At 52.0% G+C, this 138,025-nt stretch overlaps 5 protein-coding genes across 34 annotated transcripts; all 5 read left to right on the forward strand.

The window, feature by feature from the left end:
- Window positions 1-6,226: 6,226 nt before the first annotated feature.
- Window positions 6,227-17,523, forward strand: LOC136790689 (uncharacterized). Of its 2 annotated transcripts, XM_066996019.1 has the most exons (9): window positions 8,388-10,007; window positions 10,591-12,681; window positions 13,119-13,190; window positions 13,490-13,561; window positions 13,760-13,831; window positions 13,921-14,022; window positions 15,104-15,211; window positions 16,018-16,168; window positions 17,186-17,523. In XM_066996019.1, the coding sequence occupies exons 2-9, from the start codon at window positions 12,666-12,668 to the stop codon at window positions 17,517-17,519; spliced, it is 927 nt and encodes a 308-aa protein (XP_066852120.1). In that variant the 5' UTR covers window positions 8,388-10,007; window positions 10,591-12,665; the 3' UTR covers window positions 17,520-17,523. The 2 variants fall into 2 exon arrangements, 1 of the variants encoding a protein (XP_066852120.1); XR_010831114.1 differs by lacking the exons at window positions 16,018-16,168; window positions 17,186-17,523 and having other exon boundaries at window positions 6,227-10,007; window positions 10,591-15,137.
- Window positions 17,524-23,108: 5,585 nt separating this feature from the next.
- Window positions 23,109-34,405, forward strand: LOC136790686 (uncharacterized). 6 transcript variants are annotated; one of them, XM_066995998.1, is made up of 9 exons: window positions 25,270-26,889; window positions 27,473-29,563; window positions 30,001-30,072; window positions 30,372-30,443; window positions 30,642-30,713; window positions 30,803-30,904; window positions 31,986-32,093; window positions 32,900-33,050; window positions 34,068-34,405. In XM_066995998.1, the coding sequence occupies exons 2-9, from the start codon at window positions 29,548-29,550 to the stop codon at window positions 34,399-34,401; spliced, it is 927 nt and encodes a 308-aa protein (XP_066852099.1). In that variant the 5' UTR covers window positions 25,270-26,889; window positions 27,473-29,547; the 3' UTR covers window positions 34,402-34,405. The 6 variants fall into 6 exon arrangements, 1 of the variants encoding a protein (XP_066852099.1); XR_010831105.1 differs by lacking the exons at window positions 32,900-33,050; window positions 34,068-34,405 and having other exon boundaries at window positions 23,109-26,889; window positions 27,473-30,713; window positions 30,803-32,019; XR_010831106.1 differs by lacking the exons at window positions 32,900-33,050; window positions 34,068-34,405 and having other exon boundaries at window positions 23,109-26,889; window positions 27,473-30,072; window positions 30,372-32,019.
- A 5,584-nt stretch (window positions 34,406-39,989) lies between these two features.
- On the forward strand, window positions 39,990-51,286 carry LOC136790688 (uncharacterized). 6 transcript variants are annotated; one of them, XM_066996018.1, is made up of 9 exons: window positions 42,151-43,770; window positions 44,354-46,444; window positions 46,882-46,953; window positions 47,253-47,324; window positions 47,523-47,594; window positions 47,684-47,785; window positions 48,867-48,974; window positions 49,781-49,931; window positions 50,949-51,286. In XM_066996018.1, exons 2-9 carry the CDS (start codon window positions 46,429-46,431, stop codon window positions 51,280-51,282), a joined length of 927 nt encoding a protein of 308 aa, XP_066852119.1. In that variant the 5' UTR covers window positions 42,151-43,770; window positions 44,354-46,428; the 3' UTR covers window positions 51,283-51,286. The 6 variants fall into 6 exon arrangements, 1 of the variants encoding a protein (XP_066852119.1); XR_010831110.1 differs by lacking the exons at window positions 49,781-49,931; window positions 50,949-51,286 and having other exon boundaries at window positions 39,990-43,770; window positions 44,354-47,594; window positions 47,684-48,900; XR_010831111.1 differs by lacking the exons at window positions 49,781-49,931; window positions 50,949-51,286 and having other exon boundaries at window positions 39,990-43,770; window positions 44,354-46,953; window positions 47,253-48,900.
- Window positions 51,287-56,870: 5,584 nt separating this feature from the next.
- LOC136790687 (uncharacterized) lies at window positions 56,871-82,689 on the forward strand. 17 transcript variants are annotated; one of them, XM_066996015.1, is made up of 11 exons: window positions 59,030-60,651; window positions 61,235-63,325; window positions 63,763-63,834; window positions 64,134-64,205; window positions 64,404-64,475; window positions 64,565-64,666; window positions 65,748-65,855; window positions 66,662-66,812; window positions 67,830-68,671; window positions 77,313-77,533; window positions 78,117-82,689. In XM_066996015.1, the coding sequence occupies exons 2-9, from the start codon at window positions 63,310-63,312 to the stop codon at window positions 68,161-68,163; spliced, it is 927 nt and encodes a 308-aa protein (XP_066852116.1). In that variant the 5' UTR covers window positions 59,030-60,651; window positions 61,235-63,309; the 3' UTR covers window positions 68,164-68,671; window positions 77,313-77,533; window positions 78,117-82,689. The 17 variants fall into 17 exon arrangements, with proteins under 17 accessions (XP_066852101.1, XP_066852103.1, XP_066852110.1 ...); XM_066996016.1 differs by lacking the exon at window positions 77,313-77,533 and having other exon boundaries at window positions 79,761-82,689; XM_066996005.1 differs by lacking the exons at window positions 59,030-60,651; window positions 61,235-63,325; window positions 63,763-63,834; ... (4 more) ...; window positions 66,662-66,812; window positions 67,830-68,671 and having other exon boundaries at window positions 73,753-77,533; window positions 78,117-81,087; window positions 81,286-81,357; window positions 81,447-82,689.
- A 2,313-nt stretch (window positions 82,690-85,002) lies between these two features.
- On the forward strand, window positions 85,003-102,952 carry LOC136790690 (uncharacterized). Of its 3 annotated transcripts, none has more exons than XM_066996020.1 (10): window positions 85,003-85,548; window positions 96,633-96,707; window positions 97,014-97,079; window positions 97,516-97,587; window positions 97,888-97,959; window positions 98,158-98,229; window positions 98,319-98,420; window positions 99,502-99,609; window positions 100,416-100,566; window positions 101,583-102,952. In XM_066996020.1, exons 1-10 carry the CDS (start codon window positions 85,380-85,382, stop codon window positions 101,902-101,904), a joined length of 1,209 nt encoding a protein of 402 aa, XP_066852121.1. In that variant the 5' UTR covers window positions 85,003-85,379; the 3' UTR covers window positions 101,905-102,952. The 3 variants fall into 3 exon arrangements, with proteins under 3 accessions (XP_066852121.1, XP_066852123.1, XP_066852122.1); XM_066996021.1 differs by lacking the exon at window positions 85,003-85,548 and adding an exon at window positions 95,148-96,236; XM_066996022.1 differs by lacking the exon at window positions 98,158-98,229.
- The last annotated feature ends 35,073 nt before the right edge of the window (window positions 102,953-138,025 follow it).

A 138,025-nucleotide genomic window follows, 5' to 3' on the forward strand; every position in this document is an offset into this window, starting at 1 on the left:
TGGTGACTGGGCCATGCAGAGCCCGGCTGTGGACCCCTGTCTCTGCGGGCGCCAGGTCTTCTTGCTGGGACAGCACGTGCAGAGCAGGCAGGTCAGGATGGCTGGCGAGGCACTGGGGAGGAGACAAGCTGGGGCAGGATGTGGAGGGGAGCAGAGTCCCAGCGGAGGGCACAGGGCACCCTGTTTTCTGCACAGAGCATGTGTGCCCACAGCTCACGCACAGCCGGATGCCTGCACCCCGCTGCCTCGCACCCGCCTGGCACCGCAGCCGCAGCACGGCCTCAGCAAATTCCTGTCTCCGCAGGCGCCTCGCCGCAGCCCAGGCAGCCCAGACTGACACCCGCAGCCGCTCCGTGAGCCCCTACAGGCAGCCTGACCACCGTCGTACGCCTGAGAGCCAGGCCCGACACCAGCGGCCACCATCAGTGCCTGGAAGACCGACCCGCCTGCCACCAGCCCGGCCTCCACGGCCCCCACGCACGGCAGCAGACCAATGGAAGGCACGCGACCGGCCCAGTATCCCCCAGTCCTCGTGGACACAGACATCACCTCCACGGCCCCCTCCACCCTCTTCCAAGGGCTGGGGCAGGCCCCCCCGGGATGCAGCCTTGGCCACACTTCCAATAAATATTGAATAATACAGCACAGCAGTCCGGGTCTTATGTACAGCAACACCCAGGAACCCACAGCAGGACTTTGTGACTGATCGAAAAGTAACCCTGAGGGTCCTCGGTGCTGGGGGTCAGCCAGACTGTGCCCACCATGCAGGGAACGCAGGGGAAGGGAGCTGGGGAGCAGCACAGCAGGAGCAGACAGAAGGGCTGTGAGCGCGGCAGCGACCCTGCACAGCGCTCACCCGAGAACCCCCTGCTCAAACTGGCAGTGCCGCAGCCACACACAAGCTCGGGCCCTTCCTGATCCTGGGCCGAGGCCAGGCTCCCCACAGCCAGCCCTCCTCAGGTCCTGACACTGCACGGATGGCCGATTTTGGCCAGGGTGCCCCATGCCAACGCTCCTACGGCTCAGCTCTCCTCAAGGAGTACAAGAAAAAATTTCTAACTCTTTGGAGTCAGGGCTGGGATTGCCACACGCTGGCACAAGCAACTGGAACCAGAGGGGAGACCCGAGGTGCTGCCACCACCAAAGGTAAGAGATCCTCATTTGAAAAATCTCACTTGAGGGTGGCCGTCTCCTCCCATGTGGCTCCTTGGAGGAGCAGAAAGCTCGGGTCGAGCTCCGGAGTCCCCTCTGGGGGTGAGGATGAGTTGTCTCCCCGTGGATGGGCCCAGGGTTGGAGGGCACAGGGCTGAAGCTCTGTCTTCTCGGGGACAGCCAAGCCTCACCTTCTGTCCTTTGCCATGTACAGGCCTCAGCTTCTTCCTCCCTCAGATTTGTCTGGGGCCAGAAGCCGAAGGAGAGAAGGCTCTCAGTTAACGGTTAACCGGTGCACGGTTAACGGTTGGACCTGATCATCTTGTTAGCATTCACGAAGACACATAAGCCACAAAGTGATGATATGAAGGTGCTTTTATTAGGCGCTGGAAGTTAGGGGCATGCCTGCCCAAATCTAACTTCGTCCGATTTGTTCACTCAGTTCTCTTTTATCTCCTAAAATATTACATATGCATTAAGTTTTACAACACATCTATGCATATTCATTTCCTAGCTCCTCCTAGCCCCGCTTTGTATGCTAATTATCTAATCAGTCCTTCTGTGCTTGCATATCACTCTCTGGTGGTCGTCCGGGTGGTCGTCGGGATGAAGTAAGATGTCTTCATCAGAGCTGAACTTTTTACCTTTACCTACCAGTAAATTCTCTGATGATTGCCCGTGTGGGATCTGTACCACTTGTGTCCATGGTACCTGGTCCTCCCTTTTTCTTCTAGATCCTTTTTGGTGGGCTACCAATATCCCTTTATCCAATTTTGGATATACCAATGTTTCTCTTATCCCATAATCTGTGCTATTTTCATGTGTTACTATGCACCGGTAGTTTCCTTCGTTGACATTAGTAACACTAAACAGGGTTAGGGTGGTAGCTCCTCTCAGTTGTAGGCCCAGTTCTGGGGTATTACTTACGTACGCCTTCCCCTTCCGTGCAGCCTTCAATCCTGTATTGTCCCCGGCTGTGTTTATGTCTATTTCCTGGCTCTGTCCGGAGTCATTTATTTTCCCCCAGACCACCTGTAGAGAGCTAATTGTTATTGGTTTATCGTCGTGCATTCCACATTCCAAAGTAACATTTTCTCCTTTGAATATTTCCTCTTTCTTATATTTTTCTGGTATTTCTAGGAGCCCAATTACAAGGTATTTACACAAAACAATTACTGTTGTCGTTACCGTTGTTAAGAACCCCGACATTGTATGGTTATATGCGCCTCATCTGTAGTTTTGTATCTCCGATTGCTCGCACCGACCAAAGTTCAGGAACCTTTTTCACCCGAGTGTAATGAATCCAAGCATCCACCCCTTCTACCTTTACAGCTGTAAAAGTAGTCAATAATACTTGATAAGGTTCGGCCCACCGTTCTTTCAGGGGTTCTTCATTCCAGTTTTTGATGTACACTCGGTCGCCTGGCTGAATGTCGTGGACAGGGTTTTCCAGTGACAACGGTCGGTTCCACACCAAAACACTTCGATGTTGAGCTAAAGTTTTGCCAAGAGACAATACATAATTATAAACATCCTGGTTCCCTGTTATGTGCATATTAGGATTTGGTTCTGAGGATTCATAAGGCTTTCCATATATAATCTCGTATGGGCTTACTGCCATTCCACTCCTTGGCTTTATCCTTATTCTCAGTAAGGCTATAGGCAAAGCTTGTGGCCATTGTATTTTGGCTTCCTGGCAGATTTTACTGATCTGTCCCTTTAGTGTTTGGTTCACCCTTTCTACCTGTCCACTAGATTGGGGTCCCCATGCAGTATGTAAATGCCAAGAAATTCCTAATAGCCGGCTTACGTCTTTAACCACAGATGCAACAAAGTGCGGTCCCCTATCCGAGGATATTCCTAACGGTACCCCGAACCTCAGAATGATTTCCCGCAAGAACCATTTTACTGTCTCTTTAGCTTGATTGGTGCGACAGGGAAGGGCTTCTGGCCATCCGGAAAAGGTGTCAACCCCTACTAACAAATACCTATATCCCCTAGTCCTAGGTAACTCTACAAAATCAACTTGCCAGTAATCTCCTGGTTCTATCCCTACTCTCACTCTTCCCATTTCAGCATGTTTTCTTGCTACTGGATTATTTTTCAAACAAATCTCACACTTTGACGTTACTGATTTTGCCACTGTTAACATATGTGTAGAGATAATGCTACGTTTTAAAAATGTTACCATTGCCTCTGCACCCCAGTGACACTCATTATGTCTTGTCTGAAGTATTTCTCGCATCACCAAGGGGGGTATTACTACCTGGCCCGTAGCGGTCACATACCATCCATCAGAGTTCTTTCGGGCCTTTAGGAGATTTGCTAATTTCTCATCCTCTGGCGAATATCTTGCTTCCTTGGGAAGATTAAGACGAGCGGGGCCTACCTTGAGTGGTACCAGAGCCATCACATTCCACACCTTCTGAGCAATTTGTCGAGCTGCTCGATCTGCCAACCGATTCCCTTCTGATATCTTTGAGGTTCCTCCTTGATGGGCTTTGCAGTGCATGATAGCCACTTGTTTTGGTTTTTGTACCGCATTTATCAGACTTAACACCTCCTCGTGATATTGGATTATATCACGATTATATTGGCCCCTTGTGAGGACAACAGCCCTCTTTCTTTCCATAATACTCCATGAACGTGGACCACTCCAAAGGCATACTTTGAATCTGTCCAAATATTTCCCATCTTTCCTTTACTCAGTTCCAGTGCTCGAGTTAGGGCTAACAGTTCTGCTCGCTGTGCTGATGTTCCAGGTGGTAAAGGTTTTGCTTCGATTACTGTCTTCAGGATTGTTACTGCATACCCTGCATATCGTGCTCCATTCTTCACAAAACTACTACCATCAGTAAAAAGTTCCCAGTCATACCTTTCAAGGGGTACATCCTTCAAATCTTCAATCAAATCCATTCAGATCTTCAATCTCAGAGATCTTCTCCAACCTAAGTGATTCCATGATAGTTCAGCAAGTGTCAAACTGTCCAAACAAATTCTGTCATACAAAAAGGCAGAAGTAAGTCCTTTAAAAGGTTATAGTTATAATTTGGAAAGAAGGAAGATCAGCTATTAAGACTAGAGATGTAAATCCTAGAAAGGGAAAATGCTAAAAGAGTTTGGAAGAAATCTTCTGACTGGTCTTAAACGCTCCGTTGCACTTCGAGGGAAACTCATTAACTCTTTAAGGACTGAAGCTGAAAGTACAAGTTTTGTGTCCTGAAGGGCATAAAATTATTGGAGAGTGTCCAGAGGAGGTTGCTGAAGATGGTGAAAGGTCTGGTGGGCAAGAGGTGTGAGGAGCAGCTGAAGTCTCTTGGTTTGTTCAGCCGAGAGAAGAGGCGACTGAGGGGAGGCCTCATGGCGGCCCTCAGCTTCCTGAGGAGGGGAGTGGAGGGGCAGGCGCTGATCTCTTCTCTCTGGGGACGCGAGGGAACAGCACGGAGCTGGGACAGGGCAGGTTCAGGCTGGGCGTTAGGAAAGGGTTCTTCCCTGTGAGGGTGGCTGCCAATACTGATGCCTTGTTTGAGAAGCGTCCCATGGTGGTGGTTCTTCCAAATCCAGGTCACAGAAGAAGCAGAGAAACAGCCTGCATGTTTTCCTTGCAGCAATGTCTTGACAGGCACTTTGTGAAAGCCAGCAGACACAGGCGCTGAGGAGAGAGGAGGCTTGTGAGAAAGCTGCATTTGCTCAGCATTTTCTGGCTGATGTTGTGGCCTCAGTCTGCAGCACTCTTGCTGAGAGCGGCTCTTCCTGTGACTCAGCTGAGAGAGCTTTGTAATTTCTTTCCTTCTTTTTCCGTGTGCTAGCGCCCAAAGTACGAAGATGATGGCAATGCTGAACACAGAGGGCTCCTGGTTTTGAGAGCCCTTCTGCCCCTTTCTTAAGAATTTCCTGAGTAAGGGAGAAATGAGTGGACAGGAGAAACTGGACGCTCCTGTTGTCTCACTCCCAAGCCCTCATGCAGGTCGAGGGGGCTCTGGCCCATCTCCGTGATGGTGGGGAACTGCAGGAAACAGCCAGGGCCAGAGAGGTTTCACAAAGCTCACCCCTTTAGCTATTGATCAATCTTCTGCTTTTGTTAGTTCAGCAACACCTCTGTTCTGGTTTGGTTTTGCAGCACTGAATTCTTTCTCTGCATTTCTCTGAATGCTTTCTCTAGGAAGTCAGTACACACCCAGACCGACTGCCCGTCCAAACATGCGGCAGTTCAGGTCTCCGGATGCGGGGAGTGTCTGAGCCTCTTGCTGCCATCGGCGGGGGGCAGAGAGACTGCTTGCGTGAGGTGCGAGCAGGTGGACGACCTGGTCCGCATGGTGGCGGAGCTCAAGGAGGAGGTGCAGAGGTTGAGGGATATCAGGGAGTGCGAGCGGGAGATAGACTGGTGGAGCGACTCCCTGCAGGACTGGAGGGAGAGGGACCAGGGTGAGACGCTCCAAAGGGGGGTGGACCCCCTGCCCTGTCGCCATCGGGCAGAGGGAGGGGACCTGCGAGTTGAGGAGGAATGGAGACAGGTCCCTGCTCGACCTCGCAGGAGATGCCCTCCCCTTCCGGTGCCGCCTTCCCAGGTGCCCTTGAACAATAGGTTTGAGGCCCTGGAGCTGGAGAGACCGGTGGGTGAGGATGAGGTAGGAAGCCTACCCAGGAGGATGCCTGAGGTGAGGAAGTTGACTCCACGCCTCAGGACTGCCTCCACCAAGAAAGAAAGAAGGGTGATCGTTGTGGGCGACTCCCTCCTCAGGGGAATGGAGGGCCCTATTTGTTGGCCTGACCCCACACATAGGGAAGTCTGCTGCCTCCCTGGGGCCAGGGTCAGAGACATTACCAGGAAGCTTCCAAACCTGGTTCGCCCCTCTGACTATTACCCGCTTTTGATAGTCCAGGCTGGCAGCGACGATGTTGAAAAGAGAAGCCTCAAGGCTATCAAACAGGACTATAGGGGGCTGGGACGATTGGTGGAGGGAGCGGGAGTGCAGGTGGTGTTTTTGTCCATCCCTACGGGGGAAGGGAGAGGCACGGAGAGGACATGGAAAGCTCGCGTGGTTAATAGGTGGCTCAGAGGCTGGTGCCAGCACAGAAATTTTGGGTTTTTTCACCATGGGGAGCTTTACTCGGCACCCGGCCTGATGGCCCCAGACGGGTCCCTATCTCCAAGGGGAAAACGGATCCTAGGCCAGGAGCTGGCGGGGCTCATAGAGAGCGCTTTAAACTAGGTAAGAAGGGGGACGGGGCTCAAACAAGGCTTGTTGGAGCTGTGCCGGGGGAAACAATGGCTAGGCCGGGGAAGAAGGCGATGGCCCAGCTGAAGTGCATCTACACTAATGCACGCAGCATGGGTAACAAACAGGAGGAGCTGGAAGCCATCGTGCAGCAGGCAGGCTAGGACTTGGTTGCCATCACGGAGACGTGGTGGGACCGCTCCCACGACTGGAGTGCTGCAATGCCTGGCTATCGGCTCTTCAGGAGGGACAGGCAGCACAGAGGGGGTGGTGGCGTGGCTCTCTACATCAGAGAATCTTTTGATGTTGTGGAACTCCAGGCTGGGAATGATAAGGTTGAAACCCTGTGGGTTAGGATCCGCGGGAAGGCCGGCAAGGCTAGCATCCTGGTCGGGGTCTGTTATAGACCGCCGAACCAGGATGAGGAGACGGATGAGGAGTTTTATAGGCAACTGACAGAAGTTGCAAAATCGTCGGCGCTTGTCCTCGTGGGGGACTTCAACTTCCCGGACATATCCTGGAAACACAACACGGCACAGAGAAAGCAGTCTAGGAGGTTTCTGGAGAGCGTGGGAGATAGCTTCCTGACGCAGCTGGTCAGTGAACCTACCAGGGGTGGTGCCCCGCTAGACCTTCTCTTCACAAACAGAGAAGGACTGGTGGGAGATGTGGTGGTCGGAAACTGTCTTGGGCAGAGTGACCACGAAATGGTAGAGTTCTCTATTCTTGGTGAGGCCAGGAAGGGGACCAGTAAAACTGCTGCATTGGACTTCCGGAGGGCTGACTTTGAGCTGCTCAGGACGCTGGTTGGCCGAGTCCCTTGGGAGGCGGTTCTGAAGGGCAGAGGAGTCCAGGAAGGCTGGGCGCTCCTCAGGAAGGAAATCGTGATGGCACAGGAGCGGTCCGTCCCCACGTGTCCAAAGACGAGCCGGCATGGAAGAAGACCGGCCTGGCTCAACAGAGAGTTGCGGCTTGTGCTTAGCAGAAAAAAGAGGGTTTATAATCTTTGGAGAAAAGGGCAGGCCACTGAGGAGGACTACAAGGATGTAGCGAGGCTGTGCAGGGAGAAAATTAGAAAGGCCAAAGCTCATCTGGAGCTCAACCTGGCTACTGCCGTTAAAGACAACAAAAAATCCTTTTACAAATATATCAACGCGAAACGGAGGACTAAGGAGAATCTCCATCCTTTACTGGATGCGAGGGGAAACCTAGTTACTAAGGATGAGGAAAAGGCTGAGGTGCTTAATGCCGCCTTTGCCTCAGTCTTTAGCGGCAATACCGGTTGTTCTCTGGATACCCAGTGCCCTGAGCTGGTGGAAGGGGATGGGGAGCAGGATGTGGCCTTCGCTATCCATGAGGAAATGGTTGGCGACCTGCTACGGAGCTTGGATGTGCGCAAGTCGATGGGGCCGGATGGGATGCACCCGAGGGTACTGAAAGAACTGGCGGAGGAGCTGGCCGAGGCACTTTCCATCATTTATCGGCAGTCCTGGCTATCGGGGGAGGTCCCAGTTGACTGGCGGCTAGCCAATGTGACGCCCATCTATAAGAAGGGCCGCAGGGCAGACCCGGGGAGCTATAGGCCTGTCAGTTTGACCTCAGTAAGGCTTTTGACACCGTTCCCCACAACATTCTCCTCAAGAAACTGGCTGCTCGGGGCTTGGACTGGCGTACGCTTCGCTGGGTTAGAAACTGGCTGGATGGCCGGGCCCAGAGAGTTGTGGTGAATGGAGTCAAATCTGGTTGGAGGCCGGTCACTAGTGGTGTCCCCCAGGGCTCGGTACTGGGGCCGGTCCTCTTTAATATCTTTATCGATGATCTGGATGAGGGCGTCCAGTGCACCCTCAGTAAGTTTGCAGATGACACCAAGCTAAGTGCGTGTGTCGATCTGCTCAAGGGCAGGAAGGCTCTGCAGGAGGATCTGGATAGGCTGGAGCGATGGGCTGAGGTCAACTGTATGAAGTTCAACAAGGCCAAGTGCCGGGTCCTGCACCTGGGGCGCAACAACCCCAAGCAGAGCTACAGGCTGGGAGATGAGTGGCTGGAAAGCTGCCTGGCCGAGAGGGACCTGGGAGTATTGGTTGATAGTCGGCTGAATATGAGCCAGCAGTGTGCCCAGGTGGCCAAGAAGGCCAACGGCATCCTGGCCTGCATAAGAAGCAGTGTGGCCAGCAGGTCTAGGGAAGTGATTGTGCCCCTGTACTCGGCTCTGGTGAGGCCGCACCTCGAGTACTGTGTTCAGTTTTGGGCCCCTCGCTACAGGAAGGACATGGACGTGCTCGAGCGAGTCCAGAGAAGGGCGACCAAGCTGGTGAGGGGTCTGGAGAACAAGCCTTACGAGGAGCGGCTGAGGGAGCTGGGCTTGTTCAGCCTGGAGAAGAGGAGGCTCAGGGGCGACCTTATCGCTCTCTACAGTTACCTTAAAGGAGGCTGTAGAGAGGTGGGGGTTGGTCTGTTCTCCTACGTGCCTGGTGACAGGACGAGGGGGAATGGGCGAAAGTTGCGACAGGGGAGTTTTAGGTTGGATGTTAGGACGTACTTCTTTACCGAAAGGGTTATTAAGCATTGGAACGGGCTGCCCAGGGAGGTGGTGGAGTCACCATCCCTGGAGGTCTTTAAAAGACGTTTAGATGTAGAGCTTAGCGATATGGTTTAGTGGAGTACTTAGTGTTAGGTCGGAGGTTGGACTCGATGATCTTGAGGTCTCTTCCAACCTAGAAATCTGTGATACTGTGATACTGTGAATTCATTAGAGAGCAGAAGTGGGGGACAGCCCTGCTCTTGTGAGAGAGCCTGAGGAACCCCTAACAGTGCCGAAGGGCAGCAAAAGTACGATTGATACCAAGATCATGTAAAATCCTTTTTTCTCTCTTTCTCTTCCCCCATTTCTTTTTTATGTATTTACTTATTTATTTATTTTGAGGGGATGCATGAATGAGAACCCTTTATTGTAAATACCGTGCATCTGAAAAGGTGAGCCTTCAGGCAGACGTACTGGCAAGCTTTGGCTCAGCCCCAGAACTACATCATCATTGGCATAAGCACGACTGGTTGGGCAGAGGGCTGTGACTGGAGTGCTGCGAGGGACGGTTCTAGGCTCATCAGGAGGGATAGGCAGGGCAGGTGAGGCAGGGGGCTGGCGCAATGACACGGTTGAGAGCCTCTGAGTGAGGATTAAGGGACAAACCAATAATGCGGATGTTGTTGTGGGAGTTGGAGACGGCCTCCCATCCCGAGTGACTACACGGATGGGTGGTTCAACAAGGAATTAGGCAATGTCTCCAGATCAGCTGCCCTTGTCCCTAAGTGGGTGGGTGACTTTGGGTTGCCAGATGTTAGCAGGGAATGACAAGAAGCAGACACAAACAGGTCCAGGAAATTCCTAAAGCACCTCGATGATAACTTCTTGATCCAGGTACTAAGGGAGCTGACTCGGAAAGGTGCCCTTCTAGATTGCTGCTTGTAAACCGAGAATGTCTCCTGCGTGAAGTGGCGAATGGCAGCCATCTTGGCTACGGTGGCCACAAAGACGTCGAGCTGAAAATCTTTGGTGATAGGAAGAAAACTGCCAGTAAAACTTCCACCAGTGGCTGTGCCACTGCCGCAGACTCACCACCGGGTGCCGCCTCAGCACAGGTTGGTGGAGCCAGAGTGCTCTGGGGGGGTGGTGGTGGGATTTGTGTCCCCTCATCTTTGGGGAGCACCACGTTGTCCTCTGAGGGGAGTGGCGGCTGCCCCCTGCTCCTGGTCAGGTTCCAGGGAGCAGGGAGCAGCTGCCCCGGGAGCGGAGGATTCAGGAGAAGCGGTGGTGGGGGACCGGGGTGGGTGGGGGCCTGCAGCAGGCAGGAGCCTGTGGGGTGCAGGGGCTCCCTGTGCGGCATGGCCCCCAGGCCTCAGCTCCAGCGGCTGTGGGGCACCAGTGTCCCCATCACCATGGGCTGACCCCAGACACAGATGGGGGGACACGGAGGAGCAGCGGGTAGGGGCAGCACCGCAGGTGGGAGCAGCACCACACGAACTGTGAGCCCGGCACCCCAGACCAGGCATTGGCCTTAGGCAGCGGGTGGAGGATGGTGGGGATGTGAGCGGGCTGGTATGGGATCAGCATCGCTCCAGGGATGGGGGCAGCAAGCAGGCCCTGGAGACAGGGGTGGGGGTAGTTTGGGGTACTTTCAGGTTAGTAGGGTTTCCTTGGTTTTCCACCTCCTCTCTTTTGCAGGGGTGCCAATGCTGCTCCCGTCTGTGGTGGAAGCGGGCCCTGTGGTACCGCCACTGGTACCATGGAGCTGTGATGGGGAGCCAATGGGCCGGCTGTCTGTAGGGGTCCCCAGGAGGTGCCTGTCTGGGGTGTTCGCGGTGGGTTGGGGGATGCTGGGGCTGGGGCTGCTGGTACTGGAGTTGCCAATACCAGCATGGGCTGGGGAAGCTGGGGCTGGGCGTGCTGGCACCAAGTTGGGGATGCTGCTACCAGTCCTGGACAGAGATGCCGGTAGTGGTGCTGGGACCTTGTGGAGATACCAATAGTGGAGCTGGGGGCAATCAGGGTGCTGGAGGTGGTACTGGAAGCGGGACAGTGATGTTGGTACTCGGGTGGTGATGCTCTTACTGGGGCCATGTTGCTGGTACTAGGACAGATTTGGTGGGGCATCTCCACTGGTACTGGGATGCTGATGCTTGTACTGGGACAGCAGTGCACGTAGTGGGACAGCTGTGCTTGGAACTGGGACGGTGATTGTGCACCTCAAAGACTGGTCAGCCCCTAGGAAGTAATGGCTGCATTCAGAGGCGGGGAAGAAGAAAAAACAGGTTCAACAAAAAGAGCAAAGATCAGCCACGCTTCTCACGGCATCTGCCTTTGCAAAGGCAAGTGCCCTTCAAAGCCCACAGACATCGTGTCAGCTCCTTCAACTGGCTGCCAGCCTGCGACTTGCCACCCGCAGAGCATGAATGCCATCACCTTGGCAATTCAGGAAATCATTAGGTAACATTCCCTAGTCTCAAAGACAGATTCTGTAGCCGGATAAATCACCATTGGAAATCGGGTAAAACAAGAGTTTTACTTGAAAGCCTATGAGCAAGAAGTGTAAGCTGAAATGCAGAATTTCTTCAGAACTTTGCTGTGACACTGTGCCAAGCCGTGAGGTCACAACACCTCTCCGTGATGCTGCGAGGGCCATGAGGTCCCAACGCTGCTCCGTGACACCGTGAGGGCTGCAAGGTCACAATAGCTCTCGGTGATGCAGTGCTGGGCCGTGAGGTCCTGACACCCCATTGTGACGCTGGGTCAGGCCACAGGCACTGCTCCGCACCGGTCCTGACAGCAGCACTAGCTGCAGCTGCAGCGGCGGTGGTGGAAGCATGGTGCGAGTGTGGGGAGCCACGGCCCCTGCCTGCGTCCTCTTCCTCCTCCTGGTGGCCCTGTGTGCCTGGGGTGCCCAGGCTGCGCCATGGCGACCACCGGGAGCAGGTGGGTGGGCAGGGCCGGGGCCAACACCAAACCCTGGGCGGCATGGTGCTGCGCGGCACGCATATGGATGGAGGGGACGGGGACGGGATAGCAGCAGGGCCGGGCGGGCACCGCGGGCAGGGGGCAGGCAGGAGGCAGAAGCCCCGCAGGGTGGCACGGTGGGGCCGTGGCTGCTGCGGGGTTGTTTCCTGCCGGGGGGGCCGTGAGTGGCGCTGGGGCCGAGAAGCCTGGGTCTGAGCCCCTGTGGGGCTGAGGCCGCTGGCCCCTCTTGGGAAACTTCCACCTGCATCTTTGTCCCGTGACATTGCCTCAGCCCCCTCAGTCACTGCAGGGTGCTGGGGAAGAGGGAGAGCACAGCATGCCATGGCAACTTCTCTCATCTCTGCTTGATTTTAGATGATGATGGTGTTGCTTCTCCATATCCAGCTTCTCAGCTGGATCATGGTTTGGAGCCTCAGGAGGATCCCCGAGGTACGTTGCGAGTGTGCTTCCTTGAAGGAAGATGGCTAATGGGCTGTAATAGTTTATTCAGGGTCTTCCAAGTGCGTTTGTGCCTTGAGGGGGCTTGCACAAATGAGCCCTGAATATTTCTTCACTTGGAGAGATGCCACCCCTGCCCCTCTCCACAGAGAGGGAAGAACCCAGGCTTTTCTTCCTATTTGGGCCATGTCATTACCTGAGCCCCAGCCAGTGCCTCCCGGTCACTGAGGAAGAGGCAGGCCCCAAGAGGCAATGGAAGCTCCCCTTACCTGTGTCTGATCCCACTTGTGCCCACAGGCAGTACTGGTCAAGTGCCTCCATGGAATCCTGCTCCTGAGCCTGCCAGTATGGGTCCCACAGGTGGTAAGTTGTCCGTGTTCATTTCCTTGCTGTTTGTTAACGGTCTGTTGAGCTAGCTCAGCAAGGGTTCAGCTGCTCACTGGCCAGGGGGCTTCTCCATGACAAACATGGATGATCATTTTTCCCGGGGTCTGCACGCTCCCCCTGCAGTGGGGTCTTCCTTTGTGTCCAGCAGAGATCTTCCCGTAAGAAACACCTGAGGGGCCACACCTTTGGCGGCATGCTCCCTGCGGGGTGTTGCGCACAGCCTGGAGAGAGGATTTGGGAAGAGGCCAAGAGGGAGCCTCCAGCTCAGCAGGCCCCTTTGCGGCTTTGGAAATCCTGGCTCGTGTCTGGGTCCCACATCCTTGCCTGAGCCCCCTCCAGTCGCTGCAGGTCACTAAGGAAGAGGTAGATCACACCATGCAAGGGGAATGTTTCTCTTCTGTGCTTGATTGCAGCAGTTCTCGTAGGCTCTGGCTACTCGACACCTCAGCCTGATGTGGACCACGAGCCTCAGGTTAATCTGCCAGGTAAGTCAGCGGAAGGAAGGAGCATCTAGGTGCTGCAGAGCCAGCAGGCACCTTGCGCTTGAGTTGAGACCTGGGGTGGGCACGGGGAGGGCCCTTCTCCGGGCGGCTCCACGCATGCTTAGTTTGTACCAGCACGGTGCCACTGCAGGCACCCAGCAACTGTTTGCAAGATGCTCTTGAGTGGCAGGGAGAGACGAGTACCATGGAGCAGTCCCCTCTTTGAACTGCATTCTCTGTCACTCTGGTCAGAAGGAGTATGTTGACGTAGTTCACAGGAGGGACTCCACTTGTGTTTACAGATGGGACCGAAGGCAAAGGTGATCCAGGTTCCCAGATGGGTTCCAGGACTGAAGCTCTGGGAGATGGCCTGGGTAAGTTGTGGCTTTTGACTTCCTTTGAGAGCTGCCAGTTCAAAGCCCAAACGTCAGCCAGGCATCTCTGCAGGTGGGAGGGTATAGACCGGCACGTGTGTGTGCCCTGTCAAGGCACGAGCCCTGGTATGCTCTCCTACTGAGCTATTGATGTAGATGGCGCTGGGACAGAAACTTCTCACGGGTCTTTGGTTGCAGAAGTGTCCCCAGGGAGGGCTTTGCCAGATCCTCGGCTGCTTCCGGCGCTGGAGCCCAGCTGGTATCCCAGGGGTGGGTAGTCATTTCACTGACTTCACAAACTAAGCCCTGGTTCTCCAAATTGCACTGGTGCCAAAGTTAACTTCCTACTTTCTCTTCAGGTCCTCTAAGAGCAAAGGACAATGCTGAAATAAGAAAATCTTCCCCAACATCCTCTGACATCGTAGAGGATATCATAAAGGAGTTAGAGGAGGCAGCACCTGGTGGGTATATTTCTCTCTGTCCGCCATAAGACTTGGGAAGGTGAGGTTCTAAATCCATGTGTGGACACACCGTAACCTGCACAGCAGGAAGGGATGGATCAGAGCGGAGACACTCAATTTCACACCTAGCAGGCACTGGTGAGCCTCAGAGAAGGCCGAGAGCCTCTGCTGCCGCTTGTGGGTCACGCCGTGTCCCAGGGGCAGCTGCTAGCCCAGCATTACCATTACTGGTCCGAGCTGTTCCGTGCAAACATTGGTATCCAGCCAGCAGCAAAGGGCTTCTGCTGAACTTGTGTTCAGCTCCCGCACAGCGCTGCTTGCAGCTGGGCGAGTTCAAGGCAGGAGGCACATCCCAAGCAGTGCTTGCTGTCCCCTGAGCAGGGAGACACATGTCACCAGAGGGAAGAGCACCCTTGGGCAGAGGAGGGAAAGCGCAGGCAGATTTGGGGCAGCGGCTGGGATCGAAGCAGCCCAGCCCAGCCCTCTCGTTCTCCTTGATGTCTGAGGATTCTCGGTGACAGCCTGCAGGCAGGGGCGAGTTCAAGCTGCACACCCAGCTTGATGCCCGACCCCTAACTTGTAGGAGCTGAAAGGAAAGGCACTTACCTCAGTCTCAGCTGATTTAGCTGTCCACTTCTAGTTGGGTTTCAAATGACTTGGCCAAACGTCTTGGGATGGAGTCAGCATAATGGGATGGACATGCTTCTCAGAAGGGCTGTTCCTGCCTCTGAACTGGATGCAGCTTTTTTATGTCCTCTTTGAAGGCACGAATTGAGCGTCATCTTGCAGTGTACCAAAAATGCACTATGTGCGATGTGAACAAGAAGATCTCCTGCAATCTCCTGGTCTCGCAGCAGGCCAGATTTTGCTGTCTGTGCTGGTAGACTGCCAGGAGTCGAACACTTAGATTTTTCTTTGTGAATGACATGTTGTTTGGAGTAGTGAGTACCTCCCCCAGAAGCCCAGGCCGTAGCTTCTAAACTTTAGGGATGTCTTTTGAGAAGCACTACCTTCCAAAGATACCGTCCTCGAAAGGAGGAGCAGTTCCTTATAGTCACACTGTCCTGCTTTCTTTCTAAAGGGCTGGTTAGAGAGACTGTGCCGAAGGAGGTGCTTTGGCAACGAAGCGGTCGCAGGCTGCCGCTCCCTGGCAAAAGAACAGAGGCAATGAAGTCAACTGCCACACGAGGTAAAGGCTGTTTCTTGGTCATCCGCTGTCACCAGCCAGAACCAGCATGCGTGTGCAGGTTCTTGCCCTGGTACCCGCTCTTGCAGCTCATGTCAGCAGCCAAACCCAAGAGTGTCAGTAGGCAGCAAGTGTTGCAGAGGAAGTCAGGAGTGGCTCCCTGAGGATGGCTGTCTTCCCCGGGCTGTGACAGCAGTGCAGCGGAGGGACGCTCACAAAGCTCTGTGGCTGTGGTTAGAGAGGGGTCACCTCCCAGCGCACCCAGTTCCCAGGGATTTTGGAACTTTGCTCTTGGGGGAACAAGGCCGTCAGAAGCCCACTGAGCAGACAATGGGAAACGGGACCCCTCCTGTGAGCTGAGGCCCAGAGTGATGCCCTGACTCAGTACAGATGGGGCACTGCCTCACTGGCACTCCTGGGCTCCCGAATTTTGTTCAGTTTTGTCCCTAAGGCTCCGAGTGTGCCTCGAGCAGCGAAGGTGGGCAAGCGCCTAAGAACTTTGAGAACTCCAAAGAGCTGGGGGAGCAAACCTGAGACACTGGGCTCTCAGCATTATGGCAGGGAAAACAAAGGATGGAGGGAAAACAAAGCTGAGAGGCAAAAGGGAGGCTCCAGAGTGCCTTGAGTTGCAGTGCCTTTGGCAGATTCCCCAGCTTCTGCTGAACCTCAGGAAGCATTGCGGCCTGAGGATTTTCACTTGCTCAAAGATGCTAACCAAATGAAACAGAACACTTCCTGGCAATGTCAGACCTCCTGTGAGATTACCAGTAGTGCGCAGGACACGGCAATGTCCACAATTGTTCTTGCAGGCGTGGATGGGGAGAACAATGCAAACACTGCAAAGCCCCAGAATTTCCGAAGGTACTGCATAGAAGGCGCTGTGGCAGTCTTGGTTCCCTTCCTCGTGCTTGTGACAGTTGCGTGCTGCGTGCTTATCTGGTGTTGGCGGCAGGAAAACCGGTGAGTTGTTGTTCCCCCGCTCCCTCTCCTCCTCTCCCCCTCCCAAATTCTTTACCGTATCTTTGTTAACATTATTATATGGCTGCTGCCAGCCAGGAAGCAGTTGTCGTTAGCGTATTGTGAAGTGAGCAGTTAGTTTTTGACCAGACTCTTCTGAAATTTCTGCTGTCCAGTGTTTTAGGTGGCCTCTAATTCCTGGGCATTCTGTTCTGGAGCCCATTTTTCTGTTGCTGGTCTTAGCGAAGCTTGGCCCTTCCGCAGCAAGAGCAGAGCCAGGGACAGCCGTAGGCAAAGCAAGGCCAGGAAGAGAAATGCAGGAGCTGAGAGAGAGTGCCATCAGAGAGAGAAGCGCAGCAGTGCCAGTTCCCCCCCAGCACAAGGCACCCTGTTCTGGGACGCCCTGAATTGCAGGTGTCCGCCTCAGCCAAGGTGTGCCAGCTCCTGGGAGCATGGGGATGAGCCCTGCCAGCTGCTGGCATTGCCTTGGAGAGGGGCAGTCAGTGTGTCACAGCCGCACCTGAGCGCTGCCAGCGTGCGTGTCTTCAGCACACACAGAGCTTGTGTGTTTAATTACACATCCCAAAGAGCGGATGGGCAGCACCTCACCGAACAGGGAGCCGAGGCCGTCACCTTGTTGGTCCAGGGCCAGGGCCGGGCAGGGAGCTGAGTACTGGTCCTTGCAAGGCGCTCTGAAAAAGGGCAGTCGGTGGCTGTGGTGACTGGGCCATGCAGAGCCCGGCTGTGGACCCCTGTCTCTGCGGGCGCCAGGTCTTCTTGCTGGGACAGCACGTGCAGAGCAGGCAGGTCAGGATGGCTGGCGAGGCACTGGGGAGGAGACAAGCTGGGGCAGGATGTGGAGGGGAGCAGAGTCCCAGCGGAGGGCACAGGGCACCCTGTTTTCTGCACAGAGCATGTGTGCCCACAGCTCACGCACAGCCGGATGCCTGCACCCCGCTGCCTCGCACCCGCCTGGCACCGCAGCCGCAGCACGGCCTCAGCAAATTCCTGTCTCCGCAGGCGCCTCGCCGCAGCCCAGGCAGCCCAGACTGACACCCGCAGCCGCTCCGTGAGCCCCTACAGGCAGCCTGACCACCGTCGTACGCCTGAGAGCCAGGCCCGACACCAGCGGCCACCATCAGTGCCTGGAAGACCGACCCGCCTGCCACCAGCCCGGCCTCCACGGCCCCCACGCACGGCAGCAGACCAATGGAAGGCACGCGACCGGCCCAGTATCCCCCAGTCCTCGTGGACACAGACATCACCTCCACGGCCCCCTCCACCCTCTTCCAAGGGCTGGGGCAGGCCCCCCCGGGATGCAGCCTTGGCCACACTTCCAATAAATATTGAATAATACAGCACAGCAGTCCGGGTCTTATGTACAGCAACACCCAGGAACCCACAGCAGGACTTTGTGACTGATCGAAAAGTAACCCTGAGGGTCCTCGGTGCTGGGGGTCAGCCAGACTGTGCCCACCATGCAGGGAACGCAGGGGAAGGGAGCTGGGGAGCAGCACAGCAGGAGCAGACAGAAGGGCTGTGAGCGCGGCAGCGACCCTGCACAGCGCTCACCCGAGAACCCCCTGCTCAAACTGGCAGTGCCGCAGCCACACACAAGCTCGGGCCCTTCCTGATCCTGGGCCGAGGCCAGGCTCCCCACAGCCAGCCCTCCTCAGGTCCTGACACTGCACGGATGGCCGATTTTGGCCAGGGTGCCCCATGCCAACGCTCCTACGGCTCAGCTCTCCTCAAGGAGTACAAGAAAAAATTTCTAACTCTTTGGAGTCAGGGCTGGGATTGCCACACGCTGGCACAAGCAACTGGAACCAGAGGGGAGACCCGAGGTGCTGCCACCACCAAAGGTAAGAGATCCTCATTTGAAAAATCTCACTTGAGGGTGGCCGTCTCCTCCCATGTGGCTCCTTGGAGGAGCAGAAAGCTCGGGTCGAGCTCCGGAGTCCCCTCTGGGGGTGAGGATGAGTTGTCTCCCCGTGGATGGGCCCAGGGTTGGAGGGCACAGGGCTGAAGCTCTGTCTTCTCGGGGACAGCCAAGCCTCACCTTCTGTCCTTTGCCATGTACAGGCCTCAGCTTCTTCCTCCCTCAGATTTGTCTGGGGCCAGAAGCCGAAGGAGAGAAGGCTCTCAGTTAACGGTTAACCGGTGCACGGTTAACGGTTGGACCTGATCATCTTGTTAGCATTCACGAAGACACATAAGCCACAAAGTGATGATATGAAGGTGCTTTTATTAGGCGCTGGAAGTTAGGGGCATGCCTGCCCAAATCTAACTTCGTCCGATTTGTTCACTCAGTTCTCTTTTATCTCCTAAAATATTACATATGCATTAAGTTTTACAACACATCTATGCATATTCATTTCCTAGCTCCTCCTAGCCCCGCTTTGTATGCTAATTATCTAATCAGTCCTTCTGTGCTTGCATATCACTCTCTGGTGGTCGTCCGGGTGGTCGTCGGGATGAAGTAAGATGTCTTCATCAGAGCTGAACTTTTTACCTTTACCTACCAGTAAATTCTCTGATGATTGCCCGTGTGGGATCTGTACCACTTGTGTCCATGGTACCTGGTCCTCCCTTTTTCTTCTAGATCCTTTTTGGTGGGCTACCAATATCCCTTTATCCAATTTTGGATATACCAATGTTTCTCTTATCCCATAATCTGTTGCTATTTTCATGTGTTACTATGCACCGGTAGTTTCCTTCGTTGACATTAATAACACTAAACAGGGTTAGGGTGGTAGCTCCTCTCAGTTGTAGGCCTAGTTCTGGGGTATTACTTACGTACGCCTTCCCCTTCCGTGCAGCCTTCAATCCTGTATTGTCCCCGGCTGTGTTTATGTCTATTTCCTGGCTCTGTCCGGAGTCATTTATTTTCCCCCAGACCACCTGTAGAGAGCTAATTGTTATTGGTTTATCGTCGTGCATTCCACATTCCAAAGTAACATTTTCTCCTTTGAATATTTCCTCTTTCTTATATTTTTCTGGTATTTCTAGGAGCCCAATTACAAGGTATTTACACAAAACAATTACTGTTGTCGTTACCGTTGTTAAGAACCCCGACATTGTATGGTTATATGCGCCTCATCTGTAGTTTTGTATCTCCGATTGCTCGCACCGACCAAAGTTCAGGAACCTTTTTCACCCGAGTGTAATGAATCCAAGCATCCACCCCTTCTACCTTTACAGCTGTAAAAGTAGTCAATAATACTTGATAAGGTTCGGCCCACCGTTCTTTCAGGGGTTCTTCATTCCAGTTTTTGATGTACACTCGGTCGCCTGGCTGAATGTCGTGGACAGGGTTTTCCAGTGACAACGGTCGGTTCCACACCAAAACACTTCGATGTTGAGCTAAAGTTTTGCCAAGAGACAATACATAATTATAAACATCCTGGTTCCCTGTTATGTGCATATTAGGATTTGGTTCTGAGGATTCATAAGGCTTTCCATATATAATCTCGTATGGGCTTACTGCCATTCCACTCCTTGGCTTTATCCTTATTCTCAGTAAGGCTATAGGCAAAGCTTGTGGCCATTGTATTTTGGCTTCCTGGCAGATTTTACTGATCTGTCCCTTTAGTGTTTGGTTCACCCTTTCTACCTGTCCACTAGATTGGGGTCCCCATGCAGTATGTAAATGCCAAGAAATTCCTAATAGCCGGCTTACGTCTTTAACCACAGATGCAACAAAGTGCGGTCCCCTATCCGAGGATATTCCTAACGGTACCCCGAACCTCAGAATGATTTCCCGCAAGAACCATTTTACTGTCTCTTTAGCTTGATTGGTGCGACAGGGAAGGGCTTCTGGCCATCCGGAAAAGGTGTCAACCCCTACTAACAAATACCTATATCCCCTAGTCCTAGGTAACTCTACAAAATCAACTTGCCAGTAATCTCCTGGTTCTATCCCTACTCTCACTCTTCCCATTTCAGCATGTTTTCTTGCTACTGGATTATTTTTCAAACAAATCTCACACTTTGACGTTACTGATTTTGCCACTGTTAACATATGTGTAGAGATAATGCTACGTTTTAAAAATGTTACCATTGCCTCTGCACCCCAGTGACACTCATTATGTCTTGTCTGAAGTATTTCTCGCATCACCAAGGGGGGTATTACTACCTGGCCCGTAGCGGTCACATACCATCCATCAGAGTTCTTTCGGGCCTTTAGGAGATTTGCTAATTTCTCATCCTCTGGCGAATATCTTGCTTCCTTGGGAAGATTAAGACGAGCGGGGCCTACCTTGAGTGGTACCAGAGCCATCACATTCCACACCTTCTGAGCAATTTGTCGAGCTGCTCGATCTGCCAACCGATTCCCTTCTGATATCTTTGAGGTTCCTCCTTGATGGGCTTTGCAGTGCATGATAGCCACTTGTTTTGGTTTTTGTACCGCATTTATCAGACTTAACACCTCCTCGTGATATTGGATTATATCACGATTATATTGGCCCCTTGTGAGGACAACAGCCCTCTTTCTTTCCATAATACTCCATGAACGTGGACCACTCCAAAGGCATACTTTGAATCTGTCCAAATATTTCCCATCTTTCCTTTACTCAGTTCCAGTGCTCGAGTTAGGGCTAACAGTTCTGCTCGCTGTGCTGATGTTCCAGGTGGTAAAGGTTTTGCTTCGATTACTGTCTTCAGGATTGTTACTGCATACCCTGCATATCGTGCTCCATTCTTCACAAAACTACTACCATCAGTAAAAAGTTCCCAGTCATACCTTTCAAGGGGTACATCCTTCAAATCTTCAATCAAATCCATTCAGATCTTCAATCTCAGAGATCTTCTCCAACCTAAGTGATTCCATGATAGTTCAGCAAGTGTCAAACTGTCCAAACAAATTCTGTCATACAAAAAGGCAGAAGTAAGTCCTTTAAAAGGTTATAGTTATAATTTGGAAAGAAGGAAGATCAGCTATTAAGACTAGAGATGTAAATCCTAGAAAGGGAAAATGCTAAAAGAGTTTGGAAGAAATCTTCTGACTGGTCTTAAACGCTCCGTTGCACTTCGAGGGAAACTCATTAACTCTTTAAGGACTGAAGCTGAAAGTACAAGTTTTGTGTCCTGAAGGGCATAAAATTATTGGAGAGTGTCCAGAGGAGGTTGCTGAAGATGGTGAAAGGTCTGGTGGGCAAGAGGTGTGAGGAGCAGCTGAAGTCTCTTGGTTTGTTCAGCCGAGAGAAGAGGCGACTGAGGGGAGGCCTCATGGCGGCCCTCAGCTTCCTGAGGAGGGGAGTGGAGGGGCAGGCGCTGATCTCTTCTCTCTGGGGACGCGAGGGAACAGCACGGAGCTGGGACAGGGCAGGTTCAGGCTGGGCGTTAGGAAAGGGTTCTTCCCTGTGAGGGTGGCTGCCAATACTGATGCCTTGTTTGAGAAGCGTCCCATGGTGGTGGTTCTTCCAAATCCAGGTCACAGAAGAAGCAGAGAAACAGCCTGCATGTTTTCCTTGCAGCAATGTCTTGACAGGCACTTTGTGAAAGCCAGCAGACACAGGCGCTGAGGAGAGAGGAGGCTTGTGAGAAAGCTGCATTTGCTCAGCATTTTCTGGCTGATGTTGTGGCCTCAGTCTGCAGCACTCTTGCTGAGAGCGGCTCTTCCTGTGACTCAGCTGAGAGAGCTTTGTAATTTCTTTCCTTCTTTTTCCGTGTGCTAGCGCCCAAAGTACGAAGATGATGGCAATGCTGAACACAGAGGGCTCCTGGTTTTGAGAGCCCTTCTGCCCCTTTCTTAAGAATTTCCTGAGTAAGGGAGAAATGAGTGGACAGGAGAAACTGGACGCTCCTGTTGTCTCACTCCCAAGCCCTCATGCAGGTCGAGGGGGCTCTGGCCCATCTCCGTGATGGTGGGGAACTGCAGGAAACAGCCAGGGCCAGAGAGGTTTCACAAAGCTCACCCCTTTAGCTATTGATCAATCTTCTGCTTTTGTTAGTTCAGCAACACCTCTGTTCTGGTTTGGTTTTGCAGCACTGAATTCTTTCTCTGCATTTCTCTGAATGCTTTCTCTAGGAAGTCAGTACACACCCAGACCGACTGCCCGTCCAAACATGCGGCAGTTCAGGTCTCCGGATGCGGGGAGTGTCTGAGCCTCTTGCTGCCATCGGCGGGGGGCAGAGAGACTGCTTGCGTGAGGTGCGAGCAGGTGGACGACCTGGTCCGCATGGTGGCGGAGCTCAAGGAGGAGGTGCAGAGGTTGAGGGATATCAGGGAGTGCGAGCGGGAGATAGACTGGTGGAGCGACTCCCTGCAGGACTGGAGGGAGAGGGACCAGGGTGAGATGCTCCAAAGGGGGGTGGACCCCCTGCCCTGTCGCCATCGGGCAGAGGGAGGGGACCTGCGAGTTGAGGAGGAATGGAGACAGGTCCCTGCTCGACCTCGCAGGAGATGCCCTCCCCTTCCGGTGCCGCCTTCCCAGGTGCCCTTGAACAATAGGTTTGAGGCCCTGGAGCTGGAGAGACCGGTGGGTGAGGATGAGGTAGGAAGCCTACCCAGGAGGATGCCTGAGGTGAGGAAGTTGACTCCACGCCTCAGGACTGCCTCCACCAAGAAAGAAAGAAGGGTGATCGTTGTGGGCGACTCCCTCCTCAGGGGAATGGAGGGCCCTATTTGTTGGCCTGACCCCACACATAGGGAAGTCTGCTGCCTCCCTGGGGCCAGGGTCAGAGACATTACCAGGAAGCTTCCAAACCTGGTTCGCCCCTCTGACTATTACCCGCTTTTGATAGTCCAGGCTGGCAGCGACGATGTTGAAAAGAGAAGCCTCAAGGCTATCAAACAGGACTATAGGGGGCTGGGACGATTGGTGGAGGGAGCGGGAGTGCAGGTGGTGTTTTTGTCCATCCCTACGGGGGAAGGGAGAGGCACGGAGAGGACATGGAAAGCTCGCGTGGTTAATAGGTGGCTCAGAGGCTGGTGCCAGCACAGAAATTTTGGGTTTTTTCACCATGGGGAGCTTTACTCGGCACCCGGCCTGATGGCCCCAGACGGGTCCCTATCTCCAAGGGGAAAACGGATCCTAGGCCAGGAGCTGGCGGGGCTCATAGAGAGCGCTTTAAACTAGGTAAGAAGGGGGACGGGGCTCAAACAAGGCTTGTTGGAGCTGTGCCGGGGGAAACAATGGCTAGGCCGGGGAAGAAGGCGATGGCCCAGCTGAAGTGCATCTACACTAATGCACGCAGCATGGGTAACAAACAGGAGGAGCTGGAAGCCATCGTGCAGCAGGCAGGCTAGGACTTGGTTGCCATCACGGAGACGTGGTGGGACCGCTCCCACGACTGGAGTGCTGCAATGCCTGGCTATCGGCTCTTCAGGAGGGACAGGCAGCACAGAGGGGGTGGTGGCGTGGCTCTCTACATCAGAGAATCTTTTGATGTTGTGGAACTCCAGGCTGGGAATGATAAGGTTGAAACCCTGTGGGTTAGGATCCGCGGGAAGGCCGGCAAGGCTAGCATCCTGGTCGGGGTCTGTTATAGACCGCCGAACCAGGATGAGGAGACGGATGAGGAGTTTTATAGGCAACTGACAGAAGTTGCAAAATCGTCGGCGCTTGTCCTCGTGGGGGACTTCAACTTCCCGGACATATCCTGGAAACACAACACGGCACAGAGAAAGCAGTCTAGGAGGTTTCTGGAGAGCGTGGGAGATAGCTTCCTGACGCAGCTGGTCAGTGAACCTACCAGGGGTGGTGCCCCGCTAGACCTTCTCTTCACAAACAGAGAAGGACTGGTGGGAGATGTGGTGGTCGGAAACTGTCTTGGGCAGAGTGACCACGAAATGGTAGAGTTCTCTATTCTTGGTGAGGCCAGGAAGGGGACCAGTAAAACTGCTGCATTGGACTTCCGGAGGGCTGACTTTGAGCTGCTCAGGACGCTGGTTGGCCGAGTCCCTTGGGAGGCGGTTCTGAAGGGCAGAGGAGTCCAGGAAGGCTGGGCGCTCCTCAGGAAGGAAATCGTGATGGCACAGGAGCGGTCCGTCCCCACGTGTCCAAAGACGAGCCGGCATGGAAGAAGACCGGCCTGGCTCAACAGAGAGTTGCGGCTTGTGCTTAGCAGAAAAAAGAGGGTTTATAATCTTTGGAGAAAAGGGCAGGCCACTGAGGAGGACTACAAGGATGTAGCGAGGCTGTGCAGGGAGAAAATTAGAAAGGCCAAAGCTCATCTGGAGCTCAACCTGGCTACTGCCGTTAAAGACAACAAAAAATCCTTTTACAAATATATCAACGCGAAACGGAGGACTAAGGAGAATCTCCATCCTTTACTGGATGCGAGGGGAAACCTAGTTACTAAGGATGAGGAAAAGGCTGAGGTGCTTAATGCCGCCTTTGCCTCAGTCTTTAGCGGCAATACCGGTTGTTCTCTGGATACCCAGTGCCCTGAGCTGGTGGAAGGGGATGGGGAGCAGGATGTGGCCTTCGCTATCCATGAGGAAATGGTTGGCGACCTGCTACGGAGCTTGGATGTGCGCAAGTCGATGGGGCCGGATGGGATGCACCCGAGGGTACTGAAAGAACTGGCGGAGGAGCTGGCCGAGGCACTTTCCATCATTTATCGGCAGTCCTGGCTATCGGGGGAGGTCCCAGTTGACTGGCGGCTAGCCAATGTGACGCCCATCTATAAGAAGGGCCGCAGGGCAGACCCGGGGAGCTATAGGCCTGTCAGTTTGACCTCAGTAAGGCTTTTGACACCGTTCCCCACAACATTCTCCTCAAGAAACTGGCTGCTCGGGGCTTGGACTGGCGTACGCTTCGCTGGGTTAGAAACTGGCTGGATGGCCGGGCCCAGAGAGTTGTGGTGAATGGAGTCAAATCTGGTTGGAGGCCGGTCACTAGTGGTGTCCCCCAGGGCTCGGTACTGGGGCCGGTCCTCTTTAATATCTTTATCGATGATCTGGATGAGGGCGTCCAGTGCACCCTCAGTAAGTTTGCAGATGACACCAAGCTAAGTGCGTGTGTCGATCTGCTCAAGGGCAGGAAGGCTCTGCAGGAGGATCTGGATAGGCTGGAGCGATGGGCTGAGGTCAACTGTATGAAGTTCAACAAGGCCAAGTGCCGGGTCCTGCACCTGGGGCGCAACAACCCCAAGCAGAGCTACAGGCTGGGAGATGAGTGGCTGGAAAGCTGCCTGGCCGAGAGGGACCTGGGAGTATTGGTTGATAGTCGGCTGAATATGAGCCAGCAGTGTGCCCAGGTGGCCAAGAAGGCCAACGGCATCCTGGCCTGCATAAGAAGCAGTGTGGCCAGCAGGTCTAGGGAAGTGATTGTGCCCCTGTACTCGGCTCTGGTGAGGCCGCACCTCGAGTACTGTGTTCAGTTTTGGGCCCCTCGCTACAGGAAGGACATGGACGTGCTCGAGCGAGTCCAGAGAAGGGCGACCAAGCTGGTGAGGGGTCTGGAGAACAAGCCTTACGAGGAGCGGCTGAGGGAGCTGGGCTTGTTCAGCCTGGAGAAGAGGAGGCTCAGGGGCGACCTTATCGCTCTCTACAGTTACCTTAAAGGAGGCTGTAGAGAGGTGGGGGTTGGTCTGTTCTCCTACGTGCCTGGTGACAGGACGAGGGGGAATGGGCGAAAGTTGCGACAGGGGAGTTTTAGGTTGGATGTTAGGACGTACTTCTTTACCGAAAGGGTTATTAAGCATTGGAACGGGCTGCCCAGGGAGGTGGTGGAGTCACCATCCCTGGAGGTCTTTAAAAGACGTTTAGATGTAGAGCTTAGCGATATGGTTTAGTGGAGTACTTAGTGTTAGGTCGGAGGTTGGACTCGATGATCTTGAGGTCTCTTCCAACCTAGAAATCTGTGATACTGTGATACTGTGAATTCATTAGAGAGCAGAAGTGGGGGACAGCCCTGCTCTTGTGAGAGAGCCTGAGGAACCCCTAACAGTGCCGAAGGGCAGCAAAAGTACGATTGATACCAAGATCATGTAAAATCCTTTTTTCTCTCTTTCTCTTCCCCCATTTCTTTTTTATGTATTTACTTATTTATTTATTTTGAGGGGATGCATGAATGAGAACCCTTTATTGTAAATACCGTGCATCTGAAAAGGTGAGCCTTCAGGCAGACGTACTGGCAAGCTTTGGCTCAGCCCCAGAACTACATCATCATTGGCATAAGCACGACTGGTTGGGCAGAGGGCTGTGACTGGAGTGCTGCGAGGGACGGTTCTAGGCTCATCAGGAGGGATAGGCAGGGCAGGTGAGGCAGGGGGCTGGCGCAATGACACGGTTGAGAGCCTCTGAGTGAGGATTAAGGGACAAACCAATAATGCGGATGTTGTTGTGGGAGTTGGAGACGGCCTCCCATCCCGAGTGACTACACGGATGGGTGGTTCAACAAGGAATTAGGCAATGTCTCCAGATCAGCTGCCCTTGTCCCTAAGTGGGTGGGTGACTTTGGGTTGCCAGATGTTAGCAGGGAATGACAAGAAGCAGACACAAACAGGTCCAGGAAATTCCTAAAGCACCTCGATGATAACTTCTTGATCCAGGTACTAAGGGAGCTGACTCGGAAAGGTGCCCTTCTAGATTGCTGCTTGTAAACCGAGAATGTCTCCTGCGTGAAGTGGCGAATGGCAGCCATCTTGGCTACGGTGGCCACAAAGACGTCGAGCTGAAAATCTTTGGTGATAGGAAGAAAACTGCCAGTAAAACTTCCACCAGTGGCTGTGCCACTGCCGCAGACTCACCACCGGGTGCCGCCTCAGCACAGGTTGGTGGAGCCAGAGTGCTCTGGGGGGGTGGTGGTGGGATTTGTGTCCCCTCATCTTTGGGGAGCACCACGTTGTCCTCTGAGGGGAGTGGCGGCTGCCCCCTGCTCCTGGTCAGGTTCCAGGGAGCAGGGAGCAGCTGCCCCGGGAGCGGAGGATTCAGGAGAAGCGGTGGTGGGGGACCGGGGTGGGTGGGGGCCTGCAGCAGGCAGGAGCCTGTGGGGTGCAGGGGCTCCCTGTGCGGCATGGCCCCCAGGCCTCAGCTCCAGCGGCTGTGGGGCACCAGTGTCCCCATCACCATGGGCTGACCCCAGACACAGATGGGGGGACACGGAGGAGCAGCGGGTAGGGGCAGCACCGCAGGTGGGAGCAGCACCACACGAACTGTGAGCCCGGCACCCCAGACCAGGCATTGGCCTTAGGCAGCGGGTGGAGGATGGTGGGGATGTGAGCGGGCTGGTATGGGATCAGCATCGCTCCAGGGATGGGGGCAGCAAGCAGGCCCTGGAGACAGGGGTGGGGGTAGTTTGGGGTACTTTCAGGTTAGTAGGGTTTCCTTGGTTTTCCACCTCCTCTCTTTTGCAGGGGTGCCAATGCTGCTCCCGTCTGTGGTGGAAGCGGGCCCTGTGGTACCGCCACTGGTACCATGGAGCTGTGATGGGGAGCCAATGGGCCGGCTGTCTGTAGGGGTCCCCAGGAGGTGCCTGTCTGGGGTGTTCGCGGTGGGTTGGGGGATGCTGGGGCTGGGGCTGCTGGTACTGGAGTTGCCAATACCAGCATGGGCTGGGGAAGCTGGGGCTGGGCGTGCTGGCACCAAGTTGGGGATGCTGCTACCAGTCCTGGACAGAGATGCCGGTAGTGGTGCTGGGACCTTGTGGAGATACCAATAGTGGAGCTGGGGGCAATCAGGGTGCTGGAGGTGGTACTGGAAGCGGGACAGTGATGTTGGTACTCGGGTGGTGATGCTCTTACTGGGGCCATGTTGCTGGTACTAGGACAGATTTGGTGGGGCATCTCCACTGGTACTGGGATGCTGATGCTTGTACTGGGACAGCAGTGCACGTAGTGGGACAGCTGTGCTTGGAACTGGGACGGTGATTGTGCACCTCAAAGACTGGTCAGCCCCTAGGAAGTAATGGCTGCATTCAGAGGCGGGGAAGAAGAAAAAACAGGTTCAACAAAAAGAGCAAAGATCAGCCACGCTTCTCACGGCATCTGCCTTTGCAAAGGCAAGTGCCCTTCAAAGCCCACAGACATCGTGTCAGCTCCTTCAACTGGCTGCCAGCCTGCGACTTGCCACCCGCAGAGCATGAATGCCATCACCTTGGCAATTCAGGAAATCACTAGGTAACATTCCCTAGTCTCAAAGACAGATTCTGTAGCCGGATAAATCACCATTGGAAATCGGGTAAAACAAGAGTTTTACTTGAAAGCCTATGAGCAAGAAGTGTAAGCTGAAATGCAGAATTTCTTCAGAACTTTGCTGTGACACTGTGCCAAGCCGTGAGGTCACAACACCTCTCCGTGATGCTGCGAGGGCCATGAGGTCCCAACGCTGCTCCGTGACACCGTGAGGGCTGCAAGGTCACAATAGCTCTCGGTGATGCAGTGCTGGGCCGTGAGGTCCTGACACCCCATTGTGACGCTGGGTCAGGCCACAGGCACTGCTCCGCACCGGTCCTGACAGCAGCACTAGCTGCAGCTGCAGCGGCGGTGGTGGAAGCATGGTGCGAGTGTGGGGAGCCACGGCCCCTGCCTGCGTCCTCTTCCTCCTCCTGGTGGCCCTGTGTGCCTGGGGTGCCCAGGCTGCGCCATGGCGACCACCGGGAGCAGGTGGGTGGGCAGGGCCGGGGCCAACACCAAACCCTGGGCGGCATGGTGCTGCGCGGCACGCATATGGATGGAGGGGACGGGGACGGGATAGCAGCAGGGCCGGGCGGGCACCGCGGGCAGGGGGCAGGCAGGAGGCAGAAGCCCCGCAGGGTGGCACGGTGGGGCCGTGGCTGCTGCGGGGTTGTTTCCTGCCGGGGGGGCCGTGAGTGGCGCTGGGGCCGAGAAGCCTGGGTCTGAGCCCCTGTGGGGCTGAGGCCGCTGGCCCCTCTTGGGAAACTTCCACCTGCATCTTTGTCCCGTGACATTGCCTCAGCCCCCTCAGTCACTGCAGGGTGCTGGGGAAGAGGGAGAGCACAGCATGCCATGGCAACTTCTCTCATCTCTGCTTGATTTTAGATGATGATGGTGTTGCTTCTCCATATCCAGCTTCTCAGCTGGATCATGGTTTGGAGCCTCAGGAGGATCCCCGAGGTACGTTGCGAGTGTGCTTCCTTGAAGGAAGATGGCTAATGGGCTGTAATAGTTTATTCAGGGTCTTCCAAGTGCGTTTGTGCCTTGAGGGGGCTTGCACAAATGAGCCCTGAATATTTCTTCACTTGGAGAGATGCCACCCCTGCCCCTCTCCACAGAGAGGGAAGAACCCAGGCTTTTCTTCCTATTTGGGCCATGTCATTACCTGAGCCCCAGCCAGTGCCTCCCGGTCACTGAGGAAGAGGCAGGCCCCAAGAGGCAATGGAAGCTCCCCTTACCTGTGTCTGATCCCACTTGTGCCCACAGGCAGTACTGGTCAAGTGCCTCCATGGAATCCTGCTCCTGAGCCTGCCAGTATGGGTCCCACAGGTGGTAAGTTGTCCGTGTTCATTTCCTTGCTGTTTGTTAACGGTCTGTTGAGCTAGCTCAGCAAGGGTTCAGCTGCTCACTGGCCAGGGGGCTTCTCCATGACAAACATGGATGATCATTTTTCCCGGGGTCTGCACGCTCCCCCTGCAGTGGGGTCTTCCTTTGTGTCCAGCAGAGATCTTCCCGTAAGAAACACCTGAGGGGCCACACCTTTGGCGGCATGCTCCCTGCGGGGTGTTGCGCACAGCCTGGAGAGAGGATTTGGGAAGAGGCCAAGAGGGAGCCTCCAGCTCAGCAGGCCCCTTTGCGGCTTTGGAAATCCTGGCTCGTGTCTGGGTCCCACATCCTTGCCTGAGCCCCCTCCAGTCGCTGCAGGTCACTAAGGAAGAGGTAGATCACACCATGCAAGGGGAATGTTTCTCTTCTGTGCTTGATTGCAGCAGTTCTCGTAGGCTCTGGCTACTCGACACCTCAGCCTGATGTGGACCACGAGCCTCAGGTTAATCTGCCAGGTAAGTCAGCGGAAGGAAGGAGCATCTAGGTGCTGCAGAGCCAGCAGGCACCTTGCGCTTGAGTTGAGACCTGGGGTGGGCACGGGGAGGGCCCTTCTCCGGGCGGCTCCACGCATGCTTAGTTTGTACCAGCACGGTGCCACTGCAGGCACCCAGCAACTGTTTGCAAGATGCTCTTGAGTGGCAGGGAGAGACGAGTACCATGGAGCAGTCCCCTCTTTGAACTGCATTCTCTGTCACTCTGGTCAGAAGGAGTATGTTGACGTAGTTCACAGGAGGGACTCCACTTGTGTTTACAGATGGGACCGAAGGCAAAGGTGATCCAGGTTCCCAGATGGGTTCCAGGACTGAAGCTCTGGGAGATGGCCTGGGTAAGTTGTGGCTTTTGACTTCCTTTGAGAGCTGCCAGTTCAAAGCCCAAACGTCAGCCAGGCATCTCTGCAGGTGGGAGGGTATAGACCGGCACGTGTGTGTGCCCTGTCAAGGCACGAGCCCTGGTATGCTCTCCTACTGAGCTATTGATGTAGATGGCGCTGGGACAGAAACTTCTCACGGGTCTTTGGTTGCAGAAGTGTCCCCAGGGAGGGCTTTGCCAGATCCTCGGCTGCTTCCGGCGCTGGAGCCCAGCTGGTATCCCAGGGGTGGGTAGTCATTTCACTGACTTCACAAACTAAGCCCTGGTTCTCCAAATTGCACTGGTGCCAAAGTTAACTTCCTACTTTCTCTTCAGGTCCTCTAAGAGCAAAGGACAATGCTGAAATAAGAAAATCTTCCCCAACATCCTCTGACATCGTAGAGGATATCATAAAGGAGTTAGAGGAGGCAGCACCTGGTGGGTATATTTCTCTCTGTCCGCCATAAGACTTGGGAAGGTGAGGTTCTAAATCCATGTGTGGACACACCGTAACCTGCACAGCAGGAAGGGATGGATCAGAGCGGAGACACTCAATTTCACACCTAGCAGGCACTGGTGAGCCTCAGAGAAGGCCGAGAGCCTCTGCTGCCGCTTGTGGGTCACGCCGTGTCCCAGGGGCAGCTGCTAGCCCAGCATTACCATTACTGGTCCGAGCTGTTCCGTGCAAACATTGGTATCCAGCCAGCAGCAAAGGGCTTCTGCTGAACTTGTGTTCAGCTCCCGCACAGCGCTGCTTGCAGCTGGGCGAGTTCAAGGCAGGAGGCACATCCCAAGCAGTGCTTGCTGTCCCCTGAGCAGGGAGACACATGTCACCAGAGGGAAGAGCACCCTTGGGCAGAGGAGGGAAAGCGCAGGCAGATTTGGGGCAGCGGCTGGGATCGAAGCAGCCCAGCCCAGCCCTCTCGTTCTCCTTGATGTCTGAGGATTCTCGGTGACAGCCTGCAGGCAGGGGCGAGTTCAAGCTGCACACCCAGCTTGATGCCCGACCCCTAACTTGTAGGAGCTGAAAGGAAAGGCACTTACCTCAGTCTCAGCTGATTTAGCTGTCCACTTCTAGTTGGGTTTCAAATGACTTGGCCAAACGTCTTGGGATGGAGTCAGCATAATGGGATGGACATGCTTCTCAGAAGGGCTGTTCCTGCCTCTGAACTGGATGCAGCTTTTTTATGTCCTCTTTGAAGGCACGAATTGAGCGTCATCTTGCAGTGTACCAAAAATGCACTATGTGCGATGTGAACAAGAAGATCTCCTGCAATCTCCTGGTCTCGCAGCAGGCCAGATTTTGCTGTCTGTGCTGGTAGACTGCCAGGAGTCGAACACTTAGATTTTTCTTTGTGAATGACATGTTGTTTGGAGTAGTGAGTACCTCCCCCAGAAGCCCAGGCCGTAGCTTCTAAACTTTAGGGATGTCTTTTGAGAAGCACTACCTTCCAAAGATACCGTCCTCGAAAGGAGGAGCAGTTCCTTATAGTCACACTGTCCTGCTTTCTTTCTAAAGGGCTGGTTAGAGAGACTGTGCCGAAGGAGGTGCTTTGGCAACGAAGCGGTCGCAGGCTGCCGCTCCCTGGCAAAAGAACAGAGGCAATGAAGTCAACTGCCACACGAGGTAAAGGCTGTTTCTTGGTCATCCGCTGTCACCAGCCAGAACCAGCATGCGTGTGCAGGTTCTTGCCCTGGTACCCGCTCTTGCAGCTCATGTCAGCAGCCAAACCCAAGAGTGTCAGTAGGCAGCAAGTGTTGCAGAGGAAGTCAGGAGTGGCTCCCTGAGGATGGCTGTCTTCCCCGGGCTGTGACAGCAGTGCAGCGGAGGGACGCTCACAAAGCTCTGTGGCTGTGGTTAGAGAGGGGTCACCTCCCAGCGCACCCAGTTCCCAGGGATTTTGGAACTTTGCTCTTGGGGGAACAAGGCCGTCAGAAGCCCACTGAGCAGACAATGGGAAACGGGACCCCTCCTGTGAGCTGAGGCCCAGAGTGATGCCCTGACTCAGTACAGATGGGGCACTGCCTCACTGGCACTCCTGGGCTCCCGAATTTTGTTCAGTTTTGTCCCTAAGGCTCCGAGTGTGCCTCGAGCAGCGAAGGTGGGCAAGCGCCTAAGAACTTTGAGAACTCCAAAGAGCTGGGGGAGCAAACCTGAGACACTGGGCTCTCAGCATTATGGCAGGGAAAACAAAGGATGGAGGGAAAACAAAGCTGAGAGGCAAAAGGGAGGCTCCAGAGTGCCTTGAGTTGCAGTGCCTTTGGCAGATTCCCCAGCTTCTGCTGAACCTCAGGAAGCATTGCGGCCTGAGGATTTTCACTTGCTCAAAGATGCTAACCAAATGAAACAGAACACTTCCTGGCAATGTCAGACCTCCTGTGAGATTACCAGTAGTGCGCAGGACACGGCAATGTCCACAATTGTTCTTGCAGGCGTGGATGGGGAGAACAATGCAAACACTGCAAAGCCCCAGAATTTCCGAAGGTACTGCATAGAAGGCGCTGTGGCAGTCTTGGTTCCCTTCCTCGTGCTTGTGACAGTTGCGTGCTGCGTGCTTATCTGGTGTTGGCGGCAGGAAAACCGGTGAGTTGTTGTTCCCCCGCTCCCTCTCCTCCTCTCCCCCTCCCAAATTCTTTACCGTATCTTTGTTAACATTATTATATGGCTGCTGCCAGCCAGGAAGCAGTTGTCGTTAGCGTATTGTGAAGTGAGCAGTTAGTTTTTGACCAGACTCTTCTGAAATTTCTGCTGTCCAGTGTTTTAGGTGGCCTCTAATTCCTGGGCATTCTGTTCTGGAGCCCATTTTTCTGTTGCTGGTCTTAGCGAAGCTTGGCCCTTCCGCAGCAAGAGCAGAGCCAGGGACAGCCGTAGGCAAAGCAAGGCCAGGAAGAGAAATGCAGGAGCTGAGAGAGAGTGCCATCAGAGAGAGAAGCGCAGCAGTGCCAGTTCCCCCCCAGCACAAGGCACCCTGTTCTGGGACGCCCTGAATTGCAGGTGTCCGCCTCAGCCAAGGTGTGCCAGCTCCTGGGAGCATGGGGATGAGCCCTGCCAGCTGCTGGCATTGCCTTGGAGAGGGGCAGTCAGTGTGTCACAGCCGCACCTGAGCGCTGCCAGCGTGCGTGTCTTCAGCACACACAGAGCTTGTGTGTTTAATTACACATCCCAAAGAGCGGATGGGCAGCACCTCACCGAACAGGGAGCCGAGGCCGTCACCTTGTTGGTCCAGGGCCAGGGCCGGGCAGGGAGCTGAGTACTGGTCCTTGCAAGGCGCTCTGAAAAAGGGCAGTCGGTGGCTGTGGTGACTGGGCCATGCAGAGCCCGGCTGTGGACCCCTGTCTCTGCGGGCGCCAGGTCTTCTTGCTGGGACAGCACGTGCAGAGCAGGCAGGTCAGGATGGCTGGCGAGGCACTGGGGAGGAGACAAGCTGGGGCAGGATGTGGAGGGGAGCAGAGTCCCAGCGGAGGGCACAGGGCACCCTGTTTTCTGCACAGAGCATGTGTGCCCACAGCTCACGCACAGCCGGATGCCTGCACCCCGCTGCCTCGCACCCGCCTGGCACCGCAGCCGCAGCACGGCCTCAGCAAATTCCTGTCTCCGCAGGCGCCTCGCCGCAGCCCAGGCAGCCCAGACTGACACCCGCAGCCGCTCCGTGAGCCCCTACAGGCAGCCTGACCACCGTCGTACGCCTGAGAGCCAGGCCCGACACCAGCGGCCACCATCAGTGCCTGGAAGACCGACCCGCCTGCCACCAGCCCGGCCTCCACGGCCCCCACGCACGGCAGCAGACCAATGGAAGGCACGCGACCGGCCCAGTATCCCCCAGTCCTCGTGGACACAGACATCACCTCCACGGCCCCCTCCACCCTCTTCCAAGGGCTGGGGCAGGCCCCCCCGGGATGCAGCCTTGGCCACACTTCCAATAAATATTGAATAATACAGCACAGCAGTCCGGGTCTTATGTACAGCAACACCCAGGAACCCACAGCAGGACTTTGTGACTGATCGAAAAGTAACCCTGAGGGTCCTCGGTGCTGGGGGTCAGCCAGACTGTGCCCACCATGCAGGGAACGCAGGGGAAGGGAGCTGGGGAGCAGCACAGCAGGAGCAGACAGAAGGGCTGTGAGCGCGGCAGCGACCCTGCACAGCGCTCACCCGAGAACCCCCTGCTCAAACTGGCAGTGCCGCAGCCACACACAAGCTCGGGCCCTTCCTGATCCTGGGCCGAGGCCAGGCTCCCCACAGCCAGCCCTCCTCAGGTCCTGACACTGCACGGATGGCCGATTTTGGCCAGGGTGCCCCATGCCAACGCTCCTACGGCTCAGCTCTCCTCAAGGAGTACAAGAAAAAATTTCTAACTCTTTGGAGTCAGGGCTGGGATTGCCACACGCTGGCACAAGCAACTGGAACCAGAGGGGAGACCCGAGGTGCTGCCACCACCAAAGGTAAGAGATCCTCATTTGAAAAATCTCACTTGAGGGTGGCCGTCTCCTCCCATGTGGCTCCTTGGAGGAGCAGAAAGCTCGGGTCGAGCTCTGGAGTCCCCTCTGGGGGTGAGGATGAGTTGTCTCCCCGTGGATGGGCCCAGGGTTGGAGGGCACAGGGCTGAAGCTCTGTCTTCTCGGGGACAGCCAAGCCTCACCTTCTGTCCTTTGCCATGTACAGGCCTCAGCTTCTTCCTCCCTCAGATTTGTCTGGGGCCAGAAGCCGAAGGAGAGAAGGCTCTCAGTTAACGGTTAACCGGTGCACGGTTAACGGTTGGACCTGATCATCTTGTTAGCATTCACGAAGACACATAAGCCACAAAGTGATGATATGAAGGTGCTTTTATTAGGCGCTGGAAGTTAGGGGCATGCCTGCCCAAATCTAACTTCGTCCGATTTGTTCACTCAGTTCTCTTTTATCTCCTAAAATATTACATATGCATTAAGTTTTACAACACATCTATGCATATTCATTTCCTAGCTCCTCCTAGCCCCGCTTTGTATGCTAATTATCTAATCAGTCCTTCTGTGCTTGCATATCACTCTCTGGTGGTCGTCCGGGTGGTCGTCGGGATGAAGTAAGATGTCTTCATCAGAGCTGAACTTTTTACCTTTACCTACCAGTAAATTCTCTGATGATTGCCCGTGTGGGATCTGTACCACTTGTGTCCATGGTACCTGGTCCTCCCTTTTTCTTCTAGATCCTTTTTGGTGGGCTACCAATATCCCTTTATCCAATTTTGGATATACCAATGTTTCTCTTATCCCATAATCTGTGCTATTTTCATGTGTTACTATGCACCGGTAGTTTCCTTCGTTGACATTAGTAACACTAAACAGGGTTAGGGTGGTAGCTCCTCTCAGTTGTAGGCCCAGTTCTGGGGTATTACTTACGTACGCCTTCCCCTTCCGTGCAGCCTTCAATCCTGTATTGTCCCCGGCTGTGTTTATGTCTATTTCCTGGCTCTGTCCGGAGTCATTTATTTTCCCCCAGACCACCTGTAGAGAGCTAATTGTTATTGGTTTATCGTCGTGCATTCCACATTCCAAAGTAACATTTTCTCCTTTGAATATTTCCTCTTTCTTATATTTTTCTGGTATTTCTAGGAGCCCAATTACAAGGTATTTACACAAAACAATTACTGTTGTCGTTACCGTTGTTAAGAACCCCGACATTGTATGGTTATATGCGCCTCATCTGTAGTTTTGTATCTCCGATTGCTCGCACCGACCAAAGTTCAGGAACCTTTTTCACCCGAGTGTAATGAATCCAAGCATCCACCCCTTCTACCTTTACAGCTGTAAAAGTAGTCAATAATACTTGATAAGGTTCGGCCCACCGTTCTTTCAGGGGTTCTTCATTCCAGTTTTTGATGTACACTCGGTCGCCTGGCTGAATGTCGTGGACAGGGTTTTCCAGTGACAACGGTCGGTTCCACACCAAAACACTTCGATGTTGAGCTAAAGTTTTGCCAAGAGACAATACATAATTATAAACATCCTGGTTCCCTGTTATGTGCATATTAGGATTTGGTTCTGAGGATTCATAAGGCTTTCCATATATAATCTCGTATGGGCTTACTGCCATTCCACTCCTTGGCTTTATCCTTATTCTCAGTAAGGCTATAGGCAAAGCTTGTGGCCATTGTATTTTGGCTTCCTGGCAGATTTTACTGATCTGTCCCTTTAGTGTTTGGTTCACCCTTTCTACCTGTCCACTAGATTGGGGTCCCCATGCAGTATGTAAATGCCAAGAAATTCCTAATAGCCGGCTTACGTCTTTAACCACAGATGCAACAAAGTGCGGTCCCCTATCCGAGGATATTCCTAACGGTACCCCGAACCTCAGAATGATTTCCCGCAAGAACCATTTTACTGTCTCTTTAGCTTGATTGGTGCGACAGGGAAGGGCTTCTGGCCATCCGGAAAAGGTGTCAACCCCTACTAACAAATACCTATATCCCCTAGTCCTAGGTAACTCTACAAAATCAACTTGCCAGTAATCTCCTGGTTCTATCCCTACTCTCACTCTTCCCATTTCAGCATGTTTTCTTGCTACTGGATTATTTTTCAAACAAATCTCACACTTTGACGTTACTGATTTTGCCACTGTTAACATATGTGTAGAGATAATGCTACGTTTTAAAAATGTTACCATTGCCTCTGCACCCCAGTGACACTCATTATGTCTTGTCTGAAGTATTTCTCGCATCACCAAGGGGGGTATTACTACCTGGCCCATAGCGGTCACATACCATCCATCAGAGTTCTTTCGGGCCTTTAGGAGATTTGCTAATTTCTCATCCTCTGGCGAATATCTTGCTTCCTTGGGAAGATTAAGACGAGCGGGGCCTACCTTGAGTGGTACCAGAGCCATCACATTCCACACCTTCTGAGCAATTTGTCGAGCTGCTCGATCTGCCAACCGATTCCCTTCTGATATCTTTGAGGTTCCTCCTTGATGGGCTTTGCAGTGCATGATAGCCACTTGTTTTGGTTTTTGTACCGCATTTATCAGACTTAACACCTCCTCGTGATATTGGATTATATCACGATTATATTGGCCCCTTGTGAGGACAACAGCCCTCTTTCTTTCCATAATACTCCATGAACGTGGACCACTCCAAAGGCATACTTTGAATCTGTCCAAATATTTCCCATCTTTCCTTTACTCAGTTCCAGTGCTCGAGTTAGGGCTAACAGTTCTGCTCGCTGTGCTGATGTTCCAGGTGGTAAAGGTTTTGCTTCGATTACTGTCTTCAGGATTGTTACTGCATACCCTGCATATCGTGCTCCATTCTTCACAAAACTACTACCATCAGTAAAAAGTTCCCAGTCATACCTTTCAAGGGGTACATCCTTCAAATCTTCAATCAAATCCATTCAGATCTTCAATCTCAGAGATCTTCTCCAACCTAAGTGATTCCATGATAGTTCAGCAAGTGTCAAACTGTCCAAACAAATTCTGTCATACAAAAAGGCAGAAGTAAGTCCTTTAAAAGGTTATAGTTATAATTTGGAAAGAAGGAAGATCAGCTATTAAGACTAGAGATGTAAATCCTAGAAAGGGAAAATGCTAAAAGAGTTTGGAAGAAATCTTCTGACTGGTCTTAAACGCTCCGTTGCACTTCGAGGGAAACTCATTAACTCTTTAAGGACTGAAGCTGAAAGTACAAGTTTTGTGTCCTGAAGGGCATAAAATTATTGGAGAGTGTCCAGAGGAGGTTGCTGAAGATGGTGAAAGGTCTGGTGGGCAAGAGGTGTGAGGAGCAGCTGAAGTCTCTTGGTTTGTTCAGCCGAGAGAAGAGGCGACTGAGGGGAGGCCTCATGGCGGCCCTCAGCTTCCTGAGGAGGGGAGTGGAGGGGCAGGCGCTGATCTCTTCTCTCTGGGGACGCGAGGGAACAGCACGGAGCTGGGACAGGGCAGGTTCAGGCTGGGCGTTAGGAAAGGGTTCTTCCCTGTGAGGGTGGCTGCCAATACTGATGCCTTGTTTGAGAAGCGTCCCATGGTGGTGGTTCTTCCAAATCCAGGTCACAGAAGAAGCAGAGAAACAGCCTGCATGTTTTCCTTGCAGCAATGTCTTGACAGGCACTTTGTGAAAGCCAGCAGACACAGGCGCTGAGGAGAGAGGAGGCTTGTGAGAAAGCTGCATTTGCTCAGCATTTTCTGGCTGATGTTGTGGCCTCAGTCTGCAGCACTCTTGCTGAGAGCGGCTCTTCCTGTGACTCAGCTGAGAGAGCTTTGTAATTTCTTTCCTTCTTTTTCCGTGTGCTAGCGCCCAAAGTACGAAGATGATGGCAATGCTGAACACAGAGGGCTCCTGGTTTTGAGAGCCCTTCTGCCCCTTTCTTAAGAATTTCCTGAGTAAGGGAGAAATGAGTGGACAGGAGAAACTGGACGCTCCTGTTGTCTCACTCCCAAGCCCTCATGCAGGTCGAGGGGGCTCTGGCCCATCTCCGTGATGGTGGGGAACTGCAGGAAACAGCCAGGGCCAGAGAGGTTTCACAAAGCTCACCCCTTTAGCTATTGATCAATCTTCTGCTTTTGTTAGTTCAGCAACACCTCTGTTCTGGTTTGGTTTTGCAGCACTGAATTCTTTCTCTGCATTTCTCTGAATGCTTTCTCTAGGAAGTCAGTACACACCCAGACCGACTGCCCGTCCAAACATGCGGCAGTTCAGGTCTCCGGATGCGGGGAGTGTCTGAGCCTCTTGCTGCCATCGGCGGGGGGCAGAGAGACTGCTTGCGTGAGGTGCGAGCAGGTGGACGACCTGGTCCGCATGGTGGCGGAGCTCAAGGAGGAGGTGCAGAGGTTGAGGGATATCAGGGAGTGCGAGCGGGAGATAGACTGGTGGAGCGACTCCCTGCAGGACTGGAGGGAGAGGGACCAGGGTGAGACGCTCCAAAGGGGGGTGGACCCCCTGCCCTGTCGCCATCGGGCAGAGGGAGGGGACCTGCGAGTTGAGGAGGAATGGAGACAGGTCCCTGCTCGACCTCGCAGGAGATGCCCTCCCCTTCCGGTGCCGCCTTCCCAGGTGCCCTTGAACAATAGGTTTGAGGCCCTGGAGCTGGAGAGACCGGTGGGTGAGGATGAGGTAGGAAGCCTACCCAGGAGGATGCCTGAGGTGAGGAAGTTGACTCCACGCCTCAGGACTGCCTCCACCAAGAAAGAAAGAAGGGTGATCGTTGTGGGCGACTCCCTCCTCAGGGGAATGGAGGGCCCTATTTGTTGGCCTGACCCCACACATAGGGAAGTCTGCTGCCTCCCTGGGGCCAGGGTCAGAGACATTACCAGGAAGCTTCCAAACCTGGTTCGCCCCTCTGACTATTACCCGCTTTTGATAGTCCAGGCTGGCAGCGACGATGTTGAAAAGAGAAGCCTCAAGGCTATCAAACAGGACTATAGGGGGCTGGGACGATTGGTGGAGGGAGCGGGAGTGCAGGTGGTGTTTTTGTCCATCCCTACGGGGGAAGGGAGAGGCACGGAGAGGACATGGAAAGCTCGCGTGGTTAATAGGTGGCTCAGAGGCTGGTGCCAGCACAGAAATTTTGGGTTTTTTCACCATGGGGAGCTTTACTCGGCACCCGGCCTGATGGCCCCAGACGGGTCCCTATCTCCAAGGGGAAAACGGATCCTAGGCCAGGAGCTGGCGGGGCTCATAGAGAGCGCTTTAAACTAGGTAAGAAGGGGGACGGGGCTCAAACAAGGCTTGTTGGAGCTGTGCCGGGGGAAACAATGGCTAGGCCGGGGAAGAAGGCGATGGCCCAGCTGAAGTGCATCTACACTAATGCACGCAGCATGGGTAACAAACAGGAGGAGCTGGAAGCCATCGTGCAGCAGGCAGGCTAGGACTTGGTTGCCATCACGGAGACGTGGTGGGACCGCTCCCACGACTGGAGTGCTGCAATGCCTGGCTATCGGCTCTTCAGGAGGGACAGGCAGCACAGAGGGGGTGGTGGCGTGGCTCTCTACATCAGAGAATCTTTTGATGTTGTGGAACTCCAGGCTGGGAATGATAAGGTTGAAACCCTGTGGGTTAGGATCCGCGGGAAGGCCGGCAAGGCTAGCATCCTGGTCGGGGTCTGTTATAGACCGCCGAACCAGGATGAGGAGACGGATGAGGAGTTTTATAGGCAACTGACAGAAGTTGCAAAATCGTCGGCGCTTGTCCTCGTGGGGGACTTCAACTTCCCGGACATATCCTGGAAACACAACACGGCACAGAGAAAGCAGTCTAGGAGGTTTCTGGAGAGCGTGGGAGATAGCTTCCTGACGCAGCTGGTCAGTGAACCTACCAGGGGTGGTGCCCCGCTAGACCTTCTCTTCACAAACAGAGAAGGACTGGTGGGAGATGTGGTGGTCGGAAACTGTCTTGGGCAGAGTGACCACGAAATGGTAGAGTTCTCTATTCTTGGTGAGGCCAGGAAGGGGACCAGTAAAACTGCTGCATTGGACTTCCGGAGGGCTGACTTTGAGCTGCTCAGGACGCTGGTTGGCCGAGTCCCTTGGGAGGCGGTTCTGAAGGGCAGAGGAGTCCAGGAAGGCTGGGCGCTCCTCAGGAAGGAAATCGTGATGGCACAGGAGCGGTCCGTCCCCACGTGTCCAAAGACGAGCCGGCATGGAAGAAGACCGGCCTGGCTCAACAGAGAGTTGCGGCTTGTGCTTAGCAGAAAAAAGAGGGTTTATAATCTTTGGAGAAAAGGGCAGGCCACTGAGGAGGACTACAAGGATGTAGCGAGGCTGTGCAGGGAGAAAATTAGAAAGGCCAAAGCTCATCTGGAGCTCAACCTGGCTACTGCCGTTAAAGACAACAAAAAATCCTTTTACAAATATATCAACGCGAAACGGAGGACTAAGGAGAATCTCCATCCTTTACTGGATGCGAGGGGAAACCTAGTTACTAAGGATGAGGAAAAGGCTGAGGTGCTTAATGCCGCCTTTGCCTCAGTCTTTAGCGGCAATACCGGTTGTTCTCTGGATACCCAGTGCCCTGAGCTGGTGGAAGGGGATGGGGAGCAGGATGTGGCCTTCGCTATCCATGAGGAAATGGTTGGCGACCTGCTACGGAGCTTGGATGTGCGCAAGTCGATGGGGCCGGATGGGATGCACCCGAGGGTACTGAAAGAACTGGCGGAGGAGCTGGCCGAGGCACTTTCCATCATTTATCGGCAGTCCTGGCTATCGGGGGAGGTCCCAGTTGACTGGCGGCTAGCCAATGTGACGCCCATCTATAAGAAGGGCCGCAGGGCAGACCCGGGGAGCTATAGGCCTGTCAGTTTGACCTCAGTAAGGCTTTTGACACCGTTCCCCACAACATTCTCCTCAAGAAACTGGCTGCTCGGGGCTTGGACTGGCGTACGCTTCGCTGGGTTAGAAACTGGCTGGATGGCCGGGCCCAGAGAGTTGTGGTGAATGGAGTCAAATCTGGTTGGAGGCCGGTCACTAGTGGTGTCCCCCAGGGCTCGGTACTGGGGCCGGTCCTCTTTAATATCTTTATCGATGATCTGGATGAGGGCGTCCAGTGCACCCTCAGTAAGTTTGCAGATGACACCAAGCTAAGTGCGTGTGTCGATCTGCTCAAGGGCAGGAAGGCTCTGCAGGAGGATCTGGATAGGCTGGAGCGATGGGCTGAGGTCAACTGTATGAAGTTCAACAAGGCCAAGTGCCGGGTCCTGCACCTGGGGCGCAACAACCCCAAGCAGAGCTACAGGCTGGGAGATGAGTGGCTGGAAAGCTGCCTGGCCGAGAGGGACCTGGGAGTATTGGTTGATAGTCGGCTGAATATGAGCCAGCAGTGTGCCCAGGTGGCCAAGAAGGCCAACGGCATCCTGGCCTGCATAAGAAGCAGTGTGGCCAGCAGGTCTAGGGAAGTGATTGTGCCCCTGTACTCGGCTCTGGTGAGGCCGCACCTCGAGTACTGTGTTCAGTTTTGGGCCCCTCGCTACAGGAAGGACATGGACGTGCTCGAGCGAGTCCAGAGAAGGGCGACCAAGCTGGTGAGGGGTCTGGAGAACAAGCCTTACGAGGAGCGGCTGAGGGAGCTGGGCTTGTTCAGCCTGGAGAAGAGGAGGCTCAGGGGCGACCTTATCGCTCTCTACAGTTACCTTAAAGGAGGCTGTAGAGAGGTGGGGGTTGGTCTGTTCTCCTACGTGCCTGGTGACAGGACGAGGGGGAATGGGCGAAAGTTGCGACAGGGGAGTTTTAGGTTGGATGTTAGGACGTACTTCTTTACCGAAAGGGTTATTAAGCATTGGAACGGGCTGCCCAGGGAGGTGGTGGAGTCACCATCCCTGGAGGTCTTTAAAAGACGTTTAGATGTAGAGCTTAGCGATATGGTTTAGTGGAGTACTTAGTGTTAGGTCGGAGGTTGGACTCGATGATCTTGAGGTCTCTTCCAACCTAGAAATCTGTGATACTGTGATACTGTGAATTCATTAGAGAGCAGAAGTGGGGGACAGCCCTGCTCTTGTGAGAGAGCCTGAGGAACCCCTAACAGTGCCGAAGGGCAGCAAAAGTACGATTGATACCAAGATCATGTAAAATCCTTTTTTCTCTCTTTCTCTTCCCCCATTTCTTTTTTATGTATTTACTTATTTATTTATTTTGAGGGGATGCATGAATGAGAACCCTTTATTGTAAATACCGTGCATCTGAAAAGGTGAGCCTTCAGGCAGACGTACTGGCAAGCTTTGGCTCAGCCCCAGAACTACATCATCGTTGGCATAAGCACGACTGGTTGGGCAGAGGGCTGTGACTGGAGTGCTGCGAGGGACGGTTCTAGGCTCATCAGGAGGGATAGGCAGGGCAGGTGAGGCAGGGGGCTGGCGCAATGACACGGTTGAGAGCCTCTGAGTGAGGATTAAGGGACAAACCAATAATGCGGATGTTGTTGTGGGAGTTGGAGACGGCCTCCCATCCCGAGTGACTACACGGATGGGTGGTTCAACAAGGAATTAGGCAATGTCTCCAGATCAGCTGCCCTTGTCCCTAAGTGGGTGGGTGACTTTGGGTTGCCAGATGTTAGCAGGGAATGACAAGAAGCAGACACAAACAGGTCCAGGAAATTCCTAAAGCACCTCGATGATAACTTCTTGATCCAGGTACTAAGGGAGCTGACTCGGAAAGGTGCCCTTCTAGATTGCTGCTTGTAAACCGAGAATGTCTCCTGCGTGAAGTGGCGAATGGCAGCCATCTTGGCTACGGTGGCCACAAAGACGTCGAGCTGAAAATCTTTGGTGATAGGAAGAAAACTGCCAGTAAAACTTCCACCAGTGGCTGTGCCACTGCCGCAGACTCACCACCGGGTGCCGCCTCAGCACAGGTTGGTGGAGCCAGAGTGCTCTGGGGGGGTGGTGGTGGGATTTGTGTCCCCTCATCTTTGGGGAGCACCACGTTGTCCTCTGAGGGGAGTGGCGGCTGCCCCCTGCTCCTGGTCAGGTTCCAGGGAGCAGGGAGCAGCTGCCCCGGGAGCGGAGGATTCAGGAGAAGCGGTGGTGGGGGACCGGGGTGGGTGGGGGCCTGCAGCAGGCAGGAGCCTGTGGGGTGCAGGGGCTCCCTGTGCGGCATGGCCCCCAGGCCTCAGCTCCAGCGGCTGTGGGGCACCAGTGTCCCCATCACCATGGGCTGACCCCAGACACAGATGGGGGGACACGGAGGAGCAGCGGATAGGGGCAGCACCGCAGGTGGGAGCAGCACCACACGAACTGTGAGCCCGGCACCCCAGACCAGGCATTGGCCTTAGGCAGCGGGTGGAGGATGGTGGGGATGTGAGCGGGCTGGTATGGGATCAGCATCGCTCCAGGGATGGGGGCAGCAAGCAGGCCCTGGAGACAGGGGTGGGGGTAGTTTGGGGTACTTTCAGGTTAGTAGGGTTTCCTTGGTTTTCCACCTCCTCTCTTTTGCAGGGGTGCCAATGCTGCTCCCGTCTGTGGTGGAAGCGGGCCCTGTGGTACCGCCACTGGTACCATGGAGCTGTGATGGGGAGCCAATGGGCCGGCTGTCTGTAGGGGTCCCCAGGAGGTGCCTGTCTGGGGTGTTCGCGGTGGGTTGGGGGATGCTGGGGCTGGGGCTGCTGGTACTGGAGTTGCCAATACCAGCATGGGCTGGGGAAGCTGGGGCTGGGCGTGCTGGCACCAAGTTGGGGATGCTGCTACCAGTCCTGGACAGAGATGCCGGTAGTGGTGCTGGGACCTTGTGGAGATACCAATAGTGGAGCTGGGGGCAATCAGGGTGCTGGAGGTGGTACTGGAAGCGGGACAGTGATGTTGGTACTCGGGTGGTGATGCTCTTACTGGGGCCATGTTGCTGGTACTAGGACAGATTTGGTGGGGCATCTCCACTGGTACTGGGATGCTGATGCTTGTACTGGGACAGCAGTGCACGTAGTGGGACAGCTGTGCTTGGAACTGGGACGGTGATTGTGCACCTCAAAGACTGGTCAGCCCCTAGGAAGTAATGGCTGCATTCAGAGGCGGGGAAGAAGAAAAAACAGGTTCAACAAAAAGAGCAAAGATCAGCCACGCTTCTCACGGCATCTGCCTTTGCAAAGGCAAGTGCCCTTCAAAGCCCACAGACATCGTGTCAGCTCCTTCAACTGGCTGCCAGCCTGCGACTTGCCACCCGCAGAGCATGAATGCCATCACCTTGGCAATTCAGGAAATCACTAGGTAACATTCCCTAGTCTCAAAGACAGATTCTGTAGCCGGATAAATCACCATTGGAAATCGGGTAAAACAAGAGTTTTACTTGAAAGCCTATGAGCAAGAAGTGTAAGCTGAAATGCAGAATTTCTTCAGAACTTTGCTGTGACACTGTGCCAAGCCGTGAGGTCACAACACCTCTCCGTGATGCTGCGAGGGCCATGAGGTCCCAACGCTGCTCCGTGACACCGTGAGGGCTGCAAGGTCACAATAGCTCTCGGTGATGCAGTGCTGGGCCGTGAGGTCCTGACACCCCATTGTGACGCTGGGTCAGGCCACAGGCACTGCTCCGCACCGGTCCTGACAGCAGCACTAGCTGCAGCTGCAGCGGCGGTGGTGGAAGCATGGTGCGAGTGTGGGGAGCCACGGCCCCTGCCTGCGTCCTCTTCCTCCTCCTGGTGGCCCTGTGTGCCTGGGGTGCCCAGGCTGCGCCATGGCGACCACCGGGAGCAGGTGGGTGGGCAGGGCCGGGGCCAACACCAAACCCTGGGCGGCATGGTGCTGCGCGGCACGCATATGGATGGAGGGGACGGGGACGGGATAGCAGCAGGGCCGGGCGGGCACCGCGGGCAGGGGGCAGGCAGGAGGCAGAAGCCCCGCAGGGTGGCACGGTGGGGCCGTGGCTGCTGCGGGGTTGTTTCCTGCCGGGGGGGCCGTGAGTGGCGCTGGGGCCGAGAAGCCTGGGTCTGAGCCCCTGTGGGGCTGAGGCCGCTGGCCCCTCTTGGGAAACTTCCACCTGCATCTTTGTCCCGTGACATTGCCTCAGCCCCCTCAGTCACTGCAGGGTGCTGGGGAAGAGGGAGAGCACAGCATGCCATGGCAACTTCTCTCATCTCTGCTTGATTTTAGATGATGATGGTGTTGCTTCTCCATATCCAGCTTCTCAGCTGGATCATGGTTTGGAGCCTCAGGAGGATCCCCGAGGTACGTTGCGAGTGTGCTTCCTTGAAGGAAGATGGCTAATGGGCTGTAATAGTTTATTCAGGGTCTTCCAAGTGCGTTTGTGCCTTGAGGGGGCTTGCACAAATGAGCCCTGAATATTTCTTCACTTGGAGAGATGCCACCCCTGCCCCTCTCCACAGAGAGGGAAGAACCCAGGCTTTTCTTCCTATTTGGGCCATGTCATTACCTGAGCCCCAGCCAGTGCCTCCCGGTCACTGAGGAAGAGGCAGGCCCCAAGAGGCAATGGAAGCTCCCCTTACCTGTGTCTGATCCCACTTGTGCCCACAGGCAGTACTGGTCAAGTGCCTCCATGGAATCCTGCTCCTGAGCCTGCCAGTATGGGTCCCACAGGTGGTAAGTTGTCCGTGTTCATTTCCTTGCTGTTTGTTAACGGTCTGTTGAGCTAGCTCAGCAAGGGTTCAGCTGCTCACTGGCCAGGGGGCTTCTCCATGACAAACATGGATGATCATTTTTCCCGGGGTCTGCACGCTCCCCCTGCAGTGGGGTCTTCCTTTGTGTCCAGCAGAGATCTTCCCGTAAGAAACACCTGAGGGGCCACACCTTTGGCGGCATGCTCCCTGCGGGGTGTTGCGCACAGCCTGGAGAGAGGATTTGGGAAGAGGCCAAGAGGGAGCCTCCAGCTCAGCAGGCCCCTTTGCGGCTTTGGAAATCCTGGCTCGTGTCTGGGTCCCACATCCTTGCCTGAGCCCCCTCCAGTCGCTGCAGGTCACTAAGGAAGAGGTAGATCACACCATGCAAGGGGAATGTTTCTCTTCTGTGCTTGATTGCAGCAGTTCTCGTAGGCTCTGGCTACTCGACACCTCAGCCTGATGTGGACCACGAGCCTCAGGTTAATCTGCCAGGTAAGTCAGCGGAAGGAAGGAGCATCTAGGTGCTGCAGAGCCAGCAGGCACCTTGCGCTTGAGTTGAGACCTGGGGTGGGCACGGGGAGGGCCCTTCTCCGGGCGGCTCCACGCATGCTTAGTTTGTACCAGCACGGTGCCACTGCAGGCACCCAGCAACTGTTTGCAAGATGCTCTTGAGTGGCAGGGAGAGACGAGTACCATGGAGCAGTCCCCTCTTTGAACTGCATTCTCTGTCACTCTGGTCAGAAGGAGTATGTTGACGTAGTTCACAGGAGGGACTCCACTTGTGTTTACAGATGGGACCGAAGGCAAAGGTGATCCAGGTTCCCAGATGGGTTCCAGGACTGAAGCTCTGGGAGATGGCCTGGGTAAGTTGTGGCTTTTGACTTCCTTTGAGAGCTGCCAGTTCAAAGCCCAAACGTCAGCCAGGCATCTCTGCAGGTGGGAGGGTATAGACCGGCACGTGTGTGTGCCCTGTCAAGGCACGAGCCCTGGTATGCTCTCCTACTGAGCTATTGATGTAGATGGCGCTGGGACAGAAACTTCTCACGGGTCTTTGGTTGCAGAAGTGTCCCCAGGGAGGGCTTTGCCAGATCCTCGGCTGCTTCCGGCGCTGGAGCCCAGCTGGTATCCCAGGGGTGGGTAGTCATTTCACTGACTTCACAAACTAAGCCCTGGTTCTCCAAATTGCACTGGTGCCAAAGTTAACTTCCTACTTTCTCTTCAGGTCCTCTAAGAGCAAAGGACAATGCTGAAATAAGAAAATCTTCCCCAACATCCTCTGACATCGTAGAGGATATCATAAAGGAGTTAGAGGAGGCAGCACCTGGTGGGTATATTTCTCTCTGTCCGCCATAAGACTTGGGAAGGTGAGGTTCTAAATCCATGTGTGGACACACCGTAACCTGCACAGCAGGAAGGGATGGATCAGAGCGGAGACACTCAATTTCACACCTAGCAGGCACTGGTGAGCCTCAGAGAAGGCCGAGAGCCTCTGCTGCCGCTTGTGGGTCACGCCGTGTCCCAGGGGCAGCTGCTAGCCCAGCATTACCATTACTGGTCCGAGCTGTTCCGTGCAAACATTGGTATCCAGCCAGCAGCAAAGGGCTTCTGCTGAACTTGTGTTCAGCTCCCGCACAGCGCTGCTTGCAGCTGGGCGAGTTCAAGGCAGGAGGCACATCCCAAGCAGTGCTTGCTGTCCCCTGAGCAGGGAGACACATGTCACCAGAGGGAAGAGCACCCTTGGGCAGAGGAGGGAAAGCGCAGGCAGATTTGGGGCAGCGGCTGGGATCGAAGCAGCCCAGCCCAGCCCTCTCGTTCTCCTTGATGTCTGAGGATTCTCGGTGACAGCCTGCAGGCAGGGGCGAGTTCAAGCTGCACACCCAGCTTGATGCCCGACCCCTAACTTGTAGGAGCTGAAAGGAAAGGCACTTACCTCAGTCTCAGCTGATTTAGCTGTCCACTTCTAGTTGGGTTTCAAATGACTTGGCCAAACGTCTTGGGATGGAGTCAGCATAATGGGATGGACATGCTTCTCAGAAGGGCTGTTCCTGCCTCTGAACTGGATGCAGCTTTTTTATGTCCTCTTTGAAGGCACGAATTGAGCGTCATCTTGCAGTGTACCAAAAATGCACTATGTGCGATGTGAACAAGAAGATCTCCTGCAATCTCCTGGTCTCGCAGCAGGCCAGATTTTGCTGTCTGTGCTGGTAGACTGCCAGGAGTCGAACACTTAGATTTTTCTTTGTGAATGACATGTTGTTTGGAGTAGTGAGTACCTCCCCCAGAAGCCCAGGCCGTAGCTTCTAAACTTTAGGGATGTCTTTTGAGAAGCACTACCTTCCAAAGATACCGTCCTCGAAAGGAGGAGCAGTTCCTTATAGTCACACTGTCCTGCTTTCTTTCTAAAGGGCTGGTTAGAGAGACTGTGCCGAAGGAGGTGCTTTGGCAACGAAGCGGTCGCAGGCTGCCGCTCCCTGGCAAAAGAACAGAGGCAATGAAGTCAACTGCCACACGAGGTAAAGGCTGTTTCTTGGTCATCCGCTGTCACCAGCCAGAACCAGCATGCGTGTGCAGGTTCTTGCCCTGGTACCCGCTCTTGCAGCTCATGTCAGCAGCCAAACCCAAGAGTGTCAGTAGGCAGCAAGTGTTGCAGAGGAAGTCAGGAGTGGCTCCCTGAGGATGGCTGTCTTCCCCGGGCTGTGACAGCAGTGCAGCGGAGGGACGCTCACAAAGCTCTGTGGCTGTGGTTAGAGAGGGGTCACCTCCCAGCGCACCCAGTTCCCAGGGATTTTGGAACTTTGCTCTTGGGGGAACAAGGCCGTCAGAAGCCCACTGAGCAGACAATGGGAAACGGGACCCCTCCTGTGAGCTGAGGCCCAGAGTGATGCCCTGACTCAGTACAGATGGGGCACTGCCTCACTGGCACTCCTGGGCTCCCGAATTTTGTTCAGTTTTGTCCCTAAGGCTCCGAGTGTGCCTCGAGCAGCGAAGGTGGGCAAGCGCCTAAGAACTTTGAGAACTCCAAAGAGCTGGGGGAGCAAACCTGAGACACTGGGCTCTCAGCATTATGGCAGGGAAAACAAAGGATGGAGGGAAAACAAAGCTGAGAGGCAAAAGGGAGGCTCCAGAGTGCCTTGAGTTGCAGTGCCTTTGGCAGATTCCCCAGCTTCTGCTGAACCTCAGGAAGCATTGCGGCCTGAGGATTTTCACTTGCTCAAAGATGCTAACCAAATGAAACAGAACACTTCCTGGCAATGTCAGACCTCCTGTGAGATTACCAGTAGTGCGCAGGACACGGCAATGTCCACAATTGTTCTTGCAGGCGTGGATGGGGAGAACAATGCAAACACTGCAAAGCCCCAGAATTTCCGAAGGTACTGCATAGAAGGCGCTGTGGCAGTCTTGGTTCCCTTCCTCGTGCTTGTGACAGTTGCGTGCTGCGTGCTTATCTGGTGTTGGCGGCAGGAAAACCGGTGAGTTGTTGTTCCCCCGCTCCCTCTCCTCCTCTCCCCCTCCCAAATTCTTTACCGTATCTTTGTTAACATTATTATATGGCTGCTGCCAGCCAGGAAGCAGTTGTCGTTAGCGTATTGTGAAGTGAGCAGTTAGTTTTTGACCAGACTCTTCTGAAATTTCTGCTGTCCAGTGTTTTAGGTGGCCTCTAATTCCTGGGCATTCTGTTCTGGAGCCCATTTTTCTGTTGCTGGTCTTAGCGAAGCTTGGCCCTTCCGCAGCAAGAGCAGAGCCAGGGACAGCCGTAGGCAAAGCAAGGCCAGGAAGAGAAATGCAGGAGCTGAGAGAGAGTGCCATCAGAGAGAGAAGCGCAGCAGTGCCAGTTCCCCCCCAGCACAAGGCACCCTGTTCTGGGACGCCCTGAATTGCAGGTGTCCGCCTCAGCCAAGGTGTGCCAGCTCCTGGGAGCATGGGGATGAGCCCTGCCAGCTGCGGGCATTGCCTTGGAGAGGGGCAGTCAGTGTGTCACAGCCGCACCTGAGCGCTGCCAGCGTGCGTGTCTTCAGCACACACAGAGCTTGTGTGTTTAATTACACATCCCAAAGAGCGGATGGGCAGCACCTCACCGAACAGGGAGCCGAGGCCGTCACCTTGTTGGTCCAGGGCCAGGGCCGGGCAGGGAGCTGAGTACTGGTCCTTGCAAGGCGCTCTGAAAAAGGGCAGTCGGTGGCTGTGGTGACTGGGCCATGCAGAGCCCGGCTGTGGACCCCTGTCTCTGCGGGCGCCAGGTCTTCTTGCTGGGACAGCACGTGCAGAGCAGGCAGGTCAGGATGGCTGGCGAGGCACTGGGGAGGAGACAAGCTGGGGCAGGATGTGGAGGGGAGCAGAGTCCCAGCGGAGGGCACAGGGCACCCTGTTTTCTGCACAGAGCATGTGTGCCCACAGCTCACGCACAGCCGGATGCCTGCACCCCGCTGCCTCGCACCCGCCTGGCACCGCAGCCGCAGCACGGCCTCAGCAAATTCCTGTCTCCGCAGGCGCCTCGCCGCAGCCCAGGCAGCCCAGACTGACACCCGCAGCCGCTCCGTGAGCCCCTACAGGCAGCCTGACCACCGTCGTACGCCTGAGAGCCAGGCCCGACACCAGCGGCCACCATCAGTGCCTGGAAGACCGACCCGCCTGCCACCAGCCCGGCCTCCACGGCCCCCACGCACGGCAGCAGACCAATGGAAGGCACGCGACCGGCCCAGTATCCCCCAGTCCTCGTGGACACAGACATCACCTCCACGGCCCCCTCCACCCTCTTCCAAGGGCTGGGGCAGGCCCCCCCGGGATGCAGCCTTGGCCACACTTCCAATAAATATTGAATAATACAGCACAGCAGTCCGGGTCTTATGTACAGCAACACCCAGGAACCCACAGCAGGACTTTGTGACTGATCGAAAAGTAACCCTGAGGGTCCTCGGTGCTGGGGGTCAGCCAGACTGTGCCCACCATGCAGGGAACGCAGGGGAAGGGAGCTGGGGAGCAGCACAGCAGGAGCAGACAGAAGGGCTGTGAGCGCGGCAGCGACCCTGCACAGCGCTCACCCGAGAACCCCCTGCTCAAACTGGCAGTGCCGCAGCCACACACAAGCTCGGGCCCTTCCTGATCCTGGGCCGAGGCCAGGCTCCCCACAGCCAGCCCTCCTCAGGTCCTGACACTGCACGGATGGCCGATTTTGGCCAGGGTGCCCCATGCCAACGCTCCTACGGCTCAGCTCTCCTCAAGGAGTACAAGAAAAAATTTCTAACTCTTTGGAGTCAGGGCTGGGATTGCCACACGCTGGCACAAGCAACTGGAACCAGAGGGGAGACCCGAGGTGCTGCCACCACCAAAGGTAAGAGATCCTCATTTGAAAAATCTCACTTGAGGGTGGCCGTCTCCTCCCATGTGGCTCCTTGGAGGAGCAGAAAGCTCGGGTCGAGCTCCGGAGTCCCCTCTGGGGGTGAGGATGAGTTGTCTCCCCGTGGATGGGCCCAGGGTTGGAGGGCACAGGGCTGAAGCTCTGTCTTCTCGGGGACAGCCAAGCCTCACCTTCTGTCCTTTGCCATGTACAGGCCTCAGCTTCTTCCTCCCTCAGATTTGTCTGGGGCCAGAAGCCGAAGGAGAGAAGGCTCTCAGTTAACGGTTAACCGGTGCACGGTTAACGGTTGGACCTGATCATCTTGTTAGCATTCACGAAGACACATAAGCCACAAAGTGATGATATGAAGGTGCTTTTATTAGGCGCTGGAAGTTAGGGGCATGCCTGCCCAAATCTAACTTCGTCCGATTTGTTCACTCAGTTCTCTTTTATCTCCTAAAATATTACATATGCATTAAGTTTTACAACACATCTATGCATATTCATTTCCTAGCTCCTCCTAGCCCCGCTTTGTATGCTAATTATCTAATCAGTCCTTCTGTGCTTGCATATCACTCTCTGGTGGTCGTCCGGGTGGTCGTCGGGATGAAGTAAGATGTCTTCATCAGAGCTGAACTTTTTACCTTTACCTACCAGTAAATTCTCTGATGATTGCCCGTGTGGGATCTGTACCACTTGTGTCCATGGTACCTGGTCCTCCCTTTTTCTTCTAGATCCTTTTTGGTGGGCTACCAATATCCCTTTATCCAATTTTGGATATACCAATGTTTCTCTTATCCCATAATCTGTGCTATTTTCATGTGTTACTATGCACCGGTAGTTTCCTTCGTTGACATTAGTAACACTAAACAGGGTTAGGGTGGTAGCTCCTCTCAGTTGTAGGCCCAGTTCTGGGGTATTACTTACGTACGCCTTCCCCTTCCGTGCAGCCTTCAATCCTGTATTGTCCCCGGCTGTGTTTATGTCTATTTCCTGGCTCTGTCCGGAGTCATTTATTTTCCCCCAGACCACCTGTAGAGAGCTAATTGTTATTGGTTTATCGTCGTGCATTCCACATTCCAAAGTAACATTTTCTCCTTTGAATATTTCCTCTTTCTTATATTTTTCTGGTATTTCTAGGAGCCCAATTACAAGGTATTTACACAAAACAATTACTGTTGTCGTTACCGTTGTTAAGAACCCCGACATTGTATGGTTATATGCGCCTCATCTGTAGTTTTGTATCTCCGATTGCTCGCACCGACCAAAGTTCAGGAACCTTTTTCACCCGAGTGTAATGAATCCAAGCATCCACCCCTTCTACCTTTACAGCTGTAAAAGTAGTCAATAATACTTGATAAGGTTCGGCCCACCGTTCTTTCAGGGGTTCTTCATTCCAGTTTTTGATGTACACTCGGTCGCCTGGCTGAATGTCGTGGACAGGGTTTTCCAGTGACAACGGTCGGTTCCACACCAAAACACTTCGATGTTGAGCTAAAGTTTTGCCAAGAGACAATACATAATTATAAACATCCTGGTTCCCTGTTATGTGCATATTAGGATTTGGTTCTGAGGATTCATAAGGCTTTCCATATATAATCTCGTATGGGCTTACTGCCATTCCACTCCTTGGCTTTATCCTTATTCTCAGTAAGGCTATAGGCAAAGCTTGTGGCCATTGTATTTTGGCTTCCTGGCAGATTTTACTGATCTGTCCCTTTAGTGTTTGGTTCACCCTTTCTACCTGTCCACTAGATTGGGGTCCCCATGCAGTATGTAAATGCCAAGAAATTCCTAATAGCCGGCTTACGTCTTTAACCACAGATGCAACAAAGTGCGGTCCCCTATCCGAGGATATTCCTAACGGTACCCCGAACCTCAGAATGATTTCCCGCAAGAACCATTTTACTGTCTCTTTAGCTTGATTGGTGCGACAGGGAAGGGCTTCTGGCCATCCGGAAAAGGTGTCAACCCCTACTAACAAATACCTATATCCCCTAGTCCTAGGTAACTCTACAAAATCAACTTGCCAGTAATCTCCTGGTTCTATCCCTACTCTCACTCTTCCCATTTCAGCATGTTTTCTTGCTACTGGATTATTTTTCAAACAAATCTCACACTTTGACGTTACTGATTTTGCCACTGTTAACATATGTGTAGAGATAATGCTACGTTTTAAAAATGTTACCATTGCCTCTGCACCCCAGTGACACTCATTATGTCTTGTCTGAAGTATTTCTCGCATCACCAAGGGGGGTATTACTACCTGGCCCGTAGCGGTCACATACCATCCATCAGAGTTCTTTCGGGCCTTTAGGAGATTTGCTAATTTCTCATCCTCTGGCGAATATCTTGCTTCCTTGGGAAGATTAAGACGAGCGGGGCCTACCTTGAGTGGTACCAGAGCCATCACATTCCACACCTTCTGAGCAATTTGTCGAGCTGCTCGATCTGCCAACCGATTCCCTTCTGATATCTTTGAGGTTCCTCCTTGATGGGCTTTGCAGTGCATGATAGCCACTTGTTTTGGTTTTTGTACCGCATTTATCAGACTTAACACCTCCTCGTGATATTGGATTATATCACGATTATATTGGCCCCTTGTGAGGACAACAGCCCTCTTTCTTTCCATAATACTCCATGAACGTGGACCACTCCAAAGGCATACTTTGAATCTGTCCAAATATTTCCCATCTTTCCTTTACTCAGTTCCAGTGCTCGAGTTAGGGCTAACAGTTCTGCTCGCTGTGCTGATGTTCCAGGTGGTAAAGGTTTTGCTTCGATTACTGTCTTCAGGATTGTTACTGCATACCCTGCATATCGTGCTCCATTCTTCACAAAACTACTACCATCAGTAAAAAGTTCCCAGTCATACCTTTCAAGGGGTACATCCTTCAAATCTTCAATCAAATCCATTCAGATCTTCAATCTCAGAGATCTTCTCCAACCTAAGTGATTCCATGATAGTTCAGCAAGTGTCAAACTGTCCAAACAAATTCTGTCATACAAAAAGGCAGAAGTAAGTCCTTTAAAAGGTTATAGTTATAATTTGGAAAGAAGGAAGATCAGCTATTAAGACTAGAGATGTAAATCCTAGAAAGGGAAAATGCTAAAAGAGTTTGGAAGAAATCTTCTGACTGGTCTTAAACGCTCCGTTGCACTTCGAGGGAAACTCATTAACTCTTTAAGGACTGAAGCTGAAAGTACAAGTTTTGTGTCCTGAAGGGCATAAAATTATTGGAGAGTGTCCAGAGGAGGTTGCTGAAGATGGTGAAAGGTCTGGTGGGCAAGAGGTGTGAGGAGCAGCTGAAGTCTCTTGGTTTGTTCAGCCGAGAGAAGAGGCGACTGAGGGGAGGCCTCATGGCGGCCCTCAGCTTCCTGAGGAGGGGAGTGGAGGGGCAGGCGCTGATCTCTTCTCTCTGGGGACGCGAGGGAACAGCACGGAGCTGGGACAGGGCAGGTTCAGGCTGGGCGTTAGGAAAGGGTTCTTCCCTGTGAGGGTGGCTGCCAATACTGATGCCTTGTTTGAGAAGCGTCCCATGGTGGTGGTTCTTCCAAATCCAGGTCACAGAAGAAGCAGAGAAACAGCCTGCATGTTTTCCTTGCAGCAATGTCTTGACAGGCACTTTGTGAAAGCCAGCAGACACAGGCGCTGAGGAGAGAGGAGGCTTGTGAGAAAGCTGCATTTGCTCAGCATTTTCTGGCTGATGTTGTGGCCTCAGTCTGCAGCACTCTTGCTGAGAGCGGCTCTTCCTGTGACTCAGCTGAGAGAGCTTTGTAATTTCTTTCCTTCTTTTTCCGTGTGCTAGCGCCCAAAGTACGAAGATGATGGCAATGCTGAACACAGAGGGCTCCTGGTTTTGAGAGCCCTTCTGCCCCTTTCTTAAGAATTTCCTGAGTAAGGGAGAAATGAGTGGACAGGAGAAACTGGACGCTCCTGTTGTCTCACTCCCAAGCCCTCATGCAGGTCGAGGGGGCTCTGGCCCATCTCCGTGATGGTGGGGAACTGCAGGAAACAGCCAGGGCCAGAGAGGTTTCACAAAGCTCACCCCTTTAGCTATTGATCAATCTTCTGCTTTTGTTAGTTCAGCAACACCTCTGTTCTGGTTTGGTTTTGCAGCACTGAATTCTTTCTCTGCATTTCTCTGAATGCTTTCTCTAGGAAGTCAGTACACACCCAGACCGACTGCCCGTCCAAACATGCGGCAGTTCAGGTCTCCGGATGCGGGGAGTGTCTGAGCCTCTTGCTGCCATCGGCGGGGGGCAGAGAGACTGCTTGCGTGAGGTGCGAGCAGGTGGACGACCTGGTCCGCATGGTGGCGGAGCTCAAGGAGGAGGTGCAGAGGTTGAGGGATATCAGGGAGTGCGAGCGGGAGATAGACTGGTGGAGCGACTCCCTGCAGGACTGGAGGGAGAGGGACCAGGGTGAGACGCTCCAAAGGGGGGTGGACCCCCTGCCCTGTCGCCATCGGGCAGAGGGAGGGGACCTGCGAGTTGAGGAGGAATGGAGACAGGTCCCTGCTCGACCTCGCAGGAGATGCCCTCCCCTTCCGGTGCCGCCTTCCCAGGTGCCCTTGAACAATAGGTTTGAGGCCCTGGAGCTGGAGAGACCGGTGGGTGAGGATGAGGTAGGAAGCCTACCCAGGAGGATGCCTGAGGTGAGGAAGTTGACTCCACGCCTCAGGACTGCCTCCACCAAGAAAGAAAGAAGGGTGATCGTTGTGGGCGACTCCCTCCTCAGGGGAATGGAGGGCCCTATTTGTTGGCCTGACCCCACACATAGGGAAGTCTGCTGCCTCCCTGGGGCCAGGGTCAGAGACATTACCAGGAAGCTTCCAAACCTGGTTCGCCCCTCTGACTATTACCCGCTTTTGATAGTCCAGGCTGGCAGCGACGATGTTGAAAAGAGAAGCCTCAAGGCTATCAAACAGGACTATAGGGGGCTGGGACGATTGGTGGAGGGAGCGGGAGTGCAGGTGGTGTTTTTGTCCATCCCTACGGGGGAAGGGAGAGGCACGGAGAGGACATGGAAAGCTCGCGTGGTTAATAGGTGGCTCAGAGGCTGGTGCCAGCACAGAAATTTTGGGTTTTTTCACCATGGGGAGCTTTACTCGGCACCCGGCCTGATGGCCCCAGACGGGTCCCTATCTCCAAGGGGAAAACGGATCCTAGGCCAGGAGCTGGCGGGGCTCATAGAGAGCGCTTTAAACTAGGTAAGAAGGGGGACGGGGCTCAAACAAGGCTTGTTGGAGCTGTGCCGGGGGAAACAATGGCTAGGCCGGGGAAGAAGGCGATGGCCCAGCTGAAGTGCATCTACACTAATGCACGCAGCATGGGTAACAAACAGGAGGAGCTGGAAGCCATCGTGCAGCAGGCAGGCTAGGACTTGGTTGCCATCACGGAGACGTGGTGGGACCGCTCCCACGACTGGAGTGCTGCAATGCCTGGCTATCGGCTCTTCAGGAGGGACAGGCAGCACAGAGGGGGTGGTGGCGTGGCTCTCTACATCAGAGAATCTTTTGATGTTGTGGAACTCCAGGCTGGGAATGATAAGGTTGAAACCCTGTGGGTTAGGATCCGCGGGAAGGCCGGCAAGGCTAGCATCCTGGTCGGGGTCTGTTATAGACCGCCGAACCAGGATGAGGAGACGGATGAGGAGTTTTATAGGCAACTGACAGAAGTTGCAAAATCGTCGGCGCTTGTCCTCGTGGGGGACTTCAACTTCCCGGACATATCCTGGAAACACAACACGGCACAGAGAAAGCAGTCTAGGAGGTTTCTGGAGAGCGTGGGAGATAGCTTCCTGACGCAGCTGGTCAGTGAACCTACCAGGGGTGGTGCCCCGCTAGACCTTCTCTTCACAAACAGAGAAGGACTGGTGGGAGATGTGGTGGTCGGAAACTGTCTTGGGCAGAGTGACCACGAAATGGTAGAGTTCTCTATTCTTGGTGAGGCCAGGAAGGGGACCAGTAAAACTGCTGCATTGGACTTCCGGAGGGCTGACTTTGAGCTGCTCAGGACGCTGGTTGGCCGAGTCCCTTGGGAGGCGGTTCTGAAGGGCAGAGGAGTCCAGGAAGGCTGGGCGCTCCTCAGGAAGGAAATCGTGATGGCACAGGAGCGGTCCGTCCCCACGTGTCCAAAGACGAGCCGGCATGGAAGAAGACCGGCCTGGCTCAACAGAGAGTTGCGGCTTGTGCTTAGCAGAAAAAAGAGGGTTTATAATCTTTGGAGAAAAGGGCAGGCCACTGAGGAGGACTACAAGGATGTAGCGAGGCTGTGCAGGGAGAAAATTAGAAAGGCCAAAGCTCATCTGGAGCTCAACCTGGCTACTGCCGTTAAAGACAACAAAAAATCCTTTTACAAATATATCAACGCGAAACGGAGGACTAAGGAGAATCTCCATCCTTTACTGGATGCGAGGGGAAACCTAGTTACTAAGGATGAGGAAAAGGCTGAGGTGCTTAATGCCGCCTTTGCCTCAGTCTTTAGCGGCAATACCGGTTGTTCTCTGGATACCCAGTGCCCTGAGCTGGTGGAAGGGGATGGGGAGCAGGATGTGGCCTTCGCTATCCATGAGGAAATGGTTGGCGACCTGCTACGGAGCTTGGATGTGCGCAAGTCGATGGGGCCGGATGGGATGCACCCGAGGGTACTGAAAGAACTGGCGGAGGAGCTGGCCGAGGCACTTTCCATCATTTATCGGCAGTCCTGGCTATCGGGGGAGGTCCCAGTTGACTGGCGGCTAGCCAATGTGACGCCCATCTATAAGAAGGGCCGCAGGGCAGACCCGGGGAGCTATAGGCCTGTCAGTTTGACCTCAGTAAGGCTTTTGACACCGTTCCCCACAACATTCTCCTCAAGAAACTGGCTGCTCGGGGCTTGGACTGGCGTACGCTTCGCTGGGTTAGAAACTGGCTGGATGGCCGGGCCCAGAGAGTTGTGGTGAATGGAGTCAAATCTGGTTGGAGGCCGGTCACTAGTGGTGTCCCCCAGGGCTCGGTACTGGGGCCGGTCCTCTTTAATATCTTTATCGATGATCTGGATGAGGGCGTCCAGTGCACCCTCAGTAAGTTTGCAGATGACACCAAGCTAAGTGCGTGTGTCGATCTGCTCAAGGGCAGGAAGGCTCTGCAGGAGGATCTGGATAGGCTGGAGCGATGGGCTGAGGTCAACTGTATGAAGTTCAACAAGGCCAAGTGCCGGGTCCTGCACCTGGGGCGCAACAACCCCAAGCAGAGCTACAGGCTGGGAGATGAGTGGCTGGAAAGCTGCCTGGCCGAGAGGGACCTGGGAGTATTGGTTGATAGTCGGCTGAATATGAGCCAGCAGTGTGCCCAGGTGGCCAAGAAGGCCAACGGCATCCTGGCCTGCATAAGAAGCAGTGTGGCCAGCAGGTCTAGGGAAGTGATTGTGCCCCTGTACTCGGCTCTGGTGAGGCCGCACCTCGAGTACTGTGTTCAGTTTTGGGCCCCTCGCTACAGGAAGGACATGGACGTGCTCGAGCGAGTCCAGAGAAGGGCGACCAAGCTGGTGAGGGGTCTGGAGAACAAGCCTTACGAGGAGCGGCTGAGGGAGCTGGGCTTGTTCAGCCTGGAGAAGAGGAGGCTCAGGGGCGACCTTATCGCTCTCTACAGTTACCTTAAAGGAGGCTGTAGAGAGGTGGGGGTTGGTCTGTTCTCCTACGTGCCTGGTGACAGGACGAGGGGGAATGGGCGAAAGTTGCGACAGGGGAGTTTTAGGTTGGATGTTAGGACGTACTTCTTTACCGAAAGGGTTATTAAGCATTGGAACGGGCTGCCCAGGGAGGTGGTGGAGTCACCATCCCTGGAGGTCTTTAAAAGACGTTTAGATGTAGAGCTTAGCGATATGGTTTAGTGGAGTACTTAGTGTTAGGTCGGAGGTTGGACTCGATGATCTTGAGGTCTCTTCCAACCTAGAAATCTGTGATACTGTGATACTGTGAATTCATTAGAGAGCAGAAGTGGGGGACAGCCCTGCTCTTGTGAGAGAGCCTGAGGAACCCCTAACAGTGCCGAAGGGCAGCAAAAGTACGATTGATACCAAGATCATGTAAAATCCTTTTTTCTCTCTTTCTCTTCCCCCATTTCTTTTTTATGTATTTACTTATTTATTTATTTTGAGGGGATGCATGAATGAGAACCCTTTATTGTAAATACCGTGCATCTGAAAAGGTGAGCCTTCAGGCAGACGTACTGGCAAGCTTTGGCTCAGCCCCAGAACTACATCATCGTTGGCATAAGCACGACTGGTTGGGCAGAGGGCTGTGACTGGAGTGCTGCGAGGGACGGTTCTAGGCTCATCAGGAGGGATAGGCAGGGCAGGTGAGGCAGGGGGCTGGCGCAATGACACGGTTGAGAGCCTCTGAGTGAGGATTAAGGGACAAACCAATAATGCGGATGTTGTTGTGGGAGTTGGAGACGGCCTCCCATCCCGAGTGACTACACGGATGGGTGGTTCAACAAGGAATTAGGCAATGTCTCCAGATCAGCTGCCCTTGTCCCTAAGTGGGTGGGTGACTTTGGGTTGCCAGATGTTAGCAGGGAATGACAAGAAGCAGACACAAACAGGTCCAGGAAATTCCTAAAGCACCTCGATGATAACTTCTTGATCCAGGTACTAAGGGAGCTGACTCGGAAAGGTGCCCTTCTAGATTGCTGCTTGTAAACCGAGAATGTCTCCTGCGTGAAGTGGCGAATGGCAGCCATCTTGGCTACGGTGGCCACAAAGACGTCGAGCTGAAAATCTTTGGTGATAGGAAGAAAACTGCCAGTAAAACTTCCACCAGTGGCTGTGCCACTGCCGCAGACTCACCACCGGGTGCCGCCTCAGCACAGGTTGGTGGAGCCAGAGTGCTCTGGGGGGGTGGTGGTGGGATTTGTGTCCCCTCATCTTTGGGGAGCACCACGTTGTCCTCTGAGGGGAGTGGCGGCTGCCCCCTGCTCCTGGTCAGGTTCCAGGGAGCAGGGAGCAGCTGCCCCGGGAGCGGAGGATTCAGGAGAAGCGGTGGTGGGGGACCGGGGTGGGTGGGGGCCTGCAGCAGGCAGGAGCCTGTGGGGTGCAGGGGCTCCCTGTGCGGCATGGCCCCCAGGCCTCAGCTCCAGCGGCTGTGGGGCACCAGTGTCCCCATCACCATGGGCTGACCCCAGACACAGATGGGGGGACACGGAGGAGCAGCGGATAGGGGCAGCACCGCAGGTGGGAGCAGCACCACACGAACTGTGAGCCCGGCACCCCAGACCAGGCATTGGCCTTAGGCAGCGGGTGGAGGATGGTGGGGATGTGAGCGGGCTGGTATGGGATCAGCATCGCTCCAGGGATGGGGGCAGCAAGCAGGCCCTGGAGACAGGGGTGGGGGTAGTTTGGGGTACTTTCAGGTTAGTAGGGTTTCCTTGGTTTTCCACCTCCTCTCTTTTGCAGGGGTGCCAATGCTGCTCCCGTCTGTGGTGGAAGCGGGCCCTGTGGTACCGCCACTGGTACCATGGAGCTGTGATGGGGAGCCAATGGGCCGGCTGTCTGTAGGGGTCCCCAGGAGGTGCCTGTCTGGGGTGTTCGCGGTGGGTTGGGGGATGCTGGGGCTGGGGCTGCTGGTACTGGAGTTGCCAATACCAGCATGGGCTGGGGAAGCTGGGGCTGGGCGTGCTGGCACCAAGTTGGGGATGCTGCTACCAGTCCTGGACAGAGATGCCGGTAGTGGTGCTGGGACCTTGTGGAGATACCAATAGTGGAGCTGGGGGCAATCAGGGTGCTGGAGGTGGTACTGGAAGCGGGACAGTGATGTTGGTACTCGGGTGGTGATGCTCTTACTGGGGCCATGTTGCTGGTACTAGGACAGATTTGGTGGGGCATCTCCACTGGTACTGGGATGCTGATGCTTGTACTGGGACAGCAGTGCACGTAGTGGGACAGCTGTGCTTGGAACTGGGACGGTGATTGTGCACCTCAAAGACTGGTCAGCCCCTAGGAAGTAATGGCTGCATTCAGAGGCGGGGAAGAAGAAAAAACAGGTTCAACAAAAAGAGCAAAGATCAGCCACGCTTCTCACGGCATCTGCCTTTGCAAAGGCAAGTGCCCTTCAAAGCCCACAGACATCGTGTCAGCTCCTTCAACTGGCTGCCAGCCTGCGACTTGCCACCCGCAGAGCATGAATGCCATCACCTTGGCAATTCAGGAAATCACTAGGTAACATTCCCTAGTCTCAAAGACAGATTCTGTAGCCGGATAAATCACCATTGGAAATCGGGTAAAACAAGAGTTTTACTTGAAAGCCTATGAGCAAGAAGTGTAAGCTGAAATGCAGAATTTCTTCAGAACTTTGCTGTGACACTGTGCCAAGCCGTGAGGTCACAACACCTCTCCGTGATGCTGCGAGGGCCATGAGGTCCCAACGCTGCTCCGTGACACCGTGAGGGCTGCAAGGTCACAATAGCTCTCGGTGATGCAGTGCTGGGCCGTGAGGTCCTGACACCCCATTGTGACGCTGGGTCAGGCCACAGGCACTGCTCCGCACCGGTCCTGACAGCAGCACTAGCTGCAGCTGCAGCGGCGGTGGTGGAAGCATGGTGCGAGTGTGGGGAGCCACGGCCCCTGCCTGCGTCCTCTTCCTCCTCCTGGTGGCCCTGTGTGCCTGGGGTGCCCAGGCTGCGCCATGGCGACCACCGGGAGCAGGTGGGTGGGCAGGGCCGGGGCCAACACCAAACCCTGGGCGGCATGGTGCTGCGCGGCACGCATATGGATGGAGGGGACGGGGACGGGATAGCAGCAGGGCCGGGCGGGCACCGCGGGCAGGGGGCAGGCAGGAGGCAGAAGCCCCGCAGGGTGGCACGGTGGGGCCGTGGCTGCTGCGGGGTTGTTTCCTGCCGGGGGGGCCGTGAGTGGCGCTGGGGCCGAGAAGCCTGGGTCTGAGCCCCTGTGGGGCTGAGGCCGCTGGCCCCTCTTGGGAAACTTCCACCTGCATCTTTGTCCCGTGACATTGCCTCAGCCCCCTCAGTCACTGCAGGGTGCTGGGGAAGAGGGAGAGCACAGCATGCCATGGCAACTTCTCTCATCTCTGCTTGATTTTAGATGATGATGGTGTTGCTTCTCCATATCCAGCTTCTCAGCTGGATCATGGTTTGGAGCCTCAGGAGGATCCCCGAGGTACGTTGCGAGTGTGCTTCCTTGAAGGAAGATGGCTAATGGGCTGTAATAGTTTATTCAGGGTCTTCCAAGTGCGTTTGTGCCTTGAGGGGGCTTGCACAAATGAGCCCTGAATATTTCTTCACTTGGAGAGATGCCACCCCTGCCCCTCTCCACAGAGAGGGAAGAACCCAGGCTTTTCTTCCTATTTGGGCCATGTCATTACCTGAGCCCCAGCCAGTGCCTCCCGGTCACTGAGGAAGAGGCAGGCCCCAAGAGGCAATGGAAGCTCCCCTTACCTGTGTCTGATCCCACTTGTGCCCACAGGCAGTACTGGTCAAGTGCCTCCATGGAATCCTGCTCCTGAGCCTGCCAGTATGGGTCCCACAGGTGGTAAGTTGTCCGTGTTCATTTCCTTGCTGTTTGTTAACGGTCTGTTGAGCTAGCTCAGCAAGGGTTCAGCTGCTCACTGGCCAGGGGGCTTCTCCATGACAAACATGGATGATCATTTTTCCCGGGGTCTGCACGCTCCCCCTGCAGTGGGGTCTTCCTTTGTGTCCAGCAGAGATCTTCCCGTAAGAAACACCTGAGGGGCCACACCTTTGGCGGCATGCTCCCTGCGGGGTGTTGCGCACAGCCTGGAGAGAGGATTTGGGAAGAGGCCAAGAGGGAGCCTCCAGCTCAGCAGGCCCCTTTGCGGCTTTGGAAATCCTGGCTCGTGTCTGGGTCCCACATCCTTGCCTGAGCCCCCTCCAGTCGCTGCAGGTCACTAAGGAAGAGGTAGATCACACCATGCAAGGGGAATGTTTCTCTTCTGTGCTTGATTGCAGCAGTTCTCGTAGGCTCTGGCTACTCGACACCTCAGCCTGATGTGGACCACGAGCCTCAGGTTAATCTGCCAGGTAAGTCAGCGGAAGGAAGGAGCATCTAGGTGCTGCAGAGCCAGCAGGCACCTTGCGCTTGAGTTGAGACCTGGGGTGGGCACGGGGAGGGCCCTTCTCCGGGCGGCTCCACGCATGCTTAGTTTGTACCAGCACGGTGCCACTGCAGGCACCCAGCAACTGTTTGCAAGATGCTCTTGAGTGGCAGGGAGAGACGAGTACCATGGAGCAGTCCCCTCTTTGAACTGCATTCTCTGTCACTCTGGTCAGAAGGAGTATGTTGACGTAGTTCACAGGAGGGACTCCACTTGTGTTTACAGATGGGACCGAAGGCAAAGGTGATCCAGGTTCCCAGATGGGTTCCAGGACTGAAGCTCTGGGAGATGGCCTGGGTAAGTTGTGGCTTTTGACTTCCTTTGAGAGCTGCCAGTTCAAAGCCCAAACGTCAGCCAGGCATCTCTGCAGGTGGGAGGGTATAGACCGGCACGTGTGTGTGCCCTGTCAAGGCACGAGCCCTGGTATGCTCTCCTACTGAGCTATTGATGTAGATGGCGCTGGGACAGAAACTTCTCACGGGTCTTTGGTTGCAGAAGTGTCCCCAGGGAGGGCTTTGCCAGATCCTCGGCTGCTTCCGGCGCTGGAGCCCAGCTGGTATCCCAGGGGTGGGTAGTCATTTCACTGACTTCACAAACTAAGCCCTGGTTCTCCAAATTGCACTGGTGCCAAAGTTAACTTCCTACTTTCTCTTCAGGTCCTCTAAGAGCAAAGGACAATGCTGAAATAAGAAAATCTTCCCCAACATCCTCTGACATCGTAGAGGATATCATAAAGGAGTTAGAGGAGGCAGCACCTGGTGGGTATATTTCTCTCTGTCCGCCATAAGACTTGGGAAGGTGAGGTTCTAAATCCATGTGTGGACACACCGTAACCTGCACAGCAGGAAGGGATGGATCAGAGCGGAGACACTCAATTTCACACCTAGCAGGCACTGGTGAGCCTCAGAGAAGGCCGAGAGCCTCTGCTGCCGCTTGTGGGTCACGCCGTGTCCCAGGGGCAGCTGCTAGCCCAGCATTACCATTACTGGTCCGAGCTGTTCCGTGCAAACATTGGTATCCAGCCAGCAGCAAAGGGCTTCTGCTGAACTTGTGTTCAGCTCCCGCACAGCGCTGCTTGCAGCTGGGCGAGTTCAAGGCAGGAGGCACATCCCAAGCAGTGCTTGCTGTCCCCTGAGCAGGGAGACACATGTCACCAGAGGGAAGAGCACCCTTGGGCAGAGGAGGGAAAGCGCAGGCAGATTTGGGGCAGCGGCTGGGATCGAAGCAGCCCAGCCCAGCCCTCTCGTTCTCCTTGATGTCTGAGGATTCTCGGTGACAGCCTGCAGGCAGGGGCGAGTTCAAGCTGCACACCCAGCTTGATGCCCGACCCCTAACTTGTAGGAGCTGAAAGGAAAGGCACTTACCTCAGTCTCAGCTGATTTAGCTGTCCACTTCTAGTTGGGTTTCAAATGACTTGGCCAAACGTCTTGGGATGGAGTCAGCATAATGGGATGGACATGCTTCTCAGAAGGGCTGTTCCTGCCTCTGAACTGGATGCAGCTTTTTTATGTCCTCTTTGAAGGCACGAATTGAGCGTCATCTTGCAGTGTACCAAAAATGCACTATGTGCGATGTGAACAAGAAGATCTCCTGCAATCTCCTGGTCTCGCAGCAGGCCAGATTTTGCTGTCTGTGCTGGTAGACTGCCAGGAGTCGAACACTTAGATTTTTCTTTGTGAATGACATGTTGTTTGGAGTAGTGAGTACCTCCCCCAGAAGCCCAGGCCGTAGCTTCTAAACTTTAGGGATGTCTTTTGAGAAGCACTACCTTCCAAAGATACCGTCCTCGAAAGGAGGAGCAGTTCCTTATAGTCACACTGTCCTGCTTTCTTTCTAAAGGGCTGGTTAGAGAGACTGTGCCGAAGGAGGTGCTTTGGCAACGAAGCGGTCGCAGGCTGCCGCTCCCTGGCAAAAGAACAGAGGCAATGAAGTCAACTGCCACACGAGGTAAAGGCTGTTTCTTGGTCATCCGCTGTCACCAGCCAGAACCAGCATGCGTGTGCAGGTTCTTGCCCTGGTACCCGCTCTTGCAGCTCATGTCAGCAGCCAAACCCAAGAGTGTCAGTAGGCAGCAAGTGTTGCAGAGGAAGTCAGGAGTGGCTCCCTGAGGATGGCTGTCTTCCCCGGGCTGTGACAGCAGTGCAGCGGAGGGACGCTCACAAAGCTCTGTGGCTGTGGTTAGAGAGGGGTCACCTCCCAGCGCACCCAGTTCCCAGGGATTTTGGAACTTTGCTCTTGGGGGAACAAGGCCGTCAGAAGCCCACTGAGCAGACAATGGGAAACGGGACCCCTCCTGTGAGCTGAGGCCCAGAGTGATGCCCTGACTCAGTACAGATGGGGCACTGCCTCACTGGCACTCCTGGGCTCCCGAATTTTGTTCAGTTTTGTCCCTAAGGCTCCGAGTGTGCCTCGAGCAGCGAAGGTGGGCAAGCGCCTAAGAACTTTGAGAACTCCAAAGAGCTGGGGGAGCAAACCTGAGACACTGGGCTCTCAGCATTATGGCAGGGAAAACAAAGGATGGAGGGAAAACAAAGCTGAGAGGCAAAAGGGAGGCTCCAGAGTGCCTTGAGTTGCAGTGCCTTTGGCAGATTCCCCAGCTTCTGCTGAACCTCAGGAAGCATTGCGGCCTGAGGATTTTCACTTGCTCAAAGATGCTAACCAAATGAAACAGAACACTTCCTGGCAATGTCAGACCTCCTGTGAGATTACCAGTAGTGCGCAGGACACGGCAATGTCCACAATTGTTCTTGCAGGCGTGGATGGGGAGAACAATGCAAACACTGCAAAGCCCCAGAATTTCCGAAGGTACTGCATAGAAGGCGCTGTGGCAGTCTTGGTTCCCTTCCTCGTGCTTGTGACAGTTGCGTGCTGCGTGCTTATCTGGTGTTGGCGGCAGGAAAACCGGTGAGTTGTTGTTCCCCCGCTCCCTCTCCTCCTCTCCCCCTCCCAAATTCTTTACCGTATCTTTGTTAACATTATTATATGGCTGCTGCCAGCCAGGAAGCAGTTGTCGTTAGCGTATTGTGAAGTGAGCAGTTAGTTTTTGACCAGACTCTTCTGAAATTTCTGCTGTCCAGTGTTTTAGGTGGCCTCTAATTCCTGGGCATTCTGTTCTGGAGCCCATTTTTCTGTTGCTGGTCTTAGCGAAGCTTGGCCCTTCCGCAGCAAGAGCAGAGCCAGGGACAGCCGTAGGCAAAGCAAGGCCAGGAAGAGAAATGCAGGAGCTGAGAGAGAGTGCCATCAGAGAGAGAAGCGCAGCAGTGCCAGTTCCCCCCCAGCACAAGGCACCCTGTTCTGGGACGCCCTGAATTGCAGGTGTCCGCCTCAGCCAAGGTGTGCCAGCTCCTGGGAGCATGGGGATGAGCCCTGCCAGCTGCTGGCATTGCCTTGGAGAGGGGCAGTCAGTGTGTCACAGCCGCACCTGAGCGCTGCCAGCGTGCGTGTCTTCAGCACACACAGAGCTTGTGTGTTTAATTACACATCCCAAAGAGCGGATGGGCAGCACCTCACCGAACAGGGAGCCGAGGCCGTCACCTTGTTGGTCCAGGGCCAGGGCCGGGCAGGGAGCTGAGTACTGGTCCTTGCAAGGCGCTCTGAAAAAGGGCAGTCGGTGGCTGTGGTGACTGGGCCATGCAGAGCCCGGCTGTGGACCCCTGTCTCTGCGGGCGCCAGGTCTTCTTGCTGGGACAGCACGTGCAGAGCAGGCAGGTCAGGATGGCTGGCGAGGCACTGGGGAGGAGACAAGCTGGGGCAGGATGTGGAGGGGAGCAGAGTCCCAGCGGAGGGCACAGGGCACCCTGTTTTCTGCACAGAGCATGTGTGCCCACAGCTCACGCACAGCCGGATGCCTGCACCCCGCTGCCTCGCACCCGCCTGGCACCGCAGCCGCAGCACGGCCTCAGCAAATTCCTGTCTCCGCAGGCGCCTCGCCGCAGCCCAGGCAGCCCAGACTGACACCCGCAGCCGCTCCGTGAGCCCCTACAGGCAGCCTGACCACCGTCGTACGCCTGAGAGCCAGGCCCGACACCAGCGGCCACCATCAGTGCCTGGAAGACCGACCCGCCTGCCACCAGCCCGGCCTCCACGGCCCCCACGCACGGCAGCAGACCAATGGAAGGCACGCGACCGGCCCAGTATCCCCCAGTCCTCGTGGACACAGACATCACCTCCACGGCCCCCTCCACCCTCTTCCAAGGGCTGGGGCAGGCCCCCCCGGGATGCAGCCTTGGCCACACTTCTAATAAATATTGAATAATACAGCACAGCAGTCCGGGTCTTATGTACAGCAACACCCAGGAACCCACAGCAGGACTTTGTGACTGATCGAAAAGTAACCCTGAGGGTCCTCGGTGCTGGGGGTCAGCCAGACTGTGCCCACCATGCAGGGAACGCAGGGGAAGGGAGCTGGGGAGCAGCACAGCAGGAGCAGACAGAAGGGCTGTGAGCGCGGCAGCGACCCTGCACAGCGCTCACCCGAGAACCCCCTGCTCAAACTGGCAGTGCCGCAGCCACACACAAGCTCGGGCCCTTCCTGATCCTGGGCCGAGGCCAGGCTCCCCACAGCCAGCCCTCCTCAGGTCCTGACACTGCACGGATGGCCGATTTTGGCCAGGGTGCCCCATGCCAACGCTCCTACGGCTCAGCTCTCCTCAAGGAGTACAAGAAAAAATTTCTAACTCTTTGGAGTCAGGGCTGGGATTGCCACACGCTGGCACAAGCAACTGGAACCAGAGGGGAGACCCGAGGTGCTGCCACCACCAAAGGTAAGAGATCCTCATTTGAAAAATCTCACTTGAGGGTGGCCGTCTCCTCCCATGTGGCTCCTTGGAGGAGCAGAAAGCTCGGGTCGAGCTCCGGAGTCCCCTCTGGGGGTGAGGATGAGTTGTCTCCCCGTGGATGGGCCCAGGGTTGGAGGGCACAGGGCTGAAGCTCTGTCTTCTCGGGGACAGCCAAGCCTCACCTTCTGTCCTTTGCCATGTACAGGCCTCAGCTTCTTCCTCCCTCAGATTTGTCTGGGGCCAGAAGCCGAAGGAGAGAAGGCTCTCAGTTAACGGTTAACCGGTGCACGGTTAACGGTTGGACCTGATCATCTTGTTAGCATTCACGAAGACACATAAGCCACAAAGTGATGATATGAAGGTGCTTTTATTAGGCGCTGGAAGTTAGGGGCATGCCTGCCCAAATCTAACTTCGTCCGATTTGTTCACTCAGTTCTCTTTTATCTCCTAAAATATTACATATGCATTAAGTTTTACAACACATCTATGCATATTCATTTCCTAGCTCCTCCTAGCCCCGCTTTGTATGCTAATTATCTAATCAGTCCTTCTGTGCTTGCATATCACTCTCTGGTGGTCGTCCGGGTGGTCGTCGGGATGAAGTAAGATGTCTTCATCAGAGCTGAACTTTTTACCTTTACCTACCAGTAAATTCTCTGATGATTGCCCGTGTGGGATCTGTACCACTTGTGTCCATGGTACCTGGTCCTCCCTTTTTCTTCTAGATCCTTTTTGGTGGGCTACCAATATCCCTTTATCCAATTTTGGATATACCAATGTTTCTCTTATCCCATAATCTGTTGCTATTTTCATGTGTTACTATGCACCGGTAGTTTCCTTCGTTGACATTAATAACACTAAACAGGGTTAGGGTGGTAGCTCCTCTCAGTTGTAGGCCTAGTTCTGGGGTATTACTTACGTACGCCTTCCCCTTCCGTGCAGCCTTCAATCCTGTATTGTCCCCGGCTGTGTTTATGTCTATTTCCTGGCTCTGTCCGGAGTCATTTATTTTCCCCCAGACCACCTGTAGAGAGCTAATTGTTATTGGTTTATCGTCGTGCATTCCACATTCCAAAGTAACATTTTCTCCTTTGAATATTTCCTCTTTCTTATATTTTTCTGGTATTTCTAGGAGCCCAATTACAAGGTATTTACACAAAACAATTACTGTTGTCGTTACCGTTGTTAAGAACCCCGACATTGTATGGTTATATGCGCCTCATCTGTAGTTTTGTATCTCCGATTGCTCGCACCGACCAAAGTTCAGGAACCTTTTTCACCCGAGTGTAATGAATCCAAGCATCCACCCCTTCTACCTTTACAGCTGTAAAAGTAGTCAATAATACTTGATAAGGTTCGGCCCACCGTTCTTTCAGGGGTTCTTCATTCCAGTTTTTGATGTACACTCGGTCGCCTGGCTGAATGTCGTGGACAGGGTTTTCCAGTGACAACGGTCGGTTCCACACCAAAACACTTCGATGTTGAGCTAAAGTTTTGCCAAGAGACAATACATAATTATAAACATCCTGGTTCCCTGTTATGTGCATATTAGGATTTGGTTCTGAGGATTCATAAGGCTTTCCATATATAATCTCGTATGGGCTTACTGCCATTCCACTCCTTGGCTTTATCCTTATTCTCAGTAAGGCTATAGGCAAAGCTTGTGGCCATTGTATTTTGGCTTCCTGGCAGATTTTACTGATCTGTCCCTTTAGTGTTTGGTTCACCCTTTCTACCTGTCCACTAGATTGGGGTCCCCATGCAGTATGTAAATGCCAAGAAATTCCTAATAGCCGGCTTACGTCTTTAACCACAGATGCAACAAAGTGCGGTCCCCTATCCGAGGATATTCCTAACGGTACCCCGAACCTCAGAATGATTTCCCGCAAGAACCATTTTACTGTCTCTTTAGCTTGATTGGTGCGACAGGGAAGGGCTTCTGGCCATCCGGAAAAGGTGTCAACCCCTACTAACAAATACCTATATCCCCTAGTCCTAGGTAACTCTACAAAATCAACTTGCCAGTAATCTCCTGGTTCTATCCCTACTCTCACTCTTCCCATTTCAGCATGTTTTCTTGCTACTGGATTATTTTTCAAACAAATCTCACACTTTGACGTTACTGATTTTGCCACTGTTAACATATGTGTAGAGATAATGCTACGTTTTAAAAATGTTACCATTGCCTCTGCACCCCAGTGACACTCATTATGTCTTGTCTGAAGTATTTCTCGCATCACCAAGGGGGGTATTACTACCTGGCCCGTAGCGGTCACATACCATCCATCAGAGTTCTTTCGGGCCTTTAGGAGATTTGCTAATTTCTCATCCTCTGGCGAATATCTTGCTTCCTTGGGAAGATTAAGACGAGCGGGGCCTACCTTGAGTGGTACCAGAGCCATCACATTCCACACCTTCTGAGCAATTTGTCGAGCTGCTCGATCTGCCAACCGATTCCCTTCTGATATCTTTGAGGTTCCTCCTTGATGGGCTTTGCAGTGCATGATAGCCACTTGTTTTGGTTTTTGTACCGCATTTATCAGACTTAACACCTCCTCGTGATATTGGATTATATCACGATTATATTGGCCCCTTGTGAGGACAACAGCCCTCTTTCTTTCCATAATACTCCATGAACGTGGACCACTCCAAAGGCATACTTTGAATCTGTCCAAATATTTCCCATCTTTCCTTTACTCAGTTCCAGTGCTCGAGTTAGGGCTAACAGTTCTGCTCGCTGTGCTGATGTTCCAGGTGGTAAAGGTTTTGCTTCGATTACTGTCTTCAGGATTGTTACTGCATACCCTGCATATCGTGCTCCATTCTTCACAAAACTACTACCATCAGTAAAAAGTTCCCAGTCATACCTTTCAAGGGGTACATCCTTCAAATCTTCAATCAAATCCATTCAGATCTTCAATCTCAGAGATCTTCTCCAACCTAAGTGATTCCATGATAGTTCAGCAAGTGTCAAACTGTCCAAACAAATTCTGTCATACAAAAAGGCAGAAGTAAGTCCTTTAAAAGGTTATAGTTATAATTTGGAAAGAAGGAAGATCAGCTATTAAGACTAGAGATGTAAATCCTAGAAAGGGAAAATGCTAAAAGAGTTTGGAAGAAATCTTCTGACTGGTCTTAAACGCTCCGTTGCACTTCGAGGGAAACTCATTAACTCTTTAAGGACTGAAGCTGAAAGTACAAGTTTTGTGTCCTGAAGGGCATAAAATTATTGGAGAGTGTCCAGAGGAGGTTGCTGAAGATGGTGAAAGGTCTGGTGGGCAAGAGGTGTGAGGAGCAGCTGAAGTCTCTTGGTTTGTTCAGCCGAGAGAAGAGGCGACTGAGGGGAGGCCTCATGGCGGCCCTCAGCTTCCTGAGGAGGGGAGTGGAGGGGCAGGCGCTGATCTCTTCTCTCTGGGGACGCGAGGGAACAGCACGGAGCTGGGACAGGGCAGGTTCAGGCTGGGCGTTAGGAAAGGGTTCTTCCCTGTGAGGGTGGCTGCCAATACTGATGCCTTGTTTGAGAAGCGTCCCATGGTGGTGGTTCTTCCAAATCCAGGTCACAGAAGAAGCAGAGAAACAGCCTGCATGTTTTCCTTGCAGCAATGTCTTGACAGGCACTTTGTGAAAGCCAGCAGACACAGGCGCTGAGGAGAGAGGAGGCTTGTGAGAAAGCTGCATTTGCTCAGCATTTTCTGGCTGATGTTGTGGCCTCAGTCTGCAGCACTCTTGCTGAGAGCGGCTCTTCCTGTGACTCAGCTGAGAGAGCTTTGTAATTTCTTTCCTTCTTTTTCCGTGTGCTAGCGCCCAAAGTACGAAGATGATGGCAATGCTGAACACAGAGGGCTCCTGGTTTTGAGAGCCCTTCTGCCCCTTTCTTAAGAATTTCCTGAGTAAGGGAGAAATGAGTGGACAGGAGAAACTGGACGCTCCTGTTGTCTCACTCCCAAGCCCTCATGCAGGTCGAGGGGGCTCTGGCCCATCTCCGTGATGGTGGGGAACTGCAGGAAACAGCCAGGGCCAGAGAGGTTTCACAAAGCTCACCCCTTTAGCTATTGATCAATCTTCTGCTTTTGTTAGTTCAGCAACACCTCTGTTCTGGTTTGGTTTTGCAGCACTGAATTCTTTCTCTGCATTTCTCTGAATGCTTTCTCTAGGAAGTCAGTACACACCCAGACCGACTGCCCGTCCAAACATGCGGCAGTTCAGGTCTCCGGATGCGGGGAGTGTCTGAGCCTCTTGCTGCCATCGGCGGGGGGCAGAGAGACTGCTTGCGTGAGGTGCGAGCAGGTGGACGACCTGGTCCGCATGGTGGCGGAGCTCAAGGAGGAGGTGCAGAGGTTGAGGGATATCAGGGAGTGCGAGCGGGAGATAGACTGGTGGAGCGACTCCCTGCAGGACTGGAGGGAGAGGGACCAGGGTGAGACGCTCCAAAGGGGGGTGGACCCCCTGCCCTGTCGCCATCGGGCAGAGGGAGGGGACCTGCGAGTTGAGGAGGAATGGAGACAGGTCCCTGCTCGACCTCGCAGGAGATGCCCTCCCCTTCCGGTGCCGCCTTCCCAGGTGCCCTTGAACAATAGGTTTGAGGCCCTGGAGCTGGAGAGACCGGTGGGTGAGGATGAGGTAGGAAGCCTACCCAGGAGGATGCCTGAGGTGAGGAAGTTGACTCCACGCCTCAGGACTGCCTCCACCAAGAAAGAAAGAAGGGTGATCGTTGTGGGCGACTCCCTCCTCAGGGGAATGGAGGGCCCTATTTGTTGGCCTGACCCCACACATAGGGAAGTCTGCTGCCTCCCTGGGGCCAGGGTCAGAGACATTACCAGGAAGCTTCCAAACCTGGTTCGCCCCTCTGACTATTACCCGCTTTTGATAGTCCAGGCTGGCAGCGACGATGTTGAAAAGAGAAGCCTCAAGGCTATCAAACAGGACTATAGGGGGCTGGGACGATTGGTGGAGGGAGCGGGAGTGCAGGTGGTGTTTTTGTCCATCCCTACGGGGGAAGGGAGAGGCACGGAGAGGACATGGAAAGCTCGCGTGGTTAATAGGTGGCTCAGAGGCTGGTGCCAGCACAGAAATTTTGGGTTTTTTCACCATGGGGAGCTTTACTCGGCACCCGGCCTGATGGCCCCAGACGGGTCCCTATCTCCAAGGGGAAAACGGATCCTAGGCCAGGAGCTGGCGGGGCTCATAGAGAGCGCTTTAAACTAGGTAAGAAGGGGGACGGGGCTCAAACAAGGCTTGTTGGAGCTGTGCCGGGGGAAACAATGGCTAGGCCGGGGAAGAAGGCGATGGCCCAGCTGAAGTGCATCTACACTAATGCACGCAGCATGGGTAACAAACAGGAGGAGCTGGAAGCCATCGTGCAGCAGGCAGGCTAGGACTTGGTTGCCATCACGGAGACGTGGTGGGACCGCTCCCACGACTGGAGTGCTGCAATGCCTGGCTATCGGCTCTTCAGGAGGGACAGGCAGCACAGAGGGGGTGGTGGCGTGGCTCTCTACATCAGAGAATCTTTTGATGTTGTGGAACTCCAGGCTGGGAATGATAAGGTTGAAACCCTGTGGGTTAGGATCCGCGGGAAGGCCGGCAAGGCTAGCATCCTGGTCGGGGTCTGTTATAGACCGCCGAACCAGGATGAGGAGACGGATGAGGAGTTTTATAGGCAACTGACAGAAGTTGCAAAATCGTCGGCGCTTGTCCTCGTGGGGGACTTCAACTTCCCGGACATATCCTGGAAACACAACACGGCACAGAGAAAGCAGTCTAGGAGGTTTCTGGAGAGCGTGGGAGATAGCTTCCTGACGCAGCTGGTCAGTGAACCTACCAGGGGTGGTGCCCCGCTAGACCTTCTCTTCACAAACAGAGAAGGACTGGTGGGAGATGTGGTGGTCGGAAACTGTCTTGGGCAGAGTGACCACGAAATGGTAGAGTTCTCTATTCTTGGTGAGGCCAGGAAGGGGACCAGTAAAACTGCTGCATTGGACTTCCGGAGGGCTGACTTTGAGCTGCTCAGGACGCTGGTTGGCCGAGTCCCTTGGGAGGCGGTTCTGAAGGGCAGAGGAGTCCAGGAAGGCTGGGCGCTCCTCAGGAAGGAAATCGTGATGGCACAGGAGCGGTCCGTCCCCACGTGTCCAAAGACGAGCCGGCATGGAAGAAGACCGGCCTGGCTCAACAGAGAGTTGCGGCTTGTGCTTAGCAGAAAAAAGAGGGTTTATAATCTTTGGAGAAAAGGGCAGGCCACTGAGGAGGACTACAAGGATGTAGCGAGGCTGTGCAGGGAGAAAATTAGAAAGGCCAAAGCTCATCTGGAGCTCAACCTGGCTACTGCCGTTAAAGACAACAAAAAATCCTTTTACAAATATATCAACGCGAAACGGAGGACTAAGGAGAATCTCCATCCTTTACTGGATGCGAGGGGAAACCTAGTTACTAAGGATGAGGAAAAGGCTGAGGTGCTTAATGCCGCCTTTGCCTCAGTCTTTAGCGGCAATACCGGTTGTTCTCTGGATACCCAGTGCCCTGAGCTGGTGGAAGGGGATGGGGAGCAGGATGTGGCCTTCGCTATCCATGAGGAAATGGTTGGCGACCTGCTACGGAGCTTGGATGTGCGCAAGTCGATGGGGCCGGATGGGATGCACCCGAGGGTACTGAAAGAACTGGCGGAGGAGCTGGCCGAGGCACTTTCCATCATTTATCGGCAGTCCTGGCTATCGGGGGAGGTCCCAGTTGACTGGCGGCTAGCCAATGTGACGCCCATCTATAAGAAGGGCCGCAGGGCAGACCCGGGGAGCTATAGGCCTGTCAGTTTGACCTCAGTAAGGCTTTTGACACCGTTCCCCACAACATTCTCCTCAAGAAACTGGCTGCTCGGGGCTTGGACTGGCGTACGCTTCGCTGGGTTAGAAACTGGCTGGATGGCCGGGCCCAGAGAGTTGTGGTGAATGGAGTCAAATCTGGTTGGAGGCCGGTCACTAGTGGTGTCCCCCAGGGCTCGGTACTGGGGCCGGTCCTCTTTAATATCTTTATCGATGATCTGGATGAGGGCGTCCAGTGCACCCTCAGTAAGTTTGCAGATGACACCAAGCTAAGTGCGTGTGTCGATCTGCTCAAGGGCAGGAAGGCTCTGCAGGAGGATCTGGATAGGCTGGAGCGATGGGCTGAGGTCAACTGTATGAAGTTCAACAAGGCCAAGTGCCGGGTCCTGCACCTGGGGCGCAACAACCCCAAGCAGAGCTACAGGCTGGGAGATGAGTGGCTGGAAAGCTGCCTGGCCGAGAGGGACCTGGGAGTATTGGTTGATAGTCGGCTGAATATGAGCCAGCAGTGTGCCCAGGTGGCCAAGAAGGCCAACGGCATCCTGGCCTGCATAAGAAGCAGTGTGGCCAGCAGGTCTAGGGAAGTGATTGTGCCCCTGTACTCGGCTCTGGTGAGGCCGCACCTCGAGTACTGTGTTCAGTTTTGGGCCCCTCGCTACAGGAAGGACATGGACGTGCTCGAGCGAGTCCAGAGAAGGGCGACCAAGCTGGTGAGGGGTCTGGAGAACAAGCCTTACGAGGAGCGGCTGAGGGAGCTGGGCTTGTTCAGCCTGGAGAAGAGGAGGCTCAGGGGCGACCTTATCGCTCTCTACAGTTACCTTAAAGGAGGCTGTAGAGAGGTGGGGGTTGGTCTGTTCTCCTACGTGCCTGGTGACAGGACGAGGGGGAATGGGCGAAAGTTGCGACAGGGGAGTTTTAGGTTGGATGTTAGGACGTACTTCTTTACCGAAAGGGTTATTAAGCATTGGAACGGGCTGCCCAGGGAGGTGGTGGAGTCACCATCCCTGGAGGTCTTTAAAAGACGTTTAGATGTAGAGCTTAGCGATATGGTTTAGTGGAGTACTTAGTGTTAGGTCGGAGGTTGGACTCGATGATCTTGAGGTCTCTTCCAACCTAGAAATCTGTGATACTGTGATACTGTGAATTCATTAGAGAGCAGAAGTGGGGGACAGCCCTGCTCTTGTGAGAGAGCCTGAGGAACCCCTAACAGTGCCGAAGGGCAGCAAAAGTACGATTGATACCAAGATCATGTAAAATCCTTTTTTCTCTCTTTCTCTTCCCCCATTTCTTTTTTATGTATTTACTTATTTATTTATTTTGAGGGGATGCATGAATGAGAACCCTTTATTGTAAATACCGTGCATCTGAAAAGGTGAGCCTTCAGGCAGACGTACTGGCAAGCTTTGGCTCAGCCCCAGAACTACATCATCATTGGCATAAGCACGACTGGTTGGGCAGAGGGCTGTGACTGGAGTGCTGCGAGGGACGGTTCTAGGCTCATCAGGAGGGATAGGCAGGGCAGGTGAGGCAGGGGGCTGGCGCAATGACACGGTTGAGAGCCTCTGAGTGAGGATTAAGGGACAAACCAATAATGCGGATGTTGTTGTGGGAGTTGGAGACGGCCTCCCATCCCGAGTGACTACACGGATGGGTGGTTCAACAAGGAATTAGGCAATGTCTCCAGATCAGCTGCCCTTGTCCCTAAGTGGGTGGGTGACTTTGGGTTGCCAGATGTTAGCAGGGAATGACAAGAAGCAGACACAAACAGGTCCAGGAAATTCCTAAAGCACCTCGATGATAACTTCTTGATCCAGGTACTAAGGGAGCTGACTCGGAAAGGTGCCCTTCTAGATTGCTGCTTGTAAACCGAGAATGTCTCCTGCGTGAAGTGGCGAATGGCAGCCATCTTGGCTACGGTGGCCACAAAGACGTCGAGCTGAAAATCTTTGGTGATAGGAAGAAAACTGCCAGTAAAACTTCCACCAGTGGCTGTGCCACTGCCGCAGACTCACCACCGGGTGCCGCCTCAGCACAGGTTGGTGGAGCCAGAGTGCTCTGGGGGGGTGGTGGTGGGATTTGTGTCCCCTCATCTTTGGGGAGCACCACGTTGTCCTCTGAGGGGAGTGGCGGCTGCCCCCTGCTCCTGGTCAGGTTCCAGGGAGCAGGGAGCAGCTGCCCCGGGAGCGGAGGATTCAGGAGAAGCGGTGGTGGGGGACCGGGGTGGGTGGGGGCCTGCAGCAGGCAGGAGCCTGTGGGGTGCAGGGGCTCCCTGTGCGGCATGGCCCCCAGGCCTCAGCTCCAGCGGCTGTGGGGCACCAGTGTCCCCATCACCATGGGCTGACCCCAGACACAGATGGGGGGACACGGAGGAGCAGCGGGTAGGGGCAGCACCGCAGGTGGGAGCAGCACCACACGAACTGTGAGCCCGGCACCCCAGACCAGGCATTGGCCTTAGGCAGCGGGTGGAGGATGGTGGGGATGTGAGCGGGCTGGTATGGGATCAGCATCGCTCCAGGGATGGGGGCAGCAAGCAGGCCCTGGAGACAGGGGTGGGGGTAGTTTGGGGTACTTTCAGGTTAGTAGGGTTTCCTTGGTTTTCCACCTCCTCTCTTTTGCAGGGGTGCCAATGCTGCTCCCGTCTGTGGTGGAAGCGGGCCCTGTGGTACCGCCACTGGTACCATGGAGCTGTGATGGGGAGCCAATGGGCCGGCTGTCTGTAGGGGTCCCCAGGAGGTGCCTGTCTGGGGTGTTCGCGGTGGGTTGGGGGATGCTGGGGCTGGGGCTGCTGGTACTGGAGTTGCCAATACCAGCATGGGCTGGGGAAGCTGGGGCTGGGCGTGCTGGCACCAAGTTGGGGATGCTGCTACCAGTCCTGGACAGAGATGCCGGTAGTGGTGCTGGGACCTTGTGGAGATACCAATAGTGGAGCTGGGGGCAATCAGGGTGCTGGAGGTGGTACTGGAAGCGGGACAGTGATGTTGGTACTCGGGTGGTGATGCTCTTACTGGGGCCATGTTGCTGGTACTAGGACAGATTTGGTGGGGCATCTCCACTGGTACTGGGATGCTGATGCTTGTACTGGGACAGCAGTGCACGTAGTGGGACAGCTGTGCTTGGAACTGGGACGGTGATTGTGCACCTCAAAGACTGGTCAGCCCCTAGGAAGTAATGGCTGCATTCAGAGGCGGGGAAGAAGAAAAAACAGGTTCAACAAAAAGAGCAAAGATCAGCCACGCTTCTCACGGCATCTGCCTTTGCAAAGGCAAGTGCCCTTCAAAGCCCACAGACATCGTGTCAGCTCCTTCAACTGGCTGCCAGCCTGCGACTTGCCACCCGCAGAGCATGAATGCCATCACCTTGGCAATTCAGGAAATCACTAGGTAACATTCCCTAGTCTCAAAGACAGATTCTGTAGCCGGATAAATCACCATTGGAAATCGGGTAAAACAAGAGTTTTACTTGAAAGCCTATGAGCAAGAAGTGTAAGCTGAAATGCAGAATTTCTTCAGAACTTTGCTGTGACACTGTGCCAAGCCGTGAGGTCACAACACCTCTCCGTGATGCTGCGAGGGCCATGAGGTCCCAACGCTGCTCCGTGACACCGTGAGGGCTGCAAGGTCACAATAGCTCTCGGTGATGCAGTGCTGGGCCGTGAGGTCCTGACACCCCATTGTGACGCTGGGTCAGGCCACAGGCACTGCTCCGCACCGGTCCTGACAGCAGCACTAGCTGCAGCTGCAGCGGCGGTGGTGGAAGCATGGTGCGAGTGTGGGGAGCCACGGCCCCTGCCTGCGTCCTCTTCCTCCTCCTGGTGGCCCTGTGTGCCTGGGGTGCCCAGGCTGCGCCATGGCGACCACCGGGAGCAGGTGGGTGGGCAGGGCCGGGGCCAACACCAAACCCTGGGCGGCATGGTGCTGCGCGGCACGCATATGGATGGAGGGGACGGGGACGGGATAGCAGCAGGGCCGGGCGGGCACCGCGGGCAGGGGGCAGGCAGGAGGCAGAAGCCCCGCAGGGTGGCACGGTGGGGCCGTGGCTGCTGCGGGGTTGTTTCCTGCCGGGGGGGCCGTGAGTGGCGCTGGGGCCGAGAAGCCTGGGTCTGAGCCCCTGTGGGGCTGAGGCCGCTGGCCCCTCTTGGGAAACTTCCACCTGCATCTTTGTCCCGTGACATTGCCTCAGCCCCCTCAGTCACTGCAGGGTGCTGGGGAAGAGGGAGAGCACAGCATGCCATGGCAACTTCTCTCATCTCTGCTTGATTTTAGATGATGATGGTGTTGCTTCTCCATATCCAGCTTCTCAGCTGGATCATGGTTTGGAGCCTCAGGAGGATCCCCGAGGTACGTTGCGAGTGTGCTTCCTTGAAGGAAGATGGCTAATGGGCTGTAATAGTTTATTCAGGGTCTTCCAAGTGCGTTTGTGCCTTGAGGGGGCTTGCACAAATGAGCCCTGAATATTTCTTCACTTGGAGAGATGCCACCCCTGCCCCTCTCCACAGAGAGGGAAGAACCCAGGCTTTTCTTCCTATTTGGGCCATGTCATTACCTGAGCCCCAGCCAGTGCCTCCCGGTCACTGAGGAAGAGGCAGGCCCCAAGAGGCAATGGAAGCTCCCCTTACCTGTGTCTGATCCCACTTGTGCCCACAGGCAGTACTGGTCAAGTGCCTCCATGGAATCCTGCTCCTGAGCCTGCCAGTATGGGTCCCACAGGTGGTAAGTTGTCCGTGTTCATTTCCTTGCTGTTTGTTAACGGTCTGTTGAGCTAGCTCAGCAAGGGTTCAGCTGCTCACTGGCCAGGGGGCTTCTCCATGACAAACATGGATGATCATTTTTCCCGGGGTCTGCACGCTCCCCCTGCAGTGGGGTCTTCCTTTGTGTCCAGCAGAGATCTTCCCGTAAGAAACACCTGAGGGGCCACACCTTTGGCGGCATGCTCCCTGCGGGGTGTTGCGCACAGCCTGGAGAGAGGATTTGGGAAGAGGCCAAGAGGGAGCCTCCAGCTCAGCAGGCCCCTTTGCGGCTTTGGAAATCCTGGCTCGTGTCTGGGTCCCACATCCTTGCCTGAGCCCCCTCCAGTCGCTGCAGGTCACTAAGGAAGAGGTAGATCACACCATGCAAGGGGAATGTTTCTCTTCTGTGCTTGATTGCAGCAGTTCTCGTAGGCTCTGGCTACTCGACACCTCAGCCTGATGTGGACCACGAGCCTCAGGTTAATCTGCCAGGTAAGTCAGCGGAAGGAAGGAGCATCTAGGTGCTGCAGAGCCAGCAGGCACCTTGCGCTTGAGTTGAGACCTGGGGTGGGCACGGGGAGGGCCCTTCTCCGGGCGGCTCCACGCATGCTTAGTTTGTACCAGCACGGTGCCACTGCAGGCACCCAGCAACTGTTTGCAAGATGCTCTTGAGTGGCAGGGAGAGACGAGTACCATGGAGCAGTCCCCTCTTTGAACTGCATTCTCTGTCACTCTGGTCAGAAGGAGTATGTTGACGTAGTTCACAGGAGGGACTCCACTTGTGTTTACAGATGGGACCGAAGGCAAAGGTGATCCAGGTTCCCAGATGGGTTCCAGGACTGAAGCTCTGGGAGATGGCCTGGGTAAGTTGTGGCTTTTGACTTCCTTTGAGAGCTGCCAGTTCAAAGCCCAAACGTCAGCCAGGCATCTCTGCAGGTGGGAGGGTATAGACCGGCACGTGTGTGTGCCCTGTCAAGGCACGAGCCCTGGTATGCTCTCCTACTGAGCTATTGATGTAGATGGCGCTGGGACAGAAACTTCTCACGGGTCTTTGGTTGCAGAAGTGTCCCCAGGGAGGGCTTTGCCAGATCCTCGGCTGCTTCCGGCGCTGGAGCCCAGCTGGTATCCCAGGGGTGGGTAGTCATTTCACTGACTTCACAAACTAAGCCCTGGTTCTCCAAATTGCACTGGTGCCAAAGTTAACTTCCTACTTTCTCTTCAGGTCCTCTAAGAGCAAAGGACAATGCTGAAATAAGAAAATCTTCCCCAACATCCTCTGACATCGTAGAGGATATCATAAAGGAGTTAGAGGAGGCAGCACCTGGTGGGTATATTTCTCTCTGTCCGCCATAAGACTTGGGAAGGTGAGGTTCTAAATCCATGTGTGGACACACCGTAACCTGCACAGCAGGAAGGGATGGATCAGAGCGGAGACACTCAATTTCACACCTAGCAGGCACTGGTGAGCCTCAGAGAAGGCCGAGAGCCTCTGCTGCCGCTTGTGGGTCACGCCGTGTCCCAGGGGCAGCTGCTAGCCCAGCATTACCATTACTGGTCCGAGCTGTTCCGTGCAAACATTGGTATCCAGCCAGCAGCAAAGGGCTTCTGCTGAACTTGTGTTCAGCTCCCGCACAGCGCTGCTTGCAGCTGGGCGAGTTCAAGGCAGGAGGCACATCCCAAGCAGTGCTTGCTGTCCCCTGAGCAGGGAGACACATGTCACCAGAGGGAAGAGCACCCTTGGGCAGAGGAGGGAAAGCGCAGGCAGATTTGGGGCAGCGGCTGGGATCGAAGCAGCCCAGCCCAGCCCTCTCGTTCTCCTTGATGTCTGAGGATTCTCGGTGACAGCCTGCAGGCAGGGGCGAGTTCAAGCTGCACACCCAGCTTGATGCCCGACCCCTAACTTGTAGGAGCTGAAAGGAAAGGCACTTACCTCAGTCTCAGCTGATTTAGCTGTCCACTTCTAGTTGGGTTTCAAATGACTTGGCCAAACGTCTTGGGATGGAGTCAGCATAATGGGATGGACATGCTTCTCAGAAGGGCTGTTCCTGCCTCTGAACTGGATGCAGCTTTTTTATGTCCTCTTTGAAGGCACGAATTGAGCGTCATCTTGCAGTGTACCAAAAATGCACTATGTGCGATGTGAACAAGAAGATCTCCTGCAATCTCCTGGTCTCGCAGCAGGCCAGATTTTGCTGTCTGTGCTGGTAGACTGCCAGGAGTCGAACACTTAGATTTTTCTTTGTGAATGACATGTTGTTTGGAGTAGTGAGTACCTCCCCCAGAAGCCCAGGCCGTAGCTTCTAAACTTTAGGGATGTCTTTTGAGAAGCACTACCTTCCAAAGATACCGTCCTCGAAAGGAGGAGCAGTTCCTTATAGTCACACTGTCCTGCTTTCTTTCTAAAGGGCTGGTTAGAGAGACTGTGCCGAAGGAGGTGCTTTGGCAACGAAGCGGTCGCAGGCTGCCGCTCCTGGCAAAAGAACAGAGGCAATGAAGTCAACTGCCACACGAGGTAAAGGCTGTTTCTTGGTCATCCGCTGTCACCAGCCAGAACCAGCATGCGTGTGCAGGTTCTTGCCCTGGTACCCGCTCTTGCAGCTCATGTCAGCAGCCAAACCCAAGAGTGTCAGTAGGCAGCAAGTGTTGCAGAGGAAGTCAGGAGTGGCTCCCTGAGGATGGCTGTCTTCCCCGGGCTGTGACAGCAGTGCAGCGGAGGGACGCTCACAAAGCTCTGTGGCTGTGGTTAGAGAGGGGTCACCTCCCAGCGCACCCAGTTCCCAGGGATTTTGGAACTTTGCTCTTGGGGGAACAAGGCCGTCAGAAGCCCACTGAGCAGACAATGGGAAACGGGACCCCTCCTGTGAGCTGAGGCCCAGAGTGATGCCCTGACTCAGTACAGATGGGGCACTGCCTCACTGGCACTCCTGGGCTCCCGAATTTTGTTCAGTTTTGTCCCTAAGGCTCCGAGTGTGCCTCGAGCAGCGAAGGTGGGCAAGCGCCTAAGAACTTTGAGAACTCCAAAGAGCTGGGGGAGCAAACCTGAGACACTGGGCTCTCAGCATTATGGCAGGGAAAACAAAGGATGGAGGGAAAACAAAGCTGAGAGGCAAAAGGGAGGCTCCAGAGTGCCTTGAGTTGCAGTGCCTTTGGCAGATTCCCCAGCTTCTGCTGAACCTCAGGAAGCATTGCGGCCTGAGGATTTTCACTTGCTCAAAGATGCTAACCAAATGAAACAGAACACTTCCTGGCAATGTCAGACCTCCTGTGAGATTACCAGTAGTGCGCAGGACACGGCAATGTCCACAATTGTTCTTGCAGGCGTGGATGGGGAGAACAATGCAAACACTGCAAAGCCCCAGAATTTCCGAAGGTACTGCATAGAAGGCGCTGTGGCAGTCTTGGTTCCCTTCCTCGTGCTTGTGACAGTTGCGTGCTGCGTGCTTATCTGGTGTTGGCGGCAGGAAAACCGGTGAGTTGTTGTTCCCCCGCTCCCTCTCCTCCTCTCCCCCTCCCAAATTCTTTACCGTATCTTTGTTAACATTATTATATGGCTGCTGCCAGCCAGGAAGCAGTTGTCGTTAGCGTATTGTGAAGTGAGCAGTTAGTTTTTGACCAGACTCTTCTGAAATTTCTGCTGTCCAGTGTTTTAGGTGGCCTCTAATTCCTGGGCATTCTGTTCTGGAGCCCATTTTTCTGTTGCTGGTCTTAGCGAAGCTTGGCCCTTCCGCAGCAAGAGCAGAGCCAGGGACAGCCGTAGGCAAAGCAAGGCCAGGAAGAGAAATGCAGGAGCTGAGAGAGAGTGCCATCAGAGAGAGAAGCGCAGCAGTGCCAGTTCCCCCAGCACAAGGCACCCTGTTCTGGGACGCCCTGAATTGCAGGTGTCCGCCTCAGCCAAGGTGTGCCAGCTCCTGGGAGCATGGGGATGAGCCCTGCCAGCTGCGGGCATTGCCTTGGAGAGGGGCAGTCAGTGTGTCACAGCCGCACCTGAGCGCTGCCAGCGTGCGTGTCTTCAGCACACACAGAGCTTGTGTGTTTAATTACACATCCCAAAGAGCGGATGGGCAGCACCTCACCGAACAGGGAGCCGAGGCCGTCACCTTGTTGGTCCAGGGCCAGGGCCGGGCAGGGAGCTGAGTACTGGTCCTTGCAAGGCGCTCTGAAAAAGGGCAGTCGGTGGCTGTGGTGACTGGGCCATGCAGAGCCCGGCTGTGGACCCCTGTCTCTGCGGGCGCCAGGTCTTCTTGCTGGGACAGCACGTGCAGAGCAGGCAGGTCAGGATGGCTGGCGAGGCACTGGGGAGGAGACAAGCTGGGGCAGGATGTGGAGGGGAGCAGAGTCCCAGCGGAGGGCACAGGGCACCCTGTTTTCTGCACAGAGCATGTGTGCCCACAGCTCACGCACAGCCGGATGCCTGCACCCCGCTGCCTCGCACCCGCCTGGCACCGCAGCCGCAGCACGGCCTCAGCAAATTCCTGTCTCCGCAGGCGCCTCGCCGCAGCCCAGGCAGCCCAGACTGACACCCGCAGCCGCTCCGTGAGCCCCTACAGGCAGCCTGACCACCGTCGTACGCCTGAGAGCCAGGCCCGACACCAGCGGCCACCATCAGTGCCTGGAAGACCGACCCGCCTGCCACCAGCCCGGCCTCCACGGCCCCCACGCACGGCAGCAGACCAATGGAAGGCACGCGACCGGCCCAGTATCCCCCAGTCCTCGTGGACACAGACATCACCTCCACGGCCCCCTCCACCCTCTTCCAAGGGCTGGGGCAGGCCCCCGGGATGCAGCCTTGGCCACACTTCCAATAAATATTGAATAATACAGCACAGCAGTCCGGGTCTTATGTACAGCAACACCCAGGAACCCACAGCAGGACTTTGTGACTGATCGAAAAGTAACCCTGAGGGTCCTCGGTGCTGGGGGTCAGCCAGACTGTGCCCACCATGCAGGGAACGCAGGGGAAGGGAGCTGGGGAGCAGCACAGCAGGAGCAGACAGAAGGGCTGTGAGCGCGGCAGCGACCCTGCACAGCGCTCACCCGAGAACCCCCTGCTCAAACTGGCAGTGCCGCAGCCACACACAAGCTCGGGCCCTTCCTGATCCTGGGCCGAGGCCAGGCTCCCCACAGCCAGCCCTCCTCAGGTCCTGACACTGCACGGATGGCCGATTTTGGCCAGGGTGCCCCATGCCAACGCTCCTACGGCTCAGCTCTCCTCAAGGAGTACAAGAAAAAATTTCTAACTCTTTGGAGTCAGGGCTGGGATTGCCACACGCTGGCACAAGCAACTGGAACCAGAGGGGAGACCCGAGGTGCTGCCACCACCAAAGGTAAGAGATCCTCATTTGAAAAATCTCACTTGAGGGTGGCCGTCTCCTCCCATGTGGCTCCTTGGAGGAGCAGAAAGCTCGGGTCGAGCTCCGGAGTCCCCTCTGGGGGTGAGGATGAGTTGTCTCCCCGTGGATGGGCCCAGGGTTGGAGGGCACAGGGCTGAAGCTCTGTCTTCTCGGGGACAGCCAAGCCTCACCTTCTGTCCTTTGCCATGTACAGGCCTCAGCTTCTTCCTCCCTCAGATTTGTCTGGGGCCAGAAGCCGAAGGAGAGAAGGCTCTCAGTTAACGGTTAACCGGTGCACGGTTAACGGTTGGACCTGATCATCTTGTTAGCATTCACGAAGACACATAAGCCACAAAGTGATGATATGAAGGTGCTTTTATTAGGCGCTGGAAGTTAGGGGCATGCCTGCCCAAATCTAACTTCGTCCGATTTGTTCACTCAGTTCTCTTTTATCTCCTAAAATATTACATATGCATTAAGTTTTACAACACATCTATGCATATTCATTTCCTAGCTCCTCCTAGCCCCGCTTTGTATGCTAATTATCTAATCAGTCCTTCTGTGCTTGCATATCACTCTCTGGTGGTCGTCCGGGTGGTCGTCGGGATGAAGTAAGATGTCTTCATCAGAGCTGAACTTTTACCTTTACCTACCAGTAAATTCTCTGATGATTGCCCGTGTGGGATCTGTACCACTTGTGTCCATGGTACCTGGTCCTCCCTTTTTCTTCTAGATCCTTTTTGGTGGGCTACCAATATCCCTTTATCCAATTTTGGATATACCAATGTTTCTCTTATCCCATAATCTGTTGCTATTTTCATGTGTTACTATGCACCGGTAGTTTCCTTCGTTGACATTAGTAACACTAAACAGGGTTAGGGTGGTAGCTCCTCTCAGTTGTAGGCCCAGTTCTGGGGTATTACTTACGTACGCCTTCCCCTTCCGTGCAGCCTTCAATCCTGTATTGTCCCCGGCTGTGTTTATGTCTATTTCCTGGCTCTGTCCGGAGTCATTTATTTTCCCCCAGACCACCTGTAGAGAGCTAATTGTTATTGGTTTATCGTCGTGCATTCCACATTCCAAAGTAACATTTTCTCCTTTGAATATTTCCTCTTTCTTATATTTTTCTGGTATTTCTAGGAGCCCAATTACAAGGTATTTACACAAAACAATTACTGTTGTCGTTACCGTTGTTAAGAACCCCGACATTGTATGGTTATATGCGCCTCATCTGTAGTTTTGTATCTCCGATTGCTCGCACCGACCAAAGTTCAGGAACCTTTTTCACCCGAGTGTAATGAATCCAAGCATCCACCCCTTCTACCTTTACAGCTGTAAAAGTAGTCAATAATACTTGATAAGGTTCGGCCCACCGTTCTTTCAGGGGTTCTTCATTCCAGTTTTTGATGTACACTCGGTCGCCTGGCTGAATGTCGTGGACAGGGTTTTCCAGTGACAACGGTCGGTTCCACACCAAAACACTTCGATGTTGAGCTAAAGTTTTGCCAAGAGACAATACATAATTATAAACATCCTGGTTCCCTGTTATGTGCATATTAGGATTTGGTTCTGAGGATTCATAAGGCTTTCCATATATAATCTCGTATGGGCTTACTGCCATTCCACTCCTTGGCTTTATCCTTATTCTCAGTAAGGCTATAGGCAAAGCTTGTGGCCATTGTATTTTGGCTTCCTGGCAGATTTTACTGATCTGTCCCTTTAGTGTTTGGTTCACCCTTTCTACCTGTCCACTAGATTGGGGTCCCCATGCAGTATGTAAATGCCAAGAAATTCCTAATAGCCGGCTTACGTCTTTAACCACAGATGCAACAAAGTGCGGTCCCCTATCCGAGGATATTCCTAACGGTACCCCGAACCTCAGAATGATTTCCCGCAAGAACCATTTTACTGTCTCTTTAGCTTGATTGGTGCGACAGGGAAGGGCTTCTGGCCATCCGGAAAAGGTGTCAACCCCTACTAACAAATACCTATATCCCCTAGTCCTAGGTAACTCTACAAAATCAACTTGCCAGTAATCTCCTGGTTCTATCCCTACTCTCACTCTTCCCATTTCAGCATGTTTTCTTGCTACTGGATTATTTTTCAAACAAATCTCACACTTTGACGTTACTGATTTTGCCACTGTTAACATATGTGTAGAGATAATGCTACGTTTTAAAAATGTTACCATTGCCTCTGCACCCCAGTGACACTCATTATGTCTTGTCTGAAGTATTTCTCGCATCACCAAGGGGGGTATTACTACCTGGCCCGTAGCGGTCACATACCATCCATCAGAGTTCTTTCGGGCCTTTAGGAGATTTGCTAATTTCTCATCCTCTGGCGAATATCTTGCTTCCTTGGGAAGATTAAGACGAGCGGGGCCTACCTTGAGTGGTACCAGAGCCATCACATTCCACACCTTCTGAGCAATTTGTCGAGCTGCTCGATCTGCCAACCGATTCCCTTCTGATATCTTTGAGGTTCCTCCTTGATGGGCTTTGCAGTGCATGATAGCCACTTGTTTTGGTTTTTGTACCGCATTTATCAGACTTAACACCTCCTCGTGATATTGGATTATATCACGATTATATTGGCCCCTTGTGAGGACAACAGCCCTCTTTCTTTCCATAATACTCCATGAACGTGGACCACTCCAAAGGCATACTTTGAATCTGTCCAAATATTTCCCATCTTTCCTTTACTCAGTTCCAGTGCTCGAGTTAGGGCTAACAGTTCTGCTCGCTGTGCTGATGTTCCAGGTGGTAAAGGTTTTGCTTCGATTACTGTCTTCAGGATTGTTACTGCATACCCTGCATATCGTGCTCCATTCTTCACAAAACTACTACCATCAGTAAAAGTTCCCAGTCATACCTTTCAAGGGGTACATCCTTCAAATCTTCAATCAAATCCATTCAGATCTTCAATCTCAGAGATCTTCTCCAACCTAAGTGATTCCATGATAGTTCAGCAAGTGTCAAACTGTCCAAACAAATTCTGTCATACAAAAAGGCAGAAGTAAGTCCTTTAAAAGGTTATAGTTATAATTTGGAAAGAAGGAAGATCAGCTATTAAGACTAGAGATGTAAATCCTAGAAAGGGAAAATGCTAAAAGAGTTTGGAAGAAATCTTCTGACTGGTCTTAAACGCTCCGTTGCACTTCGAGGAAACTCATTAACTCTTTAAGGACTGAAGCTGAAAGTACAAGTTTTGTGTCCTGAAGGGCATAAAATTATTGGAGAGTGTCCAGAGGAGGTTGCTGAAGATGGTGAAAGGTCTGGTGGGCAAGAGGTGTGAGGAGCAGCTGAAGTCTCTTGGTTTGTTCAGCCGAGAGAAGAGGCGACTGAGGGGAGGCCTCATGGCGGCCCTCAGCTTCCTGAGGAGGGGAGTGGAGGGGCAGGCGCTGATCTCTTCTCTCTGGGGACGCGAGGGAACAGCACGGAGCTGGGACAGGGCAGGTTCAGGCTGGGCGTTAGGAAAGGGTTCTTCCCTGTGAGGGTGGCTGCCAATACTGATGCCTTGTTTGAGAAGCGTCCCATGGTGGTGGTTCTTCCAAATCCAGGTCACAGAAGAAGCAGAGAAACAGCCTGCATGTTTTCCTTGCAGCAATGTCTTGACAGGCACTTTGTGAAAGCCAGCAGACACAGGCGCTGAGGAGAGAGGAGGCTTGTGAGAAAGCTGCATTTGCTCAGCATTTTCTGGCTGATGTTGTGGCCTCAGTCTGCAGCACTCTTGCTGAGAGCGGCTCTTCCTGTGACTCAGCTGAGAGAGCTTTGTAATTTCTTTCCTTCTTTTTCCGTGTGCTAGCGCCCAAAGTACGAAGATGATGGCAATGCTGAACACAGAGGGCTCCTGGTTTTGAGAGCCCTTCTGCCCCTTTCTTAAGAATTTCCTGAGTAAGGGAGAAATGAGTGGACAGGAGAAACTGGACGCTCCTGTTGTCTCACTCCCAAGCCCTCATGCAGGTCGAGGGGGCTCTGGCCCATCTCCGTGATGGTGGGGAACTGCAGGAAACAGCCAGGGCCAGAGAGGTTTCACAAAGCTCACCCCTTTAGCTATTGATCAATCTTCTGCTTTTGTTAGTTCAGCAACACCTCTGTTCTGGTTTGGTTTTGCAGCACTGAATTCTTTCTCTGCATTTCTCTGAATGCTTTCTCTAGGAAGTCAGTACACACCCAGACCGACTGCCCGTCCAAACATGCGGCAGTTCAGGTCTCCGGATGCGGGGAGTGTCTGAGCCTCTTGCTGCCATCGGCGGGGGCAGAGAGACTGCTTGCGTGAGGTGCGAGCAGGTGGACGACCTGGTCCGCATGGTGGCGGAGCTCAAGGAGGAGGTGCAGAGGTTGAGGGATATCAGGGAGTGCGAGCGGGAGATAGACTGGTGGAGCGACTCCCTGCAGGACTGGAGGGAGAGGGACCAGGGTGAGACGCTCCAAAGGGGGGTGGACCCCCTGCCCTGTCGCCATCGGGCAGAGGGAGGGGACCTGCGAGTTGAGGAGGAATGGAGACAGGTCCCTGCTCGACCTCGCAGGAGATGCCCTCCCCTTCCGGTGCCGCCTTCCCAGGTGCCCTTGAACAATAGGTTTGAGGCCCTGGAGCTGGAGAGACCGGTGGGTGAGGATGAGGTAGGGAAGCCTACCCAGGAGGATGCCTGAGGTGAGGAAGTTGACTCCACGCCTCAGGACTGCCTCCACCAAGAAAGAAAGAAGGGTGATCGTTGTGGGCGACTCCCTCCTCAGGGGAATGGAGGGCCCTATTTGTTGGCCTGACCCCACACATAGGGAAGTCTGCTGCCTCCCTGGGGCCAGGGTCAGAGACATTACCAGGAAGCTTCCAAACCTGGTTCGCCCCTCTGACTATTACCCGCTTTTGATAGTCCAGGCTGGCAGCGACGATGTTGAAAAGAGAAGCCTCCAAGGCTATCAAACAGGACTATAGGGGGCTGGGACGATTGGTGGAGGGAGCGGGAGTGCAGGTGGTGTTTTTGTCCATCCCTACGGGGGAAGGGAGAGGCACGGAGAGGACATGGAAAGCTCGCGTGGTTAATAGGTGGCTCAGAGGCTGGTGCCAGCACAGAAATTTTGGGTTTTTTCACCATGGGGAGCTTTACTCGGCACCCGGCCTGATGGCCCCAGACGGGTCCCTATCTCCAAGGGGAAAACGGATCCTAGGCCAGGAGCTGGCGGGGCTCATAGAGAGCGCTTTAAACTAGGTAAGAAGGGGGACGGGGCTCAAACAAGGCTTGTTGGAGCTGTGCCGGGGGAAACAATGGCTAGGCCGGGGAAGAAGGCGATGGCCCAGCTGAAGTGCATCTACACTAATGCACGCAGCATGGGTAACAAACAGGAGGAGCTGGAAGCCATCGTGCAGCAGGCAGGCTAGGACTTGGTTGCCATCACGGAGACGTGGTGGGACCGCTCCCACGACTGGAGTGCTGCAATGCCTGGCTATCGGCTCTTCAGGAGGGACAGGCAGCACAGAGGGGGTGGTGGCGTGGCTCTCTACATCAGAGAATCTTTTGATGTTGTGGAACTCCAGGCTGGGAATGATAAGGTTGAAACCCTGTGGGTTAGGATCCGCGGGAAGGCCGGCAAGGCTAGCATCCTGGTCGGGGTCTGTTATAGACCGCCGAACCAGGATGAGGAGACGGATGAGGAGTTTTATAGGCAACTGACAGAAGTTGCAAAATCGTCGGCGCTTGTCCTCGTGGGGGACTTCAACTTCCCGGACATATCCTGGAAACACAACACGGCACAGAGAAAGCAGTCTAGGAGGTTTCTGGAGAGCGTGGGAGATAGCTTCCTGACGCAGCTGGTCAGTGAACCTACCAGGGGTGGTGCCCCGCTAGACCTTCTCTTCACAAACAGAGAAGGACTGGTGGGAGATGTGGTGGTCGGAAACTGTCTTGGGCAGAGTGACCACGAAATGGTAGAGTTCTCTATTCTTGGTGAGGCCAGGAAGGGGACCAGTAAAACTGCTGCATTGGACTTCCGGAGGGCTGACTTTGAGCTGCTCAGGACGCTGGTTGGCCGAGTCCCTTGGGAGGCGGTTCTGAAGGGCAGAGGAGTCCAGGAAGGCTGGGCGCTCCTCAGGAAGGAAATCGTGATGGCACAGGAGCGGTCCGTCCCCACGTGTCCAAAGACGAGCCGGCATGGAAGAAGACCGGCCTGGCTCAACAGAGAGTTGCGGCTTGTGCTTAGCAGAAAAAAGAGGGTTTATAATCTTTGGAGAAAAGGGCAGGCCACTGAGGAGGACTACAAGGATGTAGCGAGGCTGTGCAGGGAGAAAATTAGAAAGGCCAAAGCTCATCTGGAGCTCAACCTGGCTACTGCCGTTAAAGACAACAAAAAATCCTTTTACAAATATATCAACGCGAAACGGAGGACTAAGGAGAATCTCCATCCTTTACTGGATGCGAGGGGAAACCTAGTTACTAAGGATGAGGAAAAGGCTGAGGTGCTTAATGCCGCCTTTGCCTCAGTCTTTAGCGGCAATACCGGTTGTTCTCTGGATACCCAGTGCCCTGAGCTGGTGGAAGGGGATGGGGAGCAGGATGTGGCCTTCGCTATCCATGAGGAAATGGTTGGCGACCTGCTACGGAGCTTGGATGTGCGCAAGTCGATGGGGCCGGATGGGATGCACCCGAGGGTACTGAAAGAACTGGCGGAGGAGCTGGCCGAGGCACTTTCCATCATTTATCGGCAGTCCTGGCTATCGGGGGAGGTCCCAGTTGACTGGCGGCTAGCCAATGTGACGCCCATCTATAAGAAGGGCCGCAGGGCAGACCCGGGGAGCTATAGGCCTGTCAGTTTGACCTCAGTAAGGCTTTTGACACCGTTCCCCACAACATTCTCCTCAAGAAACTGGCTGCTCGGGGCTTGGACTGGCGTACGCTTCGCTGGGTTAGAAACTGGCTGGATGGCCGGGCCCAGAGAGTTGTGGTGAATGGAGTCAAATCTGGTTGGAGGCCGGTCACTAGTGGTGTCCCCCAGGGCTCGGTACTGGGGCCGGTCCTCTTTAATATCTTTATCGATGATCTGGATGAGGGCGTCCAGTGCACCCTCAGTAAGTTTGCAGATGACACCAAGCTAAGTGCGTGTGTCGATCTGCTCAAGGGCAGGAAGGCTCTGCAGGAGGATCTGGATAGGCTGGAGCGATGGGCTGAGGTCAACTGTATGAAGTTCAACAAGGCCAAGTGCCGGGTCCTGCACCTGGGGCGCAACAACCCCAAGCAGAGCTACAGGCTGGGAGATGAGTGGCTGGAAAGCTGCCTGGCCGAGAGGGACCTGGGAGTATTGGTTGATAGTCGGCTGAATATGAGCCAGCAGTGTGCCCAGGTGGCCAAGAAGGCCAACGGCATCCTGGCCTGCATAAGAAGCAGTGTGGCCAGCAGGTCTAGGGAAGTGATTGTGCCCCTGTACTCGGCTCTGGTGAGGCCGCACCTCGAGTACTGTGTTCAGTTTTGGGCCCCTCGCTACAGGAAGGACATGGACGTGCTCGAGCGAGTCCAGAGAAGGGCGACCAAGCTGGTGAGGGGTCTGGAGAACAAGCCTTACGAGGAGCGGCTGAGGGAGCTGGGCTTGTTCAGCCTGGAGAAGAGGAGGCTCAGGGGCGACCTTATCGCTCTCTACAGTTACCTTAAAGGAGGCTGTAGAGAGGTGGGGGTTGGTCTGTTCTCCTACGTGCCTGGTGACAGGACGAGGGGGAATGGGCGAAAGTTGCGACAGGGGAGTTTTAGGTTGGATGTTAGGACGTACTTCTTTACCGAAAGGGTTATTAAGCATTGGAACGGGCTGCCCAGGGAGGTGGTGGAGTCACCATCCCTGGAGGTCTTTAAAAGACGTTTAGATGTAGAGCTTAGCGATATGGTTTAGTGGAGTACTTAGTGTTAGGTCGGAGGTTGGACTCGATGATCTTGAGGTCTCTTCCAACCTAGAAATCTGTGATACTGTGATACTGTGAATTCATTAGAGAGCAGAAGTGGGGGACAGCCCTGCTCTTGTGAGAGAGCCTGAGGAACCCCTAACAGTGCCGAAGGGCAGCAAAAGTACGATTGATACCAAGATCATGTAAAATCCTTTTTCTCTCTTTCTCTTCCCCCATTTCTTTTTTATGTATTTACTTATTTATTTATTTTGAGGGGATGCATGAATGAGAACCCTTTATTGTAAATACCGTGCATCTGAAAAGGTGAGCCTTCAGGCAGACGTACTGGCAAGCTTTGGCTCAGCCCCAGAACTACATCATCGTTGGCATAAGCACGACTGGTTGGGCAGAGGGCTGTGACTGGAGTGCTGCGAGGGACGGTTCTAGGCTCATCAGGAGGGATAGGCAGGGCAGGTGAGGCAGGGGGCTGGCGCAATGACACGGTTGAGAGCCTCTGAGTGAGGATTAAGGGACAAACCAATAATGCGGATGTTGTTGTGGGAGTTGGAGACGGCCTCCCATCCCGAGTGACTACACGGATGGGTGGTTCAACAAGGAATTAGGCAATGTCTCCAGATCAGCTGCCCTTGTCCCTAAGTGGGTGGGTGACTTTGGGTTGCCAGATGTTAGCAGGGAATGACAAGAAGCAGACACAAACAGGTCCAGGAAATTCCTAAAGCACCTCGATGATAACTTCTTGATCCAGGTACTAAGGGAGCTGACTCGGAAAGGTGCCCTTCTAGATTGCTGCTTGTAAACCGAGAATGTCTCCTGCGTGAAGTGGCGAATGGCAGCCATCTTGGCTACGGTGGCCACAAAGACGTCGAGCTGAAAATCTTTGGTGATAGGAAGAAAACTGCCAGTAAAACTTCCACCAGTGGCTGTGCCACTGCCGCAGACTCACCACCGGGTGCCGCCTCAGCACAGGTTGGTGGAGCCAGAGTGCTCTGGGGGGGTGGTGGTGGGATTTGTGTCCCCTCATCTTTGGGGAGCACCACGTTGTCCTCTGAGGGAGTGGCGGCTGCCCCTGCTCCTGGTCAGGTTCCAGGGAGCAGGGAGCAGCTGCCCCGGGAGCGGAGGATTCAGGAGAAGCGGTGGTGGGGGACCGGGGTGGGTGGGGGCCTGCAGCAGGCAGGAGCCTGTGGGGTGCAGGGGCTCCCTGTGCGGCATGGCCCCCAGGCCTCAGCTCCAGCGGCTGTGGGGCACCAGTGTCCCCATCACCATGGGCTGACCCCAGACACAGATGGGGGGACACGGAGGAGCAGCGGGTAGGGGCAGCACCGCAGGTGGGAGCAGCACCACACGAACTGTGAGCCCGGCACCCCAGACCAGGCATTGGCCTTAGGCAGCGGGTGGAGGATGGTGGGGATGTGAGCGGGCTGGTATGGGATCAGCATCGCTCCAGGGATGGGGGCAGCAAGCAGGCCCTGGAGACAGGGGTGGGGGTAGTTTGGGGTACTTTCAGGTTAGTAGGGTTTCCTTGGTTTTCCACCTCCTCTCTTTTGCAGGGGTGCCAATGCTGCTCCCATCTGTGGTGGAAGCGGGCCCTGTGGTACCGCCACTGGTACCATGGAGCTGTGATGGGGAGCCAATGGGCCGGCTGTCTGTAGGGGTCCCCAGGAGGTGCCTGTCTGGGGTGTTCGCGGTGGGTTGGGGGATGCTGGGGCTGGGGCTGCTGGTACTGGAGTTGCCAATACCAGCATGGGCTGGGGAAGCTGGGGCTGGGCGTGCTGGCACCAAGTTGGGGATGCTGCTACCAGTCCTGGACAGAGATGCCGGTAGTGGTGCTGGGACCTTGTGGAGATACCAATAGTGGAGCTGGGGGCAATCAGGGTGCTGGAGGTGGTACTGGAAGCGGGACAGTGATGTTGGTACTCGGGTGGTGATGCTCTTACTGGGGCCATGTTGCTGGTACTAGGACAGATTTGGTGGGGCATCTCCACTGGTACTGGGATGCTGATGCTTGTACTGGGACAGCAGTGCACGTAGTGGGACAGCTGTGCTTGGAACTGGGACGGTGATTGTGCACCTCAAAGACTGGTCAGCCCCTAGGAAGTAATGGCTGCATTCAGAGGCGGGGAAGAAGAAAAAACAGGTTCAACAAAAAGAGCAAAGATCAGCCACGCTTCTCACGGCATCTGCCTTTGCAAAGGCAAGTGCCCTTCAAAGCCCACAGACATCGTGTCAGCTCCTTCAACTGGCTGCCAGCCTGCGACTTGCCACCCGCAGAGCATGAATGCCATCACCTTGGCAATTCAGGAAATCATTAGGTAACATTCCCTAGTCTCAAAGACAGATTCTGTAGCCGGATAAATCACCATTGGAAATCGGGTAAAACAAGAGTTTTACTTGAAAGCCTATGAGCAAGAAGTGTAAGCTGAAATGCAGAATTTCTTCAGAACTTTGCTGTGACACTGTGCCAAGCCGTGAGGTCACAACACCTCTCCGTGATGCTGCGAGGGCCATGAGGTCCCAACGCTGCTCCGTGACACCGTGAGGGCTGCAAGGTCACAATAGCTCTCGGTGATGCAGTGCTGGGCCGTGAGGTCCTGACACCCCATTGTGACGCTGGGTCAGGCCACAGGCACTGCTCCGCACCGGTCCTGACAGCAGCACTAGCTGCAGCTGCAGCGGCGGTGGTGGAAGCATGGTGCGAGTGTGGGGAGCCACGGCCCCTGCCTGCGTCCTCTTCCTCCTCCTGGTGGCCCTGTGTGCCTGGGGTGCCCAGGCTGCGCCATGGCGACCACCGGGAGCAGGTGGGTGGGCAGGGCCGGGGCCAACACCAAACCCTGGGCGGCATGGTGCTGCGCGGCACGCATATGGATGGAGGGGACGGGGACGGGATAGCAGCAGGGCCGGGCGGGCACCGCGGGCAGGGGGCAGGCAGGAGGCAGAAGCCCCGCAGGGTGGCACGGTGGGGCCGTGGCTGCTGCGGGGTTGTTTCCTGCCGGGGGGGCCGTGAGTGGCGCTGGGGCCGAGAAGCCTGGGTCTGAGCCCCTGTGGGGCTGAGGCCGCTGGCCCCTCTTGGGAAACTTCCACCTGCATCTTTGTCCCGTGACATTGCCTCAGCCCCCTCAGTCACTGCAGGGTGCTGGGGAAGAGGGAGAGCACAGCATGCCATGGCAACTTCTCTCATCTCTGCTTGATTTTAGATGATGATGGTGTTGCTTCTCCATATCCAGCTTCTCAGCTGGATCATGGTTTGGAGCCTCAGGAGGATCCCCGAGGTACGTTGCGAGTGTGCTTCCTTGAAGGAAGATGGCTAATGGGCTGTAATAGTTTATTCAGGGTCTTCCAAGTGCGTTTGTGCCTTGAGGGGGCTTGCACAAATGAGCCCTGAATATTTCTTCACTTGGAGAGATGCCACCCCTGCCCCTCTCCACAGAGAGGGAAGAACCCAGGCTTTTCTTCCTATTTGGGCCATGTCATTACCTGAGCCCCAGCCAGTGCCTCCCGGTCACTGAGGAAGAGGCAGGCCCCAAGAGGCAATGGAAGCTCCCCTTACCTGTGTCTGATCCCACTTGTGCCCACAGGCAGTACTGGTCAAGTGCCTCCATGGAATCCTGCTCCTGAGCCTGCCAGTATGGGTCCCACAGGTGGTAAGTTGTCCGTGTTCATTTCCTTGCTGTTTGTTAACGGTCTGTTGAGCTAGCTCAGCAAGGGTTCAGCTGCTCACTGGCCAGGGGCTTCTCCATGACAAACATGGATGATCATTTTTCCCGGGGTCTGCACGCTCCCCCTGCAGTGGGGTCTTCCTTTGTGTCCAGCAGAGATCTTCCCGTAAGAAACACCTGAGGGGCCACACCTTTGGCGGCATGCTCCCTGCGGGGTGTTGCGCACAGCCTGGAGAGAGGATTTGGGAAGAGGCCAAGAGGGAGCCTCCAGCTCAGCAGGCCCCTTTGCGGCTTTGGAAATCCTGGCTCGTGTCTGGGTCCCACATCCTTGCCTGAGCCCCCTCCAGTCGCTGCAGGTCACTAAGGAAGAGGTAGATCACACCATGCAAGGGGAATGTTTCTCTTCTGTGCTTGATTGCAGCAGTTCTCGTAGGCTCTGGCTACTCGACACCTCAGCCTGATGTGGACCACGAGCCTCAGGTTAATCTGCCAGGTAAGTCAGCGGAAGGAAGGAGCATCTAGGTGCTGCAGAGCCAGCAGGCACCTTGCGCTTGAGTTGAGACCTGGGGTGGGCACGGGGAGGGCCCTTCTCCGGGCGGCTCCACGCATGCTTAGTTTGTACCAGCACGGTGCCACTGCAGGCACCCAGCAACTGTTTGCAAGATGCTCTTGAGTGGCAGGGAGAGACGAGTACCATGGAGCAGTCCCCTCTTTGAACTGCATTCTCTGTCACTCTGGTCCAGAAGGAGTATGTTGACGTAGTTCACAGGAGGGACTCCACTTGTGTTTACAGATGGGACCGAAGGCAAAGGTGATCCAGGTTCCCAGATGGGTTCCAGGACTGAAGCTCTGGGAGATGGCCTGGGTAAGTTGTGGCTTTTGACTTCCTTTGAGAGCTGCCAGTTCAAAGCCCAAACGTCAGCCAGGCATCTCTGCAGGTGGGAGGGTATAGACCGGCACGTGTGTGTGCCCTGTCAAGGCACGAGCCCTGGTATGCTCTCCTACTGAGCTATTGATGTAGATGGCGCTGGGACAGAAACTTCTCACGGGTCTTTGGTTGCAGAAGTGTCCCCAGGGAGGGCTTTGCCAGATCCTCGGCTGCTTCCGGCGCTGGAGCCCAGCTGGTATCCCAGGGGTGGGTAGTCATTTCACTGACTTCACAAACTAAGCCCTGGTTCTCCAAATTGCACTGGTGCCAAAGTTAACTTCCTACTTTCTCTTCAGGTCCTCTAAGAGCAAAGGACAATGCTGAAATAAGAAAATCTTCCCCAACATCCTCTGACATCGTAGAGGATATCATAAAGGAGTTAGAGGAGGCAGCACCTGGTGGGTATATTTCTCTCTGTCCGCCATAAGACTTGGGAAGGTGAGGTTCTAAATCCATGTGTGGACACACCGTAACCTGCACAGCAGGAAGGGATGGATCAGAGCGGAGACACTCAATTTCACACCTAGCAGGCACTGGTGAGCCTCAGAGAAGGCCGAGAGCCTCTGCTGCCGCTTGTGGGTCACGCCGTGTCCCAGGGGCAGCTGCTAGCCCAGCATTACCATTACTGGTCCGAGCTGTTCCGTGCAAACATTGGTATCCAGCCAGCAGCAAAGGGCTTCTGCTGAACTTGTGTTCAGCTCCCGCACAGCGCTGCTTGCAGCTGGGCGAGTTCAAGGCAGGAGGCACATCCCAAGCAGTGCTTGCTGTCCCCTGAGCAGGGAGACACATGTCACCAGAGGGAAGAGCACCCTTGGGCAGAGGAGGGAAAGCGCAGGCAGATTTGGGGCAGCGGCTGGGATCGAAGCAGCCCAGCCCAGCCCTCTCGTTCTCCTTGATGTCTGAGGATTCTCGGTGACAGCCTGCAGGCAGGGGCGAGTTCAAGCTGCACACCCAGCTTGATGCCCGACCCCTAACTTGTAGGAGCTGAAAGGAAAGGCACTTACCTCAGTCTCAGCTGATTTAGCTGTCCACTTCTAGTTGGGTTTCAAATGACTTGGCCAAACGTCTTGGGATGGAGTCAGCATAATGGGATGGACATGCTTCTCAGAAGGGCTGTTCCTGCCTCTGAACTGGATGCAGCTTTTTTATGTCCTCTTTGAAGGCACGAATTGAGCGTCATCTTGCAGTGTACCAAAAATGCACTATGTGCGATGTGAACAAGAAGATCTCCTGCAATCTCCTGGTCTCGCAGCAGGCCAGATTTTGCTGTCTGTGCTGGTAGACTGCCAGGAGTCGAACACTTAGATTTTTCTTTGTGAATGACATGTTGTTTGGAGTAGTGAGTACCTCCCCCAGAAGCCCAGGCCGTAGCTTCTAAACTTTAGGGATGTCTTTTGAGAAGCACTACCTTCCAAAGATACCGTCCTCGAAAGGAGGAGCAGTTCCTTATAGTCACACTGTCCTGCTTTCTTTCTAAAGGGCTGGTTAGAGAGACTGTGCCGAAGGAGGTGCTTTGGCAACGAAGCGGTCGCAGGCTGCCGCTCCCTGGCAAAAGAACAGAGGCAATGAAGTCAACTGCCACACGAGGTAAAGGCTGTTTCTTGGTCATCCGCTGTCACCAGCCAGAACCAGCATGCGTGTGCAGGTTCTTGCCCTGGTACCCGCTCTTGCAGCTCATGTCAGCAGCCAAACCCAAGAGTGTCAGTAGGCAGCAAGTGTTGCAGAGGAAGTCAGGAGTGGCTCCCTGAAGATGGCTGTCTTCCCCGGGCTGTGACAGCAGTGCAGCGGAGGGACGCTCACAAAGCTCTGTGGCTGTGGTTAGAGAGGGGTCACCTCCCAGCGCACCCAGTTCCCAGGGATTTTGGAACTTTGCTCTTGGGGGAACAAGGCCGTCAGAAGCCCACTGAGCAGACAATGGGAAACGGGACCCCTCCTGTGAGCTGAGGCCCAGAGTGATGCCCTGACTCAGTACAGATGGGGCACTGCCTCACTGGCACTCCTGGGCTCCCGAATTTTGTTCAGTTTTGTCCCTAAGGCTCCGAGTGTGCCTCGAGCAGCGAAGGTGGGCAAGCGCCTAAGAACTTTGAGAACTCCAAAGAGCTGGGGGAGCAAACCTGAGACACTGGGCTCTCAGCATTATGGCAGGGAAAACAAAGGATGGAGGGAAAACAAAGCTGAGAGGCAAAAGGGAGGCTCCAGAGTGCCTTGAGTTGCAGTGCCTTTGGCAGATTCCCCAGCTTCTGCTGAACCTCAGGAAGCATTGCGGCCTGAGGATTTTCACTTGCTCAAAGATGCTAACCAAATGAAACAGAACACTTCCTGGCAATGTCAGACCTCCTGTGAGATTACCAGTAGTGCGCAGGACACGGCAATGTCCACAATTGTTCTTGCAGGCGTGGATGGGGAGAACAATGCAAACACTGCAAAGCCCCAGAATTTCCGAAGGTACTGCATAGAAGGCGCTGTGGCAGTCTTGGTTCCCTTCCTCGTGCTTGTGACAGTTGCGTGCTGCGTGCTTATCTGGTGTTGGCGGCAGGAAAACCGGTGAGTTGTTGTTCCCCCGCTCCCTCTCCTCCTCTCCCCCTCCCAAATTCTTTACCGTATCTTTGTTAACATTATTATATGGCTGCTGCCAGCCAGGAAGCAGTTGTCGTTAGCGTATTGTGATGTGAGCAGTTAGTTTTTGTCCAGACTCTTCTGAAATTTCTGCTGTCCAGTGTTTTAGGTGGCCTCTAATTCCTGGGCATTCTGTTCTGGAGCCCATTTTTCTGTTGCTGGTCTTAGCGAAGCTTGGCCCTTCCGCAGCAAGAGCAGAGCCAGGGACAGCCGTAGGCAAAGCAAGGCCAGGAAGAGAAATGCAGGAGCTGAGAGAGAGTGCCATCAGAGAGAGAAGCGCAGCAGTGCCAGTTCCCCCCAGCACAAGGCACCCTGTTCTGGGACGCCCTGAATTGCAGGTGTCCGCCTCAGCCAAGGTGTGCCAGCTCCTGGGAGCATGGGGATGAGCCCTGCCAGCTGCGGGCATTGCCTTGGAGAGGGGCAGTCAGTGTGTCACAGCCGCACCTGAGCGCTGCCAGCGTGCGTGTCTTCAGCACACACAGAGCTTGTGTGTTTAATTACACATCCCAAAGAGCGGATGGGCAGCACCTCACCGAACAGGGAGCCGAGGCCGTCACCTTGTTGGTCCAGGGCCAGGGCCGGGCAGGGAGCTGAGTACTGGTCCTTGCAAGGCGCTCTGAAAAAGGGCAGTCGGTGGCTGTGGTGACTGGGCCATGCAGAGCCCGGCTGTGGACCCCTGTCTCTGCGGGCGCCAGGTCTTCTTGCTGGGACAGCACGTGCAGAGCAGGCAGGTCAGGATGGCTGGCGAGGCACTGGGGAGGAGACAAGCTGGGGCAGGATGTGGAGGGGAGCAGAGTCCCAGCGGAGGGCACAGGGCACCCTGTTTTCTGCACAGAGCATGTGTGCCCACAGCTCACGCACAGCCGGATGCCTGCACCCCGCTGCCTCGCACCCGCCTGGCACCGCAGCCGCAGCACGGCCTCAGCAAATTCCTGTCTCCGCAGGCGCCTCGCCGCAGCCCAGGCAGCCCAGACTGACACCCGCAGCCGCTCCGTGAGCCCCTACAGGCAGCCTGACCACCGTCGTACGCCTGAGAGCCAGGCCCGACACCAGCGGCCACCATCAGTGCCTGGAAGACCGACCCGCCTGCCACCAGCCCGGCCTCCACGGCCCCCACGCACGGCAGCAGACCAATGGAAGGCACGCGACCGGCCCAGTATCCCCCAGTCCTCGTGGACACAGACATCACCTCCACGGCCCCCTCCACCCTCTTCCAAGGGCTGGGGCAGGCCCCCCGGGATGCAGCCTTGGCCACACTTCCAATAAATATTGAATAATACAGCACAGCAGTCCGGGTCTTATGTACAGCAACACCCAGGAACCCACAGCAGGACTTTGTGACTGATCGAAAAGTAACCCTGAGGGTCCTCGGTGCTGGGGGTCAGCCAGACTGTGCCCACCATGCAGGGAACGCAGGGGAAGGGAGCTGGGGAGCAGCACAGCAGGAGCAGACAGAAGGGCTGTGAGCGCGGCAGCGACCCTGCACAGCGCTCACCCGAGAACCCCCTGCTCAAACTGGCAGTGCCGCAGCCACACACAAGCTCGGGCCCTTCCTGATCCTGGGCCGAGGCCAGGCTCCCCACAGCCAGCCCTCCTCAGGTCCTGACACTGCACGGATGGCCGATTTTGGCCAGGGTGCCCCATGCCAACGCTCCTACGGCTCAGCTCTCCTCAAGGAGTACAAGAAAAAATTTCTAACTCTTTGGAGTCAGGGCTGGGATTGCCACACGCTGGCACAAGCAACTGGAACCAGAGGGGGAGACCCGAGGTGCTGCCACCACCAAAGGTAAGAGATCCTCATTTGAAAAATCTCACTTGAGGGTGGCCGTCTCCTCCCATGTGGCTCCTTGGAGGAGCAGAAAGCTCGGGTCGAGCTCCGGAGTCCCCTCTGGGGGTGAGGATGAGTTGTCTCCCCGTGGATGGGCCCAGGGTTGGAGGGCACAGGGCTGAAGCTCTGTCTTCTCGGGGACAGCCAAGCCTCACCTTCTGTCCTTTGCCATGTACAGGCCTCAGCTTCTTCCTCCCTCAGATTTGTCTGGGGCCAGAAGCCGAAGGAGAGAAGGCTCTCAGTTAACGGTTAACCGGTGCACGGTTAACGGTTGGACCTGATCATCTTGTTAGCATTCACGAAGACACATAAGCCACAAAGTGATGATATGAAGGTGCTTTTATTAGGCGCTGGAAGTTAGGGGCATGCCTGCCCAAATCTAACTTCGTCCGATTTGTTCACTCAGTTCTCTTTTATCTCCTAAAATATTACATATGCATTAAGTTTTACAACACATCTATGCATATTCATTTCCTAGCTCCTCCTAGGCCCCGCTTTGTATGCTAATTATCTAATCAGTCCTTCTGTGCTTGCATATCACTCTCTGGTGGTCGTCCGGGTGGTCGTCGGGATGAAGTAAGATGTCTTCATCAGAGCTGAACTTTTTACCTTTTACCTACCAGTAAATTCTCTGATGATTGCCCGTGTGGGATCTGTACCACTTGTGTCCATGGTACCTGGTCCTCCCTTTTTCTTCTAGATCCTTTTTGGTGGGCTACCAATATCCCTTTATCCAATTTTGGATATACCAATGTTTCTCTTATCCATAATCTGTGCTATTTTCATGTGTTACTATGCACCGGTAGTTTCCTTCGTTGACATTAGTAACACTAAACAGGGTTAGGGTGGTAGCTCCTCTCAGTTGTAGGCCCAGTTCTGGGGTATTACTTACGTACGCCTTCCCCTTCCGTGCAGCCTTCAATCCTGTATTGTCCCCGGCTGTGTTTATGTCTATTTCCTGGCTCTGTCCGGAGTCATTTATTTTCCCCCAGACCACCTGTAGAGAGCTAATTGTTATTGGTTTATCGTCGTGCATTCCACATTCCAAAGTAACATTTTCTCCTTTGAATATTTCCTCTTTCTTATATTTTTCTGGTATTTCTAGGAGCCCAATTACAAGGTATTTACACAAAACAATTACTGTTGTCGTTACCGTTGTTAAGAACCCCGACATTGTATGGTTATATGCGCCTCATCTGTAGTTTTGTATCTCCGATGCTCGCACCGACCAAAGTTCAGGAACCTTTTTCACCCGAGTGTAATGAATCCAAGCATCCACCCCTTCTACCTTTACAGCTGTAAAAGTAGTCAATAATACTTGATAAGGTTCGGACCCACCGTTCTTTCAGGGGTTCTTCATTCCAGTTTTTGATGTACACTCGGTCGCCTGGCTGAATGTCGTGGACAGGGTTTTCCAGTGACAACGGTCGGTTCCACACCAAAACACTTCGATGTTGAGCTAAAGTTTTGCCAAGAGACAATACATAATTATAAACATCCTGGTTCCCTGTTATGTGCATATTAGGATTTGGTTCTGAGGATCATAAGGCTTTCCATATATAATCTCGTATGGGCTTACTGCCATTCCACTCCTTGGCTTTATCCTTATTCTCAGTAAGGCTATAGGCAAAGCTTGTGGCCATTGTATTTTGGCTTCCTGGCAGATTTTACTGATCTGTCCCTTTAGTGTTTGGTTCACCCTTTCTACCTGTCCACTAGATTGGGGTCCCCATGCAGTATGTAAATGCCAAGAAATTCCTAATAGCCGGCTTACGTCTTTAACCACAGATGCAACAAAGTGCGGTCCCCTATCCGAGGATATTCCTAACGGTACCCCGAACCTCAGAATGATTTCCCGCAAGAACCATTTTACTGTCTCTTTAGCTTGATTGGTGCGACAGGGAAGGGCTTCTGGCCATCCGGAAAAGGTGTCAACCCCTACTAACAAATACCTATATCCCCTAGTCCTAGGTAACTCTACAAAATCAACTTGCCAGTAATCTCCTGGTTCTATCCCTACTCTCACTCTTCCCATTTCAGCATGTTTTCTTGCTACTGGATTATTTTTCAAACAAATCTCACACTTTGACGTTACTGATTTTGCCACTGTTAACATATGTGTAGAGATAATGCTACGTTTTAAAAATGTTACCATTGCCTCTGCACCCCAGTGACACTCATTATGTCTTGTCTGAAGTATTTCTCGCATCACCAAGGGGGGTATTACTACCTGGCCCGTAGCGGTCACATACCATCCATCAGAGTTCTTTCGGGCCTTTAGGAGATTTGCTAATTTCTCATCCTCTGGCGAATATCTTGCTTCCTTGGGAAGATTAAGACGAGCGGGGCCTACCTTGAGTGGTACCAGAGCCATCACATTCCACACCTTCTGAGCAATTTGTCGAGCTGCTCGATCTGCCAACCGATTCCCTTCTGATATCTTTGAGGTTCCTCCTTGATGGGCTTTGCAGTGCATGATAGCCACTTGTTTTGGTTTTTGTACCGCATTTATCAGACTTAACACCTCCTCGTGATATTGGATTATATCACGATTATATTGGCCCCTTGTGAGGACAACAGCCCTCTTTCTTTCCATAATACTCCATGAACGTGGACCACTCCAAAGGCATACTTTGAATCTGTCCAAATATTTCCCATCTTTCCTTTACTCAGTTCCAGTGCTCGAGTTAGGGCTAACAGTTCTGCTCGCTGTGCTGATGTTCCAGGTGGTAAAGGTTTTGCTTCGATTACTGTCTTCAGGATTGTTACTGCATACCCTGCATATCGTGCTCCATTCTTCACAAAACTACTACCATCAGTAAAAAGTTCCCAGTCATACCTTTCAAGGGGTACATCCTTCAAATCTTCAATCAAATCCATTCAGATCTTCAATCTCAGAGATCTTCTCCAACCTAAGTGATTCCATGATAGTTCAGCAAGTGTCAAACTGTCCAAACAAATTCTGTCATACAAAAAGGCAGAAGTAAGTCCTTTAAAAGGTTATAGTTATAATTTGGAAAGAAGGAAGATCAGCTATTAAGACTAGAGATGTAAATCCTAGAAAGGGAAAATGCTAAAAGAGTTTGGAAGAAATCTTCTGACTGGTCTTAAACGCTCCGTTGCACTTCGAGGGAAACTCATTAACTCTTTAAGGACTGAAGCTGAAAGTACAAGTTTTGTGTCCTGAAGGGCATAAAATTATTGGAGAGTGTCCAGAGGAGGTTGCTGAAGATGGTGAAAGGTCTGGTGGGCAAGAGGTGTGAGGAGCAGCTGAAGTCTCTTGGTTTGTTCAGCCGAGAGAAGAGGCGACTGAGGGGAGGCCTCATGGCGGCCCTCAGCTTCCTGAGGAGGGGAGTGGAGGGGCAGGCGCTGATCTCTTCTCTCTGGGGACGCGAGGGAACAGCACGGAGCTGGGACAGGGCAGGTTCAGGCTGGGCGTTAGGAAAGGGTTCTTCCCTGTGAGGGTGGCTGCCAATACTGATGCCTTGTTTGAGAAGCGTCCCATGGTGGTGGTTCTTCCAAATCCAGGTCACAGAAGAAGCAGAGAAACAGCCTGCATGTTTTCCTTGCAGCAATGTCTTGACAGGCACTTTGTGAAAGCCAGCAGACACAGGCGCTGAGGAGAGAGGAGGCTTGTGAGAAAGCTGCATTTGCTCAGCATTTTCTGGCTGATGTTGTGGCCTCAGTCTGCAGCACTCTTGCTGAGAGCGGCTCTTCCTGTGACTCAGCTGAGAGAGCTTTGTAATTTCTTTCCTTCTTTTTCCGTGTGCTAGCGCCCAAAGTACGAAGATGATGGCAATGCTGAACACAGAGGGCTCCTGGTTTTGAGAGCCCTTCTGCCCCTTTCTTAAGAATTTCCTGAGTAAGGGAGAAATGAGTGGACAGGAGAAACTGGACGCTCCTGTTGTCTCACTCCCAAGCCCTCATGCAGGTCGAGGGGGCTCTGGCCCATCTCCGTGATGGTGGGGAACTGCAGGAAACAGCCAGGGCCAGAGAGGTTTCACAAAGCTCACCCCTTTAGCTATTGATCAATCTTCTGCTTTTGTTAGTTCAGCAACACCTCTGTTCTGGTTTGGTTTTGCAGCACTGAATTCTTTCTCTGCATTTCTCTGAATGCTTTCTCTAGGAAGTCAGTACACACCCAGACCGACTGCCCGTCCAAACATGCGGCAGTTCAGGTCTCCGGATGCGGGGAGTGTCTGAGCCTCTTGCTGCCATCGGCGGGGGGCAGAGAGACTGCTTGCGTGAGGTGCGAGCAGGTGGACGACCTGGTCCGCATGGTGGCGGAGCTCAAGGAGGAGGTGCAGAGGTTGAGGGATATCAGGGAGTGCGAGCGGGAGATAGACTGGTGGAGCGACTCCCTGCAGGACTGGAGGGAGAGGGACCAGGGTGAGATGCTCCAAAGGGGGGTGGACCCCCTGCCCTGTCGCCATCGGGCAGAGGGAGGGGACCTGCGAGTTGAGGAGGAATGGAGACAGGTCCCTGCTCGACCTCGCAGGAGATGCCCTCCCCTTCCGGTGCCGCCTTCCCAGGTGCCCTTGAACAATAGGTTTGAGGCCCTGGAGCTGGAGAGACCGGTGGGTGAGGATGAGGTAGGAAGCCTACCCAGGAGGATGCCTGAGGTGAGGAAGTTGACTCCACGCCTCAGGACTGCCTCCACCAAGAAAGAAAGAAGGGTGATCGTTGTGGGCGACTCCCTCCTCAGGGGAATGGAGGGCCCTATTTGTTGGCCTGACCCCACACATAGGGAAGTCTGCTGCCTCCCTGGGGCCAGGGTCAGAGACATTACCAGGAAGCTTCCAAACCTGGTTCGCCCCTCTGACTATTACCCGCTTTTGATAGTCCAGGCTGGCAGCGACGATGTTGAAAAGAGAAGCCTCAAGGCTATCAAACAGGACTATAGGGGGCTGGGACGATTGGTGGAGGGAGCGGGAGTGCAGGTGGTGTTTTTGTCCATCCCTACGGGGGAAGGGAGAGGCACGGAGAGGACATGGAAAGCTCGCGTGGTTAATAGGTGGCTCAGAGGCTGGTGCCAGCACAGAAATTTTGGGTTTTTTCACCATGGGGAGCTTTACTCGGCACCCGGCCTGATGGCCCCAGACGGGTCCCTATCTCCAAGGGGAAAACGGATCCTAGGCCAGGAGCTGGCGGGGCTCATAGAGAGCGCTTTAAACTAGGTAAGAAGGGGGACGGGGCTCAAACAAGGCTTGTTGGAGCTGTGCCGGGGGAAACAATGGCTAGGCCGGGGAAGAAGGCGATGGCCCAGCTGAAGTGCATCTACACTAATGCACGCAGCATGGGTAACAAACAGGAGGAGCTGGAAGCCATCGTGCAGCAGGCAGGCTAGGACTTGGTTGCCATCACGGAGACGTGGTGGGACCGCTCCCACGACTGGAGTGCTGCAATGCCTGGCTATCGGCTCTTCAGGAGGGACAGGCAGCACAGAGGGGGTGGTGGCGTGGCTCTCTACATCAGAGAATCTTTTGATGTTGTGGAACTCCAGGCTGGGAATGATAAGGTTGAAACCCTGTGGGTTAGGATCCGCGGGAAGGCCGGCAAGGCTAGCATCCTGGTCGGGGTCTGTTATAGACCGCCGAACCAGGATGAGGAGACGGATGAGGAGTTTTATAGGCAACTGACAGAAGTTGCAAAATCGTCGGCGCTTGTCCTCGTGGGGGACTTCAACTTCCCGGACATATCCTGGAAACACAACACGGCACAGAGAAAGCAGTCTAGGAGGTTTCTGGAGAGCGTGGGAGATAGCTTCCTGACGCAGCTGGTCAGTGAACCTACCAGGGGTGGTGCCCCGCTAGACCTTCTCTTCACAAACAGAGAAGGACTGGTGGGAGATGTGGTGGTCGGAAACTGTCTTGGGCAGAGTGACCACGAAATGGTAGAGTTCTCTATTCTTGGTGAGGCCAGGAAGGGGACCAGTAAAACTGCTGCATTGGACTTCCGGAGGGCTGACTTTGAGCTGCTCAGGACGCTGGTTGGCCGAGTCCCTTGGGAGGCGGTTCTGAAGGGCAGAGGAGTCCAGGAAGGCTGGGCGCTCCTCAGGAAGGAAATCGTGATGGCACAGGAGCGGTCCGTCCCCACGTGTCCAAAGACGAGCCGGCATGGAAGAAGACCGGCCTGGCTCAACAGAGAGTTGCGGCTTGTGCTTAGCAGAAAAAAGAGGGTTTATAATCTTTGGAGAAAAGGGCAGGCCACTGAGGAGGACTACAAGGATGTAGCGAGGCTGTGCAGGGAGAAAATTAGAAAGGCCAAAGCTCATCTGGAGCTCAACCTGGCTACTGCCGTTAAAGACAACAAAAAATCCTTTTACAAATATATCAACGCGAAACGGAGGACTAAGGAGAATCTCCATCCTTTACTGGATGCGAGGGGAAACCTAGTTACTAAGGATGAGGAAAAGGCTGAGGTGCTTAATGCCGCCTTTGCCTCAGTCTTTAGCGGCAATACCGGTTGTTCTCTGGATACCCAGTGCCCTGAGCTGGTGGAAGGGGATGGGGAGCAGGATGTGGCCTTCGCTATCCATGAGGAAATGGTTGGCGACCTGCTACGGAGCTTGGATGTGCGCAAGTCGATGGGGCCGGATGGGATGCACCCGAGGGTACTGAAAGAACTGGCGGAGGAGCTGGCCGAGGCACTTTCCATCATTTATCGGCAGTCCTGGCTATCGGGGGAGGTCCCAGTTGACTGGCGGCTAGCCAATGTGACGCCCATCTATAAGAAGGGCCGCAGGGCAGACCCGGGGAGCTATAGGCCTGTCAGTTTGACCTCAGTAAGGCTTTTGACACCGTTCCCCACAACATTCTCCTCAAGAAACTGGCTGCTCGGGGCTTGGACTGGCGTACGCTTCGCTGGGTTAGAAACTGGCTGGATGGCCGGGCCCAGAGAGTTGTGGTGAATGGAGTCAAATCTGGTTGGAGGCCGGTCACTAGTGGTGTCCCCCAGGGCTCGGTACTGGGGCCGGTCCTCTTTAATATCTTTATCGATGATCTGGATGAGGGCGTCCAGTGCACCCTCAGTAAGTTTGCAGATGACACCAAGCTAAGTGCGTGTGTCGATCTGCTCGAGGGCAGGAAGGCTCTGCAGGAGGATCTGGATAGGCTGGAGCGATGGGCTGAGGTCAACTGTATGAAGTTCAACAAGGCCAAGTGCCGGGTCCTGCACCTGGGGCGCAACAACCCCAAGCAGAGCTACAGGCTGGGAGATGAGTGGCTGGAAAGCTGCCTGGCCGAGAGGGACCTGGGAGTATTGGTTGATAGTCGGCTGAATATGAGCCAGCAGTGTGCCCAGGTGGCCAAGAAGGCCAACGGCATCCTGGCCTGCATAAGAAGCAGTGTGGCCAGCAGGTCTAGGGAAGTGATTGTGCCCCTGTACTCGGCTCTGGTGAGGCCGCACCTCGAGTACTGTGTTCAGTTTTGGGCCCCTCGCTACAGGAAGGACATGGACGTGCTCGAGCGAGTCCAGAGAAGGGCGACCAAGCTGGTGAGGGGTCTGGAGAACAAGCCTTACGAGGAGCGGCTGAGGGAGCTGGGCTTGTTCAGCCTGGAGAAGAGGAGGCTCAGGGGCGACCTTATCGCTCTCTACAGTTACCTTAAAGGAGGCTGTAGAGAGGTGGGGGTTGGTCTGTTCTCCTACGTGCCTGGTGACAGGACGAGGGGGAATGGGCGAAAGTTGCGACAGGGGAGTTTTAGGTTGGATGTTAGGACGTACTTCTTTACCGAAAGGGTTATTAAGCATTGGAACGGGCTGCCCAGGGAGGTGGTGGAGTCACCATCCCTGGAGGTCTTTAAAAGACGTTTAGATGTAGAGCTTAGCGATATGGTTTAGTGGAGTACTTAGTGTTAGGTCGGAGGTTGGACTCGATGATCTTGAGGTCTCTTCCAACCTAGAAATCTGTGATACTGTGAAAAATGCGTGGAATTTCAGTTACCTTCATCTTCCCTTCCGCACCTTCTTTCATCTCAAAGCTATTGCAGAGCAAGAGTTGTGAGTGATTTGCTACTGGGAAGGTCAAGAAAAATATTTTCTCATGGATATATAAATAATTCCTGTTGTTATTTTTATTTTGTAACTTTTATTATTGTTTTTGCCTATTTCTTGTTTTCAGTTAAGTCTCATGGTGAGACCTTAAGAGCTGAGGTGGTCATTCCAGCTCTTATCTGCTGAAGACTAAATGCACCTGTGTGCTCTGAGTCTGGCTGAGATGGAGTTCATTTTCTTCATAGCAGCCCTTATGGTGTGTTTCAGCTTTGTGACTGAAAGCATGTTGATAAGACACCAGTGTTTTGGCTGCTGCTCAGCAGTACTTGCACAGCATCAAGCCTTTTTCTTGTTCTGCCCAGCTCCCTCAGCATGTAGGCTAGGGGCAGGCAAGAAGCTGGGAGGGGATGTAACCCTAGGCAGCTGGCCCAGGTCATCCTAAGGGATATTGTATGCTGTATAAAGTCATACTCAGCAATAAAAACTGGGGGAGTTTTTTTGGGTAGCTAACCATTGCTCAGAGACTGCCATAGGGCATTGGTATGATGGTGGGAGGTTGTGAATGATTGTCTTTGCATCACTATTTTTCTTTTTCTTCCTCTTTTCTTCACTTAAACTGTTTACGTCAGCCCATGAGTTTTGTTGCTTTTGCTCTTCCTATTCTCTCCTCTGTCCTGCTGAGGGGAAAAATGAGCGTGGTGCTTAGCTACTGGCTGGGGTCAACCCACAGCAACCTGCCTATTTTATAAAGCTGAATCTGGAATGCTAGGCTCAGAAAAATTTTGGACAAGTAAGTTAGACTCTGGACGCTGCCTGATTGCAGTCTTAGGACAAGACCCCAGCCTGTATGCTTAGCCTTTTATGAGAAGAAAACCTAGGTATATAGGTCAGAGGGGAGTTGAAGTATGCTACAGGAAGGAATCTAATCTGGACAATCCTTGATCCATGACCTTGAAGCACAGTAGCACAAACCCACTGCTCAATGTGGAAACAGGTGTGAGGTACCTAATAGCTAGCCCAGATGACAGTAAATGACACAACTGAGCTTTACAAGCCTTCCTGTCATTTCTTGTCCCAAGAAATGGTATTAGCAGGAGATTTATGTAAACAGATTTGTCATACAGGGTGAACTATCATAATCAAAATGAGCATGTACTACTGGAGAGGTGTGACAGTCTGGATTTGTTTCAGGCACACCTGCAATGCTTATTTTTCTAGTGACATAGGGCCCATAACTACAGCTTTAAGTGGGCCCCTCGCTACAAGAAGGACATGGAGGTGCTCGAGCGAGTCCAGAGAAGAGCAACGAAGCTTGTGAGGGGTCTGGAGAACAAGTCTTACGAGGAGCGGCTGAGGGAGCTGAGGTTGTTCAGCCTGGAGAAGAGGAGGCTCAAGGGCGACCTTATCGCTCTCTACAGGTACCTTAAAGGAGGCTGTAGAGAGGTGGGGGTTGGTCTATTCTCCCACGTGCCTGGTGACAGGACGAGGGGGAATGGGCTAAAGTTGCACCAGGAAGGTTTAGGTTGGATATTAGGAAGAACTTCTTTACTGAAAGGGTTGTTAGGCATTGGAATGGGCTGCCCAGGGAAGTGGCTGAGTCACCATCCCTGGAGGTCTTTAAGAGACGTTTAGATGTAGAGCTTAGTGATATGGTTTAGTGGAGGACTTGTTAGTGTTAGGTCAGAGGTTGGACTGGGTGATCTTGGAGGTCTCTTCCAACCTAGATGATTCTGTGATTCTCTGAAGTATATGTGTATTAGTTTTGGAGAATGCCAGGAAATACAAACACAGGTTGTTTGCTAGCCTCCTTTCTCAGCCTTTCATCCAACAGAGAAAGCAGATGATCAGGAATGAGAAGTTCCTACGTTGTTATCTTTTAATTTAAAAAAGAAATGGGAATCCTGGCAGATCATGTTTTGCTGAATGGAAAAAGTTAGTTGCCATCAGGTATTGGCAATGAGGTGACTCATTTTGGTTTTGTTTCCTTATCTTTAGACTATGTTAAATCTAATGATGGCTGAAACCCTTGTAGAAGTTCAATTTTTAAAGATTTTGGCCGTAATACATTGCTACTCTCACTGCACTGGCATTCCTGTAAATCTTTTAAAAGAGGTTCTACTGCCTTTATGCAATAATGGTGACCAAGAAGCCTTCTGAACAGTGCACACCCACAAATGACACCTTTCGTTGCTCCTTTTGTGGTTTGATAGGTCATGTGGAAGGGGAAGGAATGAAGTAATCGTATGAGTCTGCTTTGCTTACATTGGTCCCCTTTAAGGCTCTTTTCTTTAAAAAAAAAAAGATTGACACTGGTAAAAGTCTGTTTTGTGTTTAATGCTCTAGTTCTTGATGTCATTGATATCTCTTTGAAAATGCGTTTTAAAACTGTTTTTAATTACAAAATGTAAAAATGTGTATTTCAAGAAGATCTTAAATCGTTCTGGCGGAGAATTCTGCTCTTTTTTTTTCCCTTTGTTGTTTAACCCCCTGTGAATTCAAATGATTGTCATAAAGGTGAGCTCACCCTTGTGTTGGCATAAGCTTTTGACCTGGCTTGTTGTACAGGTAATGTCTATTTTATGTTTTGTTTGAAAGAATGTGGTTAGGCTGTGGAGAAAGCAGCTGCCCCTATATGTGTTGGCTAGTGCAGAAAGGCTTTCACAGAGTCCTCTAGCAGAAATGGGAAATGGGAACACGTTCAGTTCTCTCAACAGAGAGTTCCCTGGAAGAAAACTGCTTCTTACTTCATTAATACATTCACAAAAGTAGCTGTTGAGAAGTCTGCATTATCACCTATAGGGAGCTCTTAGGATAAAGGCCAGTATGGTTTATAGAATGTAAGGCAAGAAAGTCTAGTTTGTCTCCTCTTGTTCTGTAGCCTGTGCAACTTCCCCCACATAGACTCATTTGGAGACCAGTGACTTCTCTATTTAAAGCATATTTTCAAAAGGCACCCAGGTTTAACCTGAAACTACTGAGAGAAGGAAAATGGCTTCAGTAGTACCAGTAGTTAATCACCATCACTGTTAAATATTTATGACTTATTCTTAATTTGAATTTGTCTGGATTTAATGTCAAGCCCTTTCTTAATGCTTGGCCTTTCTCTGCTAGATTTGAAGAGCACTTTAGCACCTGATACTTTCTGCCTGTGAATGTACTTACACACTGGAATAGAGTAACTACTTAGTCTTCTTTTTGATAAGATAAACAGATTGAGTTATTTCACTCTCTCACTGTGAGATGTTTTGTCCAATCATTGAATAATTCTTAAGTTTCCTTGTTTTTTGTTTTTATTTTAACACCATCTTTAATTTTTCAATTTCTTTTCAAAAAGTGAACATCAGAAGGGGATACGATATATCAGTGTTTATCCCAGTAATATTTTATTCAGAGATAAAATTACCTTTCTACTCCTTTGTTTATACGTAAGCCTTGCTAGAGTATGGCCTGAATTCTTTTTTACCAGAAGTATTTAACTGTAATAAACTGTGCTTGGTTTAGAAAGTCTACTTTACCCTGTGTGCTATAAAACAGAGTATTTAAAACAAGTTGTTATGGTTTATTTTATAGTTATATGTTTATTTATATGCCTTCATGGTGACAAGATTCTGTAAGTGTATTTTGGAAAATATTCTTGTGAATTAAATGAGCTTCAGAACTAATTTATAAATATTGCTGTTTAAGTAATGTAATATTTTGCATACAGCTGTATCAACAGGTAATAATAGTTCTTATGGTATGCAAATACTATCGCTGTTCACAGAAATGTATTGGATGAACTCGATATATGTATCAAGATATATTGATATCTGTAGTCAAATATACTGCTATAATCTCAATTATTATGAATTAAGTACATAAATAAAACAGGTTGAAAATCATAACCAATGTTATAGAAATAGCTCCTGATCTTGTGTAGTAGTTAAGATTTTGCAATTCTTCATATCCCATGGCCTCTCAGTTCTTAAGTTTTAGCTTATGCATTTGTGAACTTTTCAGTTGGAACTGAGTAACTTAGTTTTTTGAATAATTCACTAAAACAAAACTTCTGAGTTAAATGAGTATTTGTCTTTCAGGTTCATATGCAACATAATTCTTTTTCCTCTTCTGAAAGTATAAATATTCTGAAGTATTTGAGATGATGCATGGCATTGTTTTTTCCATTAAAGAAGTTTTCTTTGAAAAGATTACAACTTAATGTTTAAGTCAACTTAATGTTGAAACTACTTTTCTGTTTTGTTCAGTTCCCTGAGAAGATCAAATGAAGCTGTTGAGTTGATCAAGCACCAATTTTAAGAATGAATTATTTACAAAATGTTAATCTAATGCCGCCTAACCTGTTTGCTTGTCACTCTGTATCTGTCTGATGTGTGATGACTGCAAAAATATACACCGTTCAACATAGAGAAAAATTAAAATGTGATTTGCAAATTGCAGTACATCCTATAAGGAAACTTGAAGTTAACATTTTATAGAACCTGCTTCCTTACCAGCCTGTTTATTTATTTCAACAACATATGTTACCAGAGGTTCTCAGCTAAGGTGAATGGTATTACACGTCATCACTCTGGCGACACAACATAGCATCATCTTAAGGCAGAGGAATGCAAGAAAGGGAGAATAAAGTTTAAGGAAAAAAAAAATAAAATCAATTGCTCTAAAAAAAAAAAAGGCAGAAGGCCTAGAGTTAGCTAAATATAGGGATTGATGCTGTGTCTGCCTTGTCTAGAGATGGGATAAAGCATATCAGTTTGGTTCTTTGCCATTATTCTAAATTGAACCATTGCTGAATCCTAATTGAAAGCAAGATCACATTGGTGGCATTCCCAGAAGTTTTACTGTGTTCTTGGTCCAGTTCCATGCCAATTGTAGAGCATATCAAAAGTGTTTATCAAACCTTTATCTATTCCTGTTACACTGAGAGTAATAGTGGAGAGGAAAAGGAAGGTCCAGGGGGATGTAGTTCCTCTGCCCTTGCAGACCTGGTGTAGGTTCATCTTCTCTATGAAAGGTAATTAGTAGCTGGACTTGCTTTCGCTTGAGAAAGTAGAAGAAACTGAAACTGTCAGTGGACATGCTCAGACTAAAATAAAAATTGTACCTTTGTTTAGTTGTAGTCTCTCTGGGGAAAGATAAAGAACCGAGCAGCCTAGAGATTGTTCTCACCAGTTAAAATATGATACTGACAAAGCAGTGCTGTGACATGTGGTCCTTAGCTTAAAACAGAAAGCATTGGCGTGTTAAATTTTAAGAGTCATGGAAGAAGCATGGGAACTTAATAACAGCATGGTAGGTAATTGTCCATTCCTACTCACCAAGGCTTTAAAAAGCCCTCAGTGGCCAATGTATTTAAACCCAGTGAAGGCCCCATGAAATGCAATAGCTCATCCACTCATCCAATTTTTTTTTTTTTTGGGGGGGGGGAAGTGGATTAAGAACCCCAATTTTGAGCTAATACGTTAGTAAAACAATAAATTAATTCTGTAGTTTAATCATAATGTACTTTGCCTGATGCGGGAAGTGGAAAAATGCATTTAGTAACCTTACTGGGTAGCCTAGCTGATGGTAGAAAATGTGCTATGAAACATTTCTGAAACATTAAAGCTTGAAGGTATAAGTGACTGCTTATCTACTTATTTATGGATAACTAACCTGCTGCAGTATTTGGATGGTAGTTCACCAAAGGCTTGTGTAGAGCCCCAGTTTTCCACTGAAACTAGTTTGAATTACGGTCTTTTGAAAATGTAGATTGGTGCTTGATTGAAATCCTCTCTCATCCTGATCACTTGCCCTTTCAGTCAGTTTCTGCTGGAAAGAAATCTAAATTTTGAAGTTCAGAGGGAGTCAGAAACTCTCCTAAGGATGAGAAATCATCTTCCTGGACTGAGGGACCATGGATGCCTTGCATCCTGCCACGTAGTTTAGATGTGACCTTCAGGACTTAATACATGTATATTTATGAAGTAGTATTGAGATTCTACTTCTGATGATTTCTTCTTCACATTTGGCAGCTAAGAGTGATAATTAACCCTAGACAAAAACTAAGCAATTGAATCAACATCCACATAAGATACATGGATTAGAGAGAGGAAAAAGGAAAGAAAAACTGAAAGCCCTAGCCCTAATAAGATAGCCAACAAAGCTGAAGGATTACTACTGGTAGGAATTTATGCTGCTTGCTTTAAAGAGTTGCCAAAATAGCATTGAGATGTAGCCTTTTCACCACAGTGGTAAAAAAAAAAAAAAAAAAAAAAAATCTCTGTTGTGTTCCATTATTGTAATGGTGCTCGGAGCATACACCAGCTCCTTGCAATGTGACAGTAAGCTGAAGCAGAGTATGTGGAAGTCACTAGAAATAAACTAATTTTGAACTATTTGACCTTCTCAGGGAGATTTCCTTTTGCCTCCAGCTGCTGGGCCCTCCTGTTTGAAACATTAATCTGGAAATGCTTTCAAATGCTGAATAACACAGATAATTTGGGAAGTACAGCATGGCAGCCAATAGGTAGATTAAACAGAAAGGAAAAAGAGGCAACAGGGAGACAAGTAACTCCAAATTGGTGGTGGGGGGGAGAAAATATAAAGGAAGAGAATCCAAATAAAGAAGGAGTTAGTGTGACAGGGAGGAGAAAGGCTCAGGGGAAAGAAGAAAATAAAATAGGGGATCAGAAATAGAATCTGTGAGTTAGGAACATTTTCAAAGCTCCATGTCCTCCCTTAATCCTCCACATATATTGCTTTGAAAATATGTCCATTTGATCTGTTCTCTTAAAAGTTTTTTTGGAAATAAAACATCATTTGACCTCCCTAAAAAAGAAGCATGCTGATATCACTAACAGTGACCAACATTTCATCTTCTGTGAGATGGGACCTGTGTCTTGGCCTTCTAATTTCTGTTTACTTTGGCAATTTATGTATGTTTTGTACCTCTTTGTTGCGTCTGTTCCCAGCATTTGTCTTATTTTATTTTTTTAATATTTTGTTATTGAAGGCAAAAATTTTATCTTTATATATATATATTGATACTACTTTCTAGAATAAGCTATAATATAGAAAATCAGTTTATATTTTGCAGGCACTACTATACTGATATCCTTCAGTTCTGACCTGCAGTGGTGAATTTCCCTGAAGAAATGATGTTATCCTGTGCCAAATAGTCTTGTGGTATCAATTAGTGTTTTATAAAAGAAGAGTCTCAGAATAGAAAGCTCATTGAAGAAAGTACTTAAAAGGGATTAAAAAGTTAGAATGAAAACAGAGACCAATCTGATTCAAGCAAAGATCCCCATAATGTTGATAACAAAGGATTTTAATATCTTAAATGTATTTAAAAATCGTGAGATTGTAATCGTGTATTTTTAAAAAGTAAGTATGCTTCTTGGGCTTAATTTTGGCAGAAATCTTAGGTCACAGTTTAATTTTGCATATTACGTGTGCAGTAATTTCTAGACGTTGGAATCAATGGTAGTTTTGCATGAGTAAAAAATGCTGGTTTGGTCCCCCGTGATTCATTGATAAGGGTATTACTTCTGACATTAGATTCAGCTAAGGGTAACAGACAATAACATGGCTGATTACTAAAGTAGAAAATGTAAATTCTTTCACATTTCTATGCATTAAAAAGGCTTAGAATTCCTGAATTTTAATATAAAATACAATGAAGTGTATCAAATAAGATTCCCCTATCTTGCTTTGTAATAATAAATTGCAGTGTGCACATTCAAAGGGTGAAAAATGGTTTTAAAGAACCCTTGCCTCCTAGGTTGAGAAAATACCTTATTTTACCAAAATCTCATTAAACAGTCTTACATTTTGTGTGTGTGATTGTATATTCCTTTTCCTTCTTTAAGTGATTATATCCAGACTTTCATGATCTTATTAAAACCAGCTGGGCACAAAGTAGCTGACTGCGTCTCAATCAGTGAAATAATTGGTATGCCTATATATGACATTGGCTAACAATTATAGTGAAAGTACAAACAAAAACACACAATCTTCTTATATGGGGATCCTGGAATGCATTTTCTACTGTGTTAGTTATTTTGGAGCAGGCTTCACCCCCTTCCCTTCTTCCAGGCTTCCCCAGCACCCTTTGTTCCGCTGCACTGACAGTTCAGCCTCTCAGAGCATGGAATGTCTTTGGTTGGGATGGATTTGAGTTCAAGGAATTTAGCCTTTATACATGGGCTTGAAGTAAGTAGCAATCAGAACCTGTGTGAAATAGTGAGATTTTGACAAAAATACATCTACACATTTTAGAATTGGTGTATGGGAGGGAGAAGAGAGTAGATGCCAGCTGAGGCACAGAGAAGAGTAGATGCAGCCAGGTTTGTTTGTCAGCGCAGGGCCAGTGGAGTCCACCCCCACCACACACTAATAACGTCAAGTAACAAGTTTCACTGTTTCCCGCTTAGGCTAATGGTTGCATTCATGGATGCACTAGCATCAGAACACACTAAAACAGAAAGAGTGCTGCACTTGAGCAGCTATGAGTTGTAGTGGAGGAGGATTGCCACCAGCTGAAAATTATTAGAGCCTCCACTGTATCAAGGATTAACTTCTTGCTGTGTATGTCACAGAGAAAACAAAATGAAGATTCAAATCTTTTTCCAAATGGAAGTCTAACTCAAGTAGAATAATACATTTTTAAATTTGAGTATTCAGTGTGTAATTATCCTGAATGTTGTATAATGTTCTTGGTCACATCCCAACAAAATACATTATTTAAAAAAAAATACTTTTATGTTGAAAATATTTTCCAAATGTCATCTTTAGCAAAGGTGACTATAAGAAACAGGCTTTTCAGTTTCTCAGAGATAAAATGATGTTTGTCTCCTAAAATAAGATTTTAAGAACCTATTGGCAATAGAAAAAAATCGGTATTTTGAGCATGTAGTTTCCATAATGTCTAAGTGTTCTGGGATCTCTGCTGCCAGCTGCTGTTCTTGTTCCCTGAAAGTGTATGTGTTATGGTGATACAAAAAAATAGAAAAACAAAAAGCACCAACCACCACCAACAACAAAAGAAACCAACCAAACAACAACAAAAACACCAAAATGAAGGCATGCATCAAACAGGGTCTGCTATATAAGAAATTAAAGAAATAACACTCTTGAGTTCCTTTTTTTGAAACAATTACTCATTTAAAATAACTTTTACTGCAGCAGATTTTTTTTTTTTTTTTTTAGCTTGAAGAATATGGCAGCCAGCATCAGGAATTCACTGAAGTTCACAGAATTCATAGTGATGATTGCTAAAATACTGCATAGTATCATGGAAGGGTGAATTAGTTTGGAGATCCCCAGTTACAGAGTTTTCTTGGTAAGCATTAACGAATCATTGGGATGACTTACATTGTTGCCTTTTTTTTTTTTTTTTCATGAAATGCTTAGTCTCATGTGCATGTATTTGGCTGATTACTGTGATCAGTGCTGACTGTATTTTGACATGATCAAATCTATAAGAAAAATTATGGTTTGACTGTATCTACATAAGTGTACAGAAGTTGAGTGATCTTCATTCAAGTATTAAACATTGTGAAACTTTCAGCGTTCATACATTGTACAGATGATTCCATACAAATTACTTAGCCATTATGTATTTAGCAGCAAAGGGAAAGGACAGAAGAGTTGTTTTCATGAGCGATCTATAAATGCAGGAAAGTTGTTTTTAATAGAGCGTTAGCTTTCCCAAGCTCTAAAATAACATTGATAGTGTATTTCCGTTACCAATAGATGGCAGCATAGCTCTTCGAGAGAGTACTGTCAAGTACTTAGCGATTCAGTGTTAATGTAAATTACTTCGGCAGAAAGTTATTATGAGTAAATGTTTTTCTGCTGCATTTTTCCAAGCTCTTCACCTATTTTTGCTTTAAAATAGAAAGGAAGAATACGGGAATGAAATAAAAGTTAAGACTATATTTTATGACTAAATATATACTAGAACAACAACAAAAATGTTTGAAAAGAAAAATGCATTTAGTATATACACGGATATATTTTTCAATCCCTGTATATTAATTTGAGCTAAGAATATTAATTATATCTTTTTTTGCCTATGTCAAGAATAGCACTTCGTTTGTGAGGGTAACAGAACCCAAGCCAAGCAAATCTAAAAATAAAGTTCAATGAGTATTCTATGTTGTAAAGCCTAAAGGTTATTGTGTGAATGACACTATGTTTAAAAGGACAGATTTTTCTAAAATATACTCCAAGAAAATGCTGTTATTACTCTATTCTTTTCCTGTTTAGTCCCAGAAGTAAAGATCTGATCTTATGTGGTCTTGTTGAAGAATAAATTAATCTGAAGTTCTGTTATTCAGTCATCCACCAATAAACTATTGGTGTTTATGCTTACTGAACGCTGACTTTGGCAACGGGATGGGAAGACGAGGGGAGGAGCAGGGCAGTGAAGGAAGGGAACAAAACCACAAAGCTTTTTATAGTACCATTTCTGGGCTTAAGCTTTTCAGAGTCACCTCTTGCCATGAGAACAAACATGTGAGACAGAATTCTTGGAGGGAAAGAAAAGAAATTCATGAAGGGCACTTGAGGTTGGCAGTAGCTAGAAGCTCTCTGCTGAGATGCAGACTGTGTTAGACAAGAAGGCAATCGGATCAGGGGAAGCACAGCTAGCAGCTAGCAAACAAGTTCTTCCATTCTCAGTTTTCAATGCTTTGGGGTATAGAGTAGTACATCTGTGCTTGGAAAAGATCTGCTTCTCAAAACACTGTTCTACCTTCTGGTTTAGTTCACTATGCACTAATTTCCATCATACGTATAATCTCTGTTTTCTGTCTGAAGCTGGTTTTGTTTTTATTAATGTGTTTGGGTTTTTGTTTGGTTGTTTTTTTGGGCTGGGGAAGAATTAGATTATCCTTTCTCTGTTCCTGTAGTTTAGCAGATTACATGCTTTCTTCCTTGGTTAAAATTATTTATTAACATATTATTTTTTTTTTCACATTAAAGTATTCAAATATGTTGTGCAATAACTGTGGGAAGCTCTAGAGCCAGTGCCCATATCATGTTTTATATTTTTACTGTAGCAGGCTCATACAAGATAGTTTATCCATTAATGTAATTTATATTTCTGAGGGGGAAGAGTGATATTTCTGAGAGATACTGCAAGAGAGGGATTAAAGCAATAGGAAGATTAACTTTTTTTTTTTTTTAATTTCACGTGTCCTTACTGTATCAGAGTATCTCTCATTTGTGCATCAATTTGTATGGTCAACTCTTGTTTCTTTTCTTTCATCCCAGGGGAGCAAGTGCGCAACGTTATTTTAGCAAGTGGGATTTTGTTGTTGTTCTGGTTGCGTGGTTGTTTTAGTTTTAGCAGTATGTGCTAGAGACATCAATGAGATGTGTCTTACACTTGGAACAGAGATTCATAATTTTTCTGATCAGCCCACTTGATTGCTTGAAGATGTTAAAAATTACCAGGGAATGTTATTCCTTGTAGTTCTTCAGAAATGAGATCTTGCAAGGAAAATATAGTTTCCTATCAATATGTTTTTGGTAGGAGCCCTAACAAAAGGAGCTCAACTTCCTGATGAATTACCTCTACTATGAACAGCTGTCACACAAGACACATCTTCTGTCTTGTAGGTGTCTTGTATCAGATTGTATCTGCAGGTATTGAAGGATGAAGGTGGATTTACTCAGTAACAGCTGACATTGGGCCCAGATTTTGTACTAGTTCCTCGTTATTCTTCATAACAAGCCAAGTAATATTTGTAAGTCCTGGAATTGCTTGGAAACACATCCGGAATTTGAATTTTCTTCTGCTAAGCTACTAACTGAAAGCAAGGAGAGATGACATAGCCTCTCTAGGGGGTCTCTTTCTCTTTGTTGATTACAAGGAGGACAACTCTAACTTCAGTTGCTTGCTGCTCCTAGGTGATTAAAGTTAACTGAGGTGTATCATAACCTCTGTGTTCTTACGGTGGACACTCATTAACAAAATAATTCCTGATTTCCATAATTTGAGGTTGAAAAATGTGATTCAGTGAAAGCTAAACATGCACCTGAATCTTTTGATGTTTTTTTTTTTTTTTTGTATATTTCCCTTGATTTTCTGTTTGGCCATCTACGTTTGAATGTCTGCTCATTTCATCAAGTACAGAGGCTTCTTAGAAATTAGGGTAACCAATGAGGGAAGCTAGGACATCAAGGTGTTGGTCTAATATAGAATCATCATATGTTGATTCAGTAGAATTTTTTTTGCGTGTGTGTGTGGGAATATTGTTCTTCAGTAGGCATGGGATTTGTTGTTTGTTTGCTTTTGAATCTGAGTCTTTGAGGGTCATATCAGTCATTGTTTTTGTTTCATGTACACATGAGGGTGGCCTGTTCTGTAATGTTCTTGACAGCTAGATGAAATGTTGGAATCTTAGTGCATTCAGCTTTGGGGCTGGGTCTTGGTGATGAGGGTAAGTCAATTCGTTGCTGAGGAGGCTGTATACTATTGGCCAGAAAATCCTGAACTGATCAGCGTAGATGGTAGTTCATGCTGCATTCTGACATTTTCTGTAATTTTCATTTAGTTTGGAGCTCTGTGCAGAATTTGTGGGTTGAATTCATTTCAGCTTTTAATAGTTAACTGTGTTCTATGGGTAGTGATGGATTTCTGCTAAGGAAAGATGAATGGTTGTTTTATGTTATCGTACATCCTGAGAAAAGTTGTTCTTTGTAGAATATAACCCTGCCTTTCTTAGTAAAACTTTTTTAGAGGATCACTTTTTTTTATATATATATATTTTTGTGTTTTTTAAGAAAAGCCCACGTAAACGATACTTTTATGGTCTTTTGCATTTAGTGTCTTCCCAAAAGTGCTAATAAGGACTACTTTTTTTTTTTCAAATAAAACAAATTAAAAGAAAACTTGTCCTGTCAGTTCAAATTCCTGAACTTAACGTAATTTAAAGTGCCTCTATATTTATTCCATCCATCTAGTTATTGTTTTAATTTTTGGATCTGCAAGTCCCTGAAGAATCAGTTATATCCATGAAACACAATAGATGGCCTCCTAAGCTAATTTATCTGATTTTTTCACTTTATGAATGTACAGTAAAATGTGGTTTTAAGAATGTGAAACATTCTCAAACTGTTTCCCTCTACCCTCACTCAGCTTTGTAAGATGATTTATGATAGATAATAATTAAAGTTAGTAAGGAGAGTGAACATGGAAAGAATATAATCACCAAGAATATATACTGCAATAACTTACAACTATCTTAAATGTGATGAGAAAAATCTTTCCAATGATGTCATATATTAGCCAGGAAGCTCCCCATAGTGGAAGTGCTTTGAAACTGAACAGTTGATATACCCACAATCTTGGCTAGTCAACATGCTAATAAATAGTACACTGTAGGGGAACTTGTCTTTGATTGATGCTGGATTAATTAATAGGTACTTTATATGTGCCTTTTTCTCTCCTAAAGTACTTCCGTTCTGTATGTAGCCAATTAGACAAACAGCGATCATAAGTCATGTTATTCTAGTTTGCTATTTAACCAGTTTTATTAGGGCATGCAAGAACTGTATGCGCTTTGAAATAAATTTACATACTATTAATGTCTTATTAATCTCAACTATCTTACATTGTATTCTTCAAGATACCTAAACGAAAAACAAAATTAGACTTCAAACTGGAAAAGGAATGCTCTGAATTATGCCTTCCAAGGCATAATTTTTTTCTGCATTTTTCCGAAAACAGCTTCAGCACATTCCAAAACTAACCTATAGTAGATGTTAGATAAATTTTGATTACATGAGTAAATAGCTTGAATAAAACTCTTTATAAACAGTACAATCCTCTGCCCTATTGTAATTTATCTTAGTGTGTTCTGTTTTTCTTTGTATTGGAATGCATTTTGTGGAGAGTCATGATCTAGGTTTTCTTAGTACGTTTTACTTAGATACCTAAAACAGACTTGCGCCTTTAAGTTGTTTAGGTGCTTTTGAAAATCTCAACCTTCAGAGCCTAGTTTTAGATACCCAATTTGGAAACTCTCAACTCTAACAATCAATACAAAATGTACATTTTGAAAGCAGATGATTAACTGATATAAAGGTCACACTGTTCTATCAGTTGTTGCCAAATCCAACCTAGCCTGCTACTTGGAACTATTGGAAAGGTCTGCAGAATTTAAAGCCTAGTCAAGGTGAAATACCTTGACGATCCTTGAGTGAATGTGAACTGGCCATTCTGCTGCAGTTTGGGTTTCTGGGATGATAGCACTACTGCCTTGATCATCTTACTATCCTGATCCTGAAAAATGTTTTGGCTCGACAGACAGAACCACATCCAAAGCTGAGTAAAGGTTACAAGGTTCAGAACAATTACCAAATGTGTTTGTGTTGTTGTTCTCATGTGCTGTATCAGGCTGATCCTCTCAGATGGGAGAATATATCTTTCCTACTTAGAGTTCTGGGAACTAAAATCAAATCTAAGCCTCAATGGCAGTCTGGTTGTAGGCTGGTGTAGTTAGTTTACATGGCAAGGTTTTGGTAGCAGGGGGCTGCAGTGGGGGCTTCTGTGAAAAGAATCCAGGAGCTGACCCATGTTAGATAAGGGCCAGTTTCACCTGGCTCCAAAGGGGGGGCTCCACTGCTAGCCAGAGCCGAGCCAATACGCAACATTGTTTCTGCTTCTGTGAGAGCAGACTGAAGAAAGGGGGAAAAAAAACTGCTGAGCAACAGCAGCTGGGAGAGTGAGGAGTGAGAACCAGCCCTGCAGACCCCAAGGTCAGTGCAGCAGGAGGGCAGGAGGCGCTCCAGGCACGCAGAAGTTCCCCTGCAGCCTGTGGAGAGGCCCCTGGTGGAGCAGGCTGTCCCCCTGCAGCCCATGGGTCCCACAGGGAGCAGATCTCCACGCTGCAGCCCGTGGAGGAGCCCTCGGTGGAGCGGGTGGATGTGGCCTGGAGGAGGCTGCGGCCCATGGAGAGCTCCCGCAGGAGCAGGCCCCGGGCCAGAGCTGCAGCCCGTGGAGAGGAGCTCATGCAGGAGCTCAGGGGGAGCTGCCGCCCATGGGGGACCAGTGCTGGAGCAGTTCGCTCCTGGGGGATCAACCCCGTGGTACGGAGCCGTGTGGGAGCAGTTCTTGAAGAGCTGCTGCCTGTGGGAAGCCCACATAAGATCAGTTCAGGAAAGACGGCATCCCCTGGGAGGGACCCCGTGTGGAGCAGGGGCAGAGAGTGATCTTGTAGGAGGCAGCAGAGATGAAGTGTTAGGGACTGACTGCAGCCCCCATTTCCCCATTCCCCTGTGCTGCTCAGAGGGAGGAGGTGGAAGAGGGTGTATGAGGGGAAGGTGTTTTTAGTTTGTTGTCTGTGTTTCTCACTTCTCTGGCTTGTTAGCAATAGGTAATAAAGTTTGTTAATCTCCCTATGCTGAGTTTGTTTTGCCTGTCACAGTAATTGTTGAGCTATCTCCCTGTCCTTATCTCAACCCTTGAGCCCTTTCCATGGTATTCCCCCCTCCCCCCCGCCCCTTTTTCCCTTTGAGGAGGGGGAGTGAGAGAGTGATTGTGGTGGAACTCGGCTGCCCACCTGAGTAAAACCACCACCGCTTGTGATCCAGATGCTGTAACAATGTCAACTGTCAACAGTACGTAAAAAGTTTATAGATAGCTTTGTAGGTCTGCAGAGGATGAAACCTGGCTGTTCTTCAGTAGTTGCACAACTACTGGATTTTCCTGTTCTGTTTTCAGTTTCTGGAACCATTTAGAAGTCTAAACATCAGTACTAAGTGTTTGTATCTTGGTTGCCTAATGTACTTGAAATAAAATTAAAAAAAAAATGCTGTTAACTTGTCAAATACATAAACTATTACATCGGATAGCAAGTTATATCCGACAGCAAGGTGCTACTGAACTTTAAATGAAATGAAGGTCCAGCTTCGGTGCCTTTTGAGGTGCCATCATACTTTCCAAGGCTTTTCATCTATCTCAAGTATTTATGGAACAGAGATGTTTATTAAATAAGTTTACTTATTTTTCTTTCAGTGTTGTTCTACTTGGCATGTATCTTTTCAAGCATTTCACAGTAACTGCTTATCAAAAGAAAGAAAGAACTTTCACTTAGTCTTACATGCTCATACCCATATGTACAATCAAAGATGAGTATACAGAGAGGATTCATGTTTAGTTCCTTGTCACATGTGTGTTAGTATGTTCTGGAGTAGCGATGGCAAAATCCTTGCTGTCTTCCTCCCATATACATCTATAGAGCCTTAATAGACTGTTAAATTATTGATATTGACAGGTTTGAAAGCCAGATAGGGATCTTTTGGTTTGTTTACTCTGATGTCATGCATAACAGAGACCAGGGATCTCTACATCAGAATTTTTGGGGAAACCTTGCTAATTCATGACATCATTGTCATTGAGGTTTCTCTTGTACTGCAGCACACAGCAATGTGTACTCAGTAGTGATTATTATTTTTTTTTAATGGTGCCAGTGCTTCAGCATGTGAATGGGAGAAATGGTATTATTTTCCTGTTTATGTGAAAATAATATTATCATGTCTAAAAAGGTCTCTTTCAGACAGTGGCCAACACAACATTCTTTTAGAAGATGAAGGATTCCCTGTAGTTATGAAATAAACACTTATGAATTAAGTTGTTGTTGTAATTCTGGATTCCTTCATTATTTATGTGCATTTGCCTTATTATTTTTAATCTTTTTAACCACTTGGCCTTTGTTATACCTTGTGAAAAAGAGATTTCCAAAAGCTAATTGCATTCATGTTGATAAACTTTTTCTTTTAATTCTGTTCTCTCTCTGGCAGTTTTGCAGGATGCACCATTCTGGTGTTTTCAAGTTTTAAACTGAAGTTCTAAAACTAAAAAAAAATTTAGAGCAATTCACTAATTTGTCAGATTTGAATCACAGGATCATGTAGGTTGGAAGAGACCTCCAAGATCACCTAGTCCAACCTCTGACCTGACACTAACAAGTCCTCCACTAAACCATATCACTAAGTTCTACATCTAAACGTCTTTTAAAGACCTCCAGGGATGGAGACTCAGCCACTTCCCTGGGCAGCCCATTCCAATGCCTAACAACTCTTTCGGTAAAGAAGTTCTTCCTAACATCATTCCTAACATCTAAACCTCCCCTGGCGCAACTTTAGCCCATTCCCCCTCGTCCTGTCACCAGGCACGTGGGAGAACAGACCAACCCCCACCTCGCTACAGCCTCCTTTAAGGTACCTGTAGAGAGCGATGAGGTCTCCCCTGAGCCTCCTCTTCTCCAGGCTGAACAAGCCCAGCTCCCTCAGCCGCTCCTCATGAGACTTGTTCTCCAGGCCCCTCACCAGCTTCGTTGCCCTTCTCTGGACTCGCTCGAGCACCTCGACGTCCTTCTTGTAGCGAGGGGCCCAAAACTGAATGAACACAGTACTCGAGGTGCAGCCTCACCAGAGCCGAGTACAGGGGCACAATCACTTCCCTAGCCCTGCTGGCCACACGGTTTCTGATACAAGCCAGGATGCTGTTGGCCTTCTTGGCCACCTGAGCACACTGCTGGCTCATATTCAGCCGACTATCAACCAATACTCCCAGGTCCTTCTTGGCCAGGCAGCTTTCCAGCCACTCATCTCCCAGCCTGCAGCGCTGCTTGGGGTTGTTGTGGCCCAGGTGCAGGACCCGGCACTTGGCCTTGTTGAACCTCATACAGCTGGCCTCAGCCCATCGCTCCAGCCTATCCAGATCCTCCTGCAGAGCTTTCCCACCCTTGAGCAGATCGACACACGCACCTAACTTGGTGTCGTCTGCAAACTTACTGAGGGTGCACTCGATCCCCTCATCCAGATCATCGATAAAGACATTAAAGAGAACTGGCCGCAGTACTGAGCCCTGGGGGACTCCACTAGTGACCGGCCTCCAACTGGATTGAACTCCAGTTACATTTAACTGGATTGCAACAGCAGGCGTGTTTCTAGCCACGCGTGTCTTTTTCCAGAGAGAAAGCCGAAGAAATTGGCAAACGGCAGCCGGCTGCACCTTGAGGGGCAAGGGCAGAGCAAACCCCGGGCTGGCACAGCCGGGAGCATCCCTGCAGAGAGCTGCAACGTCCCTGACAGCAGTTTTGTTCAGGGGGACCCGGGGCCACGTGGGACAGCCTCGGCTGTGCCTCCCACTGCGCGCTGCAGCCTCTCTCGCCTCCAGATCGGTCACTGTTCTCTGCAATGTGCCGTGCCCTGCAGCACGCTTTCCCCCTCTTTTTCTGGGGGAAGAAACGTCTGACTTCCTCTTACACGTTTGGTATTTGTGGGTAGGGAAAGGAGGAGAAAATACAGGGTGCTCTGTGTACGAGTGCCTTCTCTTCCTTACGGGGAGGCAGCAGGCCATCCAGGCACTGTTCCATCATCCCCAGTACAACTGCCTGCTTTATTCTAACCTGGCTCTCCGCAAGAACACGGGCTGAAGTTCCTAACAGCCTGATGTGCTCATGCAGCAACATGGAAGCTGCTCTGCAAGCTCTGTGCATTTACTTATGGTCAAACGAAGCCAAATACCACTTTGTCCTTGTAAGCGACCAACAAAGGTCACTGACGTCTGTCGCTGGGGCTGGGGCCCCACTGCACGGGCAACCCCGCTGGCTTCAGCAGAGACCCCTGCATGACGTCAGGCAGAATTCTGACCCAAAATTGGACTGATTTCGGGCACACCGAGACTAAAGGTCAGACTGATCTTAACGATGTCCTTCAGAGTTTGCTTTAGGAGTATCTTTTCTGTTAAGGGAAGTGTCCCTGCAAATGACGTATAAAATCAACACCACTTCAGCTGCTTGCATTTTTAGTAGAGTTTTGGGATTTCTTAGCTTTTCCTTAACTTTACTCTTTAGCTGAAATAAAGTTCATTTCAATGAACTCATTGCACCTTTGCTGAGCAGCTGCTCTTGCGATTGCTGCTACAGCTACTTCATTCCCCTCCCCAGAATCAGAACCCGGGGCTTTGGGCTTTTCAATGTTTATTGTTCACTTAGTTCTTCCTTCGTGCTTCCACGGTGGGCACGAACAGACGTGTCCCCCTGCGCAGAGATGGGGGGCAGCCGGGGGGCTCCCCTCTGCTTGCCTCTCCTCTTCCAGCCGCACGCACAGGCAGCGACGGGACCGAACCGGGGCACGCTCCTGGCCTCTCCCCCTCGGCGGGGAGCTCTCAGAGCTCTGCAGGGCAGGCAGCACAGCCCCACCCGGACCCCAGCACGCTCCCACAGCCTGCTGGCACGGCCCCGCAGCCCTGCGCACACCCCTGGGCGCCTTTTCCACCGCCTGGCCCAGGCCTGGGCTCCGCATCCCCTGCTGCCCCCCCCCCAGTGATGCACCGCCCATGTCACAGCAGGCAGGGGGTGCCCCATGGCACAAAGGGGCGGGGACGGCCTTGGCCCCGGAACGCTGGCCCCAACGGCAGCTGGGCAGTTGGGCAGCCCTGCGATGGCTGCCCGTGCTGACGGGGAGGCTGCTCGGCTGCCTGCTCCTGCGGCTCCAGCCTCCGCTCTGGACACAAACTCAACCAGAGGAATTCAGCTCCTCTCTCCTCAGGCCCTCACCTCAAATGGCTCTCAGCGCCCTACAGGACACTGGCCGAACTAAACCACCGCACGCTCCTGGCCGCTCCTTTCCAGCACTGTGCCGGACAATTGTCCACGCCCTACAGGACAGGTAAGATCGCCCCAACCCACACCCACTGCTGTCTCACAGCAAGCAGGACGGTGACACGATCGGGCCAGGATGGCAGTATTCACTCCATCAGGATGACGGGACACCGACGGATGTGGTGAGACGCTCGAGACCCTCAGGCAGAAAGGCAGGGGCTGTCCGTGGTCACAGGGGGATGCTGCTCGGTTTGTTCCTTCTCTTATTAAAGCCAGACACACACAGCAATGGGACTAGACCACGGCACTCTCCTGGCCTCTATTCCCTTGAGAACTCAGCAGGAGAAGATGCCAACACTCTACAGGACAGATAAGACAGCCCAACCCATTCCCCACCACAGTCTCAATGCCTGAGAAGTTGGCCCAACACGGCTCACTCTTGGCTGTCAGGCAGACACAGGAAGGACGGCCTTCGAGTGAGGCTGGGAGAGCCTTAGGCTGGAAGGCAGTGGCTGCTCCTGGCCACAGGGGAAGGCTGCTCCCTTTTGGCTTCCTCTCTTACAGCTGGAAACACACACAGTGATGGGACCAGACCACGGCACACTCCTGGCCTCACTGCCCTCGACCACTCAGCTGGAAGGAAGAGCTGCCACCGCTCTCCAGGACAGGTAAGATCGCCCCAACCCACACCCACCACGGTCCACAGCAAGCAGGAAGGTGACACAATCGGGCCAGGACAAGAGTGACCGCTCCATCAGGACGACAGGACACCGACAGCCTCGGTGAGATGCTAGAGACTCGGGCAAACAGGCAGGGGCTGCCCGTGGTCACAGGGGGATGCTGCTCCGTTTGGTGCTTCTTCTCTTTCAGCCAGAAACACACAGCGATGGGACCAGACCATGGCACAATCCTGGCCTTGCTACACTCGACCACTCAGCTGGAAGGAAGAGCTTCCAGCTCTCTACAGGAGAGGTAAGATCGCCCCAACCCACACCCACCACACTCTAACAGCAAGCAGCGAGGTGACGCATTTGGACCAGGATGGCAGTGACCGCTCCATCACGATGACGGGACACGGATGGATGTGGTGAGACACTCAAGACCCTTGGTCAGAGAGGCTGGGGCAGCCTGTGGTCACAGGGGGATGCTGCTCGGTTTGCTCCTTCTCTTATTAAAGCCAGACACACAATGCAATGGGACCAGACCACGGCACTCTCCTGGCCTCGCTCCCCTTAAGAACTCAGCAGAAGATGACAACACTCTACAGGACAGATAAGACAGCCCCAACCCATTCCCCACCACGGTCCCACCTCGCTCAGTGGGAACGTGACACGGTTGAGCTACAACCAACATCTCCTGGACTTCAGGAAGATGCGAGTTGGACGGCCTTGGTGTGAGGCTGGGAGAGCCTCGCGCAGGGAGGCAGGGATGGCTTCCAGTGCTGGCAGGGGTGGCTGCTCGGTTTCTCGCCTCCTCTATTACAGCTGGACACACGGACAGTGACGGAATGAAGCCATGGCACACCCCTGGCCTCTCTCCCCTTGAGAAGTCAGCTGGAAAAGCTGTCAGTGTTCTCCAGGACAGGTAAGATCGCCCCAACCCATTCCCCACCGCTGTCTCACAACAAGCAGGATGGTGACGTGATCGGGCCAGGACGGGAGTGACCGCTCTATCAGGATGACGGGACACAGACAGCCTCGGTGAGATGCTAGAGACTCGGGCAAACAGGCAGGGGCTGCCCGTGGTCACAGGGGGATGCTGCTCCGTTTGGTGCTTCTTCCCTTTCAGCCAGAAACACACAACGATGGGACCAGACCACGGCACAATCCTGGCCTCGCTGCGCTTGACCACTCAGCTGGAAGGAAGAGCTGCCAACACTCTCCAGGACAGGTAAGATCGCCCCAACCCACACCCACCACGGTCCACAGCAAGCAGGAAGGTAACATGCTCGGGCCTGGACTGGAGTGACCGCTCCATCAGGATGACGGGACATGGACGGACGTGGTGATATGCTGGAGATCCTTGGGCAGAGAGGCAGGGACAGCCCATGGTCACAGGGGGATGCTGCTCGGTTTGTTCCTTCTCTTATTAAAGCCAGACACACACAGCGATGGGACCAGACCACGACACACTCCTGGCTTCTCTCCCCTTGAGAACTCAGCTGGAAGGAAGAGCTGCCAACGCTCTACAGGACAGATAAGCGATCCCCAACCCACACCCCACCACGGTCCCACAGCATGCCAGAAGATGACGTGGTTGGGCTATGGTGGGCATCTCCTGGCTGTCACGGAGATGTGAGATGGACAGCCTTGGAGTGAGGCTGGGAGAGCCGCACCCAAGGATGCAGGGGCTGACCCTGGCAACCGTCTGGGGCTGCTCTTTTTGGTCATTTTCCTTTCTCACCCCAGCACAAACCCCCGAGCACACCAAGGTCTGCCACTGTCCTTTCCCTCCTCTGCCCAATCCCTCCGCGGCCACTGAAGGCTGGTGCAGCTTTCTACAACCACAGCCACCGGAGGAGCAGGAAGCACACAAGGACCCCGTCTGACCCCGGCCATGGTCCTACAAGCACACCAATGGGCCCCGTGGCTATGGACAAAGAGAGCTCGGCACGCCTCCACGCCACCCCACCCCACCCCACGTCACTCTCAAACATTGCTCAAATAAAGGTTCTGATTCACAACCTCATCGGCTGCTTTTTCCTGCCCTTCTTGGCGAAACCTCGTTGGCCTTTGCCTTTTGCAGAAGGAGCAAGTGCACCAGCCTCTGCTTCTTCAGATGCTGGCATCAAGAGAATTTCAAAGCAGATTAAGTGTCCTAATCTAAGACCAGATTCTGCAGGCGTTTCAGAAAAGTGTTTAATGATAAACACTTATGCAACTCTGGAGGAGAGTAGTCTACTGTGTTCTTAATTTATTCCTGCAGATGGAATACAGCATTACATAACACATCTTAACAGCAGGACCAGAGATAGCCATTGAAACCAGAATCTATTTGAGCATCAGAGAAAGTCTGCATAAACGACTAGAGTCACTTGCAAAGAACCAGTAACGACATCGTAAGAGCATATATTCCTTCCTGTCTCAAGTCACCAGGGAGACTTCTAAAACAGCATCATGAATGTCAACTCCACTGAGGCTTCAACGGAGTAAACTAACGATTCCTCAAACTTCCAGCAAGGCTTACAGAATCATGTTTTGAAGCGTTAAAGCAGGACTTTTGGTACAGACAGAAATAAAAGTTTATGTAAATGTTTCTCAGCTCAACACCAGATCCACTCCTCAGATGCCTTAGTTAAGATCACCTGATAAGTGACTGGTGTGTTAGCTTCATCTAAGGACAAACTCCCCACCCAGCCACTCCCTCACTCCCCTTGCTCAGCAGGGGGCAATACCAACACACATCCAAACACCACACACATCCAAACACCACCCCAGCAGTGCCACACGACAAACAGGAAGGAGAAGGCTCATGGGTCAAGATAAAAATGGAGGCTGTTTACCAATTACACCAATGTTGTGGGTAAATTCCTTGATTGCCAATTAAAATATATTAGGATAACGAGGTAGGGCATACGGTCGGCACACAGCAGTTCATCTCTCGCTTCCCTCTCACGCTCTCCCTGCTTTGGCCATGGCTCTCCAGGGCCTGTGGTGAGCTTCTGCTCCAGCACCTGGAGCACCTCCTCCTGACCTCGGTGCTCCCTCTGCTGCTCCCTGCTTTGTTCCCTCCTCTCCCTGTGGTGTTTCCCACCCTGTCTGACCTTTGAGGCACTTACCTTCGTGCCTGTGAGGCAGCACAGACTCCTGCTGGCGCGTTCGGCTGTGCTGCCGGTGGGGCTGCTGGAGCTGGCTGTGGCCAGCACAGGGCAGCCCCCTCCCTCTCCTCCCACAGGAGCCCAGTAGCCCCCTGCCAGCACCTTGACACATAAACCCAATACAGGTGGCAAAAACAACACTTAACTATCTCCTGAACAGCAAACAGTGGAGACCAGCCTCCTGGCACCCTGAATAAAGAGAACTCGAGCTATGTCTTTGCTGTATCACCAATTAACCACCTCATAAAACAGATCCTGTGTTCTTCTTCGTGTGTTCTGTGCACAGCTCCATGTGTTCATTGTCCCACACAAACAGAGTACACGCATCCAAACACCACGCTAGCAGTGCCACATGCTCAGGTCCTCTTCCATGAAGCCTTCCGTTACGCCTCACATGGACATATCCCGGGCTGCACCTAGAGGGCCCCTGCGCTCAGTACCACAGATGTCCTACAACAACCCTCTTAGCGTTGCAGGGAACTGCAAGCACTCTGTTCATTATGTTCAGATTTTTAATGTCTACGTCGCATTGTGCTAGCCCATAACAGAACCAAGCACCCTCAATAAAAGCATAGCTCTCTGTCTACTCAAACTATCCTGGGACGTATTTCTACAGTTTAAAAACATACCCATAAACAAATCCACCTGATGCCCTAAGAAACTAATCCTCCACATAAACAGTAAAATTCTGCAGGGAAGTAATTTCACATGATTTTTATCCCTTTCTTCTCCCCATCCTAGAGGAAGAACTCTCTAACAGCTGCACAGTCACTGGAGTGGTTCATTCCCCTCTACTCACTGCTCTTCATGTTTATGCCCTCTGAACTCAGCTGAGACAACTGCATCAAGACCACCTCTCTGACGCTTTTTTCTGGTCCATTCATGTTTTCAGACTCACGGCTTCACTTCTATGCCAGTTGCTGGCATCATTTCGTCGTAAACTTAGAGGCATAGATCCTTACAGCTGAGAACAGTAAAAAAAAAAAAAAAAAGTAATTTGAGCAAAGAAATTTTATTTATTTGTTTCAAAATGTACCTGAAGTTAAAACAGATTAGACAGGAGCTTTGCAGAAGAAGCACTTTTCCTCAGCAAACAACAGCTGATAAATGCTCTCAGTTCGGGGAAATCAGCTTGGTTATCTTTTCTATTCACCAGAAAGATCTAGAAATTATATATTACTATATAATAATATTGCAAATAACAAGTAGTATATATTATACGTGATTGGGTTGGTTTGGACAAATATATATAATTTGTTTGGCTTTGGTCAAGCTCCTCACAGGCCTGTCTTCTCTTCTGCTGTCAGGAAGTTTATTTAGAACTGCATAAAAAGAGAATAAAGGGAGGAGATGCTCTAAAGAAGAAAATGCATGTCATTAAATCTGGAAGATGTAGGGAAAAAATCATCTGCAGTCTGAAAACTTAGAACCTTCAGTTTTCAAAGTATGAGAATACACATTTATATTCACACATTCTGAAATCTGTACAAGGAGACAGGTAACCAAAGGCTCTTCGATTCTTGCAAACAGAACAACAAAAAGATATAGCTGTAAGGAAAAAATAATATTTATTCCATGAGGCACTGTTAAAGCCTCAGCTGAAATATTGCCCACAGTTTAGTCACGCATGGTTGGAAAAGATTAGAGATAGCGAAGAACCCTGAGCAAGGGCATAGTAGACTTACCTGACATGAAGAAACCTTGCCTTGATTATTTTACAAGAATGAGTGCAGCCATTAGTAAGAGCAAGCAAAAACTAGAAGGCCACAAACAGAGTTAAAAAATAAATAAATAAAAAATAAGCTAACTGTGAAAGGAGTGCTGATCAAAAAAGTCCTTTAATATAATCAAAATATGATGTCATCTTAAAATAAAATACAGTCTACGCAAGCATTATGAAATAATAGTACATACAGCAATTGAACCCAGCGACCTGCACTGCTCACATATACTCCCAGGCAAACATGTTAGAGGCACCGTATAAGATTGCGTCACCACTTTCTCATACAATATTTTAAATATGATTGCTCTTCTCCTTTCCTCCATGCTAACTTTGTATGATGGTAATAGCGAATATTAAAAGTTAAACGCAAAGAGAAATTTCACAACAGTAAAAATTCCAAGAGATGCCATTTCAAAGTCACATCATAACTTCCTGATAACTTGGGGAAAAACACCACACTCGTAAGGTATTAACACTTTAGTATCTTTGTTAGAACAGAGATAGTACAGATGGCTAGATTTTTAACGTAAAAGTAAAAAATGAACAGAACTATAAGTATCAAAGTAAAATTACAGAGGGTTTAACTGTATTGTACCAAACAAGGATCAATGAAAAATGAATGAAAACTTGAAAAGATCCCTGTGGAATGGGACCAGAAAAATTATAGGCAACTGTGATACATAACTGCAGGGATTTATTTTGGATGAAGACGGCCAAAATACTGTGGCCAGTGTATGTAGAAGAAATGGGCTAAGGCTTTCTGAATTTGAGCAAGCTTTTTGAAATCAAGAAGCTTAGTCTTTAGCAATTGATCTTAATTACGTGTTTCTATCCAGGTGTTTAATAAAAGGACACCTGTAAAAAAATCTGACTACGCTCAGCAAGTCAAGAAGTCCTCAGTTAACAACAGAAGAAGCAGGCGGACTGCCGCTGTGCTGCACTTGCAGTGAAACTTAAACGTGCAAGTGATAACTCTATAGGTTACCCATTACACAGGATTAAGTACATGAGGACTGAGCAAATGCAGAGGCAGTTGAATGGTTTCCTACTTTTGAAGGTGGAAGAGAACAGAGCGGCACCTGGAGTTTTTACAGCCTTCTCTAAACCTTGCTTTCTGGAAGCCTTTGCAAAACGGGACCACACGAGAGAAAAACAAAGAATTAAAGTTCTGCAGAGTATCTCCAAGCCTTCTCCCCCTGCACACACCCCCACATACCCTGCGTGTGTTCTGCAGAGTATCTGCAAGCCTTCTTCTTCTAAACGCACACACACCTACAAGCCTTCTCCCACTACACACCACATACGCCTGCCGTCCAGCTACACAGGGCTGCTTCACAAACAAATACCTGTAGACATTACTGAAGCTCTAAAGTTGTTTCTTTTGATACAGCCTGAAACACTCTTCAGCTGGTTGGTTTTCTTTGAGTGGGAACATTTCAGGTTGGGGTTTTTCCCGTTTCCACCAGCAAATGACAAATTGACAAACGGATGATGTTTCAGGCAAAGGTTTTAACACCTTATTTCTATAAAGATTGAGAAAAACAGGGCTGTCTGTTTTGAAGAAAAATTTAAAAATACAGGGAAATAAGAGCTTTTCATAGAAAACTTTGTATTCCAGGAGAGGCTGGTATATCAGTAAGATTCAAGTAACATTTTTCAGGCAGCAAATGTCTTTCAAGCCTTCATTTGAGCTTCAAGCACCCCACAGTGCACAGACTAGGACTTTACTTGTATCCCTACTAAATTTCTAGAAGCTTTTTATGTATGCATGCATGTGTTACCTGCAAATATTCTTAGACCTTCTCAAAAACAATTCTGGCTTGTAGAATAGCACTGCAAAATGGAGGATACCTCAGCCTGACTTGAAGGACTGTCTGTCTCTATTTCTAGGAATATAAGAAACCAGGTTTTACTGCTTTGGATTAACCGTGTTTTAGTTGTACTCCCTGTTGTAGCTGGAAAGTTGGGGCAAGGGGGAGTGTTTCACAGAATCATCTACGTTGGAAGAGACCTCCAAGATCATCTAGTCCAACCTCTGACCTGACACTAACAAGTCCTCCACTAAACCATATCACTAAGTTCTACATCTGAACGTCTTTTAAAGACCTCCAGGGATGGAGACTCAGCCACTTCCCTGGGCAGCCTATTCCAATGCCTAACAACCCTTTCGGTAAAGAAGTTCGTCCTAATATCCAACCTAAACCTTCCCTGGCACAACTTTAGCCCATTCCCCCTCGTCCTGTCACCAGGCACGTGGGAGAATAGATCAACCCCCACCTCGCTACAGCTTCCTTTAAGGCTACAGCTTCCTTTAAGGTACCTGTAGAGTGTGATAAGGTCACCCCTGAGCCTCCTCATTTCCAGACTGAACAATCCCAGCTCCCTCAGCCACTCTTCGTCTGTCATCCTTCACTTATCTTCTC

This window comes from Anser cygnoides, chromosome 4, assembly GCF_040182565.1.
Source record: "Anser cygnoides isolate HZ-2024a breed goose chromosome 4, Taihu_goose_T2T_genome, whole genome shotgun sequence".
Classification (NCBI taxonomy): Eukaryota; Metazoa; Chordata; class Aves; order Anseriformes; family Anatidae; genus Anser; species Anser cygnoides.

What these genes read in the sequence shown, in the direction of transcription:
- LOC136790688 (XM_066996018.1), top strand. An exon ending in GCCTCAGGTTAATCTGCCAG is followed by an intron (nt 46,954 to 47,252) that starts GTAAGTCAGCGG and finishes TTGTGTTTACAG; the next exon opens with ATGGGACCGAAGGCAAAGGT. An exon ending in TGTTGGCGGCAGGAAAACCG is followed by an intron (nt 49,932 to 50,948) that starts GTGAGTTGTTGT and finishes CTGTCTCCGCAG; the next exon opens with GCGCCTCGCCGCAGCCCAGG.
- LOC136790687 (XM_066995999.1), top strand. Translation starts at nt 57,237, where the DNA reads ATGCCTGGCTATCGGCTCTTCAGGAGGGACAGGCAGCACAGAGGGGGT.
- LOC136790690 (XM_066996020.1), top strand. Translation starts at nt 85,380, where the DNA reads ATGGCCGATTTTGGCCAGGGTGCCCCATGCCAACGCTCCTACGGCTCA. An exon ending in AGGTGCTGCCACCACCAAAG is followed by an intron (nt 85,549 to 96,632) that starts GTAAGAGATCCT and finishes GCTTGATTTTAG; the next exon opens with ATGATGATGGTGTTGCTTCT. An exon ending in AGCTCTGGGAGATGGCCTGG is followed by an intron (nt 97,960 to 98,157) that starts GTAAGTTGTGGC and finishes CTTTGGTTGCAG; the next exon opens with AAGTGTCCCCAGGGAGGGCT.
- LOC136790686 (XM_066995998.1), top strand. An exon ending in AGCTCTGGGAGATGGCCTGG is followed by an intron (nt 30,444 to 30,641) that starts GTAAGTTGTGGC and finishes CTTTGGTTGCAG; the next exon opens with AAGTGTCCCCAGGGAGGGCT. An exon ending in GAAGTCAACTGCCACACGAG is followed by an intron (nt 32,094 to 32,899) that starts GTAAAGGCTGTT and finishes TTGTTCTTGCAG; the next exon opens with GCGTGGATGGGGAGAACAAT.
- LOC136790689 (XM_066996019.1), top strand. An exon ending in GCCTCAGGTTAATCTGCCAG is followed by an intron (nt 13,191 to 13,489) that starts GTAAGTCAGCGG and finishes TTGTGTTTACAG; the next exon opens with ATGGGACCGAAGGCAAAGGT. An exon ending in GCCCAGCTGGTATCCCAGGG is followed by an intron (nt 13,832 to 13,920) that starts GTGGGTAGTCAT and finishes CTTTCTCTTCAG; the next exon opens with GTCCTCTAAGAGCAAAGGAC.